Consider the following 108,925-nt stretch of genomic DNA (forward strand, 5'->3'; position numbering starts at 1 on the left):
AAATACGGCGGGTAAGGCAGAACTTCCCATTGAAGTGTTTCCAAATAGCAAAATCAATTTTCATGCAAACTCGACGTTCAATGTCTCTTGGTTTCAGTTCGTATGGAACCCAACTTCCTTGTTTTTGGATCATTCCCACCTATTTTAAACAATGTGAAATTGCCTGCTGAGTTACTTGTAATGTAAGAGCAAGTTCTTTTTGCTGAACCTCTTTTTTTTTTTTTTTTTGCAGTTATTGATATTGATTTTCTTAAGGTTTTTAAAACTCTGACATAACGACGCGTGAAATTGAATTGGGCAATTGAGCAATCACTTTTTGTCACACTCAATTTGCACCGATACCATTGTAAAAATTGCCAATTGTTGCTTTGAATTCTCAGATTGTTTTTTGAAATCCTTTTATTTTTTATACAATATTATAACGACACACAAAATTCGAATTGTGCATTTGATTAGTTATTTTTTGACGTCACAATTACTTTCAATCAACTTTTTCGAAGATATTGTTACTGATTTCCACTAAGTTATAAAAATCCTGACATTGACATTTTTCATACATCATTACAACACGAGAGATTGGAATCGCGCATTTGAGTAATCGCTTTTTGGTGCGTTCGATTTGCGCTGAATCCATACAATCGTTTTTCACCAGCCTGATTGATGTTAATTTTAGTATGAATTTTAAAAATTTCAATCTATAATTCCATTACGATTCGAATAGTGCATTTAAATATTCACTATCTGATGCAATGATTCCATCAGTTTCGTCCCGTAGTGGACTGATCGGTAAGACACGGTTCCCAGCAGATCACCAAAGTCAAGCATCAGTGGTTGCGGTCAGTGTGCGGGTGGGTGTCAACTTGGATCAGTCTGGGTAGGGACCGAGGGTGTGCGGTATTGGTCGTCGTTAAACTGTTCTACCGTAAAGTGCTCGACTTCGCGTGCAGGTTGTTGGGCTACCGAAACATGGGTGCCATCCCCTCCGCAGAGGATCAAAATTGTGATGGTTTGTCTACGGATCATCCTCAGGGATGTTTCCCAGACCGCCGCCAATAGCCCATTGTGCAGCTCTAGTGCGACGTAAATTAACTACAACAATCCATCAGTTTCGTTTTAAAACACGTGAATCTCTAATTTTTTTTTCAAAGTTATTACTACGAATTTCTCAATTGCGTTTCTGTTTTTTATTTCCATTATTTATCTTAATGCAATAACGACTCGCAATGAGCGAGAAAAAGGAAGAACATGTAAAATGAAATATTAAAATGAAACTGCACCTTGAAAAAGAAAACTATCTCGTTTAAAAGTAAAACTAGCCAAAAAGTTTCTAATACATTTCTTCTTTAAGCAATCATATAGTACCTGATTTGAGGATATCTAATAGTCACTTTAAGGTAGGACGCACATCATAAGGATTGAAAAATGATGTCCTGTTCGTATATTTTTGAACTGATACTTTTATTAACCTTAATTAGCGTAATTTCATAATTTCTTTTAATTATTGCCGAAAATGGAATTCAGATAAGCTCAGAAGTAACTGTTTTGTAGATATTTAATAATTTGACGCGATAAAACAGCCATTTCTGAGTTTATTCAAATGCAATTTTGGAAAATAATCATTAAAAAACTAAAAATAGATCGGAGAATTTCATAATTTTGTAGCTATCTTATTACGATTTAAAAAAAGCTATTTCTGACTTTATGCGAGTGCAAATTTGGACACGAATCATTAGAAAATTAAAATAGATAAGAGAATTTTGTAATTTAACAGTTGTCTAATTACATATTAAACAGCAATTTCTAAGCTTATTTAAATGCAATTTTTGACAAGAATCATTAGTAAATTAAAATAGATAAGAGAACTAAATAATTTCTCAGCTATCTAATTACGATTTAAACAGCTATTTCTGAGCTTATTTAAATGCAATTTCAGGCAATGATCATTAGAAAATTGAAATAGATAAGAGAATTTCATAATATAGCAGCTAACTTATCAAGATTTAAACAGCTATTTCTGAGCTTATTTAAATGCAATTTCAGGCATCATATTTAAATGCAACTTTGGGGAATAATCATTAGAAAACTTGAATAGACAAGAGAATTTAGTAATTTCACAACTATCTAATTTTGATTTAAGATTTAAACAGCGATTTCTGAGCTTATTTAAATGCAATTTTGGGCAATAATTATTAGAAAACTAACATTAAAATAAGAGAATTTAATAATTTCGCTACAAACTTAATGCTACTTCCGAGCCTTTTGAAATCCACTTTTTGACAATAATTATTAGATAACATAAAATAATGATGGTTTAGTGGGGAAAGTCGTAGTATAGAGATGTCTAAGTTGATGCACGCTGTTCGCGCATGCACAAGCTGTTTATCTTGCATGTATTTTCTAAATATTACGCACGCGCGTTTAAGACAATCGTATGCAATATTAATGGCCCCTATTCCTGGTCAGCACTGGTTGGCATAAACAACCACAATAATGTAATCGATTAAACGATAATACTGAAGTGATATAGTTCTGATTTGGATATCTCTGTTGGGAAGCGCCCCTAGCGGCTTACGAGGACATTCCGCTCATGGTTTGCATGTGCCCTATCTCTCCCTCAAGTTAGCTACCGCTGTACAAAATCAGAACTGTGTAGTTAGTAGGGATGTAATGAATATTCGGTCCCCAAATAGCAAAATTTTTTCTTTAAAAATAATCATTAATAAATATTGTTTTTTAGAAATAAGTTTAGACATTATTGAAAAATAATCAAAACTTAGTTAACATTAAAGGGAAAGAAAATTATAATAGTTTTCCATTAGAAATATTGAAGCTAAATAAAAACTGACAACAACTATTAAAAAAAAAAGCTTAAGTTGTAAAGTTGAAAAAAAGAGAAATAGAAAAAAAAAATCCTCTTAGGTCTCAAAATAAAACTTGAATGTTAAAAATAATATTTTCTGAGGGAAAAAAAGTAGCCATAAAATGTTAGAAGAGATATAGTCTATCAGAAACTTTTTAAAGAATGCTGCGCTTTCGAAAAACGCCCAAAAAAATAATTACAAAAGCGAAACAGAAAAAATAAAAAATCGATCTTAATTTAACGAAATCGATTAATTTAACGATCTTAATTTTTCAATATTACTTGAACGAAACGATTAAAATTGAGCATCTCAGTTTTCCAATTACCGATTTTTCGAGAAGAAGTGAATAATAAAGCGTAATATAAACCATCTTAGTTACCGTGTTATCATAAAACATCGATAAAAACAGAAGTTTTTTTCAAAAAAAAAAGAAAAAGCTGAAAGAAATCAAAACAAAAATCGTTATAAATTTATTAAAGAAAAATTTAACGTTAAAAATCTCAATTTAACTTTTTTAAATTGCCGTATTTTTAGAAAAAACGGACGATATAAAAGAATAACAGCTTTTTTAAAAATGATGTCTTCATAAAAGGAAAAGTAAACGATAAATAGAAAGAAAAATTGTCCTTAGGTCCTAAATTATAACTTTAACATTGAAAATAACACTTTATGTTCCGGATATCTGTCTTGAGGTAGTACAGGAAATCAGCAACAATAAAGGAATTACGGAAATGCTCTGCCAAAATCGTTGGTTTATATGCTATGATATAATAAAAGCAGAAAACAAATAAAACAAAACAAAAAACAGCAAAGCAAAAGTATTTCAACATTTAAACCAAAAAAATTTTGATTTGCCTGAATATAATTTTAAAAATAAATAAATAAATCATCTATACAAAACTTGTGATTTAGTACAAAGTAATCTAGTTACAATTCTTCGAATTTCGCTTTACCATTTCTTTTTAAAAACATAAATATTTAAGTTTCAGAGCTTAAAACAAATATGTGTTTAAAACTATTTTTTAATAATGCATATTTAATAATCATCGTTGACCAGCCGACCTTTTTTTGGGGTATACGACTACTAATGTTCAACTACATAGCCTTGTAATTTTGAACCCACCCCAAAAGACAAGGGAATTCCGGGATCAAGTATTTGGGAGAAATTTGCCTTGGTGGAGAACTTTTTGAGGGAACTAACCCGATTTTGCGTTACACGGAGAGGAAAACTTCGAGAAACTCCCATGGTTATCCTGACGGCAAGGGGACTCTAACCCATGATCCGTCTACCCCTGAGGATATTTCACGTCAGTACTGTGGTCGGTGAGAGCCGGATGCGGAATTCGTATCAACCAGCCATCGCTGGGATTCGAACCTGGTTCACCTCATTAAAAGGCGAAATTTCTATCCCCTGAGCCATCGCGGCTCTTAATAAAGTATAGTAAAAAATGCGATTTTAAATTACTCATTATTAAATCCATTTAAATTCCGAAAAAATAGCTATCGAAAGATATACTTTGCTGAATATCTGACCAAATATTCGGCTAACCGAAAATTTCGCAAAAGGGCCGAATACCGAATAATGGCCGAATATTCGTTACATCCCTAGTAGTCTGTAGTTAAAATATGCGACTCCGTATTTTCCGAGTGCTCAACTCCAATTAAAATTTCCACCGAATCCAAAGAAAGTATTAACTTAGAAACTAAGGCTAAGTTGATTTCAAATTATTTCTTTCTACTTTTTATGTAGTTATGATTACAGTAAAAGTTACATAATTTAAATATACGTTTTACATTATCAAAGATGGGTAAATAAATTTGAATAAAAGATATTTGCATAAAATATTGATATTGTGCGAAATTATTATAAACAAGTAATTAAAAAAAAAAATTTAAGTCAATTCCTACTTTTAGGTCAAGAAAGAAAATTTTTATTTTATTTACTTTTTATTAAATAATTAAAATTTTTCTACCATATAAAACTAAAATTAATTAATTAAATTATTTAATGAATTAATATTTTAAAAAAAAACTGTATTAACATCAAGTGTCATCCACTACAAAGAATGTAAGTAGGGAACCGATTATCCGGAACGATCGGGACCATCGTTATTTCGGATAACTGATTTTTCCGGTTTTCCGAATCGCTACAAAAAGCCGTTTATTTATTCAAAAAAGAAAGAAAAATCCTAAAATCTTGAGGAAAAAAAATATTTTTTTTTTAAAAAAATGGTGGGAAAATTTATCGAATTTCGTTCTGTTTTTCCGGTTTTCTGATTTCCGGATAACGGGTTCTGTACTGTATTTGAATTTGGAATGAACTAGTGGATGAATAAAAAGTATTTTATTAACGATTGAAAATTTGAACAAGATATAGGGAGAGTATGAACTGTAAGTAAGATTTTTTTAAAAAAAGAACTACATCTCAGTATCTCATACACACATGAATTTAAAAATATAAATAAAATGAAATTAAAAAAAAAAATATTCAGCTGTTTGTTTTGAAATAAACAAATTTCCTAAAGGTACAAACAATTTATTTTCATGATTTAGGTGAAAATCTAATTGTGAACAAGGAGTTATGCAGAAAGAAAATGTGAAGGAAAAAAAATCAGCGCAAAAAGTTAGCCTATTGCCATAACCACACAACGTCTAAGAACAGCTTTCATTGATTATTAGAATCTTCCTCCTAAAAAACATTCTTTGCATAGAACGTTTTACCTTTTATATTCTTTTACTACCCTTAAATATCCCCCCACGACAAGCGAAACAATGTAACTATTGGCGGGAAACAAAAACAATCAGGGAGAGGAGGAAGATGAAAAAGAATCTTTTATATTCATCCAAGTGTGAAGGTGGTGGGTGTGGGTAGAGCATCAGCTGGTGACTCTCCGCCCCCTCCCCCTTGATTTCGAACAAACGCCACAGGTACGTCGAAAGCTTGCCGTCCAGCTGTTTTGATTAGTCTGACACCAGTTGACGCGTTAACGCAGTCCGGTTAGGTTGTGCCGAACAGAGGCTGATAATATCTTTAGTTTTAGTTTTTTCTGTGTTACGCCGATTCAATTTTTATTCCATCTTTTGCTGTGTCGTTCTTTGTGCGCTCGAATCAGTTGCTCAGAATTGAATATTTTATTTGAAAGGATAACTTGGTGAGTAAAGAATGCTTTTGTTTATTTTACATTCTAAACGAAGACAAAATTTGAATTGCATGAACTTTATTTCGTTCAGAAATATTTCGTATTAACTTTATGACTTATAATTTTTAAGGAAAATTGATCTAGTTCTTGTAACAGTTAGGAATTATAAATAATTTGTTAAAATGTGCAAAACTTACATTAATTTTTTTTTATTGAACCATATTTTATGAACACTGTGACTTTTTATTTTAAAGACAAATTGATATAGTTCTAATTACATAAGAATGATTAAATTATCAATCATTGCTGGAAGGAGTTCTTATTTATTATTCGATGTAACGCGCGTTTAAATATTTTTTTATTAAACAATACTTCATGTACTTTTTAATTTTTAAGGCGAATTGATATTACTTCTTATATTACACTTAGGAAAAATAAAATTACTATTAATTTATGATTACTCCTACTAATAATTAAATTATAATTCATTTGAAAACGTGCAAAACTTCATATCATTTTTATTTTATTTAACAATATTTCATGTACACTTTGAATTTTAATTGAAGCGAGTTCACTTATTACACTTAGGAATAATTTAATTATTATTAATTGATGATTATACTCAGGAAAAATTAAATTATAATTAACTTGTCAAGATGCGCAAAACTTCCAATATTTTATTATTATTATTATTCAACAATATTTTATATAGATTTTGACTTTTAATCGGGGCCAATTTACTTATTACACTTAGGAATAATTTATTTATTATTAATTTGACAAATGTGAAAAACTTCAAATCTTTATTTTTATTATTATTATTTATTAGACAATATTTCATATACACTTCGACTTTTAATAAAGGAAAATTGATACAGTTCTTATTAGAAATAATTTAATTATTATCAATTGATACACGTAGAATAATTAAATTTGATATTCAACTGATGAAAACTAAATTATTATATTAAAACTACATTTATTGTGCCCCCCCCCCCAAATAAAAAAAAAATTCTTTGCTGCGGCTCTCTTTCAAAACAGTTTTTTTTAATCTCAATCATAAATAATTATTTAATGTTTGAAACTTCTTTAGCATTCCCTTAAAGTTATTCAAATTTATTAATTTCCGATCAATATTACGACCTTTTGTTCTATTATTATATAAGTTGCAAGTAGGATTAACTTAAGTATGCTTCCACTAAGAAGTTTGTGGAAGATCTTAACGTTTTTTCTTAAACGTTTTGAAAAAAAATGAAAAAAAAAACATAAAAAAATTGGTACAAAAATATTTATTCTGATGAATACTATGCGGAGTAATACGATAAAGTTATAGCATATTTTTAGAAAATTGATACCAGAAAAAAAAGATCCGTGCTTTATTTGCTGATATATTGATATCCATACAGTTTATTCTTGTAAAAGAGACACGAGAGAAAAAGATATTAAATAAGTTAGACAAAATTGAGGCTTTGGTGAAATTCTTAAGCTTTAAAAATTTGAAAAATGGGTAATGGAGATATTTTATTTTACCTTTGACTAGTACAATCTGAATCTCACTGAAATTCTCAATTTTCATAAATCTTGAATGTAATTTGCGAAATTTTTGAAAGAAAATATGATTTAGGATAATTTTCCTTTCAATTTTCGAATTTTATAGGATTTTTTTTTTAAATTTTAAAAGAAATTTGCGAATTTCTCTTTTCTTACTTGTCAGAGGTGAATTCCAAATCTCTTAAATTTCCCAATTTTTCAAAATTTTATGGATTTTTTTAATATAAAAATCTAAAATATTTTTTTAAAAAATATAAATATTATTTTTTTTTAATATTCTTTAATATTTTTATAAAAAAAAAATTCTTTTTTCAAATTATTTTTCTTTTTCTCTTTTCACTAATCTTTATTTTTCTCCATGTTTTCCCGATATTTTTAACTTGTTCTACGAGTTCTATGTACTTGCAGCTTGTGCGTGAATAAAACGTATTAATTTTCTTCGTTTTTTTTTTATTTTTTTATCCTTTTCGTCTTTATATACATTTAAATATGTCTTTATATATATTTGTAATGTATTTAAAGATGAAATACGCGAAGTCATTACATCATACGAGAACGAAGTCAAACTCAAAATAGCAAACTAAAAAAACAATCTTGTGAAAGCCCTATAAATGCCAACAGAAAGGAAAAATAATAAAAAGAAGTACAATTGGAAGCACTGAATTACATGGCAGAATCGTTCGGGGGGGCATGGCAGAATCGTATTGCCATGCAATCAGTACGGGAGCAGTTTCTACAATTGGTGGTATATTAACGCCGACAATTACACCCCTTACTGTTCCAAGACAGTCTAAACCAAACAACTGGATGTTGATGTTAACTCAGTATTTAGAGCGAAGTGCCCACCAACCGATTTATCGGTACTGAGTAGTCCTGTACTGAGTAGAATCTGTACTGAGTAGTATCTGTACTGAGTAGTACTATTAAGTCCTGTAAATGAATAATCTTTTGCTGGCACTAAACCAAACAGAAAGTCAAACAAAGACTTATATACCAGGGGTGGACAAGCTTCTTGATAGTCGAGCCATTCTTCAAAATCTGAAATTTTTCGCGAGCCGCAATTAAATACGTATTTAAAAGGTATTAGGAAATTTTTTTTTTTCATAAATTATATTTATTGAGAACATATAAGTAAAAGTACAAAATATGTGTATTGAATTTAAATATTAAAAATTAAACACATTTATTTTACTTAATAATTCTTTAAAATTTGGTGAATAATTGGTGACAGCACTTCTCAGTAATTCTTCCAGATGCTTGTTAGTTAATACTGACCGGTTTTTGGATTTCTCGAATTTTAAAGTGGAATAAAATGATTCACATAAGTACGTTGTTCCGAATATTGAAATAATTCTACAATCAGCCTTTTTTTTAATTCAGGATATTTCGATTCTGGTTCAAATTTCCAAAATTCAGTAATCGACGCCGACTTATATTTTAATTGTAGAGCTTGATCTTCTTGCATCTCTATTAATTCAAGTTCTCCGGATGCTTTTTGTGTCATAATTATATTGGAAATGGAAAACTCACCTTGAATTGAACAACATTGCACTAAGTCTTTCATATTTGTTCTCAGTAATTTAAAAGACATTTTGACACACATGCGGTACGATAATAACTTTTTAAAATAATATCACAAATAATATCGCAAATTTAAAATATAATATCACAAATTTAAAAGGGAACTCGGGTATATTTATCGAGAGCCACAAATAATCCTTCAAAGAGCCGCATGTAGCTCGCGACCCGCAGGTTGGCCATCTCTGCTATATACCGTAAGCCCAAAAAATCAAAGTGGAAGTGCAAAAATTTACCAGATGGAAAATAGAGTTATGATATATCTATGAAAGGTCTTTTTTTTTTGTGAAATCGTGAAAAATGGGGTCTTAACACTTAGATTTTTGGTCTTATAAAAATCACAGAAACCAAAAATCAGTCAAGTTTTTTCTTGTTCTTCTTCTTCAGCACGACAGCCCCTTACAGGCCTCAACCACACGTAGCCTCCAACCTCTCCTGTCCATGGCGATTTTTTTTCCAGTTGTTTATCTTTAATACTTTCAGATCTTTAGCAGTGTCATCCAGCCATCTAGTTGGAGATCTTCCTCTAGCCTCCTCTTGTTCTTCTAAATTTGAGAAAAATCTACTTACGATCTTCTAAACTGTAAAAGTAGATTTAATTAGCATAGATTCGGGGTTTTCTTTCAAGATTCTGCTTTTGAGAGGACGAAAAAAAAAAAATAACACGAGGACCATAAATTTCAAGATGTATTTTTAAAATTATAAATCAATGACATCCGTAACGCCATTTTTTAATAACACCATTTTAGAAACGAAAAGTATAATAATGAGTCTATTTTTAGAATGAAAAGTTTACTGAAGTGTCCATTTTTATTAGTTTCTCCAAAGCTGCATTGTTTGGATTCATAAAACTATGCAAAAATCGAGAAATATCCATTGATTTTCCAATAATTTTCATTCATGTCGCCAAATTCGCGATTTTTCAAAAATCTGTTCTAAGGACCTTGTGTTTTCGACTACTTTTCGGAGTTCTCGCCAATGAGTAACCGTAAGAATTTCGGTATTGTCAAATGATATTGTAATATAACAATATATGATTTTCCGATTTGACTAATTTATATTTGATAAATAAAATTGGTTTTATATTGGTCAATATTTTCGTCACCTAAATAAAATTTACAAAGACACACAATAACATTTTATTTTAAATTTCGTTGAACAACCGACCCAATTTTGAGTTTACAGATACCATTGTCAAACTCCGTAGCCTTGTAATTTTGAACCAGATTCAGAAGACAGGGTAACTATCGGATCAAGTATTGAGAGAATTCGGCCCTCGTGAAAGACTGTTTGATTGAACTTACCCACGTTTGCGTTACGTGGAGAGGAAAATCTCCCATGGTTAGCTTGATGGCAAGGAGACTCTAACCCATGATCCATCTACCTCTGAGGATATTTTACGTCAGCAGTGTGGTCGGTGCGAGCCGGGAGCAGAATTCGAATCGACCAAGGATTCGAACCCGGGAAGCAGGAAGCGAGCGCTCTATTCCCTAAGCTACAACGGATTACACAATATTGTAATCAATAACTATCCCTATATTACGTAAGGATATTTGTAGCAATTTTGTACTACCCTCTCTTATTGTTCACAAAAATGAACAATTCACAACCCTCCATCCTAGTTTTTGGTTTAACTTTGACTTTTTTACAATAGTTATCCAGTTTTAGGATTAAATTCAAATAAAAAGATGCGACTTTGCAATAAACAATGTTTAATTTTTTATTCATTTTATCAAATTTTGTATCAAACATTCGTTTGGAATATCTTGTGTTTTTTCTTTTTGCGTTCAACGCTCTTGTGAACATAAAACTTTTGTAAAAGAATTTTTCTTCCAATTTTTTCTTTCTCCGAATTCCACTTATTTTCCGTATTTAAAAATCTTCCTCGTGTAATTTTTTTGTTAAATTTTTTCATTTTCTTTTTGAGAAAATTTTGAAACTAAGGGGATTTAAATATCTAACGTAAGCATACTTCATACTCCTCTTCTCTCCTTGTTAACACAATTAGGCGATTCACGTAAGCATCTACCTCCGTTAGATGCTTACGTAATATTTGAACAGCCCCTTTATATAATCACGATATTATATTTTTGATATGTCAATTATATTTTGATTATTATATTTATTCATTTCAATTATATTTGATTCGATATTATATTTTTGATTTCAATAATGACCCCGAAAATATCGTATTAGATAATGAAACGGATATAAATAATAATGCCCGTGATATTATCGTATTCGATATTTATTGCCATTGTTAATGATCTTGATAATTTTTAATAAACCTATATGTATTATCGGTACCCAAGAAGATTAAACATGCCCACACATGTGACCATGACGTCAGCGCCAGCTGATCGTCAATAAACTAAATGGCGTGTCAAAGTTGTGCTATGTTTTTCTACATAAGTTAAAATGTTAATTAACGTGAAGTTAATTAAATACAGCCCCGTATCGCACATGGAATTTGTTGAAACATAATTTTTTTTTAGATTTATTATTTTTCAGATTATTTATTTTTGTATTTTACTGTAACACGTGATATATTTTTGCTTTGCGCACCTGGCAACTTCGATGCATAATTAGTTTGTTTATGTTCTTCACGACTTCGTGCCTGTCTTTGTGTTAAGTAAGAAATATATGGTGAAAGAATTAAAATCATTGTGAAACAATCTTTATGAAGGATTATAAAATGTTTCACTTAAGAGAATTGATAATTGACGGGGAAAGTTAACTCGAAATAGAATGGAAAAAACAGCTGCTAACGTAAAAAAGCCACGTTTTAATAATTGGGTATAATATTAAAAAAAACACAACTACTTCCACTTAGTAGGAATAACATTTACCATGACGCAATGCTAAATTCTATGCCACTATCCACATAAATCAATTATTAATCAAAAATCGAATATCAATTACTTTTCCTTATAATGCAATAAAATCTGGCGAGCAGCTATTTAAACGATCAAACACTTCGTTTGTTTATTTGTGGCTTGAAGTTAGGCTCGCAGAAAATGCCGTTCATGGGTTAAATTTAGTAGGAATAACACAACCTGTGACGTAGGCTATAGTATACCCAATTACCAATCAGGCTCGAGATACCACACTACGTCACTTGCAGGTATTCCAATGTGAAATGAAATCTGGCACTGTTCCATCGTGTTGGAAAACATGGTCTATATAACCGATAAATATTGTTCAGATAATTCTTTTCACAGTTAGTATACAGTTCAAAATTAAAGCTTCACTTTAATTGTTAGATTTGATTTATAAATATTATTATATTTTTTTAATTTCACTAGTCAAAAGTGCTTCGAAAAGCACTACAGTTACACAAATATTTTTGCAAACGATTTTAATGTTTAATATTGGGTGAAAACATCAGTCTTAAAATTTATTGAATAAATCAGATTACAAATAGCGTGATGAAAGGAAAATTAGAATAATCAGCTATTCTTATGTTCATTTTCGCTTTTGTTCAGATATAGATCATTTAAGCTGTAGCACCTGTTGTGAAAGTCGTTCAATCAGTATTCGAATCTTTTAAAACAAAGAACTCATTTATTCCAAAAGGACAAAAAGCTCAAAATGTAGTAAATGACAGAGCAGGTGACCTTATTTTGTCCAAACTTTTTTGTTCTTTTTTAACTCGTTTCGATCACATTCTTCAATGATTGATGTGAATCAAATATAATTCAAGAAATATGGCTGAATTCTGTCAAATGCAGTTGATTCGAAACTTTTCTATAGCTTTTTATTTATTTTTTTTGATAGAGAAATGCAGTTTTACTGTGCCATTTTATGTAACCTAAAAAAGGTAGCTGAAATAGTTTTGGCTCTTGAAACGTAAGCTTTGTTTAGTTAAATTGAAAGATGTAATAACTTTGACTCTTTAAATTAGTTTTATAAAAGATTTCTGTCAACTGCTGATTCGAAACCTTTAAGGCCTTTTTAAATTTTTATAAAGAAACCTAATATTGACATTTTATCGTAATTTAATAAAAGAGCAATGGTCGTCTTGTTATTAAAACTGTTTTTTTATATTTACTTTGCATAGTTAAATTGAAATATGAAATAACTTTGAATGATTAAAAATTTTGATTTTATAAAAAAAAATTCTGTTTAACGCTGTTCAGAATTTTGCCAAGCTTAAGAATTTTGTCAAATATAGATGATTCGAAACAAGATTTTTTTAATTTTTTTTATATGCAGAAGTATAATTTTCTATGTGATATTTTACGTATATTAAGTGGAAATCGTTTTAGCATTAAAAACTAACATTTTCTTTAGATAAATTGAATAACTTTAAATGATTAAAATTTTAACTTCACGAAAGAATTCTTTTAATGCATAGAGATTTTTACCAAATTTAAGAATTATGTCAAATGCAGTTGAGCAGTCTTTATTTTTTGAAGAAGTTTAATTTCCCGTGTAAAATTTTATGTAACCTAATAAGAGAACAGAAATTGTATCGGCATTAAAAACTCAAATTTTGTTTAGTTTAAATTGAAATTTGCATTAACTTAAATGTTTACATTTTAACTTTTTTTATCACGATTTTTTTATCACTTTTTTTTATAAGCTTTATAAATTTTGGAAGGTAATATTTAGTTTAAGGGGTTCGGGGACATAAGTTTAAGAACCTACTATATTGTATGTTCATTTTAATTTTTTGTACAGTATACAAAAAATCAAAACATAATGTTCTATTATCATTTGGAAATATATAAAAAAAATCTGAAAACCACACATTTTATAAAAAATAAGATAATATTTAGTTTTTTTGTTTATCTGTCACTATTATGTTTTAAAATTAATAATTTTTAATTTATTTAATTTCTTTTGCGATGTACAAATACTGATGAACTCAATCTGGTGTAAAGAAGTACAAATATATGGAAATAATTTTTATTAATTGCGTCTCAACTATTATTCAGGTATTTTTTTTTGGGACTGCATAAAATACTTTAAAAAAACGTGTAAAATTTAGAAGATAGTGCGAAAAAGTTTCTAATTAAAAAATAGTGAAGTTTAATATGATGGAATCATAATCTTCATTTGTACTTAAACTTTCTGGAACTTCAAATGATGTTATATGTTTTCTAATGCATTCTATATTGCCTTACACGTTATATACACTATTTGGAAGAAAGTGACGGGACACGACACGATAACGACATAAACCCATATTTATTAAAATTAATTGGAGGAAGGGCCTCCTTTGGCTGCGATCACAACTGCAACCCTTCTGGGCATGCTTTCCACTAAATTAGCCATAGTGGCAAGAAGAATTTCCTTCCAAATGTTTAACAGGAAGTTCCATAGTTCATGCTTGCTTTTGGGGAGTGGGGTAACGATGGTCCAATTCGTCCCAGAGATGTTCAATTGGGTTAAGATCAGGGCTCTGCTCCGGCCACTCCATTCGTTTAACGTTGTTGTTCACATACCAATCAAGAGTCCTCCTTGAAACATGGGATCTTGCGTTGTCGTCTTGATACAGGCAATCATCCATACCGTACGTTGCCCACAAGGTAGGAAGGATATGATTGTCGAGAATATCACAGTATCCATCGGCATTCATCATACCATCAACCTTCACCAGTGGGCAGCCCCAAACCAGGAGAAACAGGCCCATACCATCAATCCTCCTCCACCAAACTTTACAGTTGTCTCGTCACTTTCTGCCAGATAGTGTATATACTGCCTAATCAGTTGATTTTCCTTTTGAAACAACTTAAATTCCGGAGCAAGTAGTTTTAGATATCTGTCAAGCTGAATATGTAATATAATATGCCATTGCATTCTATATTGCGTTTATATATACTGTTTAATCAGTTGAGTTTGTTTCCGAAACAACTTAAATTCAGAGACAAGTAGTTTCAGATATCTGCAAGCTGAATATGTAAGGAAATGCAGTTACAAATTAAAATAATCATCCGTCGAGTTTATCTTTACTATAAAATTGTGAAATATCTACTACAAATGATGTTAGATTATTTTTCTACAGCATTCCATGTTGCATATGCACTGCATAATCAAATAATTCCCTCTTCAAAGCAACTTAAATTTCGACATATGTTGCTAAGAGTAATTTATCAACCTAAATATGTAATGAAGTAGAGTTTCAAATTAAAATGTCATGAATGAAGTGCACCTATACTTAAACATCATGAAGCTTAATTGTTCAAACAAAACTTCAAATGATGTAATATTTTACTACGACATTCCATGCTGCATTGTTTGTTGTTCTACACACTGCATAATCAGCTGAATTCGTAACAAAATTAACTTCCGACATTAACAGATGTAAACGTTTTAGAATAAAAATATGTATCACTCTGGACTACATATTGTTCTAAATTAAAATATCATCTATAAGTATTCTTCTTATTAAGTCATAAGTTTAATTATAAAACTTCCGCATTGTTTACTAACGGGATAGATTTGTAACAATTAACCATTAAGTTCTTTTTTACATCCTTAAAATTTCCTTTATAAACATTTAAACATATTTTATCAAACAGAGCATAACAATGATAGAGAAGGAGCTTAACAAATGCAAATCTACAATATCACAATCCAAAGAAACATACTGAAGAAGAAAACAATGGCTACAAGAAAATCCTCCCTTGTTTTTAGCTTCCCTAGAACAAGCGAACTTATCTTCGTATTCTGGTTCAAAACTGTAGTGATTTGTCTCACGTGTTATAGTTTTTCGTCTTATCAGCCATTTTTTCTTCTTTTTTTTCCGATCGGATTTCATGATCGAAAATTGCAAGCGGAAGAAAGATTGTAACACAGCCATTGTTTTTCATTAATGTATTCTTAAGAAAATACTAATGTATTTAATGCGGAAAAGTTGAGATAGCGTTGAGTAAGAACAAAATATTTCCTTTTTAAGATCTTAAATTTTTTTTTAATACTTGTGATATTTCTAAAAGAAGTTATTGATCTAGCAGTTATTTAATAAATGTATCAGTATTTGTTTATGTAGCTAGGATGTTCGGTTATGACTTCCCTTAATATATATTTTTAGACTCGTTGACAAAAATAAAGCAAAGAAACTCACGTTTTATTAATATGTAATAATAATTGTAAAAAATATTTTAATGAGAAAGAATATCGAAATCTAACGAATCATTAGTGAGGAAGACAGAACTTAAAACAACAACTCTCTTTTATATTAGAGGAGATCTTTTATATTATTTTAATAAAGAGAGGAAATATAAGGTGATTATTAGAAATACATATTGTTTTTTTTCAGGCAATCAAACTGATTTTCATGTTTTATTTCACTCCAACTTCCTCACTAATGATTCCACTGATTACAAAGGCGTTTGCGTTTCATTTTAGGTGAAATATTAATTTGCAACGCGTTTTGTGTCTATTTCTTTGTCACAATTCTTTTCTATTTCTTGTACTGTATTGTACTTATATATGTATTTATTATACTTATATCTATTGTACTTATGAAAAAACGCATATAAACATTACCCACTTATCAATTTTTAAAACAAAAAACAACTAAATGTTCAGCAATAAGTATGAAATATAAACTAATTGAGAGAAATAAATTCGAATTTCAGTTTTACAAAAAGATCATGTTGCAAAATAAAAGAATGGGGTATATCGGGAACCTAAGCTGCTCATGCTACTTAAAAAGTGTATAAGTTTGTGCATAAGCTATTTCCATAAAACTCATAACAGAAGAGTCCTCAATATTTACATAACTGAAACTGATTTACTAATATCTTGTTGTTGATTAGATTAAAACAAAACAGTTTTATTCTTCTACGAAATAGATTTTTGCACTTATAATGCAAGGAAAAAAAATGAATCACTTTAAATAACTTTTGATCTAATGATAGGATCTTCCCGCACTATGCCTCAATCTTAATGGTTTGAATTGCTCAAATATGTTAATTAATTAGTGGCAACGATGTTTTAAGTAACGAAATCAGATACTAAAACGTACTTTTTCTGAATAAATTATAGTATGAGTAAAGTATACAGGGTGCTCGGTTAATACCTTTAACACTCTTGACAAAAGTGAAGTAGATATACACAATAGACAAAACTATAGTATCTAAGTAACGAAAGCCCTATCGAAATCTAACGAATCACTATTGAGGAAGGTGAAACTGAAAATACTAAAGCAAATTTGATTTCTTGTGGAAACTTGAAGAATTTTTTTTTCTCAATCGCCTTTCAACTTCTCCACACCATCTCGTACAGTGACTCAGTAGACTTGAAAAAAAGAATTTTCGCATTTTTCTCGCTTTAATATTAATTGTTTACGCTTTTTTATTTTTAACAAGGATTCTAAAATATGTATATTTAGAATGGGCATAATGGTAAGAAACATTAATAACATTGGTAACAAACATTAGTAATGATATCACAGCATTATGAGACAGAAATACCGTGAAATAATTTTAAATCTCAGAAAAATGTTGCGAATTTTAAAAGTTTTGGTAATTCTTCATAATTCAACAATCAATACATGTTAAACACGTATATGAGAAGAAAACGATATTTAATAGAATGATCAAATTATTCTAAATGCTTAGAAAATTCGATCAAAATGTTAGGTATGCAAAACACGCGATGCGAATAAGATAAATTTAAAACAAAGTCTTGCATTTTAATCAGTTATTAATTACACGAAAGCAAGATTCGAAACGATTTTAAATTTCTTAGTTTCACATATAATGTGACGTAGCATTATATTTTCAACAACAAATAAAATTGTTTAACTATTATTTTAGCTATGAGTAAAATTTGAAAGCTAGTTTCAACATATTTTCAGTATACGAAAGCAGAATTCGCTTATTAGCATTAGATTGCAATAACACTAGCCATAAAATAATTTCGAATTAAAAATCTAAAAGTAGAAGTTTTTCAAAAATATTTCCAATAACTAGATTATTGTTTGGGAAATTTATAAATGAGACTCTCTTAAGACTTGTTTACTCTTTCACGTTTGGCTAGAAATTAGGTTCTGAAAGCCATAAATTTTTCTCGGTAAAGAAGAATGGCAACAAATATGAGCAGACGATTTTTTGATAGTTAAAATTCTTCGACCATGAATTTTAAATAAAATGATATCCATTGCTTCTAATCCTAACCGTGACAGAATTAAATGCAGGCTATCGTGAGGTTATAGAGTCTGTACAAATCGTGATGATTAATGGATTTTAACATTCGGTGTAAGCAGAGCAGATCTTGTCTGCCATCTTAGGTGTGACCATAAGGATGGAGAAAAGGTGCAAGGCAATGACACCAATCATTTCTTGTTCGTTAATAAATGAAGAAAAAAAATGACATTCGATAGGATGTTTGATCTGATTAGATGAAATCGAGCGAGAAGATAATTGAAATAACTTAGTATTTTTTTGAAGTAAATTTATATTTGAGAATGTTTTTATGTACAATGATTGTTATTACTTTCATGTTTCGACCTCACTTAGGGAGGAAAAAAAACATGAGATAACATCAATGTATGAGTATTTATTTATTTGTTTATCTAATAATCTTTGATCCAAGAATGGTAACATAAGTTCCGATCGTTACGTGACAGCTACAAGCTTTTAATGTCAAATGTAATTTTCCAACTAGCTTAAAGCAGTTTTTTTCCGTTTATGGAACCTTAAGCGATTGATCTTATTTTGGTAGAGCCCAGACTAAAAGAAAAGTACAAAAAAAGAAAACTACTAAAAAAAAAACAACTAATGATTTTCAAAATATTTGATTTGAAGAATGAAAAATGTGAATTCGTGTATGCATATGTTAAAAATGAATAAAATAAGATGCATACCTGCCAACATTCACTCTTTTCGAGAATGGATTTTCCAAGTGGTAGTAAAACAATTACCGATAAACTATCCTCCTCAAAAATATATTTATATTTTAATTAGGTTGAAATTCGCTATTGTAAGAACTAATATGCTTTTATATATTTGTTGTAATTATTTATATGTAGTGGTAGTTAAACTGATTTAAAATTATTATTGTAATTCAAAAATTTTAGTAAAATAACATGAATTTCGCTAGCATTTTAAATAGGAAAATATAAAATCTTCCGGGAAAACCGGAAGAGTTGGCAGTTATGAAGATGAATTATGGTTTTTAAAAATTAACTGTTATTAACATCGGGAATAGTTATCAGAGAAATATAATTCTTTGTTCTTAAATTTGGTTATTTTATTTTGAATAGAAAAGCTCGATGAGAAATACTTATGGAATTTTTTTGCACATGCTTTTCTTTTCACAATTTATTCAATTAATTGTTATTGAATAAAGAGATATTTATTTTATATTATTGAAAAAATAGATATTTATTGAAAAAAGAGATATTTATATAATTTTGCTACTTTTTATTTTATTTGAATTTTACATAATTAATTTCATATAAATATAATCGAAATAGTAAATAAACTATGGATTATTGATTCGATATAAATTAAATTACTATTGGTTTAAATATAAAATAGGTTCGTTCATCAAAAAAGCAATAAGCTTTCGATTGCCGCACATTGTTAGAATCTTGATCAAAAATGTAATTTAAATAATGTTTAAAATTTTTCCATACATTTCACATCAGCTCATCTTGATGCCCTGTAATCTTGTTTCACTCATATCTGAATGCCGATTCCCTTGTTAACGGTATGAGTTCCTCACTTGCTTTCTATAGCGCTTGGAAATGTATTTCGTCATAATTTGTCATTTCTGGTTTTGTTTTCGCACCTTTTTATTTTTTACTTCTCGTTTCTGTCGCGGCTACCTTGGTTTGTTTTTCATCTTTATTTTCCATGTTTCTTTTCGACTTTTATTATTACATTTTATGAAATAAATGAAATTTTCATGTTATCAGGTATATCTATCCGTTTACTAAGTTTCTTTGGATTATTCATATTTAAATTGAAATTTATTGTACTATACAAATGGTGCTAGTAACATATATATATACTTATTATGTTACTCGACAACTCTACTGACATAAACAAACAAACGGATACAAAACCCAGAAGAAGAATATAATTGAATACAGTTTTTAAAAATTATATTTTTCTAGTAGACTAAAAAGAAAAATTTTTTTTATCAGGCCTAAAATAAAAACCGTAAGGTGAATCAATTTCGTACAAAATTTTTATCACTTCCGAAATTTTCCCTTTATAAGTTACTTCTTCAAAATTAAAATTTTAAACAGAACCGTTCAAATGGTTCGAGAAAATTCAAAGTTTTTAAAAACGATTTTATTATTCAGAGCTATTCGATTGATTTTTTTTTTATAAGATTCCATTTTGTCATAATATTAGTACTATGTAACTTATTCAATATTTTTTCGATCATTATTAAAATTCATAATAAGAAATAATTTAAAATATTTTTTTAACCTGCATTGATAAACGAGTCTCAAAATTCCCAAACGTTTGAGAATATTTAAGTAAAACGAAAGCTATCCAGGCTGGATTTTTTACATTAATTTTTTTTAATATTGTTCACGACATCGTGGATTAAAATATTAATAAAAAATTGCGATTCAGGCATTACTGGATTATTAAAACTATTGGTCCTTGCAGTAAGTGAAAAATAATTTCATTTTCTTTTTTCAATGATACCGTCACCCGGGGTTACTTAAAGAACTGGGTTAGGTAAAGCAACTTTGTAGGTTAAAGTTTGGATGCTGATTTTTGCAAAACTGTTTTGAATTAACCTGCTAACTTTCATGTTATATATTTCTAACTCATCATATATTTCAATGATGTGTGTAACTGCTTAGCATTAAGATAATTTTAGCGAAAATTTAAGATTATTTGATCATATAATCAAATTTGATCATTTTATCATATTATTATACATCAAATTATCATTTGATCAAACTTAAGATCATTTGACGCGATTAACAACATACACTCTCATTCTTAAGTGATCAAACATTTTTAAAAATAATTTCCTCCTGGTTAAACTGGTTCTGATTTCATTTTTATTAGTTTTTTGCTACTGTATTGTACTTTTGCAAATATCTATTTTGAACATTCAATCTAAGAAAACCATAGGATTGTTATGTGGCTTTAGAGGGTAATACACCATAAACCATAGGTAGTTCCTTTATGGGACGCCCGGTGGCTGAGCGGTAGCGCTTCGCGCTGCCTTGCCACAGGTCCCTGGTTCGATCCTCGGACCGGGCAAGGTTGCCTTTCATCCCTTCAGTGGGTCGATAAATGAGTACCAAACATGCTCGGGAACTAAACACTGGGGGTTCCGCGTTCGGCTGACCACCTGACCGGAACATCTGCTCTAGCACCCCAGAGCCCAAGGTCAAGAAAACTGAGATGGGTACAGTAGGCCTTGGCCCAGTATGGACTGTCGCGCCACTGAGTTTAGTTAGTTAAGTTAAGTTTATGGAAATGTAACATACACAACACATTTGCAAGAATGTGTCATCTAACTCATCATGTAATGTCATCTAACTCATCATAGGTATGATTAGCATAGCTAATAGAAAAATATTATAAAAATATGTCGCGCTTAAAGAATAACACAATATAACTATTTTTTTATATGGTTAAGTACCAAAAGATGTATAGTAGTCTTATTGTAATGTATCATAGGCGTATGGGAACAAATCATAAATGGTGGTTTTTATGACAATGTACCATATTTCGTGTCCTTTTCTTTAACCCTATTTTAGAGAATTTTCTTATTTGTAAACACACAGAGTGTAATTGTAGACCTGAGTTTTATAAAAATTAATTAATCCCTAAAGAAAATGCTTCTTAATTGGCAGATGCTACAAATTAAAAAGTAGTTTAGATATCCCCCGAATGACGATAGATATTTTATTTTTTTTTATTTTTTGTTATTCTAAATCGTCTGCTGCTCAGACTATAAATGGCGCAGTGAAAACTTATCAGAATGTAGAATCTTCATCACTCTTTTTCCAAATATTATTTCTGTCATCTGACCACAACACACCTGTTGATGTCCACCCACTCTAGCGTGACCATTGGGAATTCGCGGGCCTCGTGCAGTTTATAGGGCGGAACGGATTGAAAAATTCGAAATCTGTTTTTGTCTCCGGTATTGTGATAGAGAACCTCCCCTCAGTCATTTTCTCTTTTGTGTTGTGTGCAGGGATTTTTAAAGATGTCCGATAAAAATACCCGAGTGGACATTTCCGAGATTTAACGCCATCCAAAAAGACAAAATTACGGTTTCTGAGGTAGTAGTTTACACAGCCATTGTTGAAAAAAAACTTTCAATTATAACTAATCTTCTATCGTCCAGTAGTCAGAATAATAACAATCACAAAAATAAGCGAGGAACCGGTTTTATTCATGAGTTGAAATTTAAAAAAATTCACTTTAAATTTTATTAATCTTTTGAAAAAATGTATGCTACTTATTTCAGAGATTAAAGCTACCAAAAAAGACAAAATTACAGTGTTCTGTGACACTACTCAATAGCCATTTTTGAAGAAAAAACAACAACTTTCAATTGCATGTAATCTTCGATTGTTCAGTAGCCAGCCTCATAGCAAATAAAAAAATGAGTGAAAACCAGTTTAAACCATGCAACGGCTTTAGCTAAAATAAACAGTTTTTCAATTTAAATTGTATTAATCTTTTGAAAAATAAACTATTTTATAAAGGGTCTATGTTCGTATGTGCAGTACATTTGTTAACTACATTTTCTTTTTAAAAATGCACAAAAAGAACCAGGGTGATTTTTATCCTATTTTTTTTTCTTATATCACTTTAAACTTAAAATTAAACTTTACTTACTAAAGTAAAATTAGATAGCGTTATTTACGTAACTTATTTAACCCACGTAACTTTACTCACTTAACTAACTTAACTAATTTAACTTGACTAACAACTTAACTTAAATAACAAAAAAAGCTTAAACAACTTATAAAAAATTACAGGATAGTGCCATCAGTTTATGTTGAAAAAGAGTTTGAAATTGAACTTTGCAAATTGAGAAGCTAAGATATCATTAAAATAGTGCATACCCCCATACAAGGGGAAGAATTAGAAATTTAAATACCTTTGCTCACTAGGGCAAAGAAAAGGAAGCATTATTAGTACTTAGAAAATACACTACATTCTTTCTATCATAAGCAATTCTTTTTAAATTTCTAAAATAAATGAATTATTACATTTTGGAAATAAAATTACATTTAAAATTATGAAGGGGGAAAAATCTGACATGAGCTTAGTGAAGAAAAATGTGATTAGATTATTTTTGCTTTGCTGATATGAAGAGAAGGGGGTCAAAAATTATCTAAAATGTACTTACGTATTATTCAAACAACTCTTAAAATTACGATTTTCAAATTAAAGGACAAAGTGTTGTGCATTCAAGTAGATAAAATATAAAAACAAATTATGCTTTTATTCATATATATACTTTTATACTTATTTTTATTGATAACAATTATTTCAGTAAACATTGCATTTACAAGCTCGTTGTATATACAAGTTCAGTGTATTTACAAGTACGGAAAAACAAATAAAAGATGCTTTTTTAGTTTTGTACTTTGGACTTTGGAATCAAAAATTCTGAATGTCTTAAAATGCATATTCTCTTTCGATTGCAAAAAATTCTATATTCATTAATAATTTTGATGCTAAACCATTTTGTTATCAAAAATATCATTTGAAAAGTGAATTATTTGAAGAGTGCAATATCATTTTATAAAATTGGTACTTTACGGAAATTATAAAGCATTTAATTATGTAGTTAATTATTCTTTAGTTAATGAATGATTTGGGGTTAATAATGCTTTAAACTTAAAACTTTTTGTTATTAATATGTTATATTCAAATTAAATTCTTGTTGCGAAACACGCTGAAATTTTGAAGGATAGAGTGATACGAATTTACAACTAAAATGATATTTTAATTAGTATCTCTTTATTATCGTAATTCGTAAACCATGTTAACTTATAGTACAAGGGCGCCGGCAGGGAGGTGCAAGGGGGTGCGCTTGCACCCCCCCCCCTGGCTTTTTTTAAAAGATTAAAGAGATACAGAAAAACAATTTTGTTATAAATTTTTTTATTAAAAATATTTTTATTCAAAAACAAATAATTAAATAATTATATTAAGTATATTAGTGCATAACAATTAAAAAAGTGTTTAATCAAACAAAAATTGTAATCGTCTTGTTTGCTGTCCAAATCTGTTTATAACTTTTTCAATGAATTCTGAGTCATCTTTGATTCTTTTCTTGTGCACATTGAGCATGCACAAACTACTTAATCTCTCGTGAGACATTGTAGATCGATTCCATGTTTTGAATGTTGTTCCATGTTGACCGATTCTATGTTTTCCGTCGCATTGTACTAAAAGTGCGTTCAATAGTGCACGTAGTAGCTGGAGTAGTACGCAGCAGTTAGGCCAATTTTGATTACCTCCGCTAGAGTTGGATAAAACGGTGTGGCCTCAGTAACTAAATCGATGTATTCGAGGAGTTCATAAGAATTTTCTCCATTCCTCCACATTTCGTACCACGTTGTAGCTTCAGTGATGTATAAAGATCTACTCTCATAGTATATATACATAGAAGATATGTATATATACTATGTCTACATAGTATATATATATCTTCTGAAATTTCATTTGATGAAATATAAATAATATTATATTTTTTATTAGTTATTTAGGTAACAAAGGTGTATAACACAAACTGACTTCTCACAACTGTAAAACTTCATCAACACAATAAATACCAATGTTAAGCGTGCACAAACACGTTAGTATACGAAACTACTGTTTGTAGTTATTTGTGTTTCAAAGTCAGCAGCTATGCCAGCGCCATCAATACAGTTTCTAGTGGCAAAATTTGCAAGAACAAGAAATTTGTACTTTTTTTTTAAATATCTTGTTAACAATGAAGAAATGCATCTTGAAAAATTAAAAGATGAAAGTATATGTAATAACAAAACAAAATGCAATAACAGAATATTTTTAATTTCTTTTTTTTTTGGGGGGGGGGGTAGTTTGTAAGAGGGTTGCACCCCCTTTTATATTATTCTGCTGACGCTCTTGCTTATAGACTTGTAATTATGTTTTTCAGTGCAAGTTTCCTGCTGCGAAATACACTGAAATTTCGAAAGAGAAAATTAAACGAATTGAAATTACAAATCATTATAAAATTACAAATTACTACAAATAATATTTAATGTAAATTTGTAGCTGCGAAACACGCTGAAATTTTGCAGGAGAGAATAAATCGAATTGCAATTACAAATGTATTTTATTACAAATTTATATTTTGCTTTTCAATGTAATTTTCATGTTACGAAATTCGCTGAAACTTTGTCAGAAAAAGTGATTCAATTTACAAGTACAAATGTGTATTACAAACGCGTAATGATGTTTTTCGATGTAAATTTCTTGATACGAAGCGTACAAAAAGTTATTAAGAGAAAGTGATTCGAATTGAAATTACAAATGTATATTATTATACAAACACACAATTGTGTTTAATGTCAATTTCTGTTGCTATGAAGCGTGCTGAAAGTTTGAAAAAGACAGTGATGCGAATTTTAATTAGAAATAATATTGTAATTGGTATCTCTTTGTTATCGTAATTTATATGAATATATTACAGAGTTATAAGTATGTTTTAATGTAAGTTTCTTGCTACTGAAAACTGTAAAATTTTGAAAGAGAAAACGGTAGGAATCGAAATTACAACTGTATATTATTACGAACGAATAATTGTGATTTTAATGTAAATTCCTTGCAACACAAGCAGAAAGTTTCAAGGAAAAAGTGATACGAATTACATTTACAAATATATATTATTACAAACTTATAATCATGTTTTTAACGTAAATTTCTTGCTGCGAAACTCGCTAAAATTACGATAGAGAAAGTGATTCAAATTGCAAATAAAATTGTATATTATTACAAACGTGTAACAATGTTTTTCACTGTATATTTCTTGAGAAAGTAGTTCGAATTGAAATTACAAATGTATATTATTACAAACTTACAATTATGATTTTCAACGTAAATTTCGTGTTATGAAATATGCAGAAATTTCGCAAGAGAAATTTATTCAGATTACAATTACAAACGTGTAACAATGTTTTTTCAATGTAAATTTTTTATTACGAATCCCACTGAAATTTCGAAAAAAAAATTGGAAGGAATTGCAATTAAATTTGTACAATGATTAACTACACACTTTATTTGCCACCATTTTTTTAAATGTAAATTTCTTGCTACGCTAATCTCAAGCTGAAATTTTGAAAGAGAAAAAGATACGCTGAAAACTTCGCCCTGAAATTTTGAAAGAGAAAGTGATACGCTGAAAATTTCGAGCTGAAATACCACGGTCTGTTGATAGATTTCTTACATAAATGAAAGCTTTTCTACGTTGAAATTTTGAAAGAGATAATGATACGCTGAAAACTTCGCCCTGAAATTTTGAAAGAGAAAGTGATACGCTGAAAATTTCGAGCTGAAATACCACGGTCTGTTGATAGATTTCTTACATAAATGAAAGCTTTTCTACGTTGAAATTTTGAAAGAGATAATGATACGCTGAAAACTTCGCCCTGAAATTTTGAAAGAGAAAGTGATACGGTGAAAATTTCGAGCTGAAATACCACGGTCTGTTGATAGATTTCTTACATAAATGAAAGCTTTTCTACGTTGAAATTTTGAAAGAGATAATGATACGCTGAAAACTTCGCCCTGAAATTTTGAAAGAGAAAGTGATACGCTGAAAATTTCGAGCTGAAATACCACGGTCTGTTGATAGATTTCTTACATAAATGAAAGCTTTTCTACGTTGAAATTTTGAAAGAGATAATGATACGCTGAAAACTTCGCCCTGAAATTTTGAAAGAGAAAGTGATACGCTGAAAATTTCGAGCTGAAATACCACGGTCTGTTGATAGATTTCTTACATAAATGAAAGCTTTTCTACGTTGAAATTTTGAAAGAGATAATGATACGCTGAAAACTTCGCCCTGAAATTTTGAAAGAGAAAGTGATACGCTGAAAATTTCGAGCTGAAATACCACGGTCTGTTGATAGATTTCTTACATAAATGAAAGCTTTTCTACGTTGAAATTTTGAAAGAGATAATGATACGCTGAAAACTTCGCCCTGAAATTTTGAAAGAGAAAGTGATACGCTGAAAATTTCGAGCTGAAATACCACGGTCTGTTGATAGATTTCTTACATAAATGAAAGCTTTTCTACGTTGAAATTTTGAAAGAGATAATGATACGCTGAAAACTTCGCCCTGAAATTTTGAAAGAGAAAGTGATACGCTGAAAATTTCGAGCTGAAATACCACGGTCTGTTGATAAATTTCTTACATGAATGAAAGCTTTTCTACCCTGAAATTTTGAAAGAGATAATGATACGCTGGAAATTTCGCACAGATATTTTGAAAGAGAAAGTGATACTCGGAAAATTTTGCTCTGAAATACTGGTCTGTTGATAGATTTCTTTCAAAATTGAATGATACTTTTTATTTTAGCAGTTTTTGAGGACACTTTGCCGAGGAAGAAAACCTCCAGGAAAAATTTTGATTTACCTTCTTTGGTATTTTAACATTCAATCCTAAAAAACCTTAAGTAAACGATGACGTTTCAAACGCTGAAATATTGTTTTCAAAATATCAAAACCAAACGAATTATTGCAAGATAATTTCTCAACTGTGCAATCCTAAGTAATGCTCCGATTTGCATTTGATGTTTTGAATTTTATTTTTTCAGCATTTAAAATTTCATGGTTTTCTCAAGGTTTACCTCAACTCACATTTTCAATACTTTAAATTTTTGAATTACTTATTATAAGTTTAAAAAGAATTTGCCATGAAGAATTTCGTCTGCAGTTAAACTTCTTATAGCTTTTCTACGAAATTCATTCTTTATCTTGGTAAAACAAAATTTCTCTTCTTTTTGTTCATGAACTAAATAAGTTTCATTTTAACGCAGAATGACGTAATTCAAACAAGAAGCGGACTGTGATTGACTTTATTACAACATGAGACTTTATTCCTTCTTTCTTTTCATTTCGATTTTATTTGTGGAACCATTGTTCTATTTTCAAAGATCGAATAAAATATTGAAAGAAAAAAACTATTTTTGTTCGTCTTATTGTTTATGAAACGATTCATCTCGGCGCATTCCAGCAAGAATTCTTTTTATTATTATTCGAAATATTTGTATCACTTCTACGTTTCTCAATTCTTTCTAATGACAGATTGATTTATGTGAGCTTAAATGTGAATAGAGTACATCTTGAATGTGAGGAATTTTTTTTACTGTATGTCTCATCATTTATCGCTAAGGTTGCATGGAATGTTGTATGCAACGATTTGTACAATTTTGTGCAGCTGTAAATTTTGTGTAACTTATTGTTGGAAGATGGTACGTAATTTTATATCTTCCCATTGCTTTTTACTAACTTATGATGATGCTATAGCGTAGAAGAAACTTTTTATGGCGAATTCTTTTTCGCCTGCATATGTAATTTAAAATTAAGAGAACAGGAAATTCTGAGTAGGTAAATCTAGAATAAACCATGAAGTTTTCTAAACTTAATAGTTTCTAATCATTTCTAAACTCAATTGTCTCTGAAATTTATATTTTAAAATACTAATGGAAGTAATACCTACAGAACTTGCTACGAGCAGTTTTTCCTGGGGTATAGCGTCTTAAGTTACTGCAAGCACAGAGCTAGGCTTACCCTGGGCCCGTCAGGGACGCAGGCTCGGGCTTGTTCATTGAAAAAGGTTTCGGACTTGGCGGGCTCGAAATCATGATGAAATTTTAATAAACTTTTTTTTTTACTTTAAAACAAACGTCTGGTACTGTTTTTAAGTTTAAAAGATATAAGGTATAAAAAAATTAAAGATCTGCTATTTCTGTTCTGTGCTTTTGTTTTGTGAGGCTTAAGATTAAGATGTTCTGCTTAAAATTTTGATTTCTTTTAAATTCGTGTTGTAGTTATTTGTTAGTTTCCATCGGTACTATATGAGGCGTTGGACGTCGTTCTCAGACGGGTGAAATGCAGATATAATAAATGTGACGAACATACGATGTTCAAATGAGAACACAGTGAGAACTTATATTTTGTCTGGTAGTTAAAGAGTAATATTCAATGTATCGTTAATGATGTGGTGGAGTGAGGATCGTTTGGGGGCTGTGAGCGATAAGCGAGAAGGGGCTGAGCCCCCAAGTATATCGTATTTCCTGCCTGTAAAACTATGCTCTAATGGAAATGGTATTCATTAGATGTAATTTATTCTATTGTGCAAAGCTATAGTGGCAAATTTATATGTGGGTAAAAGCTTTTCATGATATGAATTTACTGTTGTAACACATTATTTTTAACGTATAATATTAAAAAGAATTTAATTTTTTTTCTTTTGAATTAATGCCAATTCATAAAAATAAACATTGAAAAAGGAAATAACTGGGCAAATTTATGAATATATGATATTATAATATTACGTGAATTAATAATATGAATAACTGCAAATCATTGTTAGCAAATAAAGGTAGCATAGAATATTTATTTCCCTTTTTTATTTAATAATATCATATGCATTTTTCATATTATTACTGTATCTTTTTAAAGATTAGTTATCCTCATACTAAGGACAGAAGAAATTATCCGACGTCTTATTCTCTAAGTAATCCTATGAATCTCGGACTCCGATTAAAATTTTTGAAACTCGGACCTCCAAACGTGGGTCCGAACTCATCTCTACCAGACAGTACAAATTGTCTCATTTGTTCTATGTTCCGAATTCGGATTTTGTTTAAGAATTATTTGTCATGTATCTAAGAGTTTAGTTGTGGGTTAAAATCCACTTGTCATCGGGTTAAGCATGGCTAATAATACAACACTTAATGATAAAAATAAATTAGTGTGCAAGTATGAATATCGTAGCTTCAAGAAAATGAAATTTTAAGATAGTGAAAGCTTATTCGAATGCCAATGGCAAAGCAGAATGTGTCGTATTATATTTTTAAAAATATAACTTGCGAAATTTTCTCTGTTGCTCACTTTAGGAACTACTAAACAAGGATAGTTTTCCAGTTTAAAATCATCAATTTTGTAACGAATATTTCCCGGATGCAAAAAAACAAGTTCAAAAATCTAGTTGATTTCCCGGAATACCAAACGAAAGTTTTCCTTTAAAAACAACTGGTGTGAAATAACTTCACGTAAAATACTTAATACCAAACGATAATTATTTTTTTCATTTGTCAAAGATAATCAGATATAAATTAAAAACTTCTACCTCACCCACTGCTTCCACGACTTTCGCATTCAGCTCAAGCAAACGATACATCCGCTATTCTCAATTCTTGATATTTTTTATTCTCTTTTTTTACGTAAATTCGAAAGCGGTGATTGGCAACAGTTTTACTCTCCTAAGGCAAACCTACTGTTAGCCGGTAAAACTGTGTTTTCGGGTCATTGGTTCGGAAAACAACGTCTTCACACTTGCTAATTTCGAGGATAGAATTTCCTTTTTTTTCTTCTATATTTTTTCTCTTCGTTGGCGGTTGTCTCAAAATTATAATTGCAAATGATCATGAAACGATAATTAATTTGATAGATATAAGGATTTTTACAATATGGTGACGAGAACTGTTATTAATTTTTTATGATCATCAATATTGTTTGCATTATTTTTACAAAAAGAATTTTTTTAGGATTCTCAATAGCAAAAATACGATTATAATAGCTTTTTATATTAATTTTTGATCGTAACTGCCGCATTGAAAGAAATTGATATAAGTTTACAAGCCTTAAATTTTTTAAAAAATAAGAACGTAATTTACTGGAAATTATTTTAACAAATAATTATTATTTTTATAAAAAAATATTTAATTTATTGTGTTTAAATAATATTTTATGAGTATAAAAATTATAGAGATTTTTCCATATTTTCAAAGCAGTATAAGATGATCTGAAATTTATAATAAATTTTTAAAAAATGCTTAAATATAAGTAAAACATAAGTTTTCGAGAAGTTTTCAAAATTATTAACTGGCAATAAGAGAGTTGCTGAATTTCTAAAAACAGTATGTTCTATTTTTAAAAATCAAAATTAATTAAATTAAATTATATCCTATTAAAATTTTGTATATATATAAATATATATATTTATTACCAACAAAATACTCATAATTACAAGAATCTGGTGAGAAAAACTTTAAGAAAGTAACGTTTTTTTTTCTATGTATCCAAATAAAATATACTGTGAAAATATGAATCATTCATGAATAATTTTTATTAAGAAACTGATTTTTTGATTCATAAGTTACAAACAAAAATTTACTCAATTATGTTGCAACAATGTAGAGCAAATTAATGAAATAAAAATCACTGTAATATTTTATTTGTTCTAAAACATACATAATCTTTTTCATGCCAATGACTATAATATGATTGTTTTTGAATAACTGCTGTGCAATTAAGAAAACAACGTAAGTACTTCACGAAAGACTTGCACTTACGTTGCTTTTTCTATTGTATTTCAAAGTAATTGTTTAGTAAATTTCTGGTAAATGTTTATAAGTTGCTTTAATTTCACAAGGGGTGTGTTTATTATCTGCATGTGATGTTGATATCAAGCTCTTTTTAGTGAAATTTTCCAAAAAAAATTCTATATTTTGCAAATTAAAATTTCGAATGCACTAAAATTTATTCATTTAAGTATTACAGCATAAAATGTTATTTTGAATAAAGTGTTGCATTTACTTCTAGTGGTGTGTAAAAATTAAAAATGCAAACTTTGAAACGACCAATAAGTTTGAAACAATATTAACATTTTCCTGGGATTTTTCAACGATCGAAATCACTGCTTTAGCCCAAATTGATTGCAAAAGATCATAAAAAATTATGAATTCGGAAAAATGAAGTTTTTATTCTTTAATAATTTTTCAGGAATGGGGACGGAAACTTCAAATGCTTTTTATTATGAATTTTATTCATTTTTTATGCATTTTTTTATTAATACTTTAATCGAAGGTTTGATTTTTTTTTCTTTCGTAAATATAATGTTAAAACGAAATTTATATTGAAAATAAAATAAATAATCGACAATAAATAAATCAATAAATAAAATATATAATTATAGTGATAAATAGTTTATAAATAAGTCAATAAAATGATTTAAATAAAATACAATAGATTACACTATTGTTATATTATAACCTAAAAAGTTAGGTTTATTTCAAAAATCCGAAACTTTCTTTTTTATTTTCAGATAGATGTGTAGAAAGTTACATTCATTACCAATAAAATCTATACGATATTACTATATTCTATAGATATGTGAATTAACGTAATATTCTGCCTGACATATTATAATATATTGCGCATTTTCATAATCGGTACAGTTAGACAGTATTTTTTTATAGTATATATATACTTGACTCCTAAATTAAATTTTAATCATCCCTATCGAAATTGAAATGATAAAACTAACCTAAAAATGGAGTTAAAAAGCATCAAAATCTAATTAATCATTATCAAAATTAATCAAAGCAAAAAGGAAATTAAGCAAAAAACTAATTTATAGTCCTAGTATATATACCTAGCTCAGGTGAAACTGAAAGACTAGCTCTCTAGAAAAAAAAAACTAATGCCAGCTTTCAATTTCAAATGACAAATAAAATAGTTTTGGATTATTTTAATTCCTCCGTAATTTTAATTGGTTTCATATAATTTTTCGGGTGTCGTTAACGCATTTTTTTAAACTAAAGTATTGTATACTAACCAAACCATATTTTGCAAAAGTACTCTTAACTCTAGAAGGACTGAAACTTAGTATATGGGTGATTCTCACGAAACATGACAATTCGGACCAAAAAATTTCTTCAAATTTAAAATCTTCGAAATAATCTAAATTTTTTTTGTATACTCCTTTAGCTACACTTATTAATATCTTATAGACAGCAGTGTAGTTTATTGACATTTGCTCGAGGAAAAAAAAATAGAAATTCACCAAATCTTGAATGCCAGGAAAATGACATATTACCTCAGAAGTTCAAAAAACAGTCATTTTAAGTTAATAGTAAGTAACTCAACTTAAGCCTTGATGTTAGATGGACTATAAATTGTTTAAATTAATACTTTTTATCCACTGTAGAAAGAAACAAAAAAAAATTTTGTTGCTGATATGTACAGAATAAAATTGTGTATAATAATCAATCATTAAATAAATAAATAACTTTGATTACATCCAAGCATACTACAATCATACATAAACTTGGTATTAGGTTAATATTTGCTTTCCCTCTTTACAGTATTAGCAGTTAAAAAGAATTTCTGGTAACACTTCAGTGTCCTGGCATTCATAAGCCAGGATAATGACAAATTCACCATTTTATAGCATATAACTTTACTTAAATTTAATATTTTGGCCGAAGACGTTTATATTCTGCAGAAAACAACAGTATTTCTTAAAATAACTCAGATAAATCTACGTAGTTTTTGTTATTAATGCAACAAGACATGTTCAGATAGGAGGGTATCTAATCAATCTATTAACATAAGATATTGATTCCTGGCGCTATTTATTTTGGTTATAAATCACTAAATAAAAATAGCCAGGAAAATGACAGATTTATTTAATAAATTATTGATAGAATTTTTTTTTAAACGAAGTTTTTTTATAAACGAAGTTTTAGTAAACAATACCCTCTGCGTATATTCTAGAAATGCTTACATAGGAAAAAATTAGATTTTGAAAAATGTATGGGAAGTTTTGAAGCTAGTTATTATTGGAAATATTGTTTGGGATATGCCAGGAAAATGACATTTTGATATTCAAATAAATATTTTAAGTATAGAAAACAGTTAATGCTAGTGCAAAGTCATTTTGAAATGCTAACAGAAATGCTATTTATTAATTTTTTTAAAAAAAAGTTTTTTTAGTATTATAGTATTAGATCTTGGAGCAAGGGACAGTGAATTGTCATGTTTCGTGAGAATCACCCATATACCTATCTTGCTCAAAAGCTGGTAATGCAAATGATAATGAAGCACCGTATATATAATATATATATATATATATATATATATATATATATATATATATATATATATATATATATATATATATATATATATATATATATATATATATATATATATATATATATATACACAAATTTCTTAAGACACTTTTCATTTAGTTATACATACGGTAAGACAAAATTATTTCATCCTTAACATTTACAAGCAAATCGCAAACTCCAAAAAGATAATTATAGGTTGAAAGCTCAACTTCAGTTATGCATAACTCTTTTGCATTCATATAAACATGACAGTTTATTAGTCACGAAAGTATTTAAAGACACAGCTAATTAACACTTAAAGTTTTTCTCCAAGCCCATCTTATTAAAAGGTTACCCAATTCGTCTTGGCGATAGCATCACGCACTTTCATACGTCACGCAAGTATTTTGGCGGTCATTAACACCACTTTGAATGCCCACAATCATTGGACCAGCTGACCAGCGCGAGCATTTAATGTAAATTTCCAACCCGCGAGCGTCGACTTTCTATGGATTATAGAAAGGAGGGATCAATAATGCTTTTCAGAGACTTACAAGAAGATTCCAATCTTTCATTTACACACAATAGTATGCCTGAGTTACTAAGAAAACGATGCCAATGTTTTTATGGAGTCGCCAATCGCTCATAATAGTTAACCATAATGCCAAAGATAAGTCAAGAATTATAAGACCATAGAGGGACAAGATGTACTCGAAGATTTATTTGCAATCTGTAAGTGGCATTAGGGTTTGACACGAATGCCTGTGATTCATTCTACCAACTGTCTTGACATTGCTTAATTGCGCATTGTTCATCATCGTCGCTTTGCTTTTGTCAACTTAATTGCTTTCATTAAATCAGAACATTTCGATATCATTTTTTTTTTGTAGGATATAATTTGTCATGTGTCGTAATTCATTCAAACCTTCAACTACAGTCTTTCTTTTAAAGGTGTACTTCGAAATACTTTCACCAGAAATGATAATCCTTTCTGCTTTCCTTAAAAAGAAGTCAGAGTTTGAATGCCTCAAACATGAAATATTTTAATTTTGAACTATCCAATTTTCTTAAAAAGAATTATACCGATTTTGAAATTACCAAATAGCTTAATTTTTTTTTTCAAATCAAAAAATCGCCAATGCGGCGATAGTTTACCATTTAGATGAAAATAATTAAAATCAGTTATTAAATCTCAATGTTTGCTTACGTTTACAAGTCCAAAAGCAAACGACATTTTAAATGTAAAAAAATTAGATCACTACTTTTCATTTTTATAAAACAAATGCTTTTCTTCTAAACAAAACAGATGCTTTTATTTTTCTCCATTTACATAGTAGTTATCATAGAGGGCGCTGGTAAAATATGATCGAAACTTAACCTTATAATTATGAACTGCATTTTACGAACTCAAAATGGTTATTAAAATAGAATATTTTCTATTTCTCGTGACAACGACAGACCCTTCGAATGACAGCCATGAATGTGTCCACCCTGTCGATTCGTGAATTTATTGTAGAAAAACAATAATTTTTAATTTAATAACTCTTATGTTAGTGGTTAAAAGCACTTTTAACACAACACAGCAACATTATTTTGTTCCTAATATTCTCCCTTAAATTGATATTTGATCTTATCTAGATCATCCACTTTCGATATTTTCTTTTTAATTAACGACAATAAACTTAACAGGCAAAATATTGTCATACAAAACTGGCTCAGACCGGAGGCTGTGATGTCTTATAAGCGTTTTTTCTTCTTTCTTTTCATGGATTAGGTCCGCTTATTGAGGTGACCACTAGGACCATGAAGTAATAACGGGTTTAACGCCAAAAATCAGCTTCTACGCAATTTGGTTTAATTGCGCAAACAAATGAGGAGTCAGCGAGTGGAATAAACTGAAACCTTGTGGACTCGTTTTCTAACCAAATCCAAGCAGTTACCTAGTCTAAAGGCGGGATTAAATGGTGTTAAATTATTCCTCTACGGCAATAATTTGCTTCTTCCATGGGACGCTAAATGATGAAACTTTTGTTATCAGAACCCCGTCATTATACATAAAAAGAAATCATCTATATACTCAGGGTTATTCATAATTCCCTCCGGGCAAGAACTGGACTATCGCATTGGTGTATGGCAGTGTTTCCCAAAGTGTGGTACGCGTACCCCCAGGGGTACGGAAACAGTTTAGAGGGGGTACGCGTTCTTATGCGAAATATCTTGCAACAAACGAAAATTTAAAAATTTTTTATTCAAAATCGGAACTAGCCATGAAAATTTATGATAACGTATTTTTCTATTGGCTATTTTTTACAGAGTTAACTGTTAATATTTAGTGGTGTTAACAGCCAGTTGTGATTTTTAACTTTTGTCCAATTTTCTTACAGTAAAAAATACATTCATTTTCTTATCAGTGGTACACAGCCTTGCGAAAAATTTAGAAGGGGTACAGAAAAGTCATAAGTTTGGGAAACACTGGTGTATGGCGTGTGACCAAGGGTTCACACATAGAACACCTGTAATGAATGTAAGTAAAACTTGAATAGTTTCGGAATAATTTCATACGTTTCTTTTTTTCATATTCGTCTTCTTTTTTTTATTATATCGCTTCGATATATATATATATATATATATATATATATATATATATATATATATATATATATATATATATATATATATATATATATTTAATTTTGCTACTTTTAAATTTTACTGAACTTAAACAGCCGGAATGTTAAATAAACTATAGATTATTAATTGGATACAAAATAACTATTACTGGTAAAAATAATTCTAACTCTCGAACCCCTGTAATCCCTCCACGGAACCCTTGTTCCAGTAGGGTCCCGCGGAACACCATTTGAGAGCTATGGTGACTAATTTCTTGTCTGATGAGTTTATATTAGAGGTCTCCAAGGAATAAATTAGTAGATTGGATCTGTAAGCTTTAACAGCTTATTAAAGACAATAAATAAATATTTTACCGTTATTTTTTTATTATTTTTTTTTTGAAAAGTCACAAATCTTAAATAATTAAAGAAGGAAAACATTATGAGTTCTAAAAGATATTAAAAACATTTTTTTTTATTTTATTGAAAGAAAAGTAGGAGCTCTTACGTAGAACTACAGCAACGCAAGATGGCATTAGTTTCACAAGAGCTCGTGAATTTGACTCTAGTGTGAATTTGGATTAGTGTTGGTTGAATAGTCTAATAACCAAAACATAATCCAAAGCGTAGTATTGATCACAAAGTGCTAATAGTGAGTGCTTTTGTTTTGCAAGCACTTATTTGCAAAAAGAGGAACAAAGGACTTTTTTGCAAAGTGCTTTTGGTGTTCTAGAACAGGTGCGATCACTTCTGATTTTATGAAACCAAGATTATCGGTCACAATAAACATACACTACAACTAACTAGACGAAGTTTAAGCCTAGATCTTTCAACAGATTATCTCCTATCTTATGTAGTAGAATTACCGAACCAAAACATATATAAACTGCACAAATTACAACGGCAAAAATACGGTAATCGGAACTGAAACTTCATCATCCTTTATACTCACTAGACCTATGTAGGCATGCGTTTTAGAATGTGTTCTCTAAATGCTAAAAAAAATCTTTATATGGAGGCATGCGTTTTAGAATGTGTTCTCTAAATGCTAAAAAAGAGTAGCAGGGCCCTCGCTAAGTATTCGCCATCTCGCAAAATAAGATAAAATCGTAAATTTAGAGGATAAAATTGTGCTTTGGCGAAAGATTTTTCCTTCGGAAAGAAATATATATATTTACTCGATCCTCAAAATTTTGCCAAAATGAATTTTTCTAAACAAATCAGTGTTTTTTATTCGATTACAGTATTTTCGGCAGATGCGTCGCATAACCAATTAGAATTGAGTCCAAATAATATAAGCCTGAAACAAACTACCGTAAAATAGTTTTCTATGGGGAAATAATTAATCATAAAATTTTTTAAGATTTGCATTTGGCGAAGACTTTTGAAAATTGGCGAATTTTTTTGATATTTGGATAATTTACTGGCTAATAATTTAAAATGCTTAACGTGGGCTCTCAAGTAAAATGACTCAATTTACTGAAAAAGAATTTATATTCGTATGCAAAGTGGTGGTTGTTTTGCGAAACGTTGACGACATTGAAAATATCCAACCTGCCATACGACAAATAAGACAGTAATAGGTATGGAATTTTTAGCTGATCATTGAACGTTCTGTAATAGAAATGCTTATACTCTGGCAGGTGTTGTCTATGTTTTTTATTAATTGCTTCCATATTTTTACACTTGCGTCTAGTCTGCAGGTTATAACTAAATTATTGAACGATTCCACAGTTACGTCTCGCACGTGGGGAATGAATAAAAATTATTCGTTACCGTTGAATGAAGAATGAAATTATTAAATAAATTTCTTAAAAAAAGTACTTCGTTAATATGTACTGTCCCTGGCAAAATTATTAGACACACTAAAAGATTCTATGTAAAATCTTAATTATCAGGTGATGCCATACAGCATTGTTCTTTTTACGTAGCTGAAACCTAAGACGCCTCATTTATGGAGTCGCAAATCATTGTTCCACATTTTTTTCAAACATTTTCTATGAATTAATTAATTACAATCAGCTGTTATGATACTAAGTTTCGTTTTATTTTCTTTTAGTGGCGATCACATTAAAAAAAACTAAATTAATGTGCGTTATAACAAAACGTGACATGCAAAAGATTTATTTAAAATATTCAATTACGAAAATTTTGCTGTAGCAACAATATTTACCTCAGCAACGTTGAAATGAAATAATTTATGTGTTTTATTTATTCATACATTTTATTTGAACCATAAAAACCTTAATTACGGGATTGAGATTGATAGTCAAACATCTGAAACGAATTAGCCCCAGAAACTTCCGTGCAATTAATCTTGCTAAACTGGCAGTTTTACCTTAATTCTCCATAAAAAGTGACTTGAGTAAGTAAGATAGTGCCAACACCTGATTCAATTCTGTCATTTTAACATTTTGAAGGTTATTTTTATGGCTTCTGAAAACGACTTTTAAAGATCTCGTTCGTAGAACATTCGACTATAAAAACCAATGAAAGTGATAGCGCCATTTTGTCCTTAACTGTCAATTTCATTCCAAAGAATTTCTTTTTTTTAGTATCAATTATTTTGTGATAACAGATATAAACATAAATAGTTTTGAATCAATTTTTTTTTCAAATCATTTCGCAATCAATCTAAAAACTGCAATGAAAGTGATAGCGCCATTTTGTCCTTAACTGTCAATTTCATTCCAAAGAATTTCTTTTTTTTAGTATCTATTATTTTGTGATAACAGATCTAAACATAAAAAATTATGAATCAATTTTTTTTTAAATCATTCCGCAATCAATCTAAAAACTGCAATCCTGATGTATTAAGTTTTTTTTTTATTTTCTTGTAAATATAGATCTCGAAAACACTGGGATACTTGCAAGTGACGTAGTGTGGGTATCTCGATCCTGATTGGTTGTTGAAAAGTGGCATTTGTTAACGTTAGTAATTGTTCGTTTCTATTTCGAGTTAACTTTTCCCGTCAATTATCAATTCTCTTAAGTGATACATTTTATAATCCTCCACAAAGATTGTCTCACGATTTCAATTCTGTCCATCAAGTACAAGTTCTCTTAAGTAACACATCCTATATTCTTTCACAAAGATTCTTTCTCAAAGATTTCAATTCTATCACCATATATTTACACAAAGACAGGCACGAAGCCATGTAGAACATAAGCAGTCTTATTATGCATCGAAGTTGCCAGGTGCATAAAACAAAAATATATCACGGTTACAATAAAATATGAAAACAAATAATAAATTTAAGTAAGTAAAAGAAGCAGACGAGAAAGAACTATGTTTCAATAATTTCGATGTGCGATACGGCTCAGTATTTAATTAACTTAACGTTAATTAACATTCTAACTTATGTAGATAAGCTTTAATACGCCATTTTGCTGATAAAGTTTAGCTGGTGTTGACGTCATATGTCACATGCGTGGGTACTGGTCGGCTTCTTCTTCTTGGAGTGCAAATACCCAATTTTTAAAACTGTTGCTCAAAGATCATTCGATTTTAAAAACCCAAATAAAATTGAGGGCGCCCTTTTGTCCTTATCTGTCATTTCCAATTTAATAAGTTCTTTAATGTCTTATTATTTTCTGATTACGTACATAAACAATTTTTAATTAATTTTGTTTGAATAATTCCTTAATCTCTGTGAAAACAATAAAATCTCGACGTTTCAGATTTTTTTTTACTGTATATAGTTCCTGAAAACGATTTTTAAGTTTACAGCTGAAAATATTATAGGCAATATTAAAATTTAATCAAACAATTTAGTTTTTAGTCTAATTTTGAAATGATTTCGTAATTAATATCAAGATTGTTATCTTGATGTTTAACACTAGAAAGACTGAAACTTAGTATATACCTATATTGCCTAAAAGCAGTCAAAATGACTGGATTGTAAAAGAATAACTAATGTGTAAAAAAATTTGTTTAAAATTAATTTTTAATCTTTTTTTAATATTATTTACAGTTATATAACAAGTTATTAGTAAATATTAACAATAAAAAAATTATATGTTGTATAAAATTCTAAGAAATTGTGTCATTATATACATCATTGTTTTTCTAATTGAAATTAAAAGCAGTCAAAATGACTTCCTTAGGCAATCTAGTATTAAAGTATTTTTTATGGTATTTGAAAATGATTCTTACAGTTCGAATCGACTGATTCGTTGGTTTTTATAGTGAACTTAAAGAACATTCCACCATAAAAACCTACGAAAGCGAAAGCGCCATTTTGTCCTTCACTGTTATTAAATAGCTTTTTTAGTGTCTAACTCTTCCAAGATACGAACCATAAGTCGGAACATTTTTTGTTCGAGAAAGGAAACAAAAGTGATTATCTTAAAACATTCTTCTGAATATTTTCTATTTTATAGAAGAATTCTCTTTTGTTTTGAGAATGAAGTATCCATGATAGATTCGTTCGTTGTTGTTCCAAAACATTTGCTTTATTTCTTCTTCTGTTGGAATGGGATGTTTTGTCTTATTCCAAGGTCTGTGTTTTCTGATTTTTTTTTCTTTTCCTTTTCGTTATTTGAAAAAAAAAGAACTTTTCAGCTTTGTCTACTTGTTGGGCTTTTGTTGCAGCAACGGTGGCGTGTGTCCATCTCGTGATCCTTACATACCGTCAGCATCAATGGAATGCAAGTTTAACAACGAAGTAACCTTTTGAGAGAGAATGCTATTTGTTAACACGTAAAATAAAAGATGGTTTTCATTTTTCACTTCCTCTTGGCTTACAAAAAGTTTTTTGAATTTTTCAAAAGCGGAGTTACATCGTCTGTCAATCATAATGACATGCCGTATCATTAAATCAATCGCAATGTCAGTCATCTAGATAGATATTAAGATTTTTTTTCAAAAGATAACTAAAAAAAGTTCTTGACTTCAAAACTCTTAGGTTAAGTTTTATCCTTCTTTAACCAGTTTTTTCTACAAAAATTGCATAAAATATTACAGGGGAAAAAGCCACAGTTTTGTGAACATTGAAAAAGCTCCTTATATTTTTAAATTAACATTAACGGTCGTCCGGACTCACAGATATGTGCTATATGTAAGAATTTTCAATGATTTTAATAATATTTATTTGCTTAAATTGTTGCTATTTGCTTAAAAAAATTTTGGAATTTTTCAAAAGCGAAGCTACAATGTCAATCTTAATGACATATTAAATCAATCGCAATTGTCAGTTATCTTGATAAATATGTTAAGCGGACACCATACCGCTGAAGAAAATTTTCGTCGTAAATTCTCTTTCTCCTTTCATTCCTAATTTAAAGATTAAAAGAAAGAAAAAGTTCGGGCAAACCTAGAGTTTTTCATGAAGTTTGAATTGCTGAAAAAAATACTTAAAAATATTAAAATGCAAACGCATTATTAGAAGAGAATTTTTCCGTTGCGTGATCCTAAGTTATCATCTCAAAATTTATTTCCATTTGTATATTTTAAAATTTTCTTTTTAATATTTGAAACTTTATTGCTTATTCTACACTATAAATTTTAAATTAGTAATGAAGGAGAAAGAATATGCGAGGAAAATTTTCCTCCGGGGTTGAGGTTTCGCCCTCTATTTCTCGCTCCCGTGATATTTCCGGGCTGGAGTGTTCAGTAGAAACGCGCCAATAAGAATAAAACTAATTCATTTCTCTCACATTTTATTTCTCATTTTACACACCAGATGGCAGTACCAGGATATTTTTAAGGTAATTGTGGAAGAGATTAAAACAATAAGAGATATAGGAAGAAAACTCGGTACTACTGTCCGTATTGTGACGTTGGCCTCTGTATCTCATGATTTGAAATTTATCACGCAAGAAAAAATTACTAATTTTTATTTATATTATACGTAAGTTTAATAAAATTGTTTGTAATGTTTAAAACACATATTTTTTAAATTTTCTTTGCTTGCTGGAAAACCAACATTAAGTCATAGTAACCCTGAATGTTGGCTTTTCCTAAAAATTTAATTTTTTAAAATTTCAAGCTAAAAACACATCAACAAAATTAAACAAAAATTGCAAATGAATAACAAATGAATAACAATGAAACAAAAATTAAAATGAATATATATATTGTTCATACACATATTTTTATGTAATTTTCAGGGATAAAAAAATAGGCTCTTTTATGACCGTTTTCTTGAAAATTAACCGATCGTTAAGGGGTTAAGGCTGTATTTCGAAGGCTCTGTCTTCATATGAAATTACGCTTTTTAGTGAATATTGTGGAATTTTTGTAATTGTTGTGATTTTGTAACAGTTATTCATGATTACTGGGATTAGTTTTGCCCATTTTTAACCAGCGTTTTCTATGAAAATGGCGCAGAATATCAATATGAATAAAAGACAGAGTTTTGTGTAATGGAAAACTGTTTTATTTGAAAATAAACTTCAACGGTGCATCGTTTGGACTCATATGTGACAAATAGGAAAATTATTAAATGATTTTAATGATTTCATTTACTTAATAAAATGTTGCTGTTTTCATTTTTCATTCTCTCTTGGCTTATAAAAAATTCCGAAATTTTTTGAAAGTCAAGTTACGTCGTCTGTCGATCGTAATAACGTATCACTAAGTCAACATCAATGTCAATTTTCTTGATCAAGACTGTTCTTTAAAAGCACTCTCTCTACAAAAGAAAAAGCTTATTAAAGAATACTGTGAAATTTTTGTAATTGCTGTGGGTTTGTAACAGTTATTCATGGCTGTTATGTTTTGTCCATCTTTAACCAGCATTTTCTATGATAATTATGAAAATGGAGCAAAATATTTTGAACAAAGGAAACGTTTGTTACAGTTGAAAATTATTCCAACGATGTATGATTTTGGCTGGTAGATACATTCAAAAATTGAGAATTGGGTACTTGCACTTCAATAAGAAGAAGACCTCCCATACCCACACATGTGACCTATGACGTCAGCTCCAGCTAATCTTCATCAGCAAAATAGCGTATTAAAGTTAAGCTAAGTTTTTCTACATAAGTTAAAATGTTAATGAACGATAAGTTCCTTAAATACAAAGCCGTATCGCACATAGAATTAGTTCAAATATAATTCTCTCGAGTTTATTTCTTTTGCTTAACTTAGATTTATTATTTGTTTATGTATTTTATTGTAATCGTGATATATTTTTGTTTTGTGTACCTGGCAACTTTGTTGCATACTTAGTTTGTTTATGTTCCACGTGGCTTTGTGCCTGTCTTTGTATTAAGTCTCTGTGTAAATATATAGTGAAAGAAATGAATTCTTTGAGAAACAAACTTTATGAAAGAATTTCGAATGTGTCACTTAAGAGAATTGATACTTCACGGGCTTGGCTTACTCGAAATAGAATGGATAGAACAGTTGCTAACGTGAACAAATGCCACCAGAGCCGGATTATACCTTTCGTAGGCCCTAGGCATAGCCCTTTTTGGGCCCTTCCCCCACTCCTCCCCTCTTTTCAAAATATATGCTGAAATTTTCTTGCATATTTTTTTAACATTTTTATTAATATGGATTTTAATTTGCAAATTTGTTTATCGAACTTTATCGGCAATACCGACATACTGCCGATATTGCAGTTGATATCGATTATACCATTATGATTTGTTCGCTCGATAACTATGTAAACACTTCACGTCAACAATACAACAACCAGCAAAGAAAACAGTGAAATTGATAGTGATATTTGTCGATTCTTGGATCAAATGCAGAAGGAGAAAGATCTTTCTCCAGATTAAAATTGATAAAAAATTATTTGCGTTCAACAATGAATCATGATCGTTTGGCATCGCTCGAACTTATGTCTATTGAATATGACATTTTGCGTAGTTTGGAATTCGACAGCATAATACAAGATTTCATTGAATCCAAAAATCGCAAAAAAGTAATATCATAGGATTCTGCAAAATAATTTATTACCGAAAAATATTATATTTTTATTTGTATCTTCATAATTTTGTGCAAAATACACTTGTTGTTTTTAAAGCTGAATTATTTTTGTCAACAAATTTTTTTCTCCCAAGTTTTTCGTAGGCCCCTGAATTTCGTAGGCCCTAGGCACGTGCCTAGTGTGCCTATAGGTTAATCCGGCCCTGAATGCCACGCTTCAACACACTGTGTAACGTGCTGGTATTCCATGATTCAAAGATTTCAATGCTTTTCTTTTAGTTTAAATATATTTCATGAAATACGTGACTTTTTTTTATAAAAAAAGTTTAATTTTTTTTTAAATGCTCTGTTTAGAATTTAAAGAACTCAAACTAGCTTTTGTAATTTTTCTTTGTAAAAGCTACCGAATTTTTCTTCGTCAAATATCTATTACTAATAAATTGTGTTCCTATATTTATAAAATTTCATTTACGGATAAACTCGAAAAAAACTTCTGTTAATGAGAAAATCTTTTGTCCCTCTGTAACATATACCAACCGATGAAAAACGTAGATCGTTGTTCCCTCAGTTTTGAAATTTTGAAATAGATATTTGTACTAAATAATTTTTTTTCCAGTACGGATAATATTCCATTAAAAGAAAGCTATTATGGTCATGTCTAATAGTGTAGTATTGATTATAATTGTAATCGTAAAATAAGAACTTATTATATTGTAAATCTCTCTTTAAACATTAAGTTATCTTCAAGAAACAATAAATCATTTCAGATTAATCAAAAACTTTATTTTAACTAATTTATTTTGAAAATTTTTAGTTATTCTTTATTTTTTATTAAAAAAGCGTATGTTATATTATAAATAGATTTATTTTGTATTATATAATTTAATTAAAAAAATATTTTTTCTTTTACAGATCTTTGTTTTGATTAAGCTTCTGCAATGTGAAAATGTAAGTTTCTTTCTTGTTTTATTTCTTTTTCAAAAATTTATATAAGCTCAATAATTTACTTTTATTTACTTTATCAGATAAATTATGCATAGGAAAATCAGTTTAAATTACAAATCTGTAAACATTATTAGAACATAAATAAAAAATAATTTTTCTTTGCACAAATTGTGTTGTATAATAGTTTATACATAGTGTATTGTCCGACTTCTTTGTAAATAATCCTTAAACAATTATTGATAAATAAAAATAAATTTGAATACATTGAATATTTTACAAACAGGCATAAAATTTTATAGATAAATTCAAGGGCGCCGATGGGTCCTAATATACAGTTGCAAAAGCTCTTTAAATTCACTGATAAAAATTCCTAAATCTGCAAAAAGATTTTTTTCTTTTTATCCCTATCTTGTTTTTAACTCAGGAAAAATTTAAATCGATGGTGAGTCATGAAATCTCTTTTATTTGTCTGAATTATTGAGATGGTATTTTAAACTAAACTCAGTAGAGCGACAGCCCATAGAGGGCCAAGGCCTACTGTGTCCATCTCAGTTTTCTTGAACTTAGGCTCTGGGGTGCAAGAGCAGATGTTCCGGTCAGGTGGTCAGCTGAACGCGGAACCCTCAGTGTTTAGTTCCCAAGCTTGCTTGGTACTCATTTATCGACCCACTGAAAGGCTGAGTCAACCTTGCCCAGCCCGAGTATCGAACCCAGGTGGTTCGGGAGCACGAAGCGCTACCACTCAGCCACCGGGCGTCGAGATGGGCTTTTAGGAATTTCTAATAATTGAGAGGAATATATACCCACCGTCTTCCATTACCAACGACGTCGATATATAAATATTATTTAGAATTTTTAGATTTGTCAATGATAAACATACCTATTTTATTCATTATAAATACAATCGCACCTCTATTTAACGAAGTCGCTAAATCCCGAAAATAAATTCGCTAAATAGAAAACTACCTTTTGAAATACTTAAACAACACAAAACAGGTTTTAAATTCATTAACACTAGATATAATTCAAATAGAAAGGGATACACCTTTATCTTGTAAACTAGAATCTGATACTTATTTAATAAATCTTAACCATAAAAGAAATCTGCATGGAAAGCAAGAATAGAGCAGAACATTATCCAGCGTTACACTATCATGCAACATACATTTTCAACTAAAAAAAAGCTAAATTTGTGCATAATATTATAGCTGCATTTATTATAAAAGTAATTTTAAACATACTGCATGCGTTCTTAAGTTTAATTGCTACCTATAAAATCCCTTAATTTTGTCTGAGTTTTTCGTTTGAAATGCAAACAAAAAATAAAAGGGATTTTACTGCTTTCTCTAAAAGTTTAGTGGCTTCCAAAATCAATTCAAGGTCATTTCCCCCATAAAATGCGTTAACAAGTTTAAAATGTTCCGAAATATTTTTGGGAAATCGGGAAAGTGAATCTAAAGAAAAGTTCGTTAAGTAGAAAATTCATTTCGCTATTTAGAAGTTATTTTACGAAGAAATTTCCAAAATGTTCTTGGTTCCTCGGAAAAAAAACATAAAATAGAAAAATTCGCAAAATGGAAGTTCGTCAAATAGAAGTCCGACTGTATATAATAATGTGCGTAACCCCGAAAGTTTTTTTTTTCTATAAATTCATTGTTAAGAATAATCTGATGGCCTTAAGACCAATAAAAAAAAAATTTATAGTGTGAATTTTAGTTCGGTAGAAATTAAATAAAAACTATAATAACAACTTTATAATAACAACTTTATTGCGTAAGTAATGAATATTTAGTACATATAACATAAATATCAATCGAATTCAAAATTAGTTGCTATTAATGTTATTCTTTCCACCTTCCGAGAAATGCCCCAATGGGCCTCCGCAGCAATTTGTGTGTCACGAGTCGTCGCGCATACGGCAGGTGACTTTCGATTAATCAATTATTCATATCAATCTGAATCTGTATCTTACTTGAATGGCATAAAAATCGAATGTTTCCGCAATCTTGCTTGGCAATTCATACTTTCACTGTTACCGCAAGGCTACAATTATGGGATTATAGCTAATACCGTTCAAGAGTTCATTCCATTTTACTTTACGAACGAAACGTAACGAATTTTTTTTTTTAAAAATAAAAAAAATAAAAAAAAAACAGTAGGATTTCTGTCAGAAAAAATTTGACGTTTCAAGATTGTAAAGACATTTCTTAAATTCTCAAAGTATTAGTTAAACGGAATTTGATATTTAAAATGATTATTATTTTTTTTTTTTTTGAATATCAGGTATGTTTGAATATTATTGAATATATGTTTTTTAATAACTATCTGAATCACGATTTTAATTCATTGATTAGATAAAAAAAAACAGTCAATGATTTAAATCATTTAGGTAACATTAATTACCATGCTTTTAAAAATAGTTTGAATAGTGAGAAAAAAAATTCCTTGGCATGCCTAGACATTAACAATCTTATTAACTTTAGAATATTTTACATGAACTTGCAAAGCACTTTTATATCATAAGGTGTTGCTATTATTTTCTCAGATCAATATGGTGACCCAGCGATGGCTGGTTGATACGAATAATGCTCCCAGCTTGCGTCGACCACAATGCTGACGTAAGATACTCTCATTGGTAAACGGATTTTCAGAATCTCTTGCCTTCGGACTAACCGTGGGAGGTTTTCATGGTTTTCTTCACCCCGCAACACAAATGTCGGTTAGTTCAATCAAAGGTCCTCCACAAAAGCTATTTTGTGGAGTCCTCCACAAAAGCTATTTTGTGTATAACTCCAAAAAATAAATATATCTTCATAACATATACTGACATAAAAATATCTACAATGGTTAAACAATGAATTAGATAGTGAATGGGATAATGACCCATACCGCGAAACTACCGTGTAAGATTTTAGTGTTTTTTCTCTCTAATAGAAAGACCTCTGAACCATATTGATAGAATTTTAGTATGCATGTAAAAATATGACAAATGGATCAAAAGTTATTTAGAGCTATATAGATTGAGGGGGAAAAAATTCCAACACCAAGGAAAAAATATTGTTGAGTAATGAAATTTCGGCAATGCGTTTGTCTGAGTAACATATTTGATTGATTAACGTTTCAAGATCACAGGTTAATGCAATTAAGAGAAAAACCATTTCAAATGTGAAATATTGAACCGGTGTAACCACCAGAATTTTGAATCTAAGCATGCAAACAGGCATGCATTGTATCATACAGATGCAATATGTCATTTTGTGGGATGGAATTCCATACCTTTTGCACTTGGTCAATCAATACGGGGATAGTTAATGCTGGTTGTGGATGACGCTGATGTTATCTTCCAAAGGTGCCCAATGCGTGCTCATACGTGTTCCATATGAAAGATCTGGTGATCCAGTAGGCCAAGGCAACGTGTCGACTTTGGGTTACAACAGCAGTATGAGGGCGAGCGTTATCCTTTAATGCTGCTCAGAAATGTCAACAAAACAGGTTAGATCACAATGTTGACGAATAAATTTGCAGTCAAGGTGCGTGGAATAAAAACGAGAGTGCTCCTGCTGTCATAGGCAATTGCTCCTCAGACCATAACTCCTGGTGTAGGTCCAGTGTGCCTTCACCGGAGACAGGTCGGAAGCAAGAACTCATCTGGCTTCCTTCCAACTAATATCACTGTCCCCAAGGCAGTACCGATTTTCATTAGAAAATATGATTCAATCGATATAATGCAATATGTTTCTCTAAAAATTCAATAGATTTCCACTCTGCCCTTTAGTGACCTTTAATTCGACACCGACAGTGGTTTGGAGTGAGTGGAATGCAAGCTACAGGGCGTATCTCTCGAAGCTGTCCTTGAAATAAGCGATTTGTAACTTGTTGTGTTTCTGCAGTGCCAGCTGCAACTCGAATTTCTGATGCAGACGCATTAAGGTGCGCCATAGCCATACGCCGTACATGGCGGTCTATTGAGTAGTGCCGTGTAGGCGGCCAGAACCTGGTCTTCTTGAAGCAGTACCCTAACCTTGACTACTGCTGCCAACAATCATGCACGGTGACGTAAAATATCCTCAGTGGTAGACGGATCATGGATTAGAGTCCTCCTGCAGTCAGACTAACCGTGGGAGGTTCTTGTTTCCATGTATTGCAAATGCGGGTTAGCTCCATCATAAAGTTCTCCACGAAAGCAAATTTCTCCCTATACTCGACCCAGGAGTTCCCTTGTCTTCTGGATTGGGTTTTAAATTACAAGGCTACGGAGTTGAACATTAGTAGTCGTAAACCTAATTAAAATTGGGTCGGCTGTTCAACGACGGTTATAAAATAAAAATAAAATCAATTGGCTTTAATTAATGAGTCTCTTGAAAAAAATCACACTTGGTCTTAAATCTATGAAATTAACTTGATTTAAATTGCAATTTTAATTATGATTTCGTGCCAACCTTGTACAAGGGTAAATATGTTTTTTTTCCTTTTATTTTCAAGCGAATTGAAGGTCTGATTTAAGTTTAATTAAAAAAAAAAGGAAAAGTAACTGTTAACATTTGTCTAATCAATTTATCCGATTATATACAACTTTTCCCTAAATATTTCCTTATTTCTTTCGTGTGAACTCCGTTAATCAAATGAGAAAAAGAAAAAGACTCGCACAACTCTCCGCATATGTTATAGATTCTCTATAATTCCTATGTGTGAAAAGATTAAATTAATTACTTAGTCATGGACGATCTACTTTTTAATTTCGCATCTTCCGTTTGTTTGGCTGAGTTCATTCCATGCCAAGTGCGTTTATTTGTTCTGTTAGCAGATGTTAGATCGAAAGCACAAGGAAATATCTTTTCTCTGCTGTATTTGAGTTACCTGACTGAATCATTTTCATAACCTTATTTCTATAATACAATATGATAAATTGACTTTTCCAAAAGGATAAAAGTGGCTTTTTATTTCGTGATACTTTTTGAATGAATATATTGGCGACTAATCTATAATGCCAAGGAAAATGTTTGGTGACATACTTACAGGTAAAATGTGTTTTAGTTTATATATTAAGTTGAATTTATAATTATCTCTAAATTACTATAAATGCTTTTATTATTTTCATACAGTGAGACCGTTCATCCCGATTTTTGAGTTTTCAATTATTTTTTTTAAATTAAAGAATTTTTTTGTACTTTTGTAAATTATTTTTCGTAATATTTTTACACATTAAAGACAATCGCATTCAAATTTAGCACCCTAGAATTTTTTTTTATTATTATGTTATTTGTTTTTGCAAAATAATTTTCTAAACCTAATTTCTCTCAATTTTTTCCACCCAAATTTTTAAATAACAATTATAAAAAAAAATCTATCTGTGGCATTTGTGTAAAATCACATCCAGTGGCGTACGCAGAATTTTTTCAATGGGGGTGTTCATAATTTTCTGAAACTACTAAAAGAAATTTGAATCTGTTATAAAGAACTATTATTTTCCTAATTTAGACAGCTGGACAATTTTGACTTTTTATTTAGACAACATTGTTTAGTTAAATTTTGATTTGATTTTTTAAGTTTAAGAACATAATGTAATATTTTCTCAAAAAAGTCCAATGTCATATGGGTGGAAAGTAACACTTTGAGGGCCACTTTCACATTCATCAGATTTTGTTATGCTAGAAACGTTTTCTTCAACGGAAGTATCACATTTCTGTACAACAGAAAAACTTACATTGGCACTAGATGCTGTCACCTCACTAATTTCAGATCGTTATTTTTTCTCAAAATAATTAAAAATTGCTAAATTCTTGCGTTAAAAATTGTTAAATCCTTAAGATCCAAGAACAGCAAATATATGTATATATTGGCACAGAAATATCCGCTATGTTACGATCTCAAAGTTTCGAGCTGGAATGAATAACTTCAACGAGCACAGTATCTCTGGTATTGTTACTGATTTCTTCACTAGTCGAAATACTGGCGATGACGGGTTCGGCGATTGAATGAACTTTTTTGTTAACACAAAGCAAAACAGATTTAGCGACAAGCGGCAGAGATAACTCTTAGTCTGACTAACTCCACTGTACTCCGTTCCCCCTTTTATATAATTTTTCACCGCGTCTCCAAAATTCTCGAATTGTCTCAAAGACGACAGAACGACTAGGATTCCAGAGTCATCGTGTAAAGACCTCGCGAATGACAGCCAGTCTCGAAAACTATACTGGCAGAACAGAAAGGAACTAGTCCATAACAGTATCACGTGAATTTGGTTTCAAAAATACAACCCTATTATAGTAAATGTTTTTTCAGTATTCTGAGAAATACCGTGAGAAAAAAAAAGTAGGCATAAGGTTAATAAAAATATATAGTCTTAAAAAATAATAGCTCGCATAATTTCCACTAAAATTTTTATTTTTGCCATTTTGTCTGAGCTCAAGGGGGGTGTTTAAACCCCTAAACCCCTCCCTTGCGTACGCCACTGATCACATCTACCATTTCCGGCTAAATCTGAAAAATGACGCCAAACAGCACGATTTTTCTCAACAGTGTAAATCTGTTCACCAAATGAGAGTTTATCCCTTCAAAGTTTTTCATTAGCTTTTTGTTGCTGTTGTTAAAATATAATGAATTTAAAGTACTTTAATGTTTAATTATTTTTGAAAATTAGCTCTTCCACAAATTTTTTAATCGCAATTTATGAATTAATTTTTTGTTCTAAAACATAAATTTCAACTTTTTTAATTAAATTACCTTTTTGTTTTAATTGCCATTAAATATGTTCTGGTAACAATATGAAACGATTTGATGTCCATTAGGCGGAATTCGCGCCAACTTTCGTAGTCGACGAGATTTTACACAAGTATTCTACCTATAAATTAATGTCTGAAATTTTGTTGGAAACTCGGAAGTACATTTTCTATTTAAGTTGAAACATAAACGATGAATTTTTTTTTTATTTATATTATGTATTAAGTAGACTGAATTATTTGAACTTGCAAAGCAACCAGTACCATTTTATCACAGATATCTGCTAATATCTGTTAAGTGAAAATACCTGTTATGTGAATATCTGTTATCCAAAATATCTGTTATGCAAAAATCAGTTATTTCTAGTATGATCTGAAAAGACATTTTCAGTTTTCCATGACACGATAAACGTGATAAAAATTTCCCCTAACTTAAAATACACTCTGATCATTATTCGCATATTACAAAAAAATCATCACTTTTTTTCTAAATGTATTGTATCTATTGAGAAATATGAGAAAAATATGAACACGAAACTTCCAAAAAGCGATCATGTTGAGGCGAATTGAAAAAAATGTCGTGATATGACTTAAATTGAAAAGACATATTGTTCGAAATGCCGAAATTTGTCGTGAAAAATAACTTTAAAACAACACCAGATTACAATTCGCAGATGAATATTGTGTTTCATCCATCCCCTGTCACATTTTTTATTGTGCTAAAATGGAAAAAAGTAAGTTGATTTTCAATTCCTAACTTTTTTCTTTTTAAAGTTCTTAATAAACTTAAACTAATTATGAAATTATTAAACCTAAATATAAAAATTCATTAAAAGTGTAAAAGAGTGTTATCGTAATTCTGAATTTTAGTTTAAAAATTAAAAATCTCTTAAAATCAATAAAATAGGAGCATTTGGAAAATTTGAGATTTTTTTTATTAATTTTTAAGAAGAAAAATGACATTATTCTAATGATAAAAAAAAGTTATGTTTTTATCTCAAGTTAAGTGTGAGATATGTCAAACAATCCTTATGAATACTAGACAGGAGATGGTAAGAGAGACGAGAAATGAGATAACCTCTATAAATAGGAGACGGGAGATAAGAGACAATCTCTATGAATATTAACGGAGAGATGAGACAGCCCTTACGAATAACAGATAGGTATTGAGACAACTCATATAAATATGAGACGGGATATGAAACAATCTATACGGATAAGATGTGATCCCTATGAATATGAGACAAAAGATAACTTAAATCCTATTAATATGAGACAACCCCTAAGAACATGGTATTTGAGCAACCTTTCGTTTTGATGACTTGAGTCTTCAAAAGATTGCGAACAACTTTTTTTTAAGTTTTTTTTTCCCCCTTGGCATCGAACTTTAAATTTTTGATAAAAATTTGACTGCGCTTTTTTATTACCATCTTATTTCAAAAATATTATTGTAATGATGTTACATTCCAAAGATGCTAATGGGGGTTGTAAAACATAAAATGTTGAAGGGCAAAATTAGCGATCTTCACCGGCCACGAGGATAACTACGGAACTAAATACGAAAAAAGGCCGATTAAAAATTTGTTTGTACAACTCCAACTCCGTTTAGCTCCAAAATAAGTTGTTGTTGTTTCTAATGCCACTTGCCACACGAGCAAGCCTGCTTGGTTAAATCGAGCAAATTTAAGGCAGAGTGTGCGTTTCTAGTTTTTCAGTGGCGCCATCTATGGCCAAGAATTCGACTTCTGCCACACCATACGTCGCACCCGTTTATAGGGCGGACCCATTCATCCATCCATTCATTCATCCACAGATCATAATTTTGACCTGATTCAGAGAACGATCTATCTCCAATCCAGTACCCCCAGAGGTATTGATTTGTTATGGGAACATGGGGGGCTTTTGCGACTAGACAGATTTAACGTGCATCAGTCACTTTACCACACGGGGAGTCTTCGGTCGGCAGTGTTCGAACCCACTAACTCTCGGACATGGGCCCAGCGCCCTACCGACCCGACTATCCCGGCCTCCAAAGTACGTACTTTGAATACCTCGTATTATTTATTACATCGGGAAACTTTAATCACACTAGGAACGTTTGTATTATTTTACGCTACTTCAAAATTTGGATCTGGCAGATACAAAATTTGATTATGACTGGTTCTGAATTTGGTAATCAAAGGTTTCATTCAAGTTCAAGTTAATTTCAAGTTTTTTTAAATTTTTTTATGCCATATTAAATATTAATCTAATCAGTATAATTTCCTCATTATGATTGCTATTATTTCATATTTGTTTTATAGCGAAAACAGCTTATAATTGTTTATAAACATATATTTTATGTTTTATGCGTTCTGATGCAAGGCCAGTTCCTTCATTTCTACACAGTTCGGTCGGCAGTGTAGGGGTCAGGGAACTGGGCTTGCATCAGAAAGGTTCTGGGTTCGAATCCTGGACAAGCATGACTTTTCTTTTTTCTCTGTAATATATGTCCTTACTATGGAAGCAACGTAAGCCCATCTAATATGGTGCACCTGAAAGAGTGACCAACAAATCTGCCCTAATACGCCTGAATTGACAAAATGTCAACCCTGGTAGGCATTGGAAGAAAAAGAAATTTATATGTAGCATTCACTGTTGATTCAAAAACTCAAACCTTAAATTTTATTAGTTGAAAACAATGCAATGCTTAAATTTTACAAAAACCTACTTGGAAAGGCCAGGAAATTTTTTTGTACCTTTTAGAAATGAACAACCCTGTAGTGTTTACCATATTGTGAAAAATACCCCAAAAGAAATTATTTTTATTAATAATATCAACACTTTTTTACAATAGTTTAGAATTTTTAGTTTTTTAATAAAGTAACGGCTTGTTTTCAAAAGTGTTTACAATTAAAAATGTTTCTTGCTACTATTGGCCACTTTCAAAATTTAATAAATTTGTCCTATGACCACTATAAATGCATTAGACTTCCGCTTCTACCCTAAAAACCCTACTATTATGAGCATTTTGCCTGAGCTCGACTTTATATTCACTTTAAATACTCTTATACGAACTAGTTAATCAGTTATACACAATCTGCTGTATGCTTGTCTTATCTTTCGTTATAATTCCGAAAAGTGGGCCTGTTATTACTAGCGTATTTCTGAAGCTATCAAGCGTGCCCACTTTTCATTTGGGCAACCCTTATATTTTGCAAAAACCTCAATTTTTAAATTTCTAATTTTTAGTAATCTAAAAATTAAAGGATTCTTCGAAATTTTGTATTGGAATAATACATCTACTGAAAGCTTTTAATCATGTTTGAAAATATCTTTCAAATTTTGAAATACAGTGAAAGCTTGATACAACAAGTACGGCATATTACGAGAAGCGCTCTTTTACGAAAAATCTATATCCATCATCAGAAAGTCATTATTAAATATGCAAAAATTGTATGTTTACAACAAATTAAAAATTATTAGCTTTCCAAAATTACGACCAAAAAAAAAACAGATATATATATATATATATATATATATATATATATATATATATATATATATATATATATATATATATATATATATATATATATATATATATATATATATATATATATATATATATATATATATATTTATTTGATGTGAACGATATTATACGAAAAAGGAATTGAGTACTTATTTTTCAAGCATCAATACAGAAAAGCGAAATACAAACATTCCCTTCTTACAATTTTTATAAATGTGGGTAACCACCGGCTAAGTTATCTTCTCTCTGACACAAGTTCTTCCTTCATGCAGCGCATTTAACGGGAATGTGTCTTATTTTAAAAACATATCTATCGTGACCTCTTATTACACTTCTCGAAAACTTACTATTAAAATTAACAATCTCTCTTATCAGAGCCATGGTGACTCAGGGGATAGAGCGTTCGCCTTCCAATGAACTGAACCGGGATCGAATCCCAGCGGATGCTGGTCGATATAAATCCCGCACCGGCCATAGTACTGACTTAAAATATCCTCAGTGGTAGACGGATCATGGGATAGAGTCCCCTTGCTGTCAAGCTAATCGTGGGAGGTTTTCATGGTATTCCTCTCCATGCAACGCAAACGCGGCTTAGTTCCATCAAAAATCACTGCACAATGGCAAATTTCTCTCAATACTTGATGCAGGAGTTCCATTGTCTTCTGGATTGGGTTCAAAATTACAAGGGTATGGAGTTGAACATTAGTAGTCATAAACCCAAAAAATTGGGTCGGCTGTTCAACGACGACAAAAGTCACTTCATTAAATTTTTTTCTCGCAAAATCTTTTCAGGTTTTGAGCTTTCATATTCAAACATACTTGTTGTAGACGTTTCAACCTTTCATAAAGTGCAGGGCTACGTAATTCAGTGTAATCAGCAGTCAAAAGCAGCCTACACAGCAGCCTTGTTCAAAATTTTAAAAAAAAACCGACTAATATGTCTTTTTCATTTTTTAGTCTTTCTATTGCTATTCTAACACTAAATATGTGTATTTAAGGACAAGCTCGTTACATGGATAATTTTATCCGCTATTATGAACTATTGTTATAACGGATTTATACTATATACAGTTTTCCTCTGAGCGTGAAAATACTGTCTCTATAGAAATACAGCGCTTAAATGCTTTTGTAAATTTTGTGGAAATAAATAATTTATTTCTTAATTATATATTTTTTCTGCAGCAAAATCTAAGAAAAAACACACACACAAATTTATAGCTGTTCGTTCATTAGGTAAATGAAGCGAATAAACCATGATGGTCACAGACGATTAATCTACGATATTCATCACGATGTAGAAAAAAAAAGAAAAAAGAATAGACGGGTGGATAACCTTGGCGCATTCAACTTTGTTACAGCGGATAGGCATCTCCTATTCTCGCCAAATGTTAATGATTTACTATCTGAAAGTTCAATCACAGATTGTTCAATGGAACATTCCCTTTTTTTTCAAAGTAGCCAATGACACCTTAATCACACTTATATTTTTATAGAACATTTTTGAAACGTAATCTTAAAAGGGGGAAAATTCACAAACTTTGAAGAAAATAGGATTTTCTTCCATAGTATAACCTGAATAAATGGGATACTAACCATATGCATTAGTGTCATTTTTAATAAAAAAAAAAGAGACCCTTTCACCTATAGCAGTGTTTCTCAAAGTGTGGTAAGCGTACCCCCAGGGGTACGGAAACAGTTTAGCGGGGGTACGTGCTCTTATGAGAAATATCTTGCAACAAACGAAAATTTCAAAAATTTTTATTTAAAAACAAAGCAAGCCATGAAAATTTATTATTACGTATTTTTCTTTTGGCTATTTTTTGCGGAGTTAACAGTTAATAATTAGTGGTGTCAACAGCCAGTTGTGATTACAGATTTTTATACAATTTTTTTATAGTAAAAAATGCATTCATTTTTTTATTAGTGGTACATAGCTTTACGAAAAATTTAGAAAGTGTACACAAAAGGCATAAGTTTGGGAAACACTGACCTACAGTATCAGATTATATAAACTACAGAACTCCTGAAAATGGTATTTTTGTCAAAAAGTACACTCTATAACTTAGGATCCTTAATAAGTTATCTGCACCGATTAAAATATTGCATAATTTTGTATAAATTTTAAAGTAATATTTATGAAATTTTTTGTAATTTAAATGGTATTTTTTTTATGCCTGACTGCGTAATGGGTCATGGCCCACTCTAAAGCACTTTGTTGTAAAATGTTTTTTTCTCATTGTGTTCATGACGTAAAATTATAATTCAATCGAAACCGGTCAACTAGGTCTCGTAAAATCAAATTTTCAGTTTACGACTTTTAAAAAATTTGATAACTCAAAAACTATTCGATCAATTTCGTTCAAATTTTGCATTTTACTATGAAAAATTACATACATTTAAAAAACAAGTTTATAGATTGCTCTGCTCAAACTATAAAGATAGTAGTAGAACCCTAAAATAATAGCAAAATAAAATTACTTAGACATTTTCTCAGTTATATTTCCTTACAGCAATAAGTATAAATTTTTGAATTTTATCACACTTCTTCTTTATAATAATGAAAGGAAGAGTTTGTTTGTCTGTGTTTCTCTTTTAACTCCAGAACCATCTGCACTAGGATCTTGAAATTTGAACAATGTGTGGGCAATTAAACTTTAAACAATAATTTTTATTATTTTTTTTAAACATTACATTACATTGATGATAACATTAATGATGTTTGATAGCTCACAGCTCTATTTAATAATAAAAAGGAAGTTTTGCACCACGATCTTTAATTTTTAATGTTTTTTATTCGTTCTCAGCTAAGATCAAGGATCAAACTGGATGACGTGGGAGTGCTACGTCATCAAATTAGTATTTCTAAAGCTATCTGAGATCTCGTCTTTATTTGTTTATAGTTATTCTTTTGAAATACGATTCAATAAAACTGAACAATTTAATTTCAATAGTAATTGAAATTAAAAATAATATTAAATTTTGCGAAACAAAATTAATAAAGAAAAGGTTTTGGAAAATAAAAAATCGCCATTAATATTGCAGACGTTAATAATGCTTAATTGTTTTTTTTATAATAGGCACTGTTTCAATAGATGCTAATGTGAGTACTATATAAAATTGAGTTTTTTGTTTTTTTTTAACTGTGCTAATGGGTTTCTGTTTTTTTGTGTTAAAAGGTTTTTTACGCCCCTCCCCCTCACATAGGAATAGGTAACGAAAAATATCGTTTGAATGTAGTAAATTTTGAGGCAGCCCCGAGCATTATTTCGAATTTTACTGAATATAGTTAATTATTATTTTGGATGAGATGAACTTCTAATGAAATGTTTTGCTTAATTTAATTAAACAAAGTTAATTACAAAAGGCAACAAATAATGATAAATAAGAACTGGAATTATTTTATTTGTGTCCGTATTTATTTTTTATTTGTGTCTGTATATGAATTTTTGTTTTGTATATTATTTCGTCGTGTTGATGAACACTAACTTTTGGTTATTTCCTTTAGTACGACAAATGTGTATGAAGTAAGTAAAAAGCATAATAAGCTACAATTTTTATACGCTTTATTAACATGCAAGGTTTAAAATTTACTTCAAATTTGTTTTAGTTTTTTATCTCAAGGTAAAATCTTTTTCCACATTTAAAAATAAACTCAGTAAAAAAAATAGAATAATTCATTATAATATTCTAAAAATACGAATAATTAGTCGTCAAATTGCCTGTATAAATATGCATCTTTCCCTTATGCCGAACAAAAGAATTGTTATATGGTGGATAAGAAACTCCCCGCCAATGATCTTTGTCTTATTTTCCCCCCTCATTACTGCACCCATCCCTGCATCGAATCGAATTCTAACTAGAGAAATCTTTTGAGTTCCATTCCTTCCTATTATAACACACCCATTGTTCTAAATCAAACCGGGAACTATTTTCTTACGCCAAACGTCCAATTACCTTTAATCAACTGACACGATTTTTCGGTACGAAGGGCGAAAGAATCGCCCGAAGATGTTCGAATGGGCATCGAACACAATCGGAAGAATAAAAACGAATCGAGGAAATAATTATCCAATCGAACGAATAAATAAATAAATAAAATAACAGATAGGGGTGGGGGGAAAGCCGGCTACTGACCTTTCACTTTCGCTTCTGTCTAGGAAATTTCTATGTGGTCATTAACAGAGCGCACCATTTTTTTGCACCTCTGGCATTTGAATGAAAACAATAAAAAAAAAAATCGTTTGCCGTTTGGAATAAATTAATGGCGAGTGATTTGCCTCATCGTGTGCCGGCCGGGATGTTTGCAAGTTGGATAGCATCCGTTTAACGCTCTAGAAGTTAATTAACGACCATTTATTATTCATGCCCAATACCTTAACCGGAATATGATAGCAATAGATATTTGAATTTATTAGTTAATTGACTCAAAATTAAAAGTAGGGTCATTTTCCTTTTAAAAGGACATTAACAGTGAACTTTTATGAATGAACTACCTAGTGGGGATAACCGTTATTCAAAGTAATTTGAATAGATAACTATAATTTGAATAGATATACAATTACAGCATCTGGGGATAAATCAAGTTTTTGCCCCCTCTTCGCAATATGTCAGATATAAGAGAACGCAATATAGTGGAAGAAACTTTTCACGGCGAATTTTCTTTCCCTTTCACTAGTAATTTAAAGTTTACGAAAAGTGTAACTAGAATAAATCATGAATGTTGAAATAAATTAATTAAAATATTTATTGAAAACAAATTATGGAAGGTTTGCTCAGGATTATCCCAAAATAATTTATTATATAATATTTATTATATAATATTTATTATATAATATTTATTATATAATATTTATAACATTTATTATACATATTATTATTAAATAATATTAATTGCGTTCTGATTTTCGCAAAACTTTTTTTTCAGCTTTACAAACTTCATGGTTTTATTCAAAGTTTATTAACTGAACTCGCTTTTCTGTAAACTTTAAATTAATTGTTAATTTAAAGTTTAGAGAAAAGTGAGTTTAGTTAATGAACTTAGATTAAACCATGAAGTTTGCTTTTCTGAAAAAAAGTTTTCCGAATATCAGAATTAAACTAAATATTGATTTAAATAACAATTTAGTCAAGCTATTCCCCTGTTTTTCTGAGCCATAAATAAATTTTTTTTGCTCAAATAGTGCATATAGTTACACATTTAGCATGCATCATTAATCTTTTTAAACTGATGGAAGAATCATCGTTAATAAGTGAAGTGTTATTTCTTATACCAACTTTTTTTTAAAAGATTGCAGATCTGAAAACATTATGTCAATAATCTGGATTCCATTGCTAAGAGAGAGACCATGTGCTGAGCTACTGAATAATAAAACCAATTTGATGTAACTATAATATTTCGGAGGAGGGGGAACGTGAAGAAATACAGAGTTATAGATACAGAGTTATATATTACCTTTTCATTCAATCCCATTCAAATGGAAAAGATTTTTTCTTTATTTTACTAAGCAGTCCGATTGCAAAACCCCTACAACACGCAGCAGACGCCATAGATTATTGCAGCATGTGGAGATTATTTTTCATCTAAGTTTTCTTATTTTTATAATTGCCTTTGAACAGTTGATCCAATTTTTTGAGTTTACGACTACTAATGTTCAACTGCATAGCCTTCTAATTTTGAACCCAATCTAGAAGACAAAGGAACTCCTGCATCATGTATTGGGATTAATTTGCCTTCGAGGAGGACTTTTTGATGGTACTAACCCGCATTTGCTTTACATGGTGAGGAAAACTACGAAAACTTCCCACGGTTAGCCTTGCGGCAAGGGGACCCTAATCCATGATCCATCTACTACTGAGGCTATTTTACGTCAGCAGTGCAGTCGATGCAAACCGGTTGCGGAATTCGTATCGACCAGTTATCGCTGGGATTCGAACCCGGTTCACCTCATTGGAAGGCAAACGCTCTATCCCCTCTCTTAATTTTAAATAAAAAACACCGTTGATACTTCTTTTAAAATATCTCTAAACTTGTGTTTTATGAAAATTAAAAATCTGAATTGAGAAAAACACTGCAAAGTACAAAGAGTTTATACTTTTTTCTGATATTTGATAGCAGACTTAACTGTATTAGGGATTAATATTCCTTATTTTTAGTATCATTGTATGAAATTCTACTTAAATTTAAAAAAAAAAAAATTATGTATTATTTATAAGAACCATATGTTTTGCTACGATACTTGTATGTTAGATTTAGCTTAATGTTTACAATAATGATAATCCCTGTGTTGAATTGCAAACAAATTTGTATTCATAAAGATAGTACCACAGATTCACCCCGTGAATACTGCTTCCGGGCGAACAAGTATAATTGTATAAATACAATTAAAAATGCTACGGAAAAAATTTCTTTAATAATTTTACTACCAAATTAAATTCTATAACCATAATAAACTAATAACTAGTATTTTTTTATATATATATTCACAACCAAGTTATACTAATCGGAAGAAAATTGAAGGAAACTATCTATCGTGCTAACGAAAAAAGTTGTTTTTTGAAAAAGCGAATTAAAATTAAATAAGTAAACGTGAAGTTTTGTCCCGTAAGCATGATTATAATTCAAAACGTAATCGCTATTTGAATAAAATTATTTGGGAGGACAGTTAAAAATATTTCTATTTTTAAATTTCGCACGCAAGTTGTACTCGAGGTCGGATTAAAAGGAAGAGCGCAACTGGCTCCAAGACATCCAAATATTTCAGGACTTTGACAGTCGATTTCAAAATTTCAGGAGTTAAACAGTCATTTTTAGTTAATTTTGTTAAACTTTAAAGATTTGTAATTCGATATTTTAAATGGCAAAACTTATATAATGACCTCGTATTTTTCCCCAACTTTAAACAGTTAAGAAATGCACACATTTTTAGTGCGCGTTTTATCTTCGTAATTACTGTATGACTTTAGGCTAAATAATTATAAACTGATAAAAATAACATTTTAGTTAACAGAAAGTTTTTAATCTTTTTAATTTCATTCAAAATACAGTATACTCTCGATGTCACTAAAACCTTGTTATGTTTCATGTCACTAAAACCTTGTCACTAAAACCTTGTTATTATTTCCCCCCTTGGTATTATATATTTACCTAATGTTAATTTGAATTCTTGTGTCGAAGAGTTTCTTCTCAAAGCCTTGTTTCGTCAAATTTCTTTCGAAATAGAAATTTTGTTTGTTTGTAAAATCACAATGTAAGCTAATTGTATACCAATTCTTTTCTATGTAATGCATAATTATATTCGACTGACTTTTAAAAATAAAATTTTCATTGTTGCATTTAGACTTACAGTCAACTATCATTACATACATGTTGATTAGTAATAATTTTCATGTTTCATGATTCTAATTTTTAGAATAATATTTTAGAATATATTGTTCTACTTTCTTTTAGAACATATTTAGTTCTGAATTTTTTATCTCAAAAACTCGCTATCTCGCTATTTTTTTAACGTCCATTCAACTTTGAGATATCGGGAGTATGCTATAGCTCTTTACGTCTTTTAATTTGCAGTGTAGTTAAAATAAAAGTTCAGCCATTCAACGAAACAAAAATTAAGATTTTTAGAAAAACTTTCAATTAGCAGTTTTTTTTTCTTTAAACATCTCTTTAAAATACGTTTAACTGGAATTGAATGTCTAAAAGAAAATACGTGACTCTACATTGCAACGTGACTCTACGAGTTATCAGTTTTGACTAATTTGTTATAGATAGAATTAATATCTTGATCTGGCCTTGATTTAACATTTTCTCACAATCTTATTTGCGAATTATAATCATACATTGTTAATCGTTAACAATTTTTACATCTTAAAAAATACACAATTCTTTTCATTTTGTATTTGTTTGGCAACAGATAATGAACATTTGGCAAACAAAGAAAGCTTAAAGGCTGGTTCTTTTCAAACGATAATTAAAAATACTGTCTCGACTTACTCACGATCTGGTTTATCAGACGATATTTGATTAACGAGCGACAAACCAAAACGTAAAAACCGATGGAAAAGTTATTGTTTTGTTGCTTAAGGAGAACTTAACTTTATATACTTACAATTACGATCCATTGTGCTGTGAGCTACTTGCTTAGCCTTTGTGAGGTAAAAAGAAAAATCGTAAATACTTTTCTCATTTTGCTCATCCTAAGATCAAAGAGCATTTAACTTGTCAAAGTGATAATGACCTAGAAAGAAAGAAAAAAAATATCGTTTTAGAAATTCTTTTGTGGAAATTTTTTTTGAATACTAAAAGAGCTGTTTTGTATTCCATTTGTATCTGTGTTCTTCTCGTGTGAAACCACTGATAAGCAATTAGCCCGAGACTAGATTCTAAACAGTCTAAAATAGTTCTATAAAACAAACTCCAATAAACGCCTCTTTCTATTTTCCAAGTAAGAGTGCGTGTTTTTATTAATTAGGACCGTTGACTGTTTTGATACATTAGCAGATGGAGCGTAAATATTTTTTTTAGAATTATATTTCAGACAAACAACGTAATTATTTCCAGCCTATTTCCGCTTCATCAATATTTTCTTACTGTAAGAACACCAGTTTTATAAAATTGTCCAAAAAACAATAATTTTGGAGTTACTTGTGGCAACACCATTTCATCAGTGTTTTTCTTACGTTTATATAAATGCACTTATTTTGTACAATTGTCCGTAAAACAATAATTCTAGAATTACTTGGGGCAGTAAATTATATACTTTCGGCTCAATTTCGGAAATTCCGTTCTGTGTCCTTAAAAGAATTATTTCGTTCTAAAGATATATTTCGACCAGATTATAAATATATAAATTGCATAAAATAATTTTCAGTTGTCAGGAAATGCCTAAGAGGCCTTTCTTCTCTCGACTGAACTCAACAGGTGAGACGCAGAGAAAAAATTCTAAATATGCTTCTAATCCTCCTTATTTAATTTTGGCAGGTAAACTGTGCGGGCATTTACTTTATCAGGCAATATCTTATTCAATGCCTGTAAAATTCAAGGCCGCAATCCGATTACAAATTGATATCTATACATAGGGTTCGGTAATTTAGATTCTCGATTATTTTTTTCTGAAAAGATTATAGCAATACAATTCTGTAATTAGCAGTTGGAAAGAAAGTTAACCAATAAACACTTGCCTGTTTTCAGATTTCTTATAAATACCTTTGTTTTTGTGCAGTTATCAGTTTAAACTGTAATAAAAGTTAATTTTAAAAATATAAAAATTTAAAAAGTATTGTTTTAAATTACTTACTCAAAACGACAAATAGCATAATTTTATTGCTTTACAGTTTTAAAGAATAAATCCATATAAGTTCTAAAAATTATCGTTTACCCTTTATTTTCCACTTTTTTTTAAAAGATATTGTGCTGCGTAATAATACTGTATCATCAAAATCAGTACAAAAAAAAATATCATAAAAACGCAAATAAGCATTCAATTTGAAATCCAAGATGGCGGGAGTAGATGCCACTTTGATCATACAAAAAATGAGTACTAAAAAATTGGAAGAAAAATGTAAAGAAACTCGTTAGTTCCGGTACATATGTAATTGAATATTTCCGGATATTATCCTCTAGAGAAGATGTTGCAACATTCTTTAGGTTGCATCAAATTCGCACAGTATTTTATGATGTCGATCGATAGTTCAAGATACCGATTATGTATTATACTTTTTTCATGTATATATATGTATATATATATATATATATATATATATACATATTAGAAAATTTCGTTCCTAACGTCAAATAAAAATGGCAACTGCATTATTAATTGAACCATGCTTTTACATTTATTATCTATTTTAATGAATATTAATTAATAAAAAATATCAGTTAATTAAAAAAGAAAAATTTTTTTTGTACTTGTATATTTCAGAGAGTGAAATGTTAAAAGCATTATTTTCGATGTCTGAAAATAAATTATAAATTATGAATTCCCCCCCCCCTTTTCCTCTTGCACCCCCAGCCACTTGCATAATAGAATGTCCGGCCCTGTGATTGAGAATTCATATCGTAAGCTTGTTTTTGGTGCAATAACATTTCAAAATTAGCTTTCATTAATTTTTTTTAAATTTCCAGTACAACTTCATGTATTTGAAGATAATTGCCTCAATAAATTATGGCCAATATACTTTAAAAAATAATAATTACATAAAAAAAAACCTGTGAATCAGTAATTTAATTTTAATAGATAAAGAATTCGATGTCAGCACCTAACTCTTTTGGTCCAAATACGGGAAATGCAAAATGTCGAGCATTGCGTCATGGAAATAATATGGGTGTGGGATTTTGCAATTCCACAAAAGGATTGTGGAAACGCCTCCATCCTGCCAACATTTAGTGGACGACAAGTTTTTAGAACAGTTTCCGCTTTATTTGAAAACAATTCTTTAGAGATATGTAGAGACAGAAATAGAAACCTATTTGCCCCTTTTTAATGTAATCGAAATTGTTATCGCCCTAAATTGATACTTCATTTTTAAAAAGGAGCGTTAATTCAGTAAAAGACCTGTATTTACGTTTAAAATAGAGTTGATAATATTTATATGTTTTTGAAAACTAGTTTTTTTTCTCCACATCTACTGTCATTACCAGCAAGGGTACATAAGGCACCAAAGCTGTCATTGCGTTCTACAAGTTTCGATCCACGAAGCGGTTTAAGGAACGTCAGAATGAGAACTTCCCCAGACCCCCATATTCCAATAATGTATGTACTAATACGAGAATATCGTATTGAGATTACGTCCGTGCGATTTTGATCTTGGGCTGCTAAAGTCACAATTGCGCGATCACGTATATGTGATCATGGTCCGGAAAGGGTTAAAGTTTACCCAATCTCAGATCGATTGGTACCAACTTGTCTGCGAAATAAATGCAGCAGATGCGAAATGTTGAATACAAAGCTATGGGCCCACATAGCAGAAATTGAGCAAGGTATGTCCAATACCTTGTTCAATTTCTTTTCAGAATGCAAAAGATCTTTTGAGGTTTAAGACAGAACCTTGTCTCCAAGAAGAACCAAATGGAAAAATCCATTGGATTCAAACCTGGTAAATTAACTGTTCATTCTTACGCTATAAAAAATGTCTTAAAATGTGCCTTGCACCATTCCTGAGTTTTTTTTAGCAGTGTTTGCTTCAGGAGGATCTTATTGAAAGGTTAATCTTCGAATTTTATATGTTCAAGGAAGCAAAAAAAATTTCAAAATAATTTCAATAAAAATGTTGAGCTAAATAAATGTTGCAAATTGCGATAAAAATGCTTTAAAGTTTTGTTTGAGTTGTTTCTTGAAACTTGCAGTTTACTTTTTCTCAGAATTATTAGATTCCAAATTGTACATTATCTTTTTATATTTCTGTAAATTGATATCGTGGAGCGGTGTTTCTTCAAATGCGATATGACACGGAAATGAAAGTAGCTGTAGGTCTAAATTAGTAATAACTTGCATCGGTAACCAACGGTTCGGTGGCATTGTCGTGGTGTTTTTAGCTGAGATATTATTTTTAGAAGTTAAGATTGGTTAAATCGTGACCTCAATCCTTAGTTCTGATCCTTAGTTCTAATCCATAGCTCAATCCCTGAGCTCAATCCTTAGTTCCACAAACAAACCCTTTTCTCCGGAAGATAATGGTAGGCCAAGATTCATGTCTAGTTCAGCTACGACATAGGACGTCTTTTTTCAGTCGTGATGGCTCAGGCGTTCGCCTTTCAATGAGTTGAACCGGGTTCGAATCCTAGCAATGGCTGATAGATACGAATTCCGCACTTGGCTTGCACCGACCGCAGTGCTCACGTAAAATATCCTCAGTGGTAGACGGATCATGGGTTAGAAACCCCTTGCCATCAGGCTAGCCATGAGAGGTTTTTCTTTCCATGTAACGCAAATGCGGTTAGTTCTATCAAAAGTCCTCCACGAAGGCGAATTTCTCCCAATACTTGGTCCAGAAGTTCCCTTGTCTTCTGAATTAGATTCAAAATTGCAAGGCTACGGAGGCATGGATGTTTCCATTTGTATGTTATTCTCTATTGTGTGATGTGTGAATGTGGCCCACCCCATAAACGGGTATCTGTGGCAGTGTGGCGTGGGTAATGTTGCTCGCCTCCGTGACTTAGGTTCACAGGTGCCCACTGGGTAACGTCAAATGAGCAACACTTCCGGCATCTTCCGAGGTGAAGAACGGAAATTCAGTGCCGGCCGTGGAAAAAAAATGTTTGTAGTACATTATTAGTTGAGCTTAACATATTACAACAGCTTCATGTGAAAATATCAACCAGGCATTGTTGTTTATTTTAATCGATTACAAAATTGCGGCTAAATCGTCATCGGAATTCGCATCATGAAATGACTCCATCACTTTTACTCCAAAGGTCACGTGCGCCCGTATTTGAACTTCTACGGGGTTAATCTGACCTCTGTAAAGGGAAGCCCGCTCCAATTCCGTTTGACGACACCATTTCGAATATCTCCCTTCGTATCCTCTGTCACTATCTGATCAAAATGATTCGTTTTAACAAAGACTTTCGGAAACACTTTCCTATCTTGTTAGTCGCCTATGGATATTGCGGCATACGTACGCCCACACTGTAATTGTTCTATTACATCTTGATTGTCCCATCCACGTTTTGTTTACATTTCTTGAGAGGAATTGACGTTGTCACTATCCCGGAAAGATAATATGCTTATGAAATGGAACATTATACAACTCGAATCAAGTGTCTCGGCATTAGTTTAATCTTATTATGAACTCTTTACGGAAGATGATTTACCAACCCTTACGATTCTACGTTTTAGAACATATTCTTTTAAGTAATGAAGGAAGAAATAGATAGCTTCTTCCTCCTTGTTATTCTTTTTTAACTTCATGAAAGATTAAGACTGTTATGGCCAAAAAAGTAACGCGTTTTAGTGAATAGTATGTTATTTTTATATAGAAATCGTAACAGATATTCATTACCTTAAGATTAAGTTTCGTCTCATCTTTATTTAGCGCTCTCTCTGCTAATTAAGAAAATGGCAACAAAAAATTTTTTTATATGAAGTCATTTACAAATATTAGAAGGATTTGTAATATAAGTTTTTGAAAAGTTACAGACAAACTGCATTGTCTGGATTCATAAAAAATAACAGACTATGCAAAATATAGTCTATTTTTTATTAGTACGTCTCAGTAGTTCGGACTATGCAAAAATAGAGAATTATTTATAATTTTAATATTTTTCATTGAAGGAAAATTCTCGTGTGTGTTCTCATTCGTGAATTTTTTAAAAAGCTTAAGAATCGTAAACCGATTAAAATGAAGATGAAACACTCTTTTAGCATAGACTGCTCAAAAATACAGTAAAAATCGGGGGGGGGGTAATACAAATGTATATTATTAAATTATCTATCTGAAAATTTTAATTTCAAAATTGTATATAGGTATAATTTTGGCAGGAAAAAAATCCAGGGAAATTCTAGAATAACATTCCGCTATATCTCTTCCATCCCGATTGGGATCCTGTTATGCATTTTACACAGTTCAAAACGATTTGTTTTACATATTACAATAATGTATTTTACGCAGCTTGATGCAGTGTATTTTACATAGTTCAATGCATTTATTTTACTTATAACAATTAGTCCCGTAAAGACACGGCTTCCAGTCGAACACTGAAGTCAAGCATCACCGGCTGCCGTCAGTAAGCGGGTGGGTGACCACTTTGATCAGCCTGCTTAGGGACAGAGGGTACGTGGTATCGGTCCTCGCTAAACTATTCTACCGTAAAGTGCTCGATTTCGCTAGCAGGGCTACCAAAGCAGGGGAGCCATCCCCTCCGCAGAGGATCAAAATTGCGATGGCATGTCTTCGGATCATCCTCAGGGATGTTTCCCAGACCGTCGCCAATAGCCCATAGTGCAGCTCTAGTGCGACGTAAATAAAGTACCTATCTTATAACAATTATGTATTTTAAAAAGTTCGATGTAATGTAGCTTATATATTTCGATGCATTGGCTTTACATATTATGGTTATGCATTTTTTAATATATTATGATTATGTAATTTAAATATTTCCATGCATGTATCATACGAAATACTCCAATAGTGCAGTCTGTAAAGGCGTCACTCTCTCCGCTGGTGAAGAGCTGTGGCTGCGAGTTCATTCCTGAAACTGATTAAACAACAAGCGTGTATAGTTTGTCTAAAGTAAGAACTCCCCTATCCATTCGTCTGGACCCGTGGCGGTGACTATGGTAACAAGGTATAACTATTTCAAGTAGGGGTGTGGGTTCACTGTTTAGGGCAGATTTTGGCTTGGATCGGCGAGAGAAAGGGAATATTTTTCCTCGGTCTATTGTGTTAGCCCTAGTATGAATGTGATGGGGGAGTTCTTACCATAGACAAACTATATATGAAGCGAAATCTGTTATGATCAAGTACTTTAAATCTGTCAGTGACTGAGAGTGCTTTGATTGGTTGTGGCGAGGAAGTTTGAAGAGAGAGGTACCAGCTCAAGCATTATCCATATCGTCAGAAAGGGGTCAAAAATTTTTAGCTATCCCATCATGGCACTTAAGAGATAAGGGCCTAAAAAAACGGGATTATGTGCTTAACTATTGATGAGTTATGTGTGTAAGCGTTCTTCATATTTATGTATTTTACAAATTTTTCGAAAAGCATTTTTCGCTATATCAATCGTTAGTTTATTTGTGAAAATTAAATAAATATGATTAAAAGCATATTTATAATAAATAAATATGATTAAAAGCATATTTAATGTCCCTTCGTTCACACCCATCTAAACTGAAAAACTGTTGAAATGACAACACAAAAAAAAAATAATAATAATTAGGTCATACTTAATTAATACTATTTTATGAGTTTTCCTCATGTAAGGACACGAAAGGGATCAACAAGGGGTGTTAGTTCCGTGAACAGTTCGCGAAAGTTTTCGTTCGATGACTTAAACAGATCCAGTGACGCACCACTTTTTCTGCTGCCACCACAGCGGGATGCTTTATACATGTTTTCTCCTCTACCAAAAGCCCCTGTCGATTACGGATCGAAATCGAAAATTGCAATCGAGGTTAAAAAACATTCGATTCTTGCAAGTGGGGCAGTGGATATCTCCCGGAAGAAAATGACTGTGTGTCGTCTTCTCGTTGTTGGGATCACTCTTGTGACCTGGATGAAACGTGAATGTAACGTCGTTTGTTTGGTGAAGGTGGAGTAGAGCATCTGTTTGACCTTGCAGACGATTCAGCTTTCATCCCACCTTCGAAATCACTGAGGTTTGGAATGTTCTGCTGTGGAATAACTAGGGGCGACAACTTCCGTTAACGTTCGGAATTATTCGTTGATGAAATGAAGGTGAGTGATTTGATACGTTTGATCGCTTCAAAGTTGCAACGGAGCAGATAACTAACCCAACAAAATGACCATTAGTAATTACGATTACTATAGTTATAATTATTGTCCTTTATTATTGCCCTTTTTCGGCTATTTATAATATTTAATATATTATATTTAACATATTATATTTAATAGATAATTTTATAACATTTGACTATTGTTAAAACATTTAATAATAATGTTGCTTAAAGTTGCAACGAAGCAGATGACCAACCTAACAAAATGACAATTAGTAATTACAATTACTAATTATTGCCATTTTTTGCTTAGTTATAAAATTTAATCTATTATATTTAATAGATAATTTTATAACATTTGACAGATTTTGTTAAAACATTTAATAATAATGTTATTATAATCATAAATAGATAATATATAAATATTTGATGTTCATGATAATAGTTAGTATGTTACATTTACATTAGCTATTTCTAATTTAATTGGTAACTATCTGGCAATTGCAATTCAAATATGATGGTGTTATTTGGTAATTTATTATCAATTTGCAAGAAGTTTTATTGAGCATACTTATTTCTCAATCAAAAAGATAACAAATAGTAATGGCAATTATTGATTGTTATAATTTGTTTGGTAATTTATAATATTTAATATAAAATATCATTTTAATGTGTAATAGACAAAAATGAAATATTTCATGTATAATATTAACATGTTTATTCTATAGTATTAAAACATATGTATTAAATTTAAAATTAGCAATTTATAATATTGTAATGAGTTTTATGGAACTATCTGGCAACTCAAATGTAATGCAAATAATTAATAGAGAAAATTACTAATTATTGTCATTTGTTTGGTAATTTTTAAAATTCAATAGGTAATATTAAAATATTTAATCTACATGATATTATAATTTTTATTTTATTATATTATATTTATAATTAGCTATGTATAATATTATTATTATAAATTTTGTTGAACTGCCTAGCAACTCAAATATAATAATTATTATTATTTATTTATATAGATTGCTAGCTTAGTCGGTTAAAATCTCTCCCATTTTTATTTTACATGCTTTTGTAAGGAAACAGTTCAATTTTATGTCGTGTCACATCCTCCATAAAAAAGACTATGCATCAGATTATGCATAGGCTAATAGAAAAGTTGAATCCACCCACCCTAGCTCATGGGCGTCGCAGGCGTCCAATTGTTGAGAAAGGAGAAAATAAATTACACAATCAAACATAAAGAAAAATATTTCTTATATCTGTTAAATGTCAGCAAAAATATTAATTATAATTATCTCTTTCTTGTTTTTAACTTTGGTAAATTTAAATCGATGATGATTTATGAAAATGTTCATTATTTGGCTGAAATTATGAGGGGGACCTAAAGAAATTTTTAATTATTGAGGGGGACATATACCCTCAGCCACCCTCCCCCAACAGCCCTCATGTTCTAGCTATTTATCAACGATCCAAAATGCAAAAAAAAAAAAATTCAAAATAAATAAAATTGATTATTAAAAAATAATGCGTTCAAATTATCTTATGTTCAATTCCATATGAAACAAAATTTAGAATTCTAATTTTAAGAAAAATTTAAAGCTGTTAAAAGAAAATGGAGAATAACGTTTTTGACCCCTCCCCCCTCCAAATTAAATTCTAGATTAATTCCGGAGGTATAAATAACTTTCAAATTGACTAAAATTTATCTTCACAAATATTTTATTTTATTTAATAACCGTCATTGAACAGTCGACCCAATTTTTGGATTTACGACTACTAATGTTCAACTCCGTAACCTTGTAATTTTGAACCCAATCCAGAAGACAAGAGAACTTCTGGATCTAGTACTGGGAGAAATTTGCCTTCGTGGAGGACTTTTTGATGGAACTCACCCGTATTTGCGCTACATGTAGAGGAAAACCACGAAAACCTCACATGGTTAGCCTGACGGCGAGAGGACTCTAACCCATGATCCGTCTTCCACTGAGGATATTTCATGTCAGCACTGTGATGGGTGCAAGCTAGATGCGGATTCGAACCTGACTTTGTAGTACACCCTATGGGGTGCCAAACTCTCGCCCTATTGTTTTCTAAAATATTATAACATATTGTTCTACCGAGTTTTCCAGTTATGCAACACTTATTTGCATTGAATGCATATTTTATAATTTTCTTTATTATTTAATAGCTTTTTAATAATAACTTACACAACATTGCATCTGCAAGCCTTACGTAATTCTGTTTTTATTGTCTACCTCCGATCGAATAAAAGAAATATTAATAAATGTCTTCGGATTTTGACTCGAAATCCAAGGCCTTTGCACCCCTTCTTCATTATGCCAAACGACTGCAAACCCATCGACTTTTATGATCTCATCAGAGTTTTATCAAAAATACTATTTCTTTTTGTTCGATTCGAAGGTCATGGGTTCTTGTTATGAAGTCTTCAGGATGTCTGACACCTTAGAAAGTTCAAAATTCGAGGTGGCTGAACTTGTGACACGCGAGCACCTTGTGGCACATTACCGTTGCATGTTAATTGTGGCGGCACGACGCTTTCACGTAGAACCTCAAACGAAAACGAAGTAATTGTTCGAATGTTCTTTTCTACTCATTTTTTACTTGTTTAGTCGAACGTAAGAGACGGATTTGCCATTTTGTCAGGGCTAATTCTTTAACAAAGATGAGTAATCTCCAGAATTGGTTTTAATTTTTTTAAACTTACGTAGAACTTCAAACGACTTTGAATTTTTTCCCCTTTTTTTTATTAATTTAGTCGAAAGTAAGCGATGGATTCGCCATTTTGTCAGACTAATTGTTTAACATAGAAGATCAATCGCTGGAGTCAGTTCTTTTTTATATTTTCTCAAAATGGCGTTAGACTTTAGAGTTAAAAATCATATTAATCCTGTAGCAACAGATGGGAACAGAACATTAGTAACGCTAAGAGAAAACGATAAAAAGAGCTCACGCTTGCTTTCGAAGTGAAGTAATTTCTAGATTGCCTAGGAAGCAGAATAAGTTTAATGGCGTTGTAAAACAATTTTAGGTGTACCAAACTTTCTGAGGCGAAGTTCCTTTAAATTCTGTTCATAGAATTAAGTATTTCGGAAGTTCTTTAGATAACTTGATGGCCATTCCTAAGTATTGATGTTCGTGACGATTTGCAATACAATTAATACATCACGGATAAAGTTACTATCTTAGATGATATCTTGCAGTCAAGAAGAAATGTGTTATTGTTTTCAGAGAAGCATCATGGTACAATTTGTTACAGAAAATGTAGAGAAACGCATTCATTAATTCGAAGTTTATAGCTTCGTGTTATGTTATGTCATAATTATTTAAAATAACAGACATGATGTCAATATTCATAAAGCGGAACACCTAAACAATTTTAACAAGAATGGTCGGATTTTCGCGTACTAAGGTGCACGTTTTAATCGAACGAGGATCTTACATTAATTATGCTAATTAAATTGTGCAGGCTATATTTTGAGCTACAAAATCAACAGAAAATAAACTCTAAATAACGTATTATTCAACGGAATTTGGATTCTAGACAATCAAAGTATGGGGGCTGGCCATAATTAGAAGTTCCAATAGTTTTATAGTTCCAATATTAAAGAATGATAATTTGATGATAAAAGAAATATTGTCTATTTTGTTATGAATTATGGAAAAAAAATCTTCTTTTTTTTAAAAATAACGATTTCACTGATTTGCTTAAATTTAACACTAAAGTATCGCAAAGTTAGAGATAAATTTTTTGAAGGGCACTCCAATCAAATTTAGCTAGAGCACACGCGACTTCATAGAGATTTATTTTCCAAGCCAAGTACTATTTGAAGCAATTGTGTTTTCACATATTGTAATTTGAAATTGACAGCATTTTATCAAGTTTTAACCCTTTATACCTACCCACTCAATTTTATTGTAAACACTCCAAATTGTTTTGACCCGCTATTAAGGGTAAGTGCCAAATACCTTCATAACTACAACAAAGTGGAAAAAAGAATTCACATAGTAAGGAAATTCTTTAGCTAGGAAATATCTGCGTATGCAAACACTCAATATAGTTGACGAGTGATGAGTCAATTATATGGCCTACTATTATATAACCTACTATTATTTACCTACTATTATAAAATCTACTATTATAAAATCTACTATTAGGCAATTTCTTAAGGGCACCAGAGAAGTTTAAGTTTATGGTTTACTTAATGTTAAAATAAATATATTTTTTAAATATTCTTAATAATGAGCAATGGTGGCTCAGGAGATAGAGCGCTCGCCTCCCAATGAGGTGAACCGGGTTCGAATCCCAGCAATGGCCGATTGATACGAATTCCACACCCGGCTCCCACCGACCACAGTGTTGATGTGAAATATCCTCAGTGGTAGGCTGATCATGGGTTAGAGTCTCCTTTCTGTCAGTCTAACCGTGGTAGGTTTTCCTCTCCATGCAGCACAAATGCGGGTAAGTTCCATCAAAAACTCCTCCACGAAGGCATATTTCTCCCAATACTTGATCCAGATCTCTTGTCTTCTGGATTGTGTTCAAAATTGCAAGGTTACGGAGTTGCACATTGGTAGTCGCAAACCCAAAATTGGGTCGGCTGTTCAACGACGGTTATAAAATGTAAAATAAAATATTCTAACTAGTTCAACATGATTTATTTCAATGTTTTATTTAGAATCACTGTGGCTCAGAGGATAAAGCATTCTCCTCCCAATGATGTGAACTACGTTCGAATCTCAGCGATGGCTAGTTTTTTACGAATTCTGCTCCCGGCTTACACTGACCACAATAGCCTCAGAGGTAAAAATATCCTCGGTGGTAGACAGATCATGGGCCAGAATACCCTTGCCGTCAGGATAACCATGTGAGGTTTCATGGGTTTCTTTCTCACCTTGTAAAGCAAATTAGTTCCTTCATGGTGATTGATGCACGTTAAATCCGTCGAGTCTCAAAGTCCTCCATGTTCCCATAACAAATCAATACCTCTGGGGATACTGATCCAGGAGTTTCCTTGTCTTCTGGATTGGTTCAAAATTACGAAGTTACGGCGTTGAACATTAGTAGTCGTAAACCCAAAAATTGGGTCGACTGTTTCATAAAATAAAATTTAAAAAAATTAGTTCCTTCAAAAAATCCTCCACGTATGTTAGCTTGTAATAATGTTTGACCTAGTAGTTCTGTCGTCTTCTTGGTTGGGTTCAAAATTAAAAGGGCTCGGAGTTAAACATTGATAGTCGTTAACTCAGAATTGGGTTGGCTGCTAAATGCCTGTTATAAAAAGTTTTATTTTGAAATTTGTATTATTTCGTGAGAAAATTTTTTTTTATTTGTATGCAACTGGAAAAGGCAATAATAATTTCTTAAAATGAATCGGTTATAACATTAACAAATAAAACTTCTCGGTTTTATTGTTAAAATTTAGTGCTATTAGTTCATTTTGTGAGATTTATAATTTTTTTTAAAAAATCACTTTGATGTTTTTGTTTCATAATTAAATTACTATAAATAAATTATTTTTCTCCTAATAATTTGCGGACCGTTAGTTAGCTTTTTACGCTTCAATTTGTAGTAATAATAATTTATCCAAAAAAGATATATTTTCCTAAACTTTGGTTTAAAACTATGATTATCCAACAAATGAAATTAAATTCTATACAAAACCACCGAGTTAATTGTATATTAAAATCCATAAAAGAATATCTTCACATAAAAAAAAAACTTTTAGTTTATCATTAGATCAATATTTTTGCCATGTGTAAATCCAATTCAGGCAACTCCGCTGCAACCAAAAGTTTAAATTAGATCCAAACTTTAAAGTAAATAGTTTGAAATTTTATTGCTAACCAACAACCTCCTCTAATATTTAATAAATAATTAATATTATTCAATAAGTGTTAATATTTTCCATAAAAATCATCGAATTAAAATGGGGGTTTTACAATTCGTCTTTTCATAATTATAAATTTCGAAAGATACAGTATAATATATTATTATCGTACGCAAATTCAGTTTTCGGGTCCCACCGAGGTAACGGATAAATCAAATGCGTTTTTCAACTTCAGTATAAACGCACCTTAAAAATATATCCCACTACTCTGTATTTACGCTTTAATTTCATATTTTGTAATCTGGCAACTTAGTTACGAAAATATTTTTAAATTAAGTTACATTTACAAATCGGTTTCTCTTTATTTCTTTTTTAGTGTTCCCAACACTTACGCATTGATATATTTTGCTTTGGTTACCTTAATACAATATTAGAAAGCACTATTTTTGCCGATATAACCGCCTGAGCTGAAGACGAGAATATATCTTTTCGTTCTAACATGTTTTTTTTTCCTTATAAACAAAACACTTAACACTGTCCGTCTTCATATACCGCAACAACAGAATGAACCGTTATGATTTCCTGGTTCAAAAAATAATCTCGAGTTGCCTTGCTTCAAAGGCAGCAGTTCTTTTCTTTCAAGCGGAGGTGTATTTGTCTGTTATGCTCTTGGAATTTGTCACTTTTTCACAAACCATGATTTGTCGCCAAAAGTTCAAAAGGAAATAAATGTAAACAAAACTATTTCTTAATTTTCTTTCTCTTTTTTTCTAACCGATTCTTGTACAGATGCACGGGTGGTCAAGCGGTCACCTCTTCCTGGGGAAATGTCCTTAATCTCTTTAGAATTACTTCTTACATGAAACGGTTGAACTTTCTTCTTTTTTTTTTTTTCAACTTTCACCTTCACATTTTAGTTATTGTTTTTCTCTTTTGGCGTCTGAATTTAAAAAAAGGGCCAAAAAGGGGTGAAAATCAGGAACAAACGATTTCCTGACTGTGGAATAAAGTACAAATGTAAATTTTAAATGCTTATTCACAAATGAACCATTAATTTAATTTAATACATTTTTAGTATGAAAGTCACCAGAATTTCTATGAATTGATATCTCTGATAAACTAAGCGTAAGATATACACCGAAGAGCCATTACATTATGACCACCCTGCTAATAACATGTAGGACCACCTTTAGCCCTCAAAACTAAAAGCATCCACCGTGGCATTGATTCCACAAGGTGCTGATAGGTAGTCTGAGGTATCTGGTACCAAGCGCTCACCAACTGGTCCTGCAATTCCCTCACATTGCGAGAGAGAAGCGTGGAATCACGAATTTGGTTTTCAAAATAGGACCACAAATGCTCTATTGGATTAAGATCAGGTGAATTTGGGGGCCAAGATATGACTTGAAAGTCACTGGAATGTTCCTCGAACCAATCCATGACGATTCGACCCTTATGACATGGTGCATTATCCTGTTGGTAAGCACATCCCCCGCAGGAAAAACTGTTGCCATGAATGGGTGAACCTGGTCTGCAACTATGTTCAAGTAGCTTACAGACGTCAGGGATTGTTCTATGAGGATTATGGGTCCTAATGTGCCCCATGAAAACATTGTTCCTGGGCGAGAAACCATGAAAACCTGGGAGAGACCATTGTTATAGATGGAGGGTGGTCATAATGTAATGGCTCTTCTGTGTATATAAAAAAATTTCTATGATGTAAAAGTAATGTTCGACACAGATTCCATTTTCGTCAAAAAAAAAGTAGCGAACATTTTTTGATACGACGTATTACTTGCTTTTCGATAAATTACATATTAGAAGTTATTTAATAAACTTACCTTAAACGTATAAGCATAAACTCAAAACATGAAACAATACTATGGATTTTAAAAGAAATACATACATTTGCTTATACAAAAAAAAGGGAAACTATGTACAAAATTCAGTTAATGTTTATCGAATAGTAATAATTTTTCATTCGCGGATTTCAGAAAAATCAACAAAATATTTACTTTTTACGCATAAAATATTTTAGCTACATACATCAATAATAAGACTTAGTATTTCGTCGTAGTGTTTATTTATTATTTTTCTATCCATGCAATAAAATGTAGCAATTTCTGGCCAGACAAAGTTTTTATTTTGCTTTGCATTTTTCAACATATAAAATGGTTTGAATCAACATAGCTCTACAAAATTCATATTATAAGAGGATAAAAATACTTTTAGAAAAAGAATCATTCCTAAAAATGATACGAAAATTTCTTGAGATGAAATAAATATGATACCCAAGAATTAGATTACCCTAAAATGCACATTTCAATATTAAATTTTTTTTTGGAATACATTGAAATGCTTAAAATTAAAAGATAAAGAATAGTCTGATGAGTCTGAATTGATGAAGTCAGAAATTGGATTCTTGCAGCACTACAAGAAAATTTTGCATTAATTTTCAGAAAATGATTCTCCCAATTGAAAGGTTTATTATTACATGTGTATTCCTCGCAATAAAAAGTTAAGTATTTCAGGATATAGGGCTTATAAAATTAAGGGTGAAGGATTTTTTTATGCATTCATTTATAGTACAAAAATTATTTTTACCTTTTAAAAATGAGCTAAGACTTTCTAATTTGAATGTTAGGAATCCAATGTTCTCTAGCCATCTCAGTGTTGTTTTATTCATATTTTTTCCCATTTCCTTTTTGCGTCCGATTCATTTTATAATACATCTCTAATGTAACTTGATGTTGGAGATTTTGTACTTTCCCATAGCATCTCGCACATTCACTTACGTCGATTCTGAGCTAGCTCTATTTTCTGTAGTCTAATCTAGCTCTATTCTGTTGTATGAGATAGCTCTGTAGTCTAAGTTGCTTTGTTTATCTGCTACCCTTACATTATATAGTCTCTCAGCTAGTTTAGTATTCCATTGTTAGAGCTAGCTCTGTGTTCTATAGTTTAAGCGAGCTGTTATTCTGTTGTCTGAGCTAGCTCCGTATTATATAGTCTGAGCTAGCTCTGCATTATATATTCTGAGATAGCACTGTATTTTCTTGTTAGAGCGAGCTGTTATTCTGTTGTCTCAGCTAGCTCTGCATAATATAGTCTAAGATAGCACTTTACTTTGTTGTTAGAGCTAGCTCTGTATTCTATAGTTTAAGCGAGCTGTTATTCTGTTGTCTGAACTAGCTTTGCATTATATAGTCTCTCAACTAGTTCAATATTCCATTGTTTGAGCTAGCTCTGTGTTCTATAGTTTAAGCAAGCTCTGTTATTCTGTTGTCTCAGCTAGCTCTACATTGTACAGTCTGAGATATCACTGTATTTTGTTGTTAGAGCTAGCTCTGTATTCTATAGTTTAAGCGAGCTGTTATTCTGTTGTCTGAGCTAACTCTGCATTATATAGTCTGAGCTAGCTCCGCATTCTGAAATCTGAGGTAGTTTTTTATTCTGACCTATCTCTGTATTTTGTAACCAGAGCTATTGAATGGTTGCTCAGTAAACAACGCTGCGCAAAACTTACATCAGGACGTTTACGAAAGGACAATGCAAAATTTTTATCGAATGTCATTTGATTTTGGCTCAGGGTAATCACTTCTGGCTCCTGTTCCGTTTAACTTTACTTTCAATCAACTGGAATCTTCTGATTAAAACTCTTGCGTAATATATGGAATAATATATTTGAAATATGCATATCTGCAAATTATTATTAATGGGCCAAATTATTAGACACACTATAAGATTCTATGTAAAATCTTAATTATCAGGTGATACTATACAGCTTTATTGTATTTACGCGACTGAAACCGGTTTGTACTTGTTTACTTTCGTGTATCAATTAGTTAAATTTGGCGATATATAATAAAAATACGACAATTGGAATAATTAGACGATATATTATATAAATATAGAATATTTATTATATCAAGTATAACATTATTGTATTATAATAATTAGACCGAATTATTAGACGCACTGTAGTTTTATAATAATGACATGTTTTGCACGAGTTTATATGCCATACTTTTATAATTAAACATACATGTAATCGGTTTTTATTCAGGAGATTATTCATATACTTCTTATTTGTATTTATTTTTAACGTATTGCATTACAATGTTAAACAATTGATGCACAAACGTAAACAAGTGCAAACCTGTTTCTGCAGCATAAAAGCAATAAAGCTGCATAGTATCACCTGATAAATAATATTTTACATGGAGTCTTATAGTGCGTCTAATAATTTGGCCAGAGACTACGAATTTGCTATAAATTTGTTTTAATTCAAATATTTAGCAAATGACCAAACCACCTGTCCAGTGACTTTTATTTCCCCCAATAAAATAAATGCAAAAAATGACTAAGAATTTACCCGTAATTTTGCCTACCTGTCTAGAATCGAATGTCAGAATTTCGAGCTTTCCGATTGTGAAACCTCAGATCATCCTGTTTCGCATCGTTTGTGTTGTGGGCGTTGATCATTACTTTTAGGAGGTCATTTTTTTATATTTTATTCCTCCACCACCCTCCTCACTTAGAACTATACTTTTACTTTCTGTTGGTTCGTGTGAAAAAAAAATTACTGACAAAACAATACTTCGTCCCATTTCATGTCTCTCTCTAATTACTATTATTCGAGATCTTCCACTCCCAATTGTAGTCTGGATGGGATTTTTCGAACAGTTCTGTTCGAAACAGTTTGCCAAAAAATTTGACGAAGAAATTTCGAATTAGCTTTGTTTTGGTTTACTCATTGTTGGAATGATCTGGTTTAAAATTTGGAAGCAAAACGCAGCTTTTTTAAAGACGAAGAGTTGAAGCTTTGTTGCAATAGTATTATGATAATAAGAAAAGTTCATACATAGGTGGCGTTAAAATATTTATTTTTCTTATAACTCCAAAGCTTTTTGTGTTTTTTTTTTATTTTAAAATTTAGACAACAGGTGAAAGAGGCAATAAAAACCACTGGGGAGCGTGATGGCTCTGGGGTAGAACGTCCGCCTTCCAATGAGGTGAGCCGGGTTCAAATCCCGGCGATGGCTGGTCGATACGAATTCCGCACCCGGCTTGTACCGACCACAGTGATGACGTGAAATATCCTCAGTGGTAGACGGATAAAGGGCTAGAGTCGCCTTATCGTCAAGCTAACCGTGGGAGGTTCTCGTGGTCTTCCTCTCCATGTAACGCAAATGCAGGTTAATTCCATCTAAAAGTCCTCCACGAAAGCAAATGAATCACAATACCTGATCAAGGAGTTCCCTTGTCTTCTGAATCGGGTTCAAAATGACAAGGATACGGAATTGAACATTAATAGTCGTAAGCCCACAAATTGGGTCGGCTGTTTAACGACGGTTGTAAAATAAAATAACCACTTGAGATCCAGTGCCCACTATATTTCATACCATTTGGAACAATTTTGTCCCTTAAAAACTAATATGAATTTTTTTTCTGTTCAAATACTTTTAGAAAACGATTATCAATGTAAAAATATAATCGCATTTCTCCTCGTTGATCTGATTATTGAATTACAATGAAAATTAAGATTGATATTAAACCTTTTGAGTAGTTTTATAGCATTTACGTAAATATCTTATTTGAGTCTAATGGATTTTATTTCATGATCAAAAGGTGAAGAAGTACATTATAAAAATATCCTACAATGTACGCAAAATGTTAACAATTAAAATTTATCATTTATTTATATACTAATTAAAAATAACTAACGAAGTCATATTTAGTTGATATAATTGAAATTTTCTTCGAAAAAAAATTAAGGCATTGATGAATTTACGTTCTTTTAAGCAGCATGTTTTCAAATAAATATCGCATTTTCAGCCAGTATTTAAAGATCGGATCTCAGGAGGCTAGAACGAGATCCAAATGATAGATGACAAAATTTAATTAGTTTACTTTTATGCATTAATGTTAAATGAGATTTTTGTGATATTTATGTTTATTAAATCCCATTTTCCCTAAATTGTAATTTTTTCTGCAAAATAAAAGCACTTAAAAAAAAAAAAAAAAAAAAAAAAAAAAAAAAAGAATTTTCCGATTTTGTCAAAATAATTTATGGGGCCGATTTTTGGACGAAACGGGCAAAATCCAGTAGTCTAATGGATAATCCAGTAGAATTGACAGCTATGCAGTGTTGAGGTACATTAAAATTTTCTAAAGTGCAATAAATCAGCAGAATAACTGATTTCTACAGTTCAGCGTTTTATTCTTTTAAAATTCAGCTATGACCTTGCTCTCTTCCTTCTAAGTCCTTTGTCACCCTAAAGTTGTCAGAACCTCGTGCAGAACGAGTAGCAGACAAAACAGTAGCGAACGAAGTGGAAAATTCTAAAACACGTAAAGATGAAAATAATTGCAAAAAAAGCCCGGAAGGATGCACTATAAAATGGCGAAAAAAAAGTTCGAAACTGGAATTCGAAAGAGGGTGGACGTAGGGAGTAACCTTCAAAGTACAGAACGATGGATCTCTTGATCCTTATCTGGAAGATCAATGTTGAAAGAGCGTCCGCTATCATTAACATGGTTTTTCGAAACTCTGTAGCCAAGAAAAATAAAAATGCCACAATTTAGTGCCTTACACTTAAGCAAAATGATGATTTTAAACTATATATACCATCTTGCTGTCATAAATTATCTGAGCTTTAGAACGGTTGAATAGCTTAAATATTTTAAAAGTTATTAAACTTTTTTAAAATTTAGCTAATTTGGCGACATTTTTTTAGCCTAGAAGAAAATAATCAAAATCGCTGCCTAATTCTCAGATTTTGCAAATTTTTATGAACTCAAATAATAAAGCATTGGAATAAGTTTTAAAATATTAAAACATTAGACCACAAACAAGTTACCATGAACACACGAGTAACTGTTGCAATCAGTTATGACAATAGCATATTATTCACGAAAAGACATCATATGACGTCTTCGAAAAACAACCTTAAACTAGAAAGCTATTCGTGATTACGTGGCAGGAAAGTTCATGCTCTGAGCAATTCGAATGCCCTTTGAAGAACGTATTTCTTGAATTAGCTAACTGTGACAATTAAAAATTCCTGAATTGAATTTCAATCGTATGAGCGGTTTGATTAATTAGCAAAGAACATACTTCTTGAATTCAATGATTAAGGGAAATTAAAAATAAATTAAACCAAACGTCTTTTTTCAATGCCCCGAGCTAGAGTCGTGATGGCTCAGGGGATAGAGCGTTCACCTTCCAAAGAGGTGAACCGGGTTCGAATCCCGGCGATGGCTGGTCGATACGAATTCTGCCTCCGACTTTCACCGACCACAGTGCTGACGTCAAATATCCTCAGTGGTAGATAGATCATGGGTTAGAGTCCCCTTGCCGTCAGGCTAACTGTTGGAGGTTCTCGTGGTAATGTAATGTCCTCTCCATGTAAAGCAAATGCGGGTTAGTTCCATCAAAAGTCCTCCACGAAGGAATATTTGTTTCAATACTTGATCCAGGAGTTCCCTTGTCTTCTGGATTGGGTTAAAAATTACAAGACTACGGAGTTGAAGATTAGTAGTCGTAAACCCAAAACTTGGATCGGCTTTTCAACGGCGGTTATTAAAAGAAAGAAAAAAAGAAGAAAAAGCTATTAAAATATTTTACAAAAAACATACTTCTTGAATTAAACTAATAAAAGAAATTCTTCAAAGTGAAGTTTAAAATTCAAATGGTTTTTTTCAATGCCCTGAAAATTAGTAGCTCATTTGATTATTTTACTAAGAGCATAATCTTGTGATTTTCGTTACTAATCCCCGAAATCGTTATTTAAGTCGAATCAAGTTCATTCCTCCAAAAAGAAAAAAGGTTCAGAAAAAATTTCAACTAAATCTTCAAAAAACGAATAATAATAAGTCATAAGTTTTTTTTTTCTCGATGCCCTAAGTAATTTGACTGTTTTACAAACATAATTCTACGTTTACTAATCCCCAAAATGATTTATTTAAATTAGTTTCAAGTCCAAACGTCCAAAAAAAGAAAAGAGGTTTTCTAAAAAACCTCGTTTAAGATGACCTAATAACTGAATTAAATGAGAAAGAAAAAATAAAAATTCAACCGAATCATCAAAAGAAATTCATAATTCTTTTTCGATACCCTAAACTAATCGATTCTGTTACTAACAACATAATTCTGTTGTTGTCACTTGTCCTCGAAATAGTTTATTTAAATTAGATCAAGCCCATGCGTCCAAAAAAAAAAAAAAAAGGCTCTCAAAAAACCTCGTCTAAGATGACCTAGCAATTGAATTAAATGATTAAGAAAAAATAAAAATACAACCAAAATCTTCATAAGAAATTCATAATTCTTTTTCGATGCCCTGAACTATTCCGATTCTTTAACCAACAACATATTTTCTGTTGTTGTCGCGTATAATCGAATATATAATACTTTATTTAAATTAGTTATTTAAATAAACTATTATCTATAAATAGTTTATTTAAATTAGATCAATCCCATACGTACTAAAAGAGGAAGAAGGTTCTGAAAAAAACCTCGTCTAAGATGATGTATTTAAATTCTAATTAAGATTTAATTAAATTAAGATTTTTTAAGAAATTAAATTAAGACTTTTTAATTAAATTCTTAAGAAAAATAAAAAAATTTAACTAAATTTTCAAAATAAATAAATAGTTCATAAATCATTTTTTTTTCGATACCCCGGACTAATTCGATTATTTTACAAACAACATAATTCTGTTGTTGTATTTAATTCTCGAAATGATTTATTTTTATTAGATCAAGTTTAGAAAAGTGAAAGAAGATTCCGTCTAAGGTGACCTAATTGTTTAATTACGTGATTAAGAAAAATTTAAATAATTCATAGGTCTTCTTTCGATGTCCCGGACTAATTCGATCATTTTACAAAGAATATAATTCTTCGTCGCTCTAATGATAATTAAATTAAAAACAAGGATGTTTTATCTTTAATATAAAATATCATAATGAAAACTTCTTATTATTGTTTTGATTTAATTTACCAAGTCATGCCCTATATACCAGAGATCAGTATGAAAATGCCCAACCAACACGCGCTGGCAGCACTTCAGGTCAACCCAGATAACACTAAAGTCACAAAGTACTCGCAATATCGATAATTCGGACTGCCAATCTGATGTAAGAATCCTTTCTGCCGTCGATATTTTGTAACGAACAGGTAGGCGCGACCCGAACGGCATTCAGTTTTGTGCTCAAATCTGCGGACGGAATCATTTTTTATTGACGGATCATCTCTCAATGCCGAACGAATGAAACAAATGAAGGTCAAAGCGCGAGATGGAGGACGAAACAAACAATATGACGCGTAACTTCAATGGAATTGAAAATGGCGGTTGTCATAGATCTCCAACAATCAGACACATCTGGAATGGCTGATGAGTTTATATTCTATGCGTGGCAACATAATGAAGACATGAAACAAAGAAATCATATCTCCAAATGAAAAGGATTCTGTTATCTCATTTTTGGGTTACACATTCCTGCCGGCTTTGAACTCTATAATGATGTAAGAGTAGCCTTTATTTTTAATTTCTTATTTAATGTATACGGCTAAAGGATTGCGCGATGGAGTTAACATTATATTAATTAGGTTTAATTATTTGTTTAGCATTAAACGAATGCACTCTCGATTCTCAGAAAATAGTTTTTTTCTTTTTTTTCAACTCGACCTATGTTAAAAACACATTTATTGAATCAGATTACTGCTTTGCGGTTAATCGAATTTGAATTATTGATAATTAATTGATATATCAGCTCTTAAGTATGCTTGTGTAATTTTCGATATGCCAAGGTTTAGGAAGTAGCCTAACTTTAACTGATATAGCTTGTAAGAATAACTGTCCACTAGCACTAAGGGAACCAAATTACACCATAGAACCTCAATACTGTAAGAAAAATCCATAAGAAGGTTAAACTATTAATTTCGTAGTAAAATTTCGTTGAAAGACTAAGAATCTGCCAAAATAAATAAAAGAGCAATTATCTTTTTATACAAATTTAGCCTTGTTTAAACGTTAATTTAAATTTATGTAATTTAACTCAAACCTTATTTATTTTGAATAGTGAACAAAAATGTGAAAAGTTAACTCGAAGGAGACTCTTTTCTTCTCTAATTAAAGAAAATTACAACTCTTCATTTTAAGACAAAAAAAAAATTTAAATTTTTGTTTAAAAATAGAAATTTTTTATTTGTTGTAAAAACTCCTATATTTTTAGTTTATATCACACAAATAAGGCAACGGAATGAATCTGTGGTAGGCTAATCAAAAAAAAAAACTCCAGCTCTTTGCAAACAGTTTGCTTTGCGCCAGGCTAATAGGAAGTGTACGTCTTCAATTGTTTTCTAATCTGTTTGATATTTATCTGGCTTACTACAACTAACCGATAACTTTTCAGGCTAATAAGGAAACGCGCGAAGAAGTACTCAAACTGACTTTGTTCAGTCTTATTATTCCAATAAACATTTAATAAAGCTATTTACAATAAGCTTCTACTACTATGGGATTACAATAAATCAGACTAATCAAATAATGAATAATTTTTCCAATTATCCTCACAACGTATGTGGGTTCAATGCAATAAGCTTAAAAAGTATGCGGTAGATTTTTCCAATTACCTTTGTCAATTGCAAAGTGACAACGGCAATTTGCGAAGAATTGGGATATTCAATTAATCAACGACGAATCTAAAAATTGGTGAAATCTCGTTATTAAGAACCAGATAATTCGAATCGATATCACTCCTTGAAAATTACAGATGGTTTACGTGTTTTGTTATTAAAGTTCTTTATTACTTTTGCATAAATTATTTTTTTTTAACTCGTTTGATGCAGCGGATAATTCGGATCGATATCACTTCTTAAAATTACAGATGGTTTTTGTGTTTTGTTATTCAAGTTCTATATTACTTTGTATAAATAAATTTTTTTTTAACTCGTTTGACGCAAACGATAATTCGAATCGATATAACTTCAAAAAAATTACAGATGGTTTATGTGTTTTGTTATTTATTACTTTTCTGTTATTTATTATTTTTCTGTTATATTTCATTTTCGTTATTTATTATTTTTCTGTTATATTTCATTTTTGTTATTTATTATTTTATTAAAGTTTTTTATTACTTTTGCATATATTAATTTTTTTAACTCGTTAGATGCAGCGAATAATTCGAATCGATATCACTTCTTAAAATTACAGATGGTTTTTGTGTTTTGTTATTTAAGTTCTTTATTAATTTAGTATAAATTAATTTTTTTAAATCGTTTAATGCAAACGATAATTCGAATCGATATAACTCCTCAGATAAACTGCGCAAGTTCTATATTACTTTTTATATAAATTATTTTTTTAACTCGTTTGATGCAGCAGTATCACGTTTTTATTTTTGTTTTCTTATGTAGTTTAAGAAAGAAGTCAAAATTTAGCAAACTAGTCACGCCCTCCGTGTCCTTTTAAAAGCTATTTCAAACTTATAAATTATGAACTGACAGTTAACTCTTCTTATGAAATCACAACCACATTAAAAACATTGAATGACACAAATTACATAGTAACTTATCGCTCTTTCTTATTATCTCTTTTTCTCTGACATAAAGACTGAAATATGAATTACATTTATTGCAATATTTCAGGTCATTTATTTGAGGAAAATTAATAGGAGATTGATTAATTTTGATTAATGATTAGAATCTTTCATCTAATTATCTAACCGCAAATAAATTAGAATATCTAATTATAATAAACCTGTATTTCTTTTAATTTCACTGACAGAACAAGACTAGGTCAACTTTATTGATTTATTTTGTGCGAATCTACATTATTTATGTTTCAAAATTTTTAAAATTACTATTTCGAATTAGACAATTTTTAAATTACTCCTAAGAATACTTTATTAATCAAAGCCTAATAATGTTTTATTAACCTAATCTAAGAATATTTTATTCCTAAGAATGTTTTATTTCTTATGTTTTGTTTGAGTTTTTAATTAAAGCAATCTTTTTAGTAACTTTGCAGTTAATCTTTAATGTGAATTTTTTTTTAAAAAAAATAATGGAATTCTAAAAAAGTAATCTTAGTTTAAAACGAAAATATTTACACTATCCATTCCTTAAAATGCACCGATGATTAGAATTAAGAATTACCGTAATAGTTAGAATTTCTCACAACTCAAGTATGCTTCGTAATCAGCATAAAGATGTCTTAGCTTATTATAAGTTGAATAAAAAAACAAAAATCACGATTGGTTGCAATAAAAGCTTCTCTTACGGCATTGCAAAAGCCTCTGTAGACACAATTGGAATTTCGTGGGCAAAAAAAAGGCCTCATCATTAGCGAAATGATATTCTAAAAACAATTATCGCCAAACCTCCTGTAAATTCTCTCTAAAGAGAAGTTTTTGTCCTCTCTTAATGAAGATCATTGTCTATTTTCAGGCAAAGATGAAAGACTTTTACAAAAGAATGATTGGCACAGTTTCCAAATGGAAAGATAGATTCTTTATAACTCATATTTCTTCATCTTATTCTAAATGAGTTTTTTAAACTTTTCATTCAGGGATGAATTTCTTTTGCGTTTAAAGATAGTTGTGTGTGTAGGTTTTTTTCCATTCTTTCTTTTCACACCCAATAATCAATTGAACTGACCTTCTTCCTATTTTAGTTACAAGAAAATGTCTTTAAGATATCATGCATCAACATTAAGATAAATATCTGGGAATTTTTTTTCCTCGTGAGGAAAAAAATTATTAGCTTAATGTAGTTAATATGTGCAACAACGTATAATTTTTCTGTGTTGGTGATTACTTTAGGCTTACCAAGCATGAGCCAATGCATTTTTTGTTCCTTTTTTTTCAAATTGGAAAATAAAACCCTAAAATACTTATATTTAATAACGGAACTAAGATAGATAAATACCAAAAATTTCATTAAATACCAAGTTTCAAGGAAAATAAAATCTATTTTTCATATGCCTAACAAAATCAAAGATATGTATGCTTTCTTTACCTTGGACCACTCTCTGTATTGTACATTAGACCAGTCCAAGATATGTGCAGCAGACACAGTTAGCACAAATATATGCCCCCTTAAACTTTTCACGTACGCACAATACGTAAAAAGTTTAAGGTTCTGAAAAAAGTTAAAAAATTTTGAAATATCTTTCGGTATTGCGAATTAACTTGATATATATTTTTGATTAACTGTTTATTTTTGATTGATTATTCATGATTAACCTGATATATATTTTTGAAGTCTACAAAAAAAATTAGGTTTTAATTGCACCAATAAGTCTAAAAGATTTCAAAATGAATGTTATCCAAGGAATTATATTCTATCGTTCAAGACACATTTTAACGATTATCTCTTTAACTATTTCATGGGAAAGACTTTTTCCCTGGACCTATATAATAGACCAATTACAATTACTACGATTTCCTTTATTCCCCAAATCGAGACATTTTACGGATTTACTTTGAAAGATTTTCCCTAACTTTTATTGTGGAGCACAACAATTTTGTGCCACTTTGATGATTCTTCTCTCTCTCTATTAATTATTAAATAAATATTGTGCCGTCTTTCAGTGCCTAAGACCTATTTTTATCCTTCCAATTAAATTCATTAATGCTTAATTAATTTATTCGTTCTTATTTGATAAAAGTTTTCCAAGAATTGCGATCTAAAGCATACAATAATTTTAAATATAATTAACAATTTATCATGCATTATCTACTATTTTATTAATTTTTTATTTCTTAACACAGTTTTAAGGAATTTAAAATGTCTTCTTAAGAAATGTCTTATCAAGGAATTTAAATTTCTTATTAAACTTTTCAAAATCACTTCACTACGATTCATATAAATCTTAAAACAGAATTAAATAACATAATTTCAGACGATAGAAAAAATAGTTTCAGACGATAAAAAAATTCTACTAAAGAAGAAACTAAACGAATAGAAAAAAAATGTCACTAAAAGTTGAAATTATTTATATTTAAGACGCGTTTCTGAAATAAAGTTAAAACGTGATCAAAAGTTTAACTTTGGCGACCATTTTTCTATTCTCGGCAAAAAAAAAACCAGATCACCTGTGAGGCCCTAAGCGGGTAACACATAAAAAAAGGGCTCTGGGGCACATATTTGTAGAAAACTCTGGACTAAATAAAATTACTCTTGAAAAAGAAACCAGTCTTCAAAAATGCCCTTCAAAATGTACTACTCTGTATTTGGCAGAAATGGATACATTTTGTTACGTTAGGATGCTTCAAGTTTGGAGTGGTATGATTTTCAATATTTTTTTTTAAAATTATCTTTTAAGAATGTTCAAAAATGCACTAAAACTAATAAAATTACGAAATTAATTATTAGTTATAATATTAGTTCTCATTTAAAAAAAAACTTTAAAATCATGAATGGTAAAACTTTTACTGTATATTCGCTCTTAAGTAGGACGTAACCTCTGTTGGATTAAATCATCTCTGTTTTACCATCCCTACCATTTATCCTAATGATGAAGGTCACAAAGATAAAGGAATAAAAAATTTCATCATTTTTGACATTGAATAATGTTTTAATTAAATTTTTTAAAAGTAATGTTCACTCATTATATATGTTCATTTTAAGTATCAAGGGATCAAATCAAACTTTTTGTAGAAAGTCTTTTTTTTTTTTTTTTTTGTGTGAAATTGCGGAAAATCTTCTCATTAATTTTTGAATTTGGGAAAAAGGCTCTTATTTTTGAAATTTTGTGAAAAATCATAATTGTTTTAATTAAATTTTCTAAAAGTAATGTTCACTCATTATATATGTTTTTTTTTAAGTATCAAGGGATCAAATCAAACTTTTCGTAAAAAGTCTTTTTTTTTTTGTGTAAAATTGCGAAAAATCTTCTCATTATTTTTTGAATTTGGGAAAATAGGCTCTTGTTTTTGACATTTAGTGAAAAATCACAATTGCCCAGTCTATTGGGGAAAGGTCTTGTTTTTTTGAAAAATCTAGCCATTGTGTAAATCTAAATTTAACATGCAATCGAGTTTTTTCTGTCTAGGTCCTGTTTTTGTGAATATTTGAAAAAAAGCTCCTAGTTTTTTTTTAATGCAAAAACAATGTTTTTCTTTTAAAACTATAAAATAATATTTTCATCAACTTCATTTTTCAAAAAGAAAATTTTGAGAAGGGTTCACTTTTAAAATGAAAAAGATTGTGAAGGGTCCGTTTTTTAAGGTAAAATAATTTGTGTAAGTTTGTTTTTACGATAAAATATTATGTGAAATGCTCATTTTTAAGATAAAATATTTTGAAAAATTTCCATTGCTTAAGATAAAATATTTTATAAAAGTTCGCATTTACTATAGAATATATTGTTAAGAGTTCGTTTATAAGATAAAAATCCATTTTCCATTTTTATCTTAAAAAATAACTTGTGAATGGTTCATTTTTATGGCAAAATAATGTGTGAAGGATAAAATAATTTCCGAAGGGTCTGTTAAAGGTTCCAAATTTCTCCTTAATATTCACTTATAGAAGAAATTAAAAGCTGCTTAAAAATCCTTACTAATAAAATATACTTAATGCCTTATATCGTGATCTCTGTTCAAATGTAATATTAGACTAATTTTCAAATTCAAAACAAATTTAATGTTTTAATGCGTTTTCTAGATAAAGATCACATTTGAAATATGCTTTAAAACTAATAAGAGTGAGTGAGGAACATAAATGTTTGGCGCAAGAGTCATGATTTGGTTACACCAAACCTAAAACTTATTAAAATCAAAATAATTAGTAATAAATAGAAGCAACTTAGATGGATAAGAAAAAGATACTTATATTTATTAACATTATTATTGTTTATGATTAATACGCAATAGTCATCACAATATACTTAATGTTTATATTTGATACACATGGCCATGAGCATTACAATCCATATATTCTTTAACATTAATATAGACTCAATGATTTTATGCAATTAATTTAATGTTTAAAACTAATGTATATTAATCGCAATTTAATTATTCTCTGCAATTGATAATAAATAATATTGTTAATGTTCGCTTATAAATTCTTGGTAGTTGCAATTTAAATGTATTCATTCATAGAGAAGGTTTTTGTTATAATCAATCACTGTGTGATCACAATTCAAAAAGAATCTAAAATCAATATTCAATCACCGTACTTAATAAGTACATTTTTATGAGTGATCGTAATTTTTTGAAACAAATAATTACTCATAAAAAAACTTAAATATGCTGATGTAGTATATGCTGATTGTCAATCAAATTGTAAGTTAGGTAAAACTAATTTGAACTTTTAAGGTTTGGATAAAAAAATAAAAATTATATCGTACGCAAATAACATTTTTTTTGTACCACGAGGAAACATTTGCCTGTTGTTTAAGAAATTTGGAAACTTTTTTTAATGGAAATTGCTATTCAATATTAGGTTATGGATTCACGAATTTTTAATTAAGAACTAATAAATGAAACAATTCGTAAACGCTTAACTGGCAGAACTTCAAATAAATTTTTTGTCAAAACGTTCGATTATGCTGAAAGAGTGTTTTACTTACTCATGAGAAAACTTTGACGCTTTTTGAAATCATACCAAAATAACTAATAAGAGTTTATAATTATTAAAGCATCTCTGGTTGTGGTCAGTAAGCAGGTGAGTGACCATTTTGGTCAGCTTGCGACGGGACCGAGAATGCACGGTATATGTCCTTCGCCTGCAGGCCGTTTTGCTACCAAAGAAGGGGAGCCATTCCCTTGGCAGAGGATCAAAATTGTGATGGTATGTCTTCCGATCATCCTCAGGGACTTTTTCCCAAACCGTCGCCAATAACCCGTTAAACAGCTTTAATGTGACGTAAATAAAGTACTGCTGTTAATACTATCTTAGTTTCCTCAGTCAAGAAATAAATAATATAATAAAATAAAAATTATTCAACCTGTACTACACTTTTGAGTGAATGTTTGTTACTGTTGAGTATTATTAAAACATTTTCCTTGATAAAGCTTTTTCTTTCAGAGGAATGGCCCGAATTCGGAAGACCCTTCGAGGAATCATCGACTAAGACTCTAGGCACCGATGACCAGATGGGAAACGGTACTTCCCAATCCATCATCTTAGGATCACCAAGATTCCAGTCATCCGTTTATTCCACTCGCAATGGGTATTACGATAACAGAGGAGTGCCTAAGTATGTCCACCCCCAAAACAGGGTGCTTCCGCAACCGATCGCTGGCCAGCGATTGCGCAGCACGGACAACGGAAGCATCCTTCAAACAGCCGGCACCATTCGAGGCCAGAGACGAGGCAGCACCAGCAACGATGACAGGACTGATCCAGAAATGATGGGAATCCTCAGGAAACGGTCGGAACTGATCGAGAAAGATGAAGATTGCTACCATCAATTCAATCTCAGAAATCACCGATTGTTCCACAGTGATCCGAATATCTCTCGGCGTCCAGTGCCCAATGGTTACGAGGAAGATCCTCCAGAAATGTATTCGAATCGGAGGAGCTGCACGGGCGGAGCCGCTGTCAGGACCAGTAAAATGAAGTACAAGAAAAAAGCAAGGGCTCCGGATCCTCCGCCATCTGGCAACAGTTTACCAAGGCAACTGGAAAGAAAATCGCCAAATATCCAGAAGGATGGTAATGGAAGGAATATGGCGTGCAAGTGTATAGGTAAATCTAAAGCACCGCAGCCTCCAGCCATTGTTGTGCACCCTCCTCCACCTCCTCCTCTACCTAGTATGGTGACAACAAGAACCATGGTCAACGTTTCCCACCATTCCAAGTCCCAAAGTGAACTGTTATCTAGGTCACCCTATGTGACGAGAGCTGTGGCAAGCAGAGACAGTAAAATGGGTTACGAAAAGAATGTGCATCCTTTAGAGAAATGGAGAAACTGTCGTAGCTCTGGTGATGTGAGAATCGACGAACAAGACGAGTCCTCCCCAAGCAGGACGACCGTATTCGACAGTAGAAAAATACCCGAAAGCCAAACTAAGGTACCATCTTATTTACCTCATCGGCCAGATCCTTTCCAGAAAGAAATCCAGGCGGTTACCCAAAAAATCGCGCAAAGCCGCCAAACTGAGACTGAGTCGCCAGTGACCACCGCGAGGAACGAGAATCTTCCCCAGTCGTCTACGGACATTACGCCAAATTCTAAGTCACGGGAAACTACCTCGCCACCGAAATTCTATTTCGCCGATGTGGAAATTTTCAAGATGGGCAGCAAAAAGACCGACTTAAATCCATCCGAAGACGTGAAACAATCTGATAAACGTTCTAGTGTGGAAGAAACTTCTAAATTTCCCGCTCTTCGTATCGAAGACCGTCAATTGCCCAGTTCTAAACATGACTCAACAAATGTTGATGAAATAGTGCCTTCTTTGCAAAGATTTTCTCCCGCACGAAAACGGTTTAAATCCCCAAGCCGAAGTTCTACACCAAGTTATCAACAGAATGGACAAGAAAAAGACTGGGACAGCTTATTACAAAATATGCAGTCTAAAAATAGCATTGAATCTGAAATCGATTTAAGGTATGAGAAATTGATTTTTTTTATCACTAATATGCTTTTTTATAGCAGATAGATATTCATACATAAAAGTATTGTTCCTTACCCAAATTAACTTTGGAAAACAAATGAAGAAAATTGCAATGAACTAATTTACATTACTTTTTTAAACCCATTACCTAATAAAATTTTTTTTTAAAAAAATCGATTGTTTAGAGCTTTAAATCTTCATTATTTAAGAATTTTTATTTTAAGTAAACCAAGTTCTTACAGGCCACGGAGTGTTCGGGATCTATCAACAATGATTCTTCAAGACTACTAATATGCATACAGATACTGTGGGGCCCCACAAACAATCGAATCCCCCAAATTCCGAACGCTCCGTAGAATTATTGGGTTGAGTAAAAAGTCTTTGCGTTTTTATTTTTATTTTTTATAGTCATATATTTATATAAAGGTTGGTCAATGATATTATGTCCCGTTTTGTTCGATGATCTTTTGCCATCGTTCGGTATGTTTCATAATTCCTCGTTTGAAGCTGGACCTGTCTTTATTTGTGAAAAATTGCTCAAGGTTCTGATTTATAGCCTCATCTTAATTTAACGTTATTCTCCGCAAGAAATTTTGAAGAGAGCTACCACCATACCCTGCAAAGTCAGGAGAGTATGGTGGGTGGAAAAACACAACCTATCTCAGCTCTAATAGCTTTTGTCAAGTCGCCAACTTTATGTGTGGTTTCCCGTTGTCATGATGAAACACTACTCCTTAACAACATATGAGTTCAGGACATTTTAATGACTTCTTTACAGAAATGAAGTAAAATTCTAAAATATAGCGAAAATGAACACTTTGATCTTCCATATTCTACGATCTGTCAAATCTCCAAAACTCAACGAAATGTCTCGATTTGTTCTTTACAAGGAAATTTAAACAGATATCAATGAAGTAAAAACTAAGAGCATTGTCACTATAAACTTGACACAATTTTTCACAAGCTTTAACGTGCGTTTTTCCATTTACTGATATAAAATTGTAAAATATGGCGAAAATAAATACTTTGATCTTTCATATTCAACCTGCTGTTAAATCTCCAAAACTCAACGAAATATCTCGATTTGTTCATTACAATGAAGTTTAAACATATCTCAATGACGTAAAAACTACTGTTGCAAATGCTCCAAGTATTTCAGAAACTGCGCTACTGCCATCTGTTGCCAAAAAAAACACCCAAAGACTTTTAACTCAACCCAATTATTCCACCAGTCCAAAAATGAAAAAGGAAAGCTTAAGGAGTTATACTTCAAAAATAAACTGATATGGTCCGAAAACTGAAAGATAAGAAACGCATTTATTATAAACCTATATACATTTGTATATAATGTGTTTCTTAATATGACCCCTGTCCTGTCGGTACGGTTGCTGAACACCCTAAATTTAATATAAATAGAATATCTTGTGCATATGACAGGTAAAGGTAAGACGTTTAAAAAGTCGTCATTTAAGTTTAAAATCTTTTACCTGTCAAGTTATTTTGATGATTTGGGTACATAAATTATCAATTTTTTTATTGCAAAAATGTCTAGTACAAAATCTAATATACTTAGTAGTTAAAAATTGATATTTTGAATTACATGAATTCAAATTTTTACATTTGTAGCCACTGCATATTCGCTTGAGGCGGCTGCCACTCAGCGTGGCAGTGGTAAAGTTCGCTTCTAGTGGAGCATTATTTTCTAAAAATTAAAAAAATAATAATAATTTAATTATTTTCTAAAAAAATAAATCATCTATATAACGTTTCAAAGAACTAGACGCCATTTTGCAACAAAAAAATGCCGCGCACTTTGAACATAAATCTCTATTCTTTGAAACCTTCAGTAAAGTGCTGCCATCTATTGTTCTAAATTAACTTTTCCCCAGATATTAAGCAGAAATAAACTTCTCCCGATACATATTCGTGTATAACAATACAATGCACTAAAAAAAATTACCCCGTGTAATACTTGGAAAAAAAACGCACTTTTGCCAAAGCCATTTGTCGGCGAGGAGAAAGTTAAAGCTTCACAATTTCGTGATCAATGGAATGATGGTGGAAATACAATCAGCATTACACATCGATCGTCTACACTCCACAGACAAGGTGGCACCCATCAATGAGTTTAAAGCTGGCAACGCTGGATGGAACTTAGTCCTTCACATTGAAAGCTAAAAATCATAACATGTTAAGGCCAATTGACCCTAAACTTTCAGTTTGGACCACGTAAGTTATCGGTGACTGAGAATGCAAAATCTGACAGAAACTAAAACATTTACATTGTTTTAAGCAAATACTGAAAAATAATTTAAAATTTACTTAATTTTTATTTATTACAAATGAAATCTCTTTTTATTTTAATTTCTAAGTAGTGTGCTTAGCATTGTTATAACCACAATACAAGCGTTTTTAAGCAGTGCGCGTGGCCTGATAGTAATTACCTTAAAAATACACGTGAGACTCAACGTAGTAACAACTGTTTCATCACGCCTGATTGTAGTTGTAATAACATGCGATTAAGAGGCCACAAAATATGGGTATAAATAAATCAGTGATCCAACACATTCATTTTAAAATCTATGAAAAAAAACGAAGTCAGTAAATTTTAGGATGAAATCAATAAAAATACCCCAACAAGTCACGTCACTTTAAAGATCGCAAATTAATAACATAGCGAAAAAAAATTTTAATTCATTTTTGACTTCATAGTCACTGATGTTGACATTTGGTATCAATAAGAGCAAATGAGGGATTAAAATAATCAAAAGCCAATTTATTTTGGGATGAAAACTTAAATGCAATTTCTAGTAAAAGACGGAAAAATCCAAAAATTATTATGGTGGCAAATTCGAACACCTCAATTAAGAACAAGGAAACTGTTAAGCGCACTCGTTCATAGTAATCTACTTAATTCTTAAAGTATAGCGTGTAAAAATTCGCATTCCAAAGGTGCTGGAGATGCTATTGTAATGTTTTATTTTGGTTTCCCAGTTTAAAGTAATTCAAAGAGGAACTAATTTTTTTTAAGTTTCAGTTTGTCTTTTCCAGTTTGATAAAATCATAATTGAGATACATTACAGGTCTGAGATAATAATTGAGACACATTACAGGTCTGACATAATAATTGAGACACATTAAAGGTCTGACATAATAATTGAGACACATTATAGGTATGACATAATAATTGAGACACATTACAGGTCTGACATAATTTAGACACATTACGGGTCTGACATAATAATTGAGACACATTATAGTTCTGACATAATAATTGAGACACATTATAGGTCTGACATGATAATTGAGATACATAAGAGGTTTGACATAATAATTGAGATTTATTATAGATCTGACATCTTGGTGCGGTAAGAGTGGAGTCTTCGTTCTCTCAGTGTTACTTATGAACAATCTGTATAATTACACATTTTATGGTATTCAACGTGCTTTTCCTTTTTAGGTTACGCCCTGTACTTCCAAGAAAAACTTCCGAAGTGCCAAAGTTTTCTGCTTCAAAAGCTTGGCAAGCACTTGGCTCTGATGGCCAAGGTAGCAGCAATCATTCCACCAGTGACGACGGCAGAGACTGTCCATCACCATACAAGAAAAATGGCTTCATTCCCCAGAACCAACCATACGACAGAGGTCGTCGCCAATCGGACATCAACTTCAACAGGTACAAAAGCAACAACGATGGACTCAAACAGCGCAGTCTGAGTGACAGCCACTGGACACCGAGACAAGATCTTTTGGACGATTCCGACGTCAGTAGTGAAGACAGCGAAGAGGCCGTCGTACCTCGAATTCAACCCGACTTGAATGAGATATCAACCAGATTCTCTCTTCCAACCGTCATGTTTTCGAACATGAGGCCCATCGGATCAGAGTTAAAATCGAACTCAACGCCATCACCCGGTTATTTAAATGGTAGTTCGAGATATACTCAGTCGTCAACAAAGAAGAAGGGAACGAAACAAACGAGTTCGGAGTCGGCGCCAACATTCAAGAGGCTTTTAAGCAAGCGCAACAAGTACATGAGCGAGGAAGACATTGTAGTCTCGGACTCAAATTGGACGTTCGGGCAGTACGGTTTGCAGAAAAGAGGTAAACAGTACTGCTCGGACCTGATGCTGTCGGATAAAAAGAAGTACGAAATGATGATGAAGAATAACTTCAGCGACTTTTTGGGTGATATACTTATGAATAAAGCGGACCATATGCGTAAACAGTTGAAGTCATCAGACTCGGGGAATTCGAACTTTTCATTCTATTCTACAGAAGGGCAGATTATGTACGCACCTGAGAAGGGTGGGTTCGTCAAGGAGGACATCTGCTCTCCACCCACGAAAGGACGAGTGAGCGACATGCGTCGTAAATTCGATGGCAACTTCGAATCTAACAAACCAAACTTCAGCATACAACATGGTAAGAAAAAAGGTAACGTTAACGGGATCGAGATGGGCAGGAAGAGGGATTTGGAACTTGCCAAAATGCTAGAAGACGAAGTTAGGAAGAGAAGAAACAAAGAGAAAATAACAATCAGGCAACAGCTCCAGAGGATGAAGAGTCTCCATGTCGATGAAGATGACGAGGAAGATTTCGACGATGAGGCATATTTCACGGAGCCTAAATCCAGGGAGGATTCGCAATCTCCATTTTTTGCATCGGACTTGGCGACTCATGCTCAGCTCGGAATCAGGCCGTTTCGTTTTCAAACAGGCATGCACAATGGTGCAAATAGATTGAGTCATTGGCAGAGTTCGCCTGCACTTCTAGAAGATTCAGTTCAAACAAATGGAATGCGGCCTACAAATAAAGGTATAAAAGTTCTTCATTCGTAAACTTTAAACTAACCAAAATTTATAATCCTATTTATATTTATCTCCACGGTTTAACTATATGAATAAAGCAATAACCACTCACTGTCATTTATTTATAATTTTAAAAACTCAGAAAAACAAGAAAATTGGTGTTTTTGCAGTATTTAAGTATTGCGTCAAACTTGTCTTCGAAGGTTTTTGAATTGAATTAAAATTAGATTTTCGTTACATAGTTGCTCTAATTTATTCCCCTTTTCGATGATATTTATAGTTCGTTCACCAGGAGTTGACACTTAACTCCGCCTTCATCACGTGATATCCTGCGATACTATTTCGCTATTTTTGGGAGAAGGGCGTGAACAATCCTGAACGAGGTTACTATTTGGCGATCGTATGACAAAAATATTTTTTTCGCCATCTTTATGTGCATTTTTTAACATAAAATGTTTCATAAATTTTCTGAAATTTCTTTCTTTTGAGTGAATAGTTTGTCCTTTTTGAGACATTTTGCTGCAGTATATTTAATTAGCTAGAGTAACGAAAGGTATAATAGCAGATGATAAAGCGAAGTAAGTGACTGAAAAAGAATTCACTGCATGTGTTTGGCGCGCATTAAAGGTTGTCTCAATTTCAAGCGCGGAGACTTTTCATCTCTTACCCCCGCGACGAAATAAAATCTTCGTTCGAGGAGGTGGAACCAAGCGTCAACTCCTGGTGAGCGAACTATATAAATACAGTGACCACCACTAATAAAATCTGATTTCATTATGGCAAGGTTTTTTTTTCTAGCACTTTTTTAAAATCAAATCTGCAGAAACAGGATCATTACAGTATCAAACTTGAGCTAAAACTATCTTTTAATAAAATCATTATCGCCGTTTTGTTAAATCAAATTTCTCTTAGACATATGCTTTAAAATGAAAATCCGTTTTCTCTTGCCCAAATAAAAATAATAAGAGTTTTCTACTTTCTCAAGTTATGAAAGGCGTGTATAGCTAGTGGTCGGATTAGTGCACTACAAGAAGTGGTGACTACTGTAGTTGCTTCTTTATTTCGTAATTAGTAATATAGAATAAATTTGATTTAAAATGATTTTGACTACTCTCTCTCTCTCAAACACGTTTTATAAACATATATATTGAAAATCTACTATTCATTGTCCCGTATTTCGTTGAGTGGGCTAAATATAAATAAAAAATCTGCTTACAATGTCATTTCAAATTACCTCCACCAGGTAAAAGCTTCGTCGAAGATCGTAAAAGTTGGCAGGTAATTGTTAAATTTTTGGAAACAAAAAGAATGATTTTAGAATAAAAGAGCGGAATGTTTTTAATTGAACAAAGTGGGAGTCATGGTGGCTCAGGGGATAGAGCATTCGTCTTTCAATAAGGTCAACCGGGTTCGAATCTCGGCGATGGCTAGTCGATACGAAATCCACGTCCGGCTTGCACCGACCACAGTTCTGACGTGACAGATCCTCAGTGGCAGACGGATTATGGGTTAAAGTCCCCTTGCCGTCAGGCTAACCGTGGGAGATTCTCGTGGTCTTCCTGTCCATATAACGCAAATGCGGGTTAGTTCCATCAAAAAGTCCTCCACGAAGGCAAATTTCTCCCAATACTTGATCCAAGAGTTTCCTTGTCTTCTGGATTAGGTTCAAAATACCCTCTAATACAATGCCCTCGTGGGTTTCAGAGACGGAGAAGTTCATACACAGTTGGGAAACGTGGTGAGGTGACCGGGTTATAGAGCGTCTTTCAGGAGAACTCCTCCAGACACCAGTCTCACGTCGTGGCGGGTACCATGGTTACGAGAAAAAGTCACTTCGAATAGAGGTGTGGTGTGAATAGTTTTGTCTCGATCTTAGCATAGATCAGCGTGAGTAAACCAACCGACACCTTCATTCCTCCATTGCATCCCCATTAGGAAAATGCTCTCGCTTGTTACCATAGCAGACAGCACCAGACTTTTAGTCTGGAGTTCTCCTCAAAGCCGCACGATACCTCTAATCTGAATTATGGTGTTGGTCTGCATCCGTATTGCTTTCGGATTGTCATTAAGAATGAGTCCCAAAACATCACCCATTAGAGTAGCTCTAGTTCGATGTCAACAACCAAATGTCTTAATTTCATTTCGTTGTCTACAGGTCGTCTATCTATGTCTTCTGTCATGAGCTCTCCAGATCCAGAGGCGTGGACGCAGAGTCGTGCTGTGGATAGCTGGCTGTCCAAACAAAAGAGAAACTTAGACAGTCCACCGAGACCCAAAAAAATCAGCGACCACTCCCGCATATTGGCTGCTGTTGAACATGCCAACGATGGCGATGTCAGTTCGTCGCCAACTCCTGCGCCACCCAAGAAAGAAAGGAGGAAGACCAACATCTATAAACAGCTGATGGACATCGTAAGAAAAGAAGAAAGACATCTCAAAAATGCCCAGTAATTCATTTTTAAATCTATCTTTTTTTTATTATAGCATTTTAGAATTCCAGAATGTCATCATCATCATAGTTAGCCAGACAGGCCAATGTGAGCCAATGTCTTCCTCTGAAGATTTCTCCATAACGACTTTCGATTTATCTTTGATCTCCAGTAATGTGTAATTTTTTACACAGACTCTTAAAACATGTATAATGTTTGTTTTTTTTTAAAAAAAATTACAAACGATTGAGGATGATATCTTTCGAAAAAAAAAATTTCTAAGAAATATAAGGCAATAAAATTATACTATTAATAGTTTTTAGTGAATAATTTATAACAGAAGAACATTAATTTATTACTAATACTAGTTTTTTTTAAAAATTTTATTATTGTTAAAAAATAATTAAATTCATTTTAAATAATACTGAAAATTTCTTTTAACGTAAAAACAAAGATATTGATCATAATTCTGAAAACAATGATATAAAATATTAACTACTGCGGGATATAGTTCTCAAATTCTAAATGGCCTTGTATTAGACAGTTTTGAGAGATATTTTCGAATAGAGTAAATATTTCTGGGCTCGAAAAATCTTTAAATTTTTACATGTTAGTTTACCGTGAATAAAGGAGTTAGGAATAAAAAATTAAAAAATTTTTTTTGATGCCTTAACATCTTTTTCTATTGCATATTAAAGGAAGCAAAAAAATATACATCGTGCGAAATAAAAAAAGTGAACACTCTGAATAACTTTAAATATACGGCTTTGATAAAAATTGATAACTCAGACACTATTCGATTGATTTTGTATTTTGCCATTCAAAATGATAAAAAAACATTAAAAATAAATTAAAATAATATAAAATAAATAATTATTAAGAATTATAGTTTACATGGGAATTTCCTTTGAATAAATCATTCGGATATTTTTATAATTGGGTACTAACTTTTTTTGATCCATTTAAAAAGTTTTTGAGATATGATAATACACGTAAAAAGGTTTTTAAAGAAATAACAAAAAATGTAAAGTTAGCATTAAGGACTCCAACGTTTCGACAGCTTTCCTGCCTAAACTATTAGAACCATGTTTTCCATACTGCGGCTATCCCTAATATTTGCATAATTATTAAAAATTATATTTTGCATGAAATTTCCTTTGTGTATGAAGGTCCCGTATGAAGGTATTTCCTTTGTCCCGATTATGAAAATTTGTACCCAATTATGAAATTATCCAAATGATTTATTTCATTTGGATAATTTCATAATTGGGTACAAATTTTTTTCGATTCATTTAAAAAGTGAAATATAAAATAAATAATTATTAAGAATTATAGTTTACATGGGAATTTCCTTTGAATAAATCATTCGGATATTTTTATAATTGGGTACTAACTTTTTTTGATCCATTTAAAAAGTTTTTGAGATATGATAATACACGTAAAAAGGTTTTTAAAGAAATAACAAAAAATGTAAAGTTAGCATTAAGGACTCCAACGTTTCGACAGCTTTCCTGCCTAAACTATTAGAACCATGTTTTCCATACTGCGGCTATCCCTAATATTTGCATAATTATTAAAAATTATATTTTGCATGAAATTTCCTTTGTGTATGAAGGTCCCGTATGAAGGTATTTCCTTTGTCCCGATTATGAAAATTTGTACCCAATTATGAAATTATCCAAATGATTTATTTCATTTGGATAATTTCATAATTGGGTACAAATTTTTTTCGATTCATTTAAAAAGTTTTTGAGATATGATAAAGTTCGTAAAAAAATTTTTTAAAAAATAACAAAAAATGTAAAGTTAGCATTAAGGGCTCCATAGTTTCGACAGCTTTCCTGCCTAAACTATTGAGACCATGTTTTCCATATTGCGGCTATCCCTAATACTTGCTGTTGCTGTTAATTTACGTCGCACTAGAGCTGCACAATGAGCTATTGGCGACGGTCTGGGAAACATCCCGGAGGATGATCCGAAGACATACTATCACAATTTTGATCCTCTGCGGAGGGGATGGCACCCCCGCTTCGGTAGCCCGACGACCTGCGCGCGAAGTCGAGCACTTTACGGTAGCACAGTTTAACGAGGACCAATACCGCACACCCTCGGTCCCTACGCAGACTGATCCAAGTGGTCATCCACCCGCACACTGACCGCAGCCAGTGATGCTTGACTTCGGTGATCTGCTGGGAACCGTGTCTTAACGATCAGTCCACTGCGGGACCCCTAATACTTGCATAATTATTAAAAATTATATTTTGCATGAAATTTCCTTTGAATAAATCATTTGGATAATTTCATAATTGGGTAAAAATTTTTTTCGATTCATTTAAAAAGTTTTTGAGATATGATAAAGTACGTAAAAAGGTTTTAAAAAAAATTTAAAGTTAGCATTAAGGGCTCCAAAGTTTCGACAGCTTTCCTGCCTAAACTATTGGAACCATGTTTTCCATACTGCAGCTATCCCTAATATTTGCATAATTATTAAAAATTATATTTTGCATGAAATTTTCTTTGAATAAATCATTTGGATAATTTCATAATTGGGTACAAATTTTTTTCGATTCATTTAAAAAGTTTTTGAGATATGATAATGTACGGAAAAAGGTTTAAAAAAAAAATAGCAAAAAATTTAAAGTTAGCATTAAGGGGTCTAAAGTTTCGACCGCTTTCCTGCCTAAACTATTGGGACCATATTTTTCATACTGCGGCCACCCCTAATATTTTGAGGGTCAATAACCGTTTAAAAAATGATATGATTATTCTGAGAAAGCATGTATGCTATAATAAATTATTAATTTTTTGCAGAAAAAATGGTGGCGACCACAACAGTAGAGATTCTTCATATTCTCAGCGAGAAAGCAGTCCATCTACTTTGTCAGAGTCATCCTCTACTTCTTCCTATTCCTACTCAGATTCCTCCAGTGCTCGGAACCATGGCCTCAACGGTGTTCCAGCAAACAAAGAGTTCCACTCTTCGGGCTACAACCGATCCTCTTTGAACACTGAGAACGGAACTCCGTCCTTCCAAGTTGCATTCGTCCAGCCTTATACACCAAGCAAAAGTTACCGTCCTGTGCCATTTGATATTGTTCATTCTTCTGCGAGCAATTATCGAATGACAGGGTAAGACATATTTCCCGACATACAGGGTGTTCTGTATATCCCACCCTTACTATGTATTTCTTTCTTCTTTTTTTTTATTAACCGTCGTTGAACAGCCGGCCAAATTTTGGGCTTACGACTACTAATGTTCCGTAGCCAAGGCCGGATTAACCTATAGGCACACTAGGCACGTGCCTAGGGCCTACGAAAAACTTGGAAGAAAAAAATTTGTTGACAAAAATAATTTAGCTTTAAAAACAACAAGTGTATTATGCACAAAATTATGAAGATACGAATAAAAATATAATATTTTACGGTAATAAATTATTTTGCAGAATCTTATGATCTAATACGTGAACTGTTTACATAGTTATCGATCGAAGATCGAACTAATCAAAATGGTATTATCGATATCAACTGCAATATCGGTAGTATGTCGGTATTGCAGATAAAGTTCGATGAACAAATTTGTAAATTAAAATCCATATTAATAAAAATGTAAAAAAAAAATATGCAAGAAAATTTTAGTATATATTTTGAAAAGAGGGGAGGAGTGGGGGGAGGGCCCAAAAACGGCTATGCCTAGGGCCTACGAAAGGAATAATCCGGCTCTGTCCGTAGCCTTTGTACGAATCCAGAAGACAACGAAACTCCTGGATCAGTACCCCCACTCACGATTATGATTAGTCATGGGAACATGAAGTACTTTGACTCGACAGATTTAACGTGCATCAGTCACCATTTACTACACGAGGAGTCTTCGGCTGGCGGGCATCGAACCCATGACTTCTTGGACATGGGCTCAGTGCCCTACCTACCAGGCTATCCCAGCCTCTTAATATTTAATTCGTGAATCCTCATCAAAAATGAAAATAATGAAGTATATACTTTGGGGGTCGCAAATTATTTTTTAAGCGAGGAGAAAACAAAAACGATATTGAAATTTGACAAATTCATAGTACAGGAAGGAAGGTGTAATAAACGTCAAAACGAGTGAGTAGTAATACCTCATAGATGTCACACTAGAACTGCACAATAGGCTAGTGGCGACGATCTGAGAAACGTTCTTGAGGATGACTTGAAGACATGCCATCCCAATTTCGATCCTCTGCAGAAGGGATGGCTATTCCACTTTAGTATCCCCGACGACCTGTTCGAGAAGTCAAACACTTCATATACAACAGTCTAACAAGAACCGATACCGCGCACCTTCGGTCCCTGAGCAGGATGAATTTTTTCTCCGAATTTTATACTTTATTTACTTTTTAGAGTATATCAGAAAAATTGCCGATTTGGTAACAATGAGGGGGAAAATTGCAATGTTAGAATTTATTTCTGCCGATTCCGCAGTTAATTTTAACTTGGAAAAATGGCGGAGAAAATCGATAAATGAATTTCATTAACTCTCATTTTACCGAAAATGCAAAGGCATGTAGATGGCTGAAAAATTTGGGGTGAATTTTATTTTTAAAAAGTCCTCTGTACTAATTTGAATAAATATTAAGATGTATTTAAAAAAAGGTTTTAATATATTAAGATCGAATTAAAAGAATCTATTAAAAAAAGTCAGTGTATGGCTATGTTTTATTTTTAAAAAAAATAGATAGAAAAAAACGGGAAAAATAGGATATTTTATTTTATTGGGATTACATGAATAAATTTTGTCGAAAACTGAACTTATAAATCGATTAACTTAAAAACTAATTTTTAAACAGAGCAATGTCCATAAACCTGTGTCCAATAAACAATGTCCAATGCCTTTAAACATAAAATAGATTACGTGACTGAAAAAAGATAATATTCTACTGCAATTCCGTTTCGTTTACACTAAAATAACTGCAAAAAAAAACAACCAAAAAAACAGTGAACTTTGAAAAATTTAATGGCTGCAAAACTAATTCTGATTATTTTTTTTTTTTTTTAAAGTGGGACACGTTGCACATCTTCATATATCATATGGTTTTAAAAAATAATAAAGTGCACAATATCACATCTTTTAATCCTGCCCTTCTCGGCATTTGCCCTGACATTTTTTTTTTTTTTTTCTTTTCGGTTCAGGAATTTCTATATGCAGACTTTCAGCATTAAATGTATTGATCATCAACATTATGTGAAAAAATGATTAACTGATACCTAATTTTTATCTTTCTTTTTTATTTGTAGACTACCAGAAGAAGGGAAACATGTACAAGCTGAAGTATCTTAGTTTTCGTTAAGTGGTAATTCTTCTTTTTCTACAGATTATGGCATGGATAAATCTTTGCAATTCTTAAACATGCTTGTATTCTGCATTACGGGTTCTCATAGTGAGCGTTCTCCAAACATGAAACTGACATCCAATTTTAGCTGTATATACTTTTATTAAAAAGAAATTGCCAATTTTATGTATTTTAAATGTACAATTGTAATAATCAGTTTGAATGTTTTCCTTGATATAAGATAATCAGAGAGCTGTGTAATAAACCAAGTCTGTAAATAATTTATTGTATAGTAAAATGACTTGATTGTAAAATGACGAGTGTGACACAGAATAAAGAATTGAACCTCTTCAGAATTTTGATTATTGATACTGGAAAGGACTAAATTAGCTACCATTACATGCAGAATAGGTTAAATTTATTTTATAGTAGCAACATTTTTATAAAACGAGGGCATATGATTTATTAAACGAAGTATTACAATGAATTAAATCATAATTAACAATATAAAAATATGCCATTTTCTTTGGTAGGTTCATATGTAAAATATTTATTTTACTTATGACATATGAATTATTATGTACATATGATGGTAGGTTCATATTTAAAATATTTATTTTATATATCCTAATCACATATGTAAAATATTTATTTCGCATAATTTCGAATGAAAATTCTGTTAGTCTGTGA

At 31.1% G+C, this 108,925-nt stretch overlaps 1 protein-coding gene across 4 annotated transcripts; it reads left to right on the forward strand.

Moving 5' to 3' along the window:
* The first annotated feature begins 5,785 nt into the window (after positions 1-5,785).
* LOC107439218 (uncharacterized) lies at positions 5,786-108,591 on the forward strand. Of its 4 annotated transcripts, XM_016051751.4 has the most exons (7): positions 5,786-6,013; positions 45,597-45,632; positions 94,155-95,682; positions 99,150-100,507; positions 102,656-102,947; positions 105,741-106,058; positions 108,201-108,591. In XM_016051751.4, exons 3-7 carry the CDS (start codon positions 94,223-94,225, stop codon positions 108,241-108,243), a joined length of 3,471 nt encoding a protein of 1,156 aa, XP_015907237.1. In that variant the 5' UTR covers positions 5,786-6,013; positions 45,597-45,632; positions 94,155-94,222; the 3' UTR covers positions 108,244-108,591. The 4 variants fall into 4 exon arrangements, with proteins under 4 accessions (XP_015907237.1, XP_042902225.1, XP_015907230.1 ...); XM_043046291.3 differs by lacking the exon at positions 45,597-45,632 and having other exon boundaries at positions 5,836-6,013; XM_016051744.4 differs by lacking the exons at positions 5,786-6,013; positions 45,597-45,632 and adding an exon at positions 50,511-50,647.
* The last annotated feature ends 334 nt before the right edge of the window (positions 108,592-108,925 follow it).

Source organism: Parasteatoda tepidariorum, chromosome 9 (genome assembly GCF_982258835.1).
Source record: "Parasteatoda tepidariorum strain Cologne lab strain chromosome 9, Ptep-v5.0, whole genome shotgun sequence".
Classification (NCBI taxonomy): domain Eukaryota; kingdom Metazoa; phylum Arthropoda; class Arachnida; order Araneae; family Theridiidae; genus Parasteatoda; species Parasteatoda tepidariorum.

Coding starts and splice junctions, on each gene's coding strand:
- LOC107439218 (XM_016051744.4), top strand. CDS start 50,614: ATGCCAAGGAAAATGTTTGGTGACATACTTACAG. Junction 50,648..94,154: donor GTTTGGTGACATACTTACAG/GTAAAATGTGTT, acceptor TTTTTCTTTCAG/AGGAATGGCCCGAATTCGGA. Junction 102,948..105,740: donor AGACATCTCAAAAATGCCCA/GTAATTCATTTT, acceptor AATTTTTTGCAG/AAAAAATGGTGGCGACCACA.